The following is a 144,179-nucleotide window of genomic DNA, read 5'->3' as shown; positions in this document are numbered from 1 at the left end:
CCCCCTCCACTACCCCAAAGCTCAACCTATCATCTGAGCTCACAGGTTCTCCAAAATGGCTGCTTCCAGCAAGCCCAGTGTCTGGGCACTGAGAGATCATTAGCCTTGGAGCAAGAAAGCCAGTAGTGGGGCAGCTGACTCTGGGACTTCTTTTCCCTTGCAAAAGGAAGATCTCTGGGCTTCTTAAGAGCCCACTTGGTCCCCAGGATCATACATCCGAGGAGAGCTGCAGGCAAGGCCCTGAGACCTTCGCACTGATCTGAGAAAGTCTCCTGCAGGAACATCCAGCTTCCTTCCCAGGACTCTTCCTATATCCCTGAGAACTCCAGCAGGCAACAGGATCTACCAATCAACATCATATACAACAAGATGGCTAAAGGCCAAGTGTAAAATCACAGCCAGGAAAAGTCAGAGGAATATGACACCTTCAGAATCCACTTATCGCATGGCAAGCAGCCCTGATCCCCTAACACAGCTAAAGCACAAGAAAATGACATTAAATATATGCTTATGAAAGTCATAATGGAAGAAATGAGTAAAAGCCTTAAAGAAATAGAAGAAGGTACAGGCAGTTTGAGGCTTTTAGAGAGGAAATGAATCACTCACTCAAAGAATTAGAGGAAAATACAAGCAAACAATGAAGGAAATCAATAAAATGGTTCAATTTCTGAAGATAGAAATAGAAACATAAAGCACAAACTGAGGAAATCCTGGAAAGAGAGAACTTAGGGAAGAAAACAGGTACTACAGAGACAAGCATCTCCAACAGAATACAAGAGATGGAGAAAAGAATCTCAGGTGTAGAAGACACAATAGAAGAAATCAATGGTCCTTCAAAGAAAATGTTAAATCTAAAATATTCCTGACACAAAATATCCAAGAAATCAAAGGCACCATGAAAAATGAATAATAGCAGTAGAAGAAAGAGAAGATTCCTGGCTCCAAGGCCCAGAAAATATTTTAACAAATTCATAGAATAAAATTTTTGCAATTTTAAGAAAGAGATGCCTATAAGCATACAAGAGGCCTACAGAATACCAAATGAATTAGATCAGAGAAGAAAATCCTTCCACCAAATAATATTCAAAACACTGAATGTACAGAACAAAGAAAAAATACTAAAAGCTTCAAGGGAAAAAGACAAAGTAACATGTAATAGCAAACCTATCAGAATCATATCTGACTTCTTTCTCAGCAGACACCATAAAAGCCAAAAGGGCCTGGGCAGACGTCTTACAAACTCTAAGCGACCACAGATGCCAGTCCAGACTATTATAACTAGCAAAACTTTCATCACCATAGACAGAGAAAAGATATTCCATGACAGAACCAAATTTAAATAATATCTATGCACAAACCCAGCCTTCCTATGTACAAAAGACAAATAGACTAAGACAGAAATTTAGGAGACAACACCTTTCACAATAGCTACAAAGAAAAGTATCTTGTTGTAGCTCTAACCAAGCAAATAAAAGACTTGTATAAAAAAATTCAAGGCTCTGAAGAAAGATATTGAAGAAGACATCAGAAGACAGAAAGATCTCCCATGCTTATGGATTGCTTGGGTTAACATAGTAAAAATGGCCATCTTACCAAAATCAATCTACAAATTCAATGCAATTCCCATAAAAATGCTAACAAAATTCTTTACAGACCTTGAAAGAACAAATCTCAACTTCCTATGGAAGAACAAAAAACCCTGAATAGTTAAAAGAATCCTGTACAATGAAAGATCTTCTGGAGGTATCTCCATCCCTGATCTCAAATTGTACTATAGAGCAACAGTAATAAAAACTGCATAGTACTGGCATAGAAACAGACTGGTCATTCAATGGAACTGAATTGAAGACTCAGAAATAAACCCACACACCTATGGACACTTGATTTTTGACAAAGATGCTAAAACCAGACAATGGAAAAAAATAAAGCATCTTCAACAAATGGTGCTGGTCTAACTGGAAGTCTAAATGTAGAAAAATAGAAGTAGATCTGTATTTATCACCCTACACAAAACTCAAGTCCAAGAGGATCAAAGACCTCAAAAGTTACTCCACCATACAACATACAACTATGTTCATAGAAGCTTTATTCATAATAGCCAGAATCTGGATGCAACCCAGTTGTCCCTCAACTGAAGAATGAATAAACTGTGGTACATTTACACAATGAAATACTACTCAGCTATTAAAAACAAGGAAATCATGACATTGGCAAGCAAATGGATGGAACTAGGAAAGATCATTCCGAGTGAGGTAACCCAACCCATAAAAACACACATGCTATGTATTCACTTGTAAGTGGATATTAGCCGTATAACACAGGATAGCCATACTACAATATTCATACATAAAGAAGCTAAATAAGCAGGAAGACCCCAGGAAGGATGCTTAATTCTCATTCAGAAGGGTAAATAGAATAAACACTAGATGTGGTTGAAGAGAGAAATCAGGACTAGAGCCTACATAAGATGTTCTGAAAGACTCCCCCTTCTGAAAGGCTCCCCCTTTCTGTGTAACGGCTTAGGGGGCATGGGGGAAAAGGAAGGGAGGATGGGACTGGGAGGAGACAAGGGAGGGGCCACAATTAGGATGCAATGCAGAGGATATATAAATATATATATTTTTTTTTTTACTAGATATGGTAATAGTTTAATACAGCTGCAAGTCCACAGGCCAGCAGTTGAGGCTTCAGTTTGGACTGTGTGTTTGTGGGTTAGAGAAGAGGACATCAAATGTCCTTCCTCAGATGTGTTTATAGCTACTGTCTTGCTGTTTTTTTATTTGTTTGTTTGTTTTTGTTTTTAAGGCAGAATCTCTCTTGCCTGAACTCACTCAATAGGCTGGGGGCTGGCTAGGCAGTGAGCCTTGGGGATCTATCTGTCTTCATTTCCCTTGTGCTAGGATGACAAGTGCTTTTTAAAAGACAAGACAAAACAAAATAACAAAACAAAGAGACAGCAGCAGCAACAACAGGACATGGGCTCTGGGAGGGCTCCCTCTTTCAGAGGACTAGGGGAGGGGTAGGGAGGAAGGGAGAAAATGAAAGGAGGGTGGGACTGGGAGGTGATGAGGGAGAAGGCTACAATCAGGATGTAAAGTTAGCAAATTAGAAATAAAAATAAATAAATAAATATTATAACAAAAATCACAGAAAGGTATATTACATACTCTGTAGTACTAGCACCACTCTTTTTGTTTGTTTTGAGTTTGGCCTGTTGTTTGGCTGTGGATCTCTGCATCTGTTTCCATCAGCTGCTTCATGAAGCTTCTCAGAAGGCACTTATGCTGGACTCCTGTCTGCAAGTATAGCACAGTATCATTAACAGAGACAGGGGTTGGTTGTTTCCCATGGTGTGGGTCTCAAGTTGGGCCAGCCATTGGTTTGCCATTCCTTTAATCTCTGCTCCATCTTTATCCCTTATGACTAAGGACTACACTTCTTGTAGGCAAGTCAAATTTTGGACTGAAGATTTTATGGGTGGGTAGGTGTCACTCTCCCTCCATGGTATTGATTTCAGGCTCTATATCCCCCGCTGACAGGATCTCAGCTAGAGTCACCACATGAAACTCCTGCAGGCCTCCTTTGTCCTGGGGATGCCCCTCTTCTGATTTCTGTTCTCTCTCTAGTTCCTCCCCATGCCAAGTCCCCCTGCCCACCCCTGATCTCCCTACCCCTGATTCCTGTCCCTATTACCCTCCCTACCCCCTCTCCTACACAGCTTCCTCCCTCCATCTGTATCAGATGTCTACTTTATTTCTTCTGTGTGAGACTCAAGCATACTTCCTTGGGCCTCCCCTCGGCTTCTTTGGGTCTATGGGTTATAGCATGGTCATCCAGTATATTATGTGGCTAATGTTGACATATAAATGAATACATAACACATCTTTTTGGGCCTGGATTACCTCATTCAGGATGATCTTTTCTAGTTTCATCCATTTGCTTGCAAATTGCATGACGTCTTTGTTTATAATAGCTGAGTATTACATTGTGTAGATGTATCAGTTTCTTTATCCATTCTTAAGTTGAGGGACATCTAGGTTGATTCCAGTTTCTGGCTATTACAAATAAATCTGCTATGAACATAGTTGAGCAAGTGTCCTTGTGGTATGGTAGGACATCACTTAAGTTTTTATTCTAGACATTCTGATGGGTGTAGGATAGAATCTCAGAGTAGTTTTTTTTTAAATTTTATTTTATTAATTTATTCTTATTACATCTCAATGGTTATCCCATCCCTTGTATCCTCCCATTCCTCCCTCCCTCCCATTTTCCCCTTACTCCCCTCCCCTATGACTGTGACTGAGGGTGACCTCCTCGCCCTGTATATGCTCATAGGGTATCAAGTTTCTTCTTGGTAGCTTGCTATCCTTCCTCTGAGTTCCACCAGGGGATGTGGTCAAATATGAGGCACCAGAGTACGTGTGAAAGTCATACCCCACTTTCCACTCAACTGTGGAGAATGTCTTGTCCATTGGCTAGATCTGGGTAGGAGTTTGAAGTTTAGGGCCTGTATTGTCCTTGGCTGGTGCCTTAGTTTGAGCGGGACCCCTGGGCCCAAATCTGCCTATCATAATGTTCTTCTTGTAGGTGTCTAGGACCCTCTGGATCCTTCTACTTTGCTATTCTCCCATGCTTCCCTCATCTAGAGTCCCAATAGGATGTCCTCCCCTCTGTCCCAGTTTCCTGGTAAGTGAAGACTTTCATGGGACATGCCCCTTGGGCTAGTATGCAGATATAAGTGAGTATATACCATTTGAGTCTTTCTGCTTCTGGGTTAACTCACTCATTATGATCATTTCTAGCTCAATCCATTTATCCACAAATTTTCTGGAATTTCTTGTTTTTAATAGCTGAGTAGTTTTCCATAGTGTATAGGTATCGCAGTTTCTTTATCCATTCTTCTACTGAGGGACACTTAGGCTGTTTCCCTCAGAGTAGTTTTGATTTGCATTTCCTTGATGACTAAAGGCATTGAGCATTTTTTTTAAGTGCTTCTCAGGTATTAGAGATTCTTCAGTTGAGAATTCTCTGTTTAACCCTTTACCCCATCTTTTAATTGGATTATTTGGTCTGGTGGTGTATAATTTCTTGAGTTCTTGGTATATTTAGGATATTAACCTTCTATCAGATGTAGGCTTGGTGAAGATCTTTTCCCAGTCTGTAGGATGCCATTTTGTTCTGTTGACAGTGTTCTTTGCCTTACAGAATCTTTTCAGTTTCATGAGGTCCCATTTACTAATTGTTGATCTTAGAGCCAGAGCTGCTGATGTACTGTTCAGGAAGCAGTCTCCTGTGCCAATGAGTTCAGGACTCTTCTCCAAATTTTTCTATTAGATTTAGTGTATCAGGGTTTATACTGAGGTCTTTGATCTACTTGGACTTTTTATGCAGGGTGATAAATATGGATCTATTTGCATTCTTTAGCATGCAGACATCCAGTTTGACCAGGACCATTTGTTAAAGATGCTATCTTTTTTCCGTTGTATGGTTTTGGCTTCTTTGTCAAAAATCAAGTGTCTGTAGGTATGTGGGTTTATTTCTGGTTTTTCAGTTTGATTCCATTGATCAATCTGTCTGTTTTTATGTCAATACTGTGTGGCTTTTATTATATTGCTCTTTAATATAGCCTGAAATCAAGAATGGTGATACCTCTAGAAATTCTTTTTTTTTTTTTTTTTTTTTTTTTTTTTTTTTTTTTTTTGTACAGTATTTTTTAGCCATCCTGGGTCTTTTATCTTTCTACATGAGGTTGAGAATTGTTCTTTCTAGGCCTGTAAAGAATTGTGTTAGGATTTTGATGTGGATTTCATTGAATGTGTAGATGGATTGCTTTTGGTAATGCGGCCATTTTTACTATGTTAATCCTATGGATCCATGAGCATGGGTTATCTTTTCATCTTCTAAAATATTCTTTGATTTCTTTCTTCAAAGACTTGAAGTTCTTGTCATACAGGCCTTCAACTTGTTTGGTTGGAATTATACCAAGATATTTTATGCTATTTGTGGTTATTATGAAGGGTGTTGTTTCCCTAATTTCTTTCTCAGCCCGGTTATCGTTTATATGCAGGAGGGCTACTGATTTTTTGAGTTAATTTTTTATCCAACCACTTTGCTGAAAGTGTATGTCAGCTGTAGGAGTTCTCTGGTAGAATTTTGGGGGTCACTTATATATACTATCAGGCCATCTACAAATAGTGATACATTAACTTCTTCCTTTCCAATTTATACCCTCTTGATGTCCATTAGTTTTCTTATTGCTCTAGGTTTCTGAGGGAGAAAGCAAAGGAAGCTGTAAAGCATAAGGGGCACAAGCCTCAAGCATGATTGATTCTCTGGCATCCGCTCAGCAGCTTAGCTATCCCCTGCTTTCTTGGTGATCTCTTGCCAAGTCGATAATCAATGAAGATTCTGACAGAAGAGTGTAACTCCCCCTAGAGGGAGAACTTTCTAAGTTGAATCTCCGGAGACTAGCTTTGGATAGATTCTGTTATTTTTTTTAAGTGGAACTTTCCTTAAATTTTAAAACAGCGTTGTTTCTCATCTGAAATTTCACTAAAATTATGTTTGTGAAAGTTCTAGACAGACTTACCCAGAAGAAAAAAAGCCCAAATATGCACATGAAAAATACTGTCCTAGATGCATTTTGAAGAAAATATTTTCAATTAGCAATTAAATCTCTCATTCAAATCAGAAGCAGAGGTTAGTTTTCCCTTTTCAAAGGATTAAGGCAGCCTGTACCATATGCATGGAGTCCCTGGGACTTTTGGTCATGCTTTTGCTTGGCGATGACTCATTGCTCTGAAAGACATCTTTCAATACTAAAGAGACGAAGACTTGTTTAAACAGAGCTTCGCTAATCCTTCTTAAACTGGAGGCCACCTGGATGACAATCCAGCACATTTTATGCTATGCTTTCATGCAGGTGAGTCATAATTAGAAGTTATAGGATTTAGTCATTATAAAACCAAACAGAAAAACAACAAAATGTTAAAAAAAAAGTTGGTCAGTTCACAATGATGAAAAGTATATATTTTAAATTGTGTATTGTTATTATAAGACAGTTTAAAATTTCAGGACAGTGCTTCATTGTTGGGGGACCGATTAACACGTGGAAAATATCTCAGCAGATCTACATGGTGTAAGAGCCTCTTTCCACAGCACTTTGTTACTGTGGATGCTAAGCACTCACTCCCTTTCACATTTCTCTGTGTCTGGTGGAGAGACTGTGATACAGGCTCTTCTTGTTCAAGGAACTCTTGCTTGTAAATTCTCACACGCAGACTGGTTAAACTGACAACCAGACACTGATGCAAACAAAGAAGAGAAACTGGTGGGACATGGCTGAGTTAGTGTTGCCGTGAGCACTCCTGTGTAAAATGTCATCAGGGGCTCTCTTTATGCCAGGAAGTGTTTTTGCAAGATGTGTCTATGTGCATGTTCAGTTAACATATGCGCTTACTGATGAGGGAATGCACGTCTGTTTGTATGTTCAGTTAACACAAGTGTTTACTGATGAGGGAACACATGTCCATGCATTATGTTCAGAAAACACACACGTTTACTGATAAGGAAGCTGCAGTTTCAAATTGAGAAAGTTGCTGAACAGGAGCCAAACCTGCCAGCTAGTACTCATTTTACGGACAGCTGTGGAGGATGGTGATTGGCTCAGCTGCCTCAGTTGTTTTCTTCTTAGTGTTTGAAAGCCAACAGAGTAAAAGGGAGGTGGGGGTGGGGTGGATAATGAGTGGATGGAAAAAATGCCAGGAGGACGTTATTAGGAAAATCATTCCATAAAAGTAACTGTCAGATACAAGAAAGGGTATGTTAGCATGAAAAACAGAAAGGACAGTAAAAGCAGTAGGCTGAGTGGGTCTCAGAGAAATACTAGAGCCTAAAGAACAGAGCCCAAGAGTAATCATCCATCGTGGAAAAACCCAGAAGACAGGGGACATTAATAAAGCACATACCAGATGGATACAGAAGATGAAGATACACGGAATAGAGACATTTGAAAGATGAGAGAGATAGAAGGAGAAGAGAGAGAGGGAGAAATGGATAGAGGGGGGCAAGAAGAGAGGGAAGGAGAGAGAGAGAGAGAGAGAGAGAGAGAGAGAGAGAGAGAGAGAGAGAGAGAGAGAGAGAGAAGAAGGAGGAGGAGAGAGTGAGGAGAAGAGAGAGGAAAGGAGAGAGGGGACAGAGCAATAGAACCAATAGAAAAAAATTATAAAACGTTTTTGGAATGGTATAGAAAGCATCTCTCAAAACTGTTGAAAGTGCAACAGCCCTGGCACATGTTAGTAAACTGTTACTGCTAACTGATGATGCATATTGCTTTCAAGTTACAGGACTTAGCTTCTTTCTCTCCCTGCAGAGGCCTTTGCTCATTCTAGGGCATATGCTACTGTCTTTAACGTGTCTCTCTTCTCTTCTCTTGATGCCTATATTTAAGTCTGTATGAAAATCTTTTCTTAATAAACTCCAATTTGCTGTGTTAGAAATAAATAAAGAATTAAAGTCTTGAGTGACATTAGGAAAATACTGGAGACTGCTATCCGTCTATACCTCACCCCTGATAACACATCATAGTAGAATTTGGAAATCCATAACTGTCCTTTAATTGGAGTGATAAATCAGGTAGTGAAAGAGGATTTGCTCATTCTTATTGCTGGTGTGACCAATGTTAGGAATAGTTCTAGGTCTGAAACAGGTCTTACATCCCCATTAGAGTTTTTCTGTTCTTTTTTAAACCAGATTATTTTTATAACCTATTTCAGGAAAATACCACAGTTGTGGATGGATGGGAATGCAGAAGAAAGTGGAGTAATAAAAGCATTCTAAAGGCTTCCTTTTTGGAAAAAGGGATGCATAAATGAATTATTGGGGAGAGGTAAGAAATATTTAAATGATAGTAAAAATAAAGAATTATAGGCTTTTAAAAGCAGCAAGGTTTCCACAAAGTATGAAAGAAAAGAAATGGTAAACCGTTTAGTTAAAAAGCAGGCAGAGGAGCTTGACTCCCTAATACAGGGGTTGGGGTTTAGATCACTAGCAAGCATGTGTGTGCATAGGTCGTGTGCTGTCCTGACTGTAATCCCAGCATGGCACATAGAGACAGGGAATCCCCCAGGAGGCTGTCTAACTACACTAGTTGAATTGCTGAGCTTTGGGTTCAAGAGAGAGACCCTGCCTCAAATATACACTGAAGAGTAATCAAGAAAGACAGTGGGTATCAATCTCTAGCCATTACACACACCCCCTCCTCACAAGCCTATACACATTCAAGACACACATATATGTATCACCCCACCACATACACAAGTAGGGAGAAAGAAGAAGAATGAATCTCCACTTGGGGAGCTTGTGGTGGGTTTGCACAGCATGGTAGAGCCTGCCTGGTTGTGTGTATGTGACCAAGTGCTTGCCAGTGGAGTAGGGATATAGATGCTCTGCAAACCTGGGGACAATACTTGAAAGAAAATTTCCTGCCTTGGTTTTGTTCTTCTTCAGGTGGAACACAAACATGTTCACAGGTGAGCTTTGGCCCTGAGTCTAGTGTAGCAAAGCAAAACACAGAACTAACTAACGAGACATCTGAAGCAGTATCACGCAGAATCTGACAGGCCTTTCTGTGACTCCAAACACATTAGAAAAGATAATTTGTTTAAAAAGCACATGGGTTTGACAGACAACTTTTCCTCCTCCTTCTCCAGATCCATTTTATGCATATGAGTGTTTTGCCTTTGTGTGTGTGTGTGTGTGTGTGTGTGTGTGTGTGTGTGTGTGTGTGTGTGTGTGTGTGTGTGTGTGCCTGGTACCTACAGAGGTCAGAAGGTGGCCTTGGATCCCCTGGAAATGGAGTTATAAATTGTTATGAGCCACCATGTGGATGCTGGGAATTGAACTCACATCCTCTGAAAGGGCAGCAAGTGCTCTCAACCACTAAGCCATGTCTCCAGCCCTGACAACTTCTTAATTACTTTATATGTTGGCCTTTTGGTTTTAGAAGTGGTACAAACATCACGCATGCACAAAAAGAATTAATGTAATTTTCCCCTGAAGATCTACTGACAGCAAAGACAAAATATGGTAGACTGGAAAGATGATCATTTATTCACAAGCAGAAAATGACCAACAGCAGTGTTACATGTGTGTGTGTGTGTGTGTGTGTGTGTGTGTGTGTGTGAATATGAGAGTGTGGTGTGTGTATCTGTGTGAGTGTGGTGTGTGTATCTGTGTCTGTGTGTGAGTATATGTATGTGTGTGTGGTATGCATGTATCTATGTGTATGTATGTGTTATGTGTGAGTGTGTGTGGTATGTGTTGTGTTGTGTGAGAGTGTGTGTGGTGTGTTTGTGTGTGTATATATTCATGTGTGGATATAGGTGGGTGTGTTTGTGTGGTGTGTGTGTTATGTATGAGTGTGTGTCATGTGTATCTGGGTGTAAGTGAGTGAGTGAGTGTGTGTATGTGTATGTACATATCTATGTGTGTGGTGTATTTGTGTGTTAGTGTGTGTGGTATGTATGTATGTATGTATGTATGTATGTATGTATGTATGTATGTATGTATCTGTGTGTGTGTGTAGGCCTTGAACTTTTTCAAACCGACTTTATTTGGGGTTCTTTAATGCCTATACCTCCCTTCCAACCCACTACCCTAGACAGGAGAGATGAATGTGTGTGTGTGTGTGTGTGTGTGTGTGTGTGTGTGTGTATGTGTGTGCATGTATTTTGTGTGGTGTGTTATGTGTGAGTGTGTGTGATATGTGTGAATATATGTGTGTGGTATTATGTGTTAGTGTGTGTATGGTGTGTTTGTGTGTGAGTGTGTGTATATATGTGTGAGAATGTGTGTGGTGTGTGTGAGTGTGTGTGCCTATGTGTGTGGTGTTTTAGTGTTAGTGTGTATGTGTGTTCATTGTCTATGTGTGTGTGTGTGTGGTATGTTAGAACCCAGACAGGGACAACTGAAAGGAAAAGCCACCCTGGCTTGAAAACTGCTCAAAACAAATGCATTCTTTAAGCAAACTTTGCTCTAGAGTGCAGCTGCTGCTCAATCACACGTTCATGACTAAGTGTTAAAAACTTGTAGAAAATCCAGTTTAAAAAAAAACCCAAAACATAAAAATAACAAAAACAAAACAAAACAAAAAACCAGCGCCTGCACACCACATGGGTCAGAGATTCCTCAGACTAAACTCAGGTATGCATCTTACAAGAAACAGGACAAACAGCAAAAGGGGAAATTCAGAGAAACAGAGAAAAAGGAAATCATAACCTAGACTTGTTATAGTATCTAATTTTCTGGTTTCTAAGGAAATATAGAACAGGCAAAACAAAAAACAAAACCAAAACCCAAAAAAGCAAAAAACAAAAACAAATAGTAAAGTATGAACCACGCTTCGTATAAAAATCTGTTTCTGTAGAAAATGTGTCTGGTGGGATACTTCATGTGTTTTTAAGGCATCCAAGGAATTAGAGTACACATGTTTCAGGAACTACAGGAAAGTGTAAGACAGTTCTTCAAAAAGGGGTATGTCAGTAATAGAGCAGAGTCTGTTTGAAAAAGATTCTAAAGCTTATAAGTATGCAAATAAATATCCACAGGGTCCAACAGGCTGGAAGAAATCTAATTCTCTCATCAACTTGTGAATCAAAACAAAAACCCTGTGATATGCCCATTTTGAATATTATGCAGTGATTAAAAGGAATAAGCTTGAATCACTTGACTGTATAGATGAAACTCAAAACTATTATGCTGTGCTCCTCAGTGGCACATCCACAGCTGAGTTTTTCTCACTCAGTACATAATCTCCTTCCTATGATCTTAAGATCATTTGGGGAGCTGCTCATCTACACCCCCTGTATACTCAGGTAATTAATTTTATTCCTTCTCAAGACTCTGATGGGGTTGAAGACCAGATAGTTTGGTTTTACAATTAACTTAGTTGTTTAGGAGTTAAGATGTTTTTAGTTCTGGATAGATGTTTTAAATTGATGAGATATGATAGATATTGATTTATATTCAGAATTTTAGATGCACTAAGATAGGAAAGATGTTTTCTTCAAGATTGCCAAATACAAATAGCCAAAACATTGAATGCAACATTTATATAGTTCCTGATTTTTTTGTGGGTCTTCTTGCTGTAGGTAATTTATTGTACATATGTTTAGTAATATAAATGTATATGTAGAAGAAGAAGAAGAAGAAGAAGAAGAAGAAGAAGAAGAAGAAGAAGAAGAAGAAGAAGAAGAAGAAGAAGAGGAAGAAGAAGAAGAAAGACCAGCCCACCCCAGTAACTAGAAAAGATTATAGTGATCATTTATCTTAAATTTCCTAACTGAAAGATAGGACAACTGGGGTAAAAGCTGTTAAATACAAAATTTGATAAAATAATTCACATAGCAATCAGAACTCCATAATGATAAGCTAAATGTGACCAGTGAGACCAGTTGGGCCATGTAAATGAAATTTGAACTACATTTTCATAAACCTGTTGACAATTGATGTATTGAAGGGCCAGTGTATAACACAAAATATAAGTGATGCTTCAGAAAAACATGGAAACTTTTCTTTTATATCCTTGGTATATTTGCCAAGAGTTACAAAGAACATCACTCTTTATCCTTAGATGCTCATTATTGTCAGTCAGGAGCCAGAGGTCCACTTCTTTCCTTCAGAGCGTTCAGACACCAGAGAGTGCAGGGCTTTTCAGGGTGGCTGGGTTGCTGAGATGCTGTGAACAACTTATTTGCATAGAGAGGAATTCCAGATGCTAGACTTCAGTGACTACCTCAAGAATTAGGGAGGTATGAATAATGGGACTACCTGCCCTGGGCATGCAGGCACAGAGCAGGGAGGGAGCTTTCCTTACTTCTGCTCATCTCAGGATTGATTTTTTTTGAGTTTGGACACATCTGGACATCACTCTAGCTTCATGTCCCATTTCCCTGGCAGCACAGTCAGTCCATTTGCACCACATATTATGAACATCCAAACTGCACATTCATCATTTTCCTGAACCAACCAGGAAGCTGGGGTCTCATAGCAGCTAAACAGAGAAGAGAGAAATATTTTCAGTGAGAAAAGGATGGGACATTTGCTTAAGGGAGTAGGGTGTGGGGACCCAGTCAGGTGTTAATCCCTAAGATGGGAGGAGAGAAACTACTGACCAAATCTTTATGGTCAAATTAATTAAAACAAGCAATTAATTACATCAGGCTTTTTTATTTGTGTACATGAGTTGTTTCTCCCTAAAAGAGAGGTTCAAGAGATTAGCACTGGACATGAGGAAGACCAGAATTTTATAGTTCAGGCCTAGGGGGCGTTCCCAAATGGGGAAATTGGTGGGCAAAATAGGTAGGGTTATTGGAGTACAACATAAGCATAACAAATTAGTCATAATGACCTCCTGAAACAAAGACATGATTGCAAGGTGGTCATAGCAAGGTAGTCATAAAAACCTTTTGAAACAAAGGTAGGGCTGCAACAGAATAGTTATACACAACTTTTTGGAAACCAAGACATGGTTGCTATTTCCTGGAATAGGCATTATAGAACCATCTGTAGTTAAAGTTACAGGTGGAGCATAGCTCAATCCTTGAGAAACAGCAATTTAATCATGAACAGGAATGAGTCTACTTTGTCTTTATCATAAGATGGATTGTAAGGCCAAAGTGGAGGCAGGCTGTTTCATCACAGGCATCAGTAAGAGTTTATTAGTGGATTCAGTTAAGAAATCGGCAGAAGTTGAATGTGAGCTACCGAGAGGGCAGAACTTCTGGGGGAAGTAGATGCAAGAGATTATTATACACTTATATGTTTTTCTTCAGGGATTTCAGCAAAATAGATTAATGAGACCACAGATAGAGCTTTATTTGTGGTGTGTGCCCCAGGAATGGAGTAAATCCAGTAGAACAGGCCAGAAGCCCTTAGCATACTTATCTCTCATCCTTACCCTGCAAGAGTCTTAAACCACAGACCCAGACTGAGGTGCACAAGGGCACCACAAGCACTGGGCTGGGGTTGGTTGGGAATGCTAATAATTTCTGTGGAATACAAAAGCTTTCTGGTCTTGGAGGAGGGCCAGGAATATGCATAGAGTGCAGAACTGTGCCTGGTTGGTGGGAGATTTAAATGCTCTGGTCCATGGAGTGAAACAATAGCAACTGAAAATGACAAACTCAGCTCAACTCCTCTTAGAATGACTCAGTCCTTGAAAAGAGGGGCACCGAGAAAGCCACACCCTCAAGACAGTGGTCACACTGTGTACATGCAATCAAAGTCAGCCAGACTTCTCATGAGAGAGGGAAGACAACATGCTGAATGTGAAGAAGACTATGAGTAAACCCTCTTGAAATCAGACACCATGGTGAGGCAGAGTATCTCTATATGTGCTTAAATTATAACCATAGCAACCAAAAACTCAACTAGCTTCCTTTCTCATATTTGACCCAATCATTAAAACTATAGATCTAGTATATAAAAAGAAATGTCTTCATGTAAACTTAGAGGTAGTTTCCTCAGTTTCTATTCTCACACACACACACAAGCTATACTAACAGGCAAAAACAATCAACAAGGTACCGAAAGAAGAAGAAAAGCAATAACGAACTCAAATTCAGATGATAATGATGACAGAGCAATGAGAAAAAGGCTGCTTAACACACCAAGGCTGTGAAAAAAAAGATTAGCAGGAATAATAACAGATTTGTCATTTCAGTAGACATGGAAGCTCCAAAAATGACCATATAGTTTGTCACAAAACAAGTCTCAACAGATACAGGAAAATTGAAATAATCTCTTGTATCTTATCATCCACCATCGCCTAAAGCGGAACTTCAAGAAAACCAAAATATCAAAAAGCCTACACACTCATGGAAACTGAACAACTCTCTACTCAATGACAACTGGCTCAGGGAAGAAATAAAGAATGAAATTAAAGACTTCCAAGAATTCAATGAAAATGAAGTCACAACATACCCAAACTTATGTGACACAATGAAAACAGTGCTAAGAGGAAAGTTCATAGTGCTAAGTGCCTTCATAAAGAAATTGGAGAGATCACATACTAGCAACTTAACAGCACACCTGAAAGCTCTAGAACAGAAAGAAGCAAACACAAAAAAGAGGAGTAGATGTCAGGAAATCATCAAACTCAGGCCTGACCCAAAAATTAGAAACAAAGAGAACAATTTAAAAAATCAGCGAAACCAAGAGCTGCTGCATTGGGAAAATCAACAAGATAGACAAATCTTTAGCTAAACTAAGTAAAAGACAGAGAGGCCATCCAAATCAACAAAATCATAAATGAAGAAGGTGACATAGAGACAAACACTAAGAAAATTCAAAGAAGCCAATATACCTCAGATCATATACCATAGTTCTCCATGTATCATGTTTTATAAAAGCAAATTTCAGAGCTGAAAACCTAGTCATTGACTCATGGGATGAAAGAGGATGGGAGGGTAGGATGAAGAAATCTGGAGAAAGAGGACAATTATTTTCTATGATTATTTTTATGGTAGATATGTGACTTGCTATATTTTTCACAATGTTTAGAATTCAGTACCTCAAAGAGTAAAATTTTTGTTTGTTTGTTTGTTTTTCAAGACAGGGTTTCTCTGTGTAGCCTTGACTATCTTGGACTCGCTTTGTAGACCAGGCTGGCCTTGAACTCACAGTGATCTGCCTGCCTCTGTATACAAATAAAAAAAGTTTAAAAACATGGGTTATTTGTTATCCTGTACTTTGAGTTTATAATTGACGTGATGGTTTTGGCTAGGCATATTTGTTAGACACATGATAAATAAAATTCAAGTTTGTTTATACAACAGACTCCCAGACCTTAGCACAACTGACACCACATTAAAGGCATCATTCTGTCCTTAGAATGTGGTGTGTAGGCCTTGACACCTACAAAAAAAACAGGAACAGGGATATAATTTATCAAAGACCCAGTACATAGTTCCAGGTTCCAGAGAAGTCTCTAAGCCTTCTAGCCTTGCTTTTAGCTTTTGTGGTTTTGCTTCTCATTAACTGTTCTTGCTAACTAACTGAAGGATGTCAATCAGGACATGGTTTTTATTCATAAAAGACAAAGAATGGTGAGGCTTGGGCCGCATGGTTTGGGCAAGTTCCTCGAACAGCCACCGGCCAACAATGTCCAGACTGTGTAGTCACTCCTGCTGGACTTACCTTGAGACACTATTATTTTTGAATGTCTGAATGTGTCCATGGTGAAGCCACAGAAAAGCCCCTTCTCAAGTGGCCCTTCCTCATAGACAGCACTAAATAACAACCTAAAGGAGCAAGCTTCACATTATGCTGGACCCAGCCAGGCTGAAAACAGTGCATACAGTGGCTCTCACTGTTTCTCAGTGATTTGTTTAAGTCAATCCTTTCTTTCTTCCTCACAAATAACTACTGTCCACCTTTCTTTGTCATCTTATGAAGCATCAGGTTGTTCATTCTCCAAAGAATGCTTGTGGGTATGCTAAAGCTCACAAACTATACACTGCTCGCACACTGTCCTTGCCTAAGTACAATCCTAGTGACTGTCCCTCTGTAGGATAATTTTCATAATTACATGGCTTGCCTGTTCCATTTACATTGCCTGGCTCTCTAAGGAATAATGAAGGCAATTTATAATTATAATCAACTTTATTGTGGCAGTCCTTTGACATACTTCCTCAGTTATTTGAATAACGCACACACACACACACAATTAGAATGGATGAAACAACAAACTATTCAGGTGCTGTGGGAGCCATCATTAACATATTCATCCTAGGCTACAGTGGTCATAAATGGACTTTTCCTTTTGTCCATTTAATAGCCTAACTTAAGTTCTCCAACCTGGAGGACAAGTGTGTAATTTCCATTTAAAGTATGGGGATTAGGGCAAGGTCTGGAGCTGGCATGCTGCCTCCTACCAGTACATACTCACTATTGTTTCCTACAGTAAGGCTCTGGAGGGGCCAGAGCTGGGGATGCAGCTGTTAGACAAAGGGAGTCATGGAAACCAAGTACAAAAGGGACCACTGTTGGCAACAGGGTGCTATTCTCTTTTCAGAAACAATCTGGGATTTGATGCTTACAATTAAAATATATGCTTTTTAAAAATACACGGCAGCTCTCAGATTCTTCACATTAAAAAGCACTTACTAACTTAACTGCATCATGTCACCTTGGGATACAAAAGCCCATTGTTTCAAGCTTAAGGAGGAACCGAGGAGGGTGTGGTGGCACACCTCTGTGAGCATGGTACTCAGGATGCCTAAGGTGGTAAGGCCAGGACCAACACGGGTCACACTGTGAGACCCTGTTTCAAAACAGAAACAAACCCCAACATGAATAAAATTGCGTTTGAGCTATATATGCAAAACGGAAATTCTTGTCTTCTTGTTATTCTTCTCATATCCTTGTGCTGTAGACAGCAGTTCACTCAGAAACAAAGTCAAGGGCAACCTTGGGCAAGACCTCTCTTTGCTTTCTTTATTACAGCTGTTTGCGTGAGGTTATATGATTTCTGTGCGTACGGTCTGCTGGGAGAATGGGTTCTTCTGAGCACTCCGACACTGCAGTGCTTTTCACCTCAATAGTTCTTTACATGGGCAAGGAGACTTATTTTGAGTCCAGCGCCTCTGCATCTGCAGTCGGTCTTCTTAAACATTTTGGTGTGTTCCTAAATGTATTATTGTGACTTTGTTCTCCAAAATCTGCTGTTCTGTATGCCTTGCTTTACAGTAAGACATTACTACTTAACAAACATGACAACACAAGAAAACCAGGTCTTGCTTTACGAAATGTTCTAAAAATAGAATTTATTTCTTTGTTTTATATGACCGTGTCTGGGGTGCCACTGTGTATTTGTGGAGGTCAGAGGACAACACGAGTTGTTTGATGGTTTCCGTCATGTTGATCCTAGGAATCCACCACAGGCTGTCAGGCACGGCCTGCGCTTTTACCAGCTGAGCTGTCTGTTGCCCTCAAAAGGACTTTCTTCTTTAATACCAGAGCACCATGCTTCCTTGATTCAGCCAACAACAGAGAGATAATGCTGAAAGTATGAAGTGATGTAAGGATAGATCTGAAGGTGACAAGAGGAACAGCATGAACCGGGAGATGGTCCATGTGATGAGCTGGAGGAAGGCAATGAAAACTTCAACTGTGGTGTGTGAAGTAGGAGAGGCAAAACAGAGACAGACAAAGAACAGCTGATATGTCAGAATCTATAGGGTTTTAGCAAGGAATCATTTGAAGAGGATGACGGTTAAGGTTGAACATCAATGGCCATAAGGTATTTAGTCTGTGATGTACAGAACATACCAGTGGCACCAAGAGGTACTGGCAAGATTTTTTTATGTAAAAAGATTGCATTCAAAACCTAAGTCCACATGATAGCAAACAAATGCTTTAATTTCTTCCTGCATTACTTGGTATTTTCACATACAGAAGTTAACACATGTACCCACGTAGACAGTTGTAATGAGGGCTAAGAGTCAACGCATGGGAGGCACCTGCTACACAGGCTTCCAGGCCCATGTGGAAATCAAAATTTTTATGAGCCCCATAAAGAACAGCCTATTCCAATTATCCATCAATGATTAACAATGACCCACAGTAGAGTAGGCATCATGGGATATTTGCATGGGGTGTTGTCTTGTGCCTCAGGGGGGCTGGCCTGACTAGCTGAGGGACTAACAGTCCATTCATTGGAGATTATGTTTGGGAAGGCTGTGCTCAAGAAAGGTTTTGAGCATCTGCTTATTTCAGCTATTTTGCTCACTTGGAAGTAAATGCGAAGGGAGCCACTGACAGAGTGGGGAGTTGAATAGGAGTTACTGTAGAGGATCAAGGGAAGGCAGGTGAAGAAGGGACTCTTTAAAGACGCTGGGCAGGGAAGCACAGGCTGCTGAGCAAGCCAGTACAGTAGACAGGGTGTGGCATATGAGCTGCGAGCTGAAGAGGCCTTTCACCTTAGAAAGCGGGTGGATCCTGGGAAGGGCAGGTGGCCAGAGGGTAGGGACCTGGGCCGGGCAGGACTGGAAAGGGACGAATGGGAAATGGCTGGGCCTGGTTGGGTGGAGCTCAGCCACTAAATCATTGCAGTTGGTGGAAGTGGCGTGCGTCTTCCTTTACGTAGTTGCTCAGTAGTTGCTCAATTAAAAGGGCCTCGCTTCCTTTCGGTACTGATTTTAGTCACTCAGTTACTCATTCCTGAAGGCGGCTGAGCAGCCCCACACTGCTGCAGGAGTGAGCGGCATACAACAACAGCTGTTTCACTTGAGCAAGTACAAGCGGCATTACACATCACCGAAACCATCAGGGCAGGACAGTGTAGTTTCTGGAATTAATTACATCGCACAGATGTGCTGTTAATGAAATGGAATTCGCCGTACATATGTAAATATAGGTTGAGATCCTTCTGATTTAAACAATGTGTGTTTTGATAGGAATATTGTTGGAGCCTGCTGCGTGCTGGGATTGGTAGGGAGGGAACAGTGGGATTGCTGCATGCATGGCCTTAGTGTGAGGGAGAGATGGGCTGAAGTCCCAGCCTTGACTCTTGGCTGTGGGGCTTTAGAAAATTACTTATGTTCTTTAGGGCTTATGTTGTTCTCCACCAAAGAGGTAGCCTAGGAACTAGATTAAGGTTTAAGGTAGCCAACATCATATAATAATAATAATAATAATAATAATAATAATAATAATAATAATAATAATAATAATATAATGATAGTAATAGTGATGATGTTGATGATAACAATAATAGTAATCTGTAGCTAGTATTACTTTTGAAGTGCTACACTAGTTGCTTTTCTCCCACCACTATATCTCACTTCCTTCCAAAGCTATTGATATAGTGTATGGTTCACCGAGGAAGTGAAAGAGGGTATAGAGAGCCCATTGCTTACTAAGATTATGAGGTTACAGGCAGCTGAGCTGATATTGTTAGCCCAAGCCTTCTGGCCTGCTCTACCACACTTGGTGTCCTGTCTGTATGAAGTGTGGGGACACAGTGCAGTGTAGGTCAGGTTTACAGCGTGTGCTCAGTCTAACACTTCATTTTACCAAACACTATGAAAAGCCCACGTCTTTCACCTCTAAGAAATGATGTGATTTAAAAAACAGTATGTGACTTAACTGACACAAAACACTCATGCATGATGGTGGGGTGTGGGAGGTATTGAAATTACATAAAATTTAAAAATCAATCAGGCTAAACAGCGTGAAATGTGATCAAAGTCCACTCAGGGATATTCACTTTGGCTTGAGAGAAATTTGTAGACAGTCTTGACCATGTATCTGTGAAATTCCCTGAAATTTTCTCCTGTTCTGAGCACCTTAGCAGAGAGGCATAGGACAGGAAGGGGGAAAAAAAGAGCAATAGTTGGGGAAGTATGGGACAGCAGCTGTTGAGGAGAGGGGACTCTTGTTGAAGTTACTGATGGTTTTGAAAAGCAAACCTTTGTCTCCAAAAGTCTTGTTCCTTTCTCTCTGTGAAATGGCTGTGGTGACCACAGTACACTTGCCTTCAGAGAGAGAAAGAGAGAGCGCATGTAGGAGGTGGGGATTTAGCACAGAAGGAGGCCTAGAGCCTTTATAAAACACCACAGCTGCCAACCCTCAGCCTGCTGCCCTGCTGCCTTCAGGCTGCCTGGGGTATCTGTGAATGTAGTCCAACATAAACCTGAGACCTTATTCAAAACATTGTTTTTTCTTTTCTGACTCAGTTGTGCAATTCCCAACTGTGATCTTTTTACAGAACAACATGGGCCAGGCATAGTGAAAGGTTGAGAATCCCACCACCAGTGTCTTCTGTCTTCCTGGGCTCTGTGACACCCCCCCCCCCCCCCCCCGCCCCCGGGTCCCATTGCTCTTAGGCTCTAGCTCAGTTTGTACGTGTGGCTGGCCGGCCTCTGGCATCTTCCTCAGTTCAGTCTTCATCTAAAACTCCACATTCAAGGCTGGTGGAGCATTTCTTAGTCTCTTACATGCACCATCACCTCTCTCTTATAGAGCTTTACTTCTGCTCTTTTCTGCTTTGGAACTACTCTCCATCTTCTTAGTCCACCTCATTATCATCTGTTCCTTGAAGGTCATCCCTACCATCCTGTCTTCCCCACCCACCCACTGAGGTCCCTAGTGCATCCTTCCGATGTGTGCTCCTTGTTCCCTGCCAAGGCTGTCCTCATACACCCTGCATGTTTACCCGTGTGTCTACCTTCATAAGACAGCTCCCCTCTGCCATGTTCCTGAGGGCATGGTTTGTAACATTCCTGCAGCCATCCAATCCCCAGGGCTGAACACAGGTCTCCCACACAGTAGAGCAGACTCTCCACAAATATTTGTTGAATGAGTGAAAATACTCTCAAGTGTACTTTGTTACTTGTGATGTCAGTGTCTCAGGTAGAGGACGGAATTTATGAGCAGAGCTTTCCAGCAAATTGTAATTAGCTCTAACATTAAGAACATGCATTTGATTGCTTTGGCATTTCTTATTTAGGAATGATAATTATTTTTGCAAGTTCTGAGTGTTTGTGAGCTCATGAATTAGGAGCAATATGAAACGTGGCAGTAGGTGGCTCCTGTTCATAGCTTATGAGAGTAGCAACCTAGAAGCAAAACATCTTTTTTTAAATTTATTTTTATTTTTATGTGCATTGGTGTTTTGCCTGCATGTATGTCTATGTGCGGGTGTCAGATCTTGGAGTTACAGACAGTTGTGAGCTGCCATGTGGGTGCTGGGAATTGAGCCCCTGTCCTTTGGAAGAGTAGTCAGTACTCTTAACCGCTGAGCCTTCTCTGCAGCCCAGAAGCAAACATTTTAACTGGGGACTTTTAAAAACAATACAATTTAAATATAGGGATTTGCTTTAAAGAAAGAGAGACTATGGCTAGCTCTTCAGTATAAATTAAATGAACCCGTGTTTTGCCTATATATCTGAAATACATATGAAATGCCAGAGGCCCAGTATTTGGTTTCATTTCAAACAACTTGGAGGCCATTGGCAGATCAGAAATGAGGGATGCAGTATGCACATATTGAGGGAGTTTCTCTTCTTCTTCTTCTTCTTCTTCTTCTTCTTCTTCTTCTTCTTCTTCTTCTTCTTCTTCTTCTTTCTTCTTCTTCTAACAAGAAAGGACACTGACATGGCCTGTGGTGATGCAGCTGCTAGACATGAAAGGAGTTTGTGTGTTCAGACAGCCCTGAGCATCATTTCTGGCAGCAACATGTCAAGGGCAGAGTAACTGCACTTATGTCAGCTGAAACCTGCCTCCAGACTCCTAATGACCCTCTCATGTAGTAGACTCTCTGCTTTATTCAACTAAGGAATGTGCCTGTCTACAGTAGAAATGGCAGTGTGAGGAGAGGGGCCTTCGGAAAGCAGAATATCTGGGCTTCAACTGTGAACAGTTGTTGAAGTGTTATATGCCACATTCCTCATGTGGAATTAGACATATTGATACTGTTGAGTATTCTGAAGATTAAATGTCATAATATATGTAAACTGTTTATTTCAGTATAGAACCATAGAAAATTCATTTTAGATCAGAAGGTGTCTGATCTTATATATATTCTTTTTTTAAGGAAGAAAGGGGCTTATTTTGGCTTCTAGAGATAGAGACCATAGTGTTGAGGAAGGCCTGGCAACAGGAGCAGGAAACAATGAGATCACATCTTATCCACACAGAGAACCACACTTTGTTTTCAAGTCAGGGTTTCTCTATGTAGCCCTGGATGTTCTGGAACTCACTCTGTAGACCAGACTGGCCTCGAACTCAGAGATGCACCAGCCTCTGCCTCCCAAGTGCTGGGATTAAAGGTGTGCACCAACTCACATATTTTCTCTATTATTAATTATTGAATAGTATTGCATTTAAAATACATGTTATTGAATAAATTAAATAACTTTGAGTCACCCCTGAAACCACATTAGTAAATTATTTAATGTATGACACTCTGAAATATCTGGGCCCTTGACTCTGAAGTGTCAGTTGGTTCCTGCTTTTCTCTTTAGAAACAGAACATTAACTGAAGGCTAAAGAGACAAATGTGGAAGTGCATTTTCTTAAACAATTCTTTTTAGATGTTTTTATCCTATTTTTATGTATTACGAGTGTTTACCTATGCATATATATCTATATATATGTGTGTATGTATGTATCACGTGTGTGCCTGATGTCCTCAGAGCTCAGAAAAGGGTGTGAGATTCCCTAGAATTAAGAGTTACAAATGGTTGCCATGCCGGTTCTGGGAATCGAACCCAGAACCTCAGCCAGAGCAAGTTTTCCTGACCATTGAGCCACCTCTCCAGCCCACTAGATGTGCATTTTCATGTGAAGGCCACTAACACTGATCAGCTACGAGAAGACTGTAATCTTTTCCCATGACTTTCACTGTTAAGTCCTCTTCAGATGAAATCAAACAAAAGTAGGTGAGTGCAATAAGCCAGGAACAGAAGGACACAGGCTGCCCAGTCTCACTCTTTCAGAGTGTAGAAGAGTAGAATTTCACCAAAACTGAGTAATTTGCTGGTCTCCAGTGACCGGGCTTGGGGAGCTTGGGGAGTGTTGGTTAAAGCATACACAACTTTGATTGGGAAGAAGGGTTTCAAAGGAGTCTTACACCACATTCAGCAGTGAGAAAAATAGCATATTTACTCTTTGCAAATTGTTAAGGGAATTGACTGAAGGCCGTATCTTCACCTCACCCCAAATAATAAAGATGTGAGGTCATTCACTTTAAAGAGCATGATTGGCCATTCTTCAATATTTAGTTACGTGAGACATCCTGTTGGATGTGATAACTGTATGCAGTTTTTAATTTTTCAGTTAAAAGTAAGAAAACACACAAGTGTATTTCCCCAGTTGCATCTCCATCCTCTTAAAATGGACTCATTATTGATCCCTGGCTCCCTCAGCCTTGCCATTTAGTGGGGGAGAACCCAGATATTGCTCTCCCAGTGCTGTGAACATTCTCTGTTGCATTCTGAAAATATTCCTTATGACTCACTTGGACAAATACAGGTAATGAATAATCAGAGTATTCACCAACTGGAGAGCTTGGCAAGCTTAAAACAAGACCAGCAACAAAATAGCTCGGCAATTACAAATGGTATCAAATCCACATTTCCTTTGCCAATTTTTGTTTCAAACGTGTGTGTGTGTGTGTGTGTGTGTGTGTGTGTGTGTGTGTGTCTGTGTGTGCACATCTCTGTGTGTCTGTGTATCTGCTGCTCTCCCATCTTGGCCTCTCCCCTTGGTAGGAAGTAAGCTTACTTCTTACACTCAGCATCCCTGTAGGGTAATGGCATAGACATTTCTTTGATAGTGAGAGTCACAGCTGTAGTAGTTTCAACACTAGCTTCCTTTGCTTTCTATTTTGCATTTTAACCATGGCCAGCCTTATAATGGAAGGTGTCTTCACTGGATCCAACAGAGAGGTGTTTTTCTTTGCTAACTCCTGGGTCAAAGATATTGTCGGCAGTGCTGTCAACTCAACCTCCCAAAACTGACAGACCACATTCACACTTCCAAGATGAAGAGCATAGTGTATAATGAAGTGGGGGGTGGGTGGGTGGGTATGGATAGCAATCTCTAGGAAGGAAGGCAGGTGAAATCCCATACTTAACTATGATGCAACCACCACCACTCAGCTAAGATTCAAATGCCAATCAAGTTATTCCTGATTTTCCTAGTTTGCAATCAAGACTTTCGCCTGGGTTTGGTCTGAACTTAGAGGGCTAATGGGACATGTCTTGACAAGCAAGAACTGTGGGCTTGGGTGTCAGGGTTGAGAATTTCACATGGATGGGTGCCCAGGAACCATTGCCATCAGAGCACCTGGAAGAGACAGACAAGTGACTACGACGACAGCTTGACCACAGATTTCCACTCTGGAAAATGAGCACTAACTACAGGTTAGAGACACAAAGAGCATTCCCACATAAACATTCATCTCACACCCAAATCCTGTAATTTATGCAAATGTAACTTTTTAGCTTTCATATAATGCATGTTTTTATTTTGAAAGCTTTTTATAAGCATTTTTTTACAATTTGATTTTTTTGTAGTTTATGTATGTGTGTGCATGTTTTTTATTGGGGCAAAATTATTGGTTCCATGGAGAAAGGTATATTTGAATATCCTCAAAGATTATTTTTTATTAATAATCTGGGCCTCTGGAATTGTCACCTTTTTACAAGCTCCATAATAAAGTCATCTGTTGTTAAAAGAAATATCCGGAGTTATCAGGAATCCTGGAAGAAAATCAAGTTTTCTCTGCTTGATACAAGTTGAATGTTGGGGTTAGATTTCTGGTTGCTTCAGGACAGGAACTTAGTTACAGTAGAAGAGTAAAACCCAAGGGAAGGAGGGAGTGGTGGTCCTGTGGTTGTGTGAAGTCATGAGAAGAAAGCTTCAATATGGACAGCCGGATCTATGGGTGGGAAGGAACTGTGAGGTTCCTTCCATGAGGACGCTGTGACTCACTGGTTGGCACATGTTCAATTGAAACACATCTTGCTTTCCTCCCATTGGTCTGGGAGAATACATCTTTGTATACATTGAATATCTTTGGTGATATTCAAACCCACCTTACTACATGGAACCAATAGTTTTGTCCCAGTAAACATATGCATATTTATATTGGAAGGATGGTTATTTTGCTACTGTGATTGTCAACTTATTGCCAAAGTTAAAAGTTGGATCTGCAGTAAGAAATCTAACTCTTCCCAGATGGCCCACATGCAGGGGACTGATTCTTCCTCAAGCATCACAATGTTAGCAATACTTGTAGAGTTTATGTATATGAACATATTTATCCTAAATAAGGCTCTCAGCCATTTCTCTTCCTTTCCTTTGTGGCTTCAATATCTGTATAATGATATTAAACAGGACAGGAATAGGAGTATAGGACCTTTATGGATCATTCAGATGGCATTGGGGATTAAAATAGACATGTTTGGAAGTCTGGTAAGTGATTTCTAATTTCTTTACAGCCATTTCTATGGATTAAAGGATACTATGCCCAACACACAAGTCTCCAGAATAAGTAAAGCAAGAGGACAATGGGATGGCTTAAGCTCTTTTTATAACATGAAAACAATCTGAGTAGTAGAGGGGTCTAGAAGCACACAGTGTGCTTTCAGAATGAGGCTCCTTAGAAGGGTTATCTTCATCTACAACTGGTGAATTTATCTTTTCCCAGGATGATATGCAGCAGACAGACCAATGGGAGAGAAGCAAAATGCGTTTCAATTGAACATGTGCCAACTACAGTGAGTCACGGCGTCCTCATCAGACAGGCAGGACATCTCACTATGAAATAAGGTTCACCCCACCCACCCTGCTCACTGTGCTTTGCCAGACCTCAGCAGTCTGTAAACTTCTTTCTAGATATGTCACTGTGCTACTTGAAGATTGACAAGGAAACTGTAAAAGCATTAGCCAGGGCAGGAGTCAAATCTTGCCTTGGGTAAAGGCTGACTCTGCAATTAGACTCAGAAGTAAGTCCTCTCTTCTCTTTTCTCTCTCCTCTCTCCTGTCTCTGTCTCTGTCTGTCTGTCTGTCTGTCTGTCTGTCTGTCTGTCTCTCTCTCTCTCTCTCTCTCTCTCTCTCTCTCTCTCTCTCTCTCTCTCTCACACACACACACACACACACACATTTAAAACCTATGCACTGTCCCACGAAAGCCTTCACTTACCAGGAAACTGGGACAGAGGGGAAGGCATCATATTGGGACTCTAAATGAGAGACGCATGGGAGAACAGCAAAATAAAAGGATCCAGAGGGTCCTAGAAATCTACAAGTAGAACAATATGATAGGCAGATTTGGGCCCAGGGGTCCCTCTCAAACTAAGGCACCAGCCAAGGACAATACAGGAGGTAAACTTTAAACCCCTTCCCAGATCTAGCCAATGGTCAGAATATTCTCCACAGTTGAGTGGAGAGTGTGATACGACTTTCTCATGTACTCTGGTGCCTCACATTTGACCATGTCCCCTGGAGGGGGAGACCTGGTGGCACTCAGAGGAAGGACAGCAAGTAGCCAAGAAGAGACTTGATACCCTATGAGAATATATAGGGGGACGTAATCCCCCTCAGGAACAGTCATAGGGGAGGGGAATAATGGGAAAATGGGGGGGGGGGAGGAATGGGAGGATACAAGGGATGGGATAAACATTGAGATGTAACAAGAATAAAAAAATAAAAAAAAAAAAAAAAAAAGAAAAAAAAAATAAAACCTATGCACTTTCATTTGTTTTTTTAATTCATTAGAGATTTTTCTGCAGCCCATATATTATACTTATTTATATGGCTCATTTCCTTGAATGGAAATTATAAAAATATTTATTTATATTTCCTATTTACATCTCATTTGTAGGTTTATATATGATATACTTACAGAATTAAGAACATCTGGGGTAGAGAGGGGAAGCAGAGCTTGAATGTAACCCAGAATAACTTTCTATTGTGGCAAAGGATGACTATAAACTTCTGATCCTTGTACATCTACCCCTCCCCCAAATGCTGAGATTACAGGTGTATGCCACTAAGCTTTGATTCATAGAAACTTTGAAATTTATCCTAAACTCTTATTTATAGATGAAAACAAAAAAATGCCAGTTATACCATCTGTGATGAAGCTTTAGTCAGCTTTATGCAACAGTCACGACAAGATTCTAACCTCTTTACTTATTTTCTTTCTTTCTTTTTTTGAATGCATCAAGTCGGTTTTTTGAACAGGTAGTTGAGTGTTACAATTATCTTGGGAACATTAAAAGGTTCTAGTGTCTCGAGTTCTCTCCCCCATATATTTCTTTTTTAAAAATTTATTTTATTTTTTTACATATACATTTATATATACACACATGTATGTATATATACATATATATACATATACATGCACACACACACACACACACACACACATATACCATAGATTACTTATAGCAAGAAGAACCATGACACAATCAGGAATTATATAAATGTTACATTCTTAATGTTTTTGGTATTTGTATTTGACAGCATTGAAGAAGACATCTTTCCTATCTTGGTGCATCTAAGTTTATGAATGTAAATCAATTTACATCACATATTATCATTATCAACTTAGAACACCTATCTAGACTTAAATACATCTTAACCCCTAAACAATTAAGCTTCATTGTAAAACTAAGCTGCCTGGTCTTCAACTCCTTCAGAGACTTGAGGAGGAGTAAACTTGATTATCTGAATATGCCGGCAGTGCAGGTTAGTAGCTTTCCAAATGAGAAGATGACAGAGACAATTTTCTAACTGAATAGTCACCCAAAACTCTCTACAGCATTGGAGCATCTTCAGCTTTCTGGCCCAATATATCTGACAGACATTTGTGAGGTAGGAATTATTGAAGACTTGCTTACCCAGTCTTGGCAGAGTTTGGCCATCGACTATGCCTGCATCCAAGCTTGCCCTTTTTAAAGGCAGAATTCTGTCTGTGGTAGAAATGAGGACATTTTCCCCAGTGGCTAGTTTGCCACATTTGAAGCCATCTCCATAAGGAGGTTCTTTGATGCTCATCATCTTCTTTGAAGTAGGCTGGGTGTTACCAGGAGTTAACCTGTCTCATTGCCAATGAATCTTTAAAGTAATAAAAACCTTTTAAAATGCCACATTCTGCATGTCTCTGGGATTCTTTTTTTTTTTTTATTAATTTATTCTTGTTATATCTCAATGTTTATCCCATCCCTTGTATCCTCCCATTCCTTCCCCCCCCCCATTTTCCCATTATTCCCCTCCCCTATGACTGTTCCTGAGGGGGATTACGTCCCCCTATATATTCTCATAGGGTATCAAGTCTCTTCTTGGCTACTTGCTGTCCTTCCTCTGAGTGCCACCAGGTCTCCCCCTCCAGGGGACATGGTCAAATGTGAGGCACCAGAGTACGTGAGAAAGTCGTATCACACTCTCCACTCAACTATGGAGAATATTCTGATCATTGGCTAGATCTGGGAAGGGGTTTAAAGTTTACCTCCTGTATTGTCCTTGGCTGGTGCCTTAGTTTGAGCGGGACCCCTGGGCCCAAATCTGCCTATCATAATGTTCTACTTGTAGATTTCTAGGACCCTCTGTATCCTTTTATTTTGCTATTCTCCCATGCGTCTCTCATTTAGAGTCCCAATATGATGCCTTCCCCTCTGTCCCAGTTTCCTGGTAAGTGAAGGCTTTTGTGGGACATGCCCCTTGGGATTCTTTTTTAAGTCTTTGCCTTTCTATAGAGTCATATCTATCTTCTGTACGTAAGATGTATATTTTTGTGATAAAAGTAGACTAGCAATTGACATGACCATGATTTAATCTACTAACATTTAATTTGTATAAGTTATTTCTCCTAAACAGCTTGATAGCACTTTCAAAGCATTAGAAGTAAACCTTTTATTATAATTGAGTTATATGGATACAATAACTCATATTAGAGTAGAAATATATATGATATGTGTGAAGAATAATCTTACATTTGAATTCTATACCACTGTATCTAGAACTTATTTTGCATCTATATACAAAATGTTATATCAGTGAATTAAAAATATCTTGTGAGTGACAATTGAGGCATTAAGTTGAGGAGTAGATTCACTAAACTACTTTTTGTTCTATTTCCCTGTACATTTCTATATTCCCCCTTCTTTCTTTTCAGTCGCTTTCTCCAAACAGGATGTCAATGTCCAGTATGCTGCAAGGAATTCATCCTGTCAGGTCTGATCCAGTGTCAGTGTCTGGTTCTTTTGTTCTGGAAGCATATACTTTCTCACAAGCATTATACAGTCCTAAAATTATAAGTGTATAAAAGGTGTGTGTGATGCATGAAACAATTAATGCTGGATTTCTGCTCTTTGTGTGAGCAAGAAAAGAAGACCTCTGTAAATCTTCATTCATGCTATGTGAAGAATGGCATCTAATAGTAATTCATAGGGTTCTTTAGTCAACAAGAATCATTGTCTATGCCTAGACATTCACGTTTCAGCCAGTCTCAGAGCTATTCCCATATGGTGGGATTAGCAATATAAGTTACCTGCTTGTTATGCAGTTTAAATTCTTCACATCCTGATTGTAGACCCTTTATTTTCTTATTTTTAATGACATATTTTAGGGTCATATGAAATGCTTGACAAATGATTGTCAATTAAATTTGCTGAAAAATTAAAATTTTGTGTTAAATTCATGTTTTCCCATCATAAGTGTCCATGAAAGTTACGTAGAAAATTAAAAAGAAATTAACAAAACAAAAAGACAAACTACCTACTAGTTAGAACAACCACTAAAATATTTTTTAAATGCTCTAAATGCTTTTGATGTATATATCTAGACTAGTGTTTGAGAAAAACAGGTGTTGAAAGATGCATCTGTTTGTATTCAAGATTGTTGGACAGAATACAGGCTGCAGTACCCAGGTAAAACAGCTAGCATATCTGGTTACATACACAGAGAATGTAATCATAAAGTTATACCCAGGGAAGCTCAATTTTAATCTCAAATTTCTTTTTTTTAACAGACTTTACTGTCACAATTTCATTATAGAATGTGTAAGAAAATCCATGAACTAATATTAAAAGTCAGGCTTCATGAACATCAGACTGACTTCGATCTAGTGATCGTCACACCTCGCAAGCAACCATGGCCATCTTGGCCTCTGTTTACTTGTGTAGAAATTGACAGCTGTTGTCCTGTATAAAATGGCTTCTAGAATATTAAAAACAGTGATTCAGTATTGTGATTAAATTCTGAATAAATACCCAACAGAAAGTATTGAAGACTACACTTTTATTTTTGGGGTTATAACGATGTCATATTGTTTTGGATCTAAGAATAATGTAAGAGGACAGAGACCAGAGCACTTAAGGTTGACCAAATGTAACCAATAGCGTTATGCCAGGAACAATCACAGACCAAGATGGAAGTAATGCGAACATTTTACATGGGATTTTGTAAACTCCAATGGTCTAAGCCCCAGAGACTCTCCTTTTTCTGCTTCCCACATCAGTGGGGTTACAGGAACATGGAGTCATATCGGGTGATTTTCATGGGTGTTGGAGCCAGACTTTGGTTCACAACGATTACTCTTACCCTCTGTGAGCTACCTCACCAGCCCCTGTGTCAATTTGTGACATCCCAGTTAGGCCAAAGGAGAAAACCTCAGACCCCAGGTCCATCCATTAGTGATAGCATGAGTGCATGTCTCTCCTTAACCCTCTTCATCTCTCCTGAGCAGCATCACTCATTCCTCCTCCTTTTACCTCCATGCTTTCAAGGTGATATATTAATTATAATAATCTCATTAAGGCCTGAGTAGCTCAAAAGAAGCTGCAGTCTTATTAAGATTGATTTAAATAACAATAAATAGTCATTTCTCTCTTCCTGAAGGTTAGTCTAGTGTAGGGGTGACTGGGGGCAAATGAGAGACAATGGGGCACAATATCTTCCAGACAATGGTGGAGACTTTTCCTACTATCCAACGGAACTCTTCTCTTCCCCAATTCTATGTTCTGTGATGTAGCAAGTAGTTTTCTTTCTCTTCATTCTCATTAGTATTGACTGCATTTCTATAACTTGTTTATAAATAAACATTCAAAATGCCCTATATCTCAGTTTTTATTTTTCGCATATAATTCTATGAAGAGGAAGATGACCCCGGCAATTTTGTTATTGGCAATTTTCACGTAAGTTTTTATTGCTGGATATTCTCAGAAAAAAACTAAAAGGCACAAGGATGGCTACAGCAGCATCCAAGGCACCTCTTGGATAATATGGATTCCTCCAAGAGGAGACACAAGGGAAGAAGTCCCAGTGTGCTGTACGAACTACTGGGCTGTAGTTTGCAGTTATCATTTTGTAGAGCTTACACTTTTAATAAAATAAATTAATACTGTAATATAGGTTCAAAATGCCAGTAATTATTTATGCAGGCTATAATGATGTTAAGCATTTTCTTTATGAGACAGGGTCTCATGCAATCCAGGCTGGCTTCAAACTCGCTCTGCAGCCAAGAGTGACCTTGTACTCCCACTTTTTTTTTTGCCTCTGCCTCTTGAGGAGTAGATTACCAGTCGGTGACATTCAGTTTCGTCCTTGCTGGGAATGGAAGGCAGGGCTTTGTGAGTGCCAGGTAAGCACTCTGCTGACTGAACTACACCCCTCTCCCATGGAACATTATGTTTTCTACCTTTCAGACAGGAAACCTGTCTAGATATGCACGAGATTTTGACATCAGTTACTTTATTATAGCACATCTGTCATTTTTTAGTGCTGGTCAAGTGAAACTTCTGAGGAACACTGTGCTGCTGAGACACAGTGTGTTTTATTTGTATTACTCTGGTTGACACAGTCGTTCCCAGTTTCTGTATCTGTAATCCAAACGTTTGAGTCATTTCATAGACCTAATACATTTTTTTTGAGATTGCTGAGGCCTTGTTTCTTGCATCATATGAAGACATGAATAATAGACTACATGGCCACAGGTGCTGCTGACTCCAGGGCCAATTTTTATTTGTGACTGGCATGGGAAAAATCTACAGGAATGTGTTTGCATTTGTAGTCACCAAGTACTTACTGAGCACACACAGCATGCTATGCTTGGCAGTTGACAGAGAGGTTGTGAGGCAGCAAAAATAAACATGGGGAATGGTACCGCTTAGTTAACACACACAGCCTCATTAGAAAACACTGACTTTTGATTAGCAGTTCAGAAAGAAAAGAGAGTAGTGCAGATTGATCTGCAGACCAAAATGAATGGTGTATCAGGCATAGCTTAACAAAGATTCCTGGTCCTAGGTACCTCTTGAAGTGGAAACTTCCTCCATAAGAATATGCTAATCACCGATGAGGGAGGGGCTCTAGCTAAGGCACTTTGACAGATGATGGCTGCTAGGGAAATGTGAGTCAGTGTTTTTTAAGGGTGGGGCCCTGGTAGATTGACTTTGTTTCAGTGGATGGCCTCACACCTCTCCGAATATGTGCAGTACTAATTGAATGTACTGAGCTATTAAGAAAAAAATTGTAAAAAGAGGACATGAAGTTGAGAGAGGTCTAGAGGGTGTGAAATGGATCTAGGGAGAGTTGGGGGGAGGTTGTGGAATAATGAAAATGCATTATGTGCATGTATAAAAATTCTCCAAGAATTAATAAAAATATTACAATGAAAATTAAAACAAAATTTAAGACAAATTTATCTACTGATTATATCATTAATTTGGCAGTATTTAACCCAAATAGCGACAGAGAAATCTATATTTTCTGAGGCTTCTCATCCCTTTATAGGCTGCTTAGTCAGAATGTTCATTGTGTTTAATTGAGATTATAGCCTGAACAGAAAGTTTTGGTTTTCTCTGCTTAAGTGCCCACTGTCTGCAGAGGAAGGGACATTCATCCAACCACAGAAACAGTCAGGAGAAAACCAAGTTCCTGCCTTTTGATTTTGCTTCTTCAATAAGTAGAATATATGGATCTTTGAAGCACCCTGAAATTGTGGGAAGACCCTCATGTCACTGAGAACTTGGGAAGGCAAATGTGATGCTTTGGTAATCCTGCATTCATTTGGAACAATTCATTCTAGAATTTTCTTCCAGTATGATCAAAGGGGGTGGGGGAGAAATGAATGGATAGAGATTTTAAAATCAGGAGCACTTCCCAGACTCCAGGCTTCTTATTGGGTGCAGAGATGGATGTATCCATATGTAGTATGCACTGAACTCTTCTAAGAACACTGTGAGTGGGTACCATTATTAGGTGCGGAGATGGATGTATCCACATGTAGCATGCATTGAACTCTTCTAAGAACACTGTGAGTGGGTACCATTCTCTGCATTGCTTACCTGACACTTGGACAGGGTGAGCACAGCTGGAAATTTCCTGTCATTACACTATTGTTTCCTGTGTCTTTTCAAGATGGGTCTTCAGATGTAGAGCTACAGACTTAGATAAATCTGATAGTCCAATCTAGAGTAGTTTAAAGAATAGCAAGGCCCAATGTCATAATGATGTGCCAACAGGTCTACACTGACACTCTCTATGTAAACTTGGACTTATGGTCACCGTCATTTAAGGGTACCAGGGAGGACTTGCTGAAAGTAGACTAGCTGAGATGCTGGACAGTCATTGTATGCCAGTTGTCACTCTCACAACCTCTGTGTATGTGCAGTGTGAGAAAATATCTTCTTATAATTTCTGCACAAGAAGTTTTTCCATTTTTCTAAGTGTTGTATCTTTGGACAAACTCATCAATGTTCTCTACAAAATTCCAAGGAGGAGATGATTTTTGTAATACCCCAGGACAGAAGTAAATATGTGGCTCAGGCCTAGCGTCTTATGCCTTCTGCCAAGAGTGCAGGGCCCATTGCTTTAGTCTCTCAAGGCTGGATAGGCTGGTAGTGTTATCTACCTTTATTGAGTCCCCTGGGATTTCTATGCCATCATATCTCAGGAAGAGGCAACATGACTGTAGTATCCCTTTGAGGTTCCTGTGAGAGATGCCTTGATAGTGTTAAGTACCATTATAACAAACAGACCCCGAGAGCCTGTCAATGAGTGCAACTAGAGTCAAGATTGACATCAAGAGGAGAAGGACTTCAAATTGCCATTGGCTCCTGCTTCTCCAAATGATGCTTGTGGTACACAATCAGAAAATGTTTTCTCAATCCGGAGTAAGGATTAATATTTTTGTAAAGATGACTTAGCAAGAAGCTGAAACTTGTTCTATTTGCAAAAATGGGATGAATCAGGTTCTGACCTGGGACAAGCACTGATGATGCAGGCAGAAACTTGGCCAGTGACACACGTTGGAAGAATCCACCATCAAACAGAAGAAAACTCTAAATTAGGCAGTATTACCTAAAGGCCTCCAGATGTGATCATATTAATGTGCTGGAATCCTTTAAAACTCATAATCCTCAGAGAAATTTTCCTATGTGTTAAACTGAAGAACAAGGAGTTAAATGTTGGCTTTATTATACAAGTAATTTTATGAATTTCAATTATAAAATACACTCTGATAAAATGAATTCTTTTAAGTAGTCTGTTTTCTTTAACTCCTATTAGCTTAGCTTATGCATTGGAGGATCATGTTCTGTATGCTCTGAAGAGCTCTGCTGACACGATACGTAGCAGACTCAATAACATTACCACTTAACTTAGCAACTGACATTTATGCCATGAGTATTTTTATGGCTTAGTGTAAGAAAGGTCTTTTAAACTGCAAAGTATACTTTAAGTTAATTACTTGGTCAGAAGGCTGTGTAGTGAGGTGTTCACATTACTATTTCTTGTGTTGAGAAAGACCACCTCAAAACACTAACAGAAGGCCACATAGTAACACACTAATGGGCTTTTTATGTCATTCAAGTCCTTTCCTATGGGTTCAGTGGGGTTCATTTAGTTACATCAGTCTTTTTTTATGGGAAATTTTGGTTCTTATTAGGAAGAAGTGAGACTGGGTTTTCCAGCCTACTTCCCCATCAAAGGGGAAATGGTCCATGAGCTTGTTGTTTGTGATTGTAAGCTGGTACCTAGAGCAAGAGAAGAGCTCACATGAAGGCCTCTTCCACTCTTGCAGGCCTCAACCAAAGACTCCCCTGCTGAAGGGTTGCCAAAGCTGCAGTTTGCATCTGTGCTACCCATGGTGCTCGCTAAACAGGACATTTCCTTGATCTTGCCCTTTCCCATCACAGGATGGCTCTTCTTGTCTGGCCTGAGATCAGGAATTTCTGGTTTACTGAGAGCAACTGGTTGTTTCTCAATGTGTTTGCTGTAGATGCTACCATGTCACCACACACTAGAACCCTGGCTAGGGAGTCAAGTGAAAAAGCCATAAAGGTAGCAGTGTACGTTGTTTTTCATCCTTCTGTCTATGGTACTGGAAAATATGTGTAAAACAAAGGCTATGAAATTTTATTTGCTTGTTACCACACCTCATTTCTTTAGCTCTGTCACATACACCCTAGATTCACCCTTTCAGGTTAGACCCTGTTTATTTTCATCTCTTGAGAATGCCATCTGTTGTGAGTTTACAAAATTCCATTTCCCAGAGAGAAGCTTCAATTATCTTACGAAATTCTTGAGATGTATTTCCTTATATTTGAGAGAAGGAAGTTTAGTCCAGTGACTAAAGACAAACTGCCTGGATTCAAATGCCTCCTATGTCAACAACTATCTGTGTGTTCTATAGGAGTCACTTTATACCCGAGGTTTGTTGTCTTTAAGATGGGATAATAATAGCATCTGTTCTATGTCTGCTAATATAGTCACTCCTCACAGTCCCCCAACTTGTGAATAAATTAATAGGTATAAAACACTTGTGACAGTAGAAAGAACTTATTAAAACTGAAAGTATTACTTATTATTCATTGTTTTTAGACCACTGGACCATTTAACGGGCCCTAATACTTGAGGTGTAAAGGGCTTTACTCTTGTATTTAGGAAAATGAAAAACATTCTCTTTCTTAATCTTTAGAGACCATTGGCTTCTTTACACAGAGAGAAAGATACAAATACGCTGTAAAAATAGCAACCAATTAATACATAGAGTTGTAAGGTCCACTCCCAAAGGATACAACCCACACTAAAACTTGGGGAACATCCTGGGAGAGAGAGCAGAAAGATTGTAAGAGCCAGAGAATCAGGGACTTTCCTGTCAGATTGTGTCTTCTAATAACACCAGAGGCTATACTTATAAACGTATCTCACCAACATGACCACCCAAATGTGATCTGAACTAAGAAAACATCATTAAACCTGCCAAACTCACTGAACAAATGCCCACAAGGCCTCAACCCTACACAAAGAGTTGTAGGCAAGGACTGGGAGAGACCATCTTCCCTAGGGAAAGCACATGAATTGGTTGTCCAGTTACATATGATCAGCACTGAAAATATGCATACAAGTGACATATGGACTCAATAGGTTATGTTTAAGAACATATGTATATAAAAATACATATGTTCATGCAATAACAGTTGATAAAAGTGAATTTAAGAGAGAGCAATAGGGTATATTGAAAAGGGTGAAGAGAAGGAAAGGAGGAAAGAAATGTTGAAATTAAAATCCATTCTCAAAAATTAAATGAGATAGTGATGAGGTTGAAGTAAGAATAGAAGTGTGGCTACACTAAGTGAAGCTGAGTCCTTATCAGCCTAAAATATGAATTCAGAAGAGTTCTATTTTACACAATTTAGCAGATACTCCTAAGAGCACTGTCACCCACCCATCCGTCCATCCATTCATACAAGGTCTTGTTATAGAGATCTGGCTGTCATGGAACTCACAATGAAGACCAAACTAGCTTTGAACTGGAAATGATCCTCTTGCCTTTGTCTCCTGATTAAAGACATTTTATCAGTTTCACAGGTAAATCATACTTATCTGATTGTCTCCTCAGGGCCTCTGTGGTTGTGGTACATCCTCATTTGTACTAAGATTATCTTTGCATTTTTCAAATTAAACTTTGCTTTAAGAGTGAATAGTTTTGTTTGGGAGAATGCCTTGATAAGCTTATTGGTGACATAAAAAGAGGATTTGAAGAGACAAGACTGGAAAGAGATAAGGAAGCAATGGACTGGGTAGCTGTCTAAGCACTTTACATTAGCTATTACGGCATAATGCCCTCCTTTCCCCCCTCCCCCACCAGGTGATGAGACCCTATTTCTTTCTTTTTTTTAAAAAAGATTTATTTATTATGTATATAGCATTCTGTCTGCATGTAAGCCAGAGGGTACCTGATCTCATTATAGATGGTTGTGAGCCACCATGTGGTTGCTGGGAATTGAACTCAGGACCTTTGCAAGCGCATCCGGCGCTCTTAACTGTTGAGCCATCTCTCCAGCTTCTATTTCTAAGGACTGCACACACTGTTGTGGGACAAAGTTGTGGAGTGAACTGGAAGTCTCGTCCCTGCTGGATAGCTTCCATAGTACTGAAGGATACTGTGCATTCTAGTGGGGAAAAGTCATTAATGGGCTTATCTAGTAGTAGGCCCTATGTCTGCAATCCTTACCTGCCAGGACAGAGGTGCTCACTGGTATAGTAATATGACTGACACAAGCTTAACCAACTCTCTCTGACTGGATTTGAAGCCTGCTTCACAGTAAATAATTCATATCTGGTACTGTAAACCCTGTCAAAAACCCTTAGCTCAGGAAAGCATAGGCCCTAAGGGGTAACCTACTACTGTTGTTTCGCTAAATGGACATGTTGTCAAGCTGCCTTATAAATATTTATGTTTATAGCCATAAATTAGTGCTGATGTCAGCCTTGGTCAGAGAGGTTCCTGTTTGCAGTTGGAGATGTTTAATGCGTAGACTCCTACCTGGTCAGAGGGCTGAGAATAAGTGACGGTTGAGGGCTTATCTTTAAACAGAGCATCTATATCTCCTCCTCCACAGCTCAGAGGGAGTCATAGCAGAGGAAGTGGAAGGATGCAGAGAGCTGGAGGTGAGGAGGAGTGTTGCGAAATGCTGTCTTTGGATGTAATAATGGCCGTTGAACTCATGAACTCCCAGCGACTGTGGCTGTCAGCACAAAGCTTGAACAAGATGGGGCCAGGCAACAGTCCATCATGGATGAGGAAGGGTTTCATAATGCCCTAGCCTTTGTGGGGAGTGATTGGTATACCACTCCTTCCCCATCTGTTTTTGCTGGGGTAAGAATCATCATTTTCTTCAGTATTGTAGCCACTCATACGTTGTCCTTGCTCAACCCATGCTCTTTCAAGCAACTCTAAACTTAGAAGGACATAAAAACAAGCAGCCAACCAACCAAACAACAATCAAAGACAAAAAGGCAAAATAAGAGGGGTGTTGTTGAGAAGGACTTCAGCAGGAGTTGTGGAGAAGAGAGAGAACAATCGGGTGAAATGACACAAGCACATTAAATACATGCACGAAAGTGTATGTATTAGTCTTTTTTTCAACTATTGATGTGATAAAATGCAGTGACCAAAAATACCTTGTAGACAAACGTGTTTATTTTGGCTTAGAAGTAAGTCTATCATGGTGGAGATGCATGTAGGGAGTTGCAGAAGCAGGAGGCCCAGAGACCACATCTCAGCTGCAAATGGAAAACAGAAATATGGAAATGGGATGAGGCTATGAGCTCTGAAAGCCCAACCCCAGTGGGCTCCATGTCCCCAAACTTCCACAGCCTCCCTAAACAGTGCCAACTGGGACCGAGTGTTCAAACGCAGGAGTCAATGGACATTTCTCATTCAAACCATGACTCTCTCTCTCTCTCTCTCTGTCTCTCTCTGTCTCTCTCTGTCTCTCTCTCTCTCTCTCTCTCTCTCTCACACACACACACACACAAACACACACACACACACACACACACACACACACACACACACACACACACCAAAGGGACCATGGAATCAGGGAAGAGAGAGAAAGGAACAGAATCTGAAGCTCAGCAGAAAAAAAAAAAAAAAATAAGGAAAGTGAAAAGTGAAGAAAATCAGGCACGACCATATACCAAGAGCTTGAGGTAGCAGAAGCCATTAAACTAGCCCCACTGGGCAGATTGTAGCATTTTCAAAAGTGTTTCTAATACTGGAAGGTTTTCTTTCTTTCTTTATTTTTTCTTTCTTTCTTTTCTTTTCTTTTATTTTTTTGCTTTCTAGTTCCCAACATCTACTTTCATCTCTCTTACCCTCCGTAACCCCTTATATAACCCCCCTTTTCCCTGTACTATAGTTTTGTGGTCAGTAAAGGCCCAGATCCTCGACCACACCCTGGTGCACACACAGAGAATGGTTCTAGAATTCTAGGTGCTGAATATCTGCAAAGAGTATGATGGAGAATCCATCTCCCTTCTCCTTCCCTACTTAGTCAACCATGTGCGGTGGCCATGAACTTCAAGCCACACACTAATCATATGATTTACACATATTATCCTTTGGTTCACAAGAAACACCAAGTGGAGCCTATCATTATGCCTTTAGATGGATAAGAAAACAGAGGCAAAGTTACACCAATTCTCTAGTTCAAGGTCTCACAGCTGAGGAAACCAGGAGGGCAGAATCAGTGTGAGGAGAAGAGCTCCCAAATGCCAGAGACAGTGTGATACCTTGACACCATCAGCCTTTGCAGACCTAGGGGATTGGGGGAAGAAGATGGCCTCTTTGAGCTTTGAGTGGGATGGGCTACAAGTTGGAACTAGATCAATATGCATTGTTTGTGTGTGCAGAGAGCCTGTACTGGGAATATGACTGGTGGTCAGCTATGATCCTCATGAAGCCCATGGTTTGTGCTTTTCCTGGCTTTTTCCTGCTACTGGCTATGATGCCATTGAAAAACAACTCCATTTGGAACATCTTCAGTGGCGACAGGAAAAAGCAAAGATGAGGCATGGGCTATATCAATAGCCTTTATTTCACTGTCACTGGACAGTATTTTGAGAGGAGAAAAAGATCTAAAACATGAGATAAGACAGAAAGCTGGAAGAAATACAGAAAAAGAAACCTTACTGCTCACAACTGATGTTTAAATCATCTCATTGCTGAACACGAGTGAGCAAACAATAGAGGGCTCAGTGCTAGAATTTCAGAGGAACCTTTGTAAACATATCTTTATAATTTTTTGTTTAAATATTTCTACTTAAATGATTAAAATTCTGATTCTTGCACAAAGTCTTAGTCAATCTTAATATTTCCTTTGATTTTTCTTTATAAAGTTTTTTGAGTATACCCTCAAGGTATTCTTAATTATAAGTATATGACCATGATGGGTCAATATTAATCCTTTGTCATATTTTTCTGCTTTATGGCAGACCTTTGTCCCAAGCAAATGTAATCAATTTTCAGGTAGAAAAAGCAATTCAAAATGGCTTCAAAAGAAATGAAAAGGAAAAAAAATTTTAAAAATCAATATGCTAAAAAATAAAATTATTTCTAGTTCAGAACTTCCCTGCCATATATATATATGGAAAATGCTAGGCAAACTTTGCATATATACATATATACATGTGTGTGTATACACACATATATAATGAAACAAAAAAGAAACTTCCTTATAGGAGATACAGCTTCCTATCAGAAAGAAGTATGATGTAACACTATAGCTAAAGTCATCTTCCATTTAGTCCTCACAAGCTTCCTTAAAGGGAAAGAAATACTCAGATATCAATATTCAGTATATAATAAAATACACATCAACTGACTTAAAGAAAAGATATAGAGCATCTCTATGCAGAGGATTATAAACTAATTTTACTGATTTTTATAGTGATTGGTTGGTATCATAACTTATGCGTGAGTTGGATGACTAAACAATCTGAAGAAGCCAACAGTTCACAGGAGCATTGATGGAGTTAGAAACATTGAACCAAACTGCTGTATTCTGCAGCTCAGTCCACGGAGAGCTGTAGGTCAGTTGGCAGTGTATTTGATCTCCTTCACCAATGGAACCAGGCATGTCATACTCTTGTCCCTCTTCTCAAATGCCAAGGGCACAGACAAGCACAGCTGTAATTGTTGTTGTTGTTGTGTTGTGTTTGTTTTTAACATGGGATCCAGGGATTCACACTCAAGTCCTCATGCTTGCATGGCAAGGGCTCAGACCCACTGAACCACCTCCCCAGCTCTAAGGTGCCTGAGCTGCTATCAGTGGGTTAAAATTCCATGTCACCACTCACTAGCTCTCCGACTGGGAGGAAGTTATTTAAATTCTATGGCTCTCAATTTACTTGTCTATAAAATGTAGTAATAACAGGACCCATTTCATGTACTTGTTATGAGCATGAGTTGGGATAATACAAATAAAGAATTTAACAGTGTGTCTGATGCATAGAAGTCACACAATGAATAATAGCCATTATAGTTAGGGTAGGGTTTGTGGCAAAGGTGATGATTTTTGTCTACTTGACCCACTGTTTTCCCTTTGGCCCTTGGTTTCTGGTGAATGTGACCAAGAAACCTCAAATATTTGTCACCTCTTCATTTCAATTGGGGTATTAGACATAATTACCCCAACAGAAAGAACCAGAGCTTCTGCTTTCTATGGTCCCTATCTAGATAAATTTTTGTTTGTTTGTTCACAGGAACTGAGCAAAGATTCACTGTATTTACTGCATTCTACAGTATCTTATATAGAAGGGAAGATATTACTTTGAGTAAATCTGAAATCAAGATTTAGGGGACCCCAAATCATCTCCATTGCTTTGTTTCCACACAGATGCTGTGGCATCCCCATCCGTTTCCTCATGTACTGTTATCCAAGTTCAAAAGTTCAGCATCTGCCTTGTTCCCTGCCTCCTCTGGTCTCCTAGCCCTTCTGCATCAAAGCATCGATCCTGCCATGACTTACAAGTGTCAGCTGTGACAACTTTGCCTCAAAAGAGCTCCACAACCTAGCGTCTTCACTTTGAACCTCTGCTCTGTTCCTTCCATCAGCATTAACTATAACAAGTTATTTCTCTTTTTAAATTTTAAGTTAACCTATATTCAGTTAGACGTGATCCTTGTGAATCCTATAACTTTTCAAGGTCCCAGAGCCTTGTACGTTTTGTTAACTTCCTGAGCCTTATGAGTCTCCCACTTTCCTCTAGAATGGTATGTTTCGATTAGAAAGAAATAGCTACCGAAATGAGCCTTTAATAATTTTACAAAGTATCTATAACTGATTGGCTTGATTTGTTGTAATTTAGGCTACTCCTGGACACCACCTTGTTGCAAGCCAAGTGCATTGATCCAAGTTTAGATGTACACATAAGAAGCTGGGCACTACCATGCACACTTGTAATTCCAGTGCTAGTGAGAAGGAAACACAAGGATCCTTGAGGCTTGCTGGCGACCTAGCCTGGTGGAAGCAGCTGCTGGTTTAATGAGAGACCCTTTCTAAAATCCTAAAGTGGAAAAGCTATTAAGGAAGACATTTGGCTTCTACATGCAGGGGCACACACCTGGCTTCACACTTGCACATACAGATGAAACACATGCAAAATGCAAACAAGATAATCCATATTCTTTGCCTATTGCTTTAAGAATCTGACCCAGTAAGTCTGTGGGGTACCAAGGACGTCTATACTTTTCACAACCCAAACCTCTCTGCTTCTATGTCTGGGAAACACTGGCTGAAACTTATTCTACTCAAATAGAAAACAAATTGGTGGGCTCTGTGCTGAATGACAAAACTTTCTCAAAATCACTTTAATTTTTCTACATTATCCATGAGCATTCTTGTACATTCATAAACATATTGTTGGTTGATTCTCTTTAGAACATTCTAAATCAATTTATGATGTGCATGTATGTTTTATCTACATAGAGTCATGTCTATACAAGATATACAAATAATGATGTAAGTTGTAAAATTTGTGTGTACTACACAATAAAGCTATCTATCAGCTGATATTTTATTTGGAGGATCATTTCTTTCTTTATTATCTTTGGCCACTTCCTCATCAATTCTGAATCAGTTTCTTCCATTTAAATGAACGTGGCATTCTTGTAGTCTGACTGAATACAAAATGGCAGGTAATCAGGCATGTTTGCTTCATATTCTTTGAGTCTTGCCTCTGGAACACCTCACCCTTGTTCCCATTTCGGAGGTAGCTGGGAAGGGCGGGGAGGTCCACTCTGCTGACTAGCCTTTTCAAGAGATCCACCCAGTGGAACTCCACTCAAGGCGGCTTCTATTTAGACAGTTTTCTATTAACTAGAGATCAAACTGCAGCTGCCAAGTGCATATGGGTGGGGCAGGGAAGTGGCACTCCTTCTACATTGTCATAGTGTAAAATGTTACATATTGGTAGAACAGCTGTGTGACCATCTTAAACTAGAACACCTGCAGGCTTGTGTAAGCCATCCTGCATGCTTGAGACCGGCACAGTACCCCGAGCCACATCCTGAACTCTTGAGACACAACTGAAAGCACAAAACTAAGCCTGTCTTCAAAAGAAGAAGCCAGCCACCTGCCTACGCACACGGTGCCCCTCTTTTCCCTCCTTCTAGCCCAACAAAAGGTCCCTGATCTAGAAGAGAGTGTTCTGACTATGTGCATGGTATCAGTGCTTCTCAGATTATCCTAAATAAGTCTGTGCTAATAGCTGGTTCCTGTTTCCTGACTCGCTTTTTCATGCTATTTCCTAACATGTATGGTATCATGAGCTGTAAGATCTAGTGTAGACAGTTGCACTCCAGAATCAGCATGCAAGTCTAGAAACACGCATTTCACTTTTAAGAAGGTAAGTATGTAGTGACTGGTCTAGATCTAGAAGACATTTCTTTCTGCTAAAATTACAGACATTTTCTAGGATGAGGCCTAAGAAACCTACATTTGATTCTTGTATGTCAAACACTTTGTGCCACTTTGTCTCTCCTTGTTCTGATGTCCTTTCGGTTTATCTGAGCTCAAGGACCTTGTCTTCCAGTTCATGCTGCATAGATCACGTGGCGTTCACCACATTAACAAGGGCTGATGGTGTGGTCTCCAGATGACTCCAACCTACCTTGAGCTCCTGGAAGACTGCAATCCTGTGCCAATAGAAGCTTGTGACTGCATATTCCTTCTATTTTTTCCATTTGTAAATCGACTCCTTTTCTGTTTGCCAGTTCTGTACTCATCTTCGTGCAGTTTCTCTCTGCTGTTCATTTTGCTTTCTTCACATTTTCTAGCAGCCTTTTAGACACAATAGATGCTATTCATCCATGCTAGACATATTGTGGACAAGCACCACCTGATGACTGGCAACATGTTGAACCCATTCCAACATGAATTCAGACTCTGAGAATGGACTCTGGGTGTTCCCAAACTCAGCATTTTTTTTTTGTTTTTTCAGACTCATGGTCCCTGACCTCTGGCAATGAAGGAGGATTGTCTACTAGCGATTGATTGCAGAAGCATCACAGCATAATGATAATTGGAGGCCAGTGGCTAATTGAGGCTATTTCATAGAGGGTGTATGCTTTAATGAGTGTAGTTTCTTTTGTTTAATGGTAATCACTCTTAATCCATCTACACAAAAGAAACCGTAGTTAATACAGCTGTAAAGTGGAGAAGGTGTTCTTATTGCAGCTCTTCTAAAAATATTCCCAGGTTACTACATTGGTTTTCTCTTTCCATCCTGTATCTATTCTATACATTATTTTGCCCATATCTATTATTTATATTATTACTGTATCTGTAAATGAAAAGCTACTTACACTATTAATGAGAACAGAAATACTGTTGTGTTCCTCTCTAATTAATGTTTTGCTATTTTACTACTATGGCTTTTAAAGACTATGGCTGTCATTTTTAATCAAAATTCACCAAGAGAATATAGACTTGACAAAGATGGATGTCTTAACTTCAATATCTAGTATAGATTATGTTTAACTTACAGAGGTTAATTAAAAACATCTCAGACACAGAATTCCTTCTAGCTTAAGAAATAATTGTAAATCCACTCGAAAGATGTATGTGTAAACACAGCTCTTAGAATGAGTAAACATTAGCAATGACTTAAATGCTCAGCTAAACCAGTTGTGATGCATTCCTGTGCAGGAAGTTGTGTTTCTTTTAAGCTAGTTTGAATTAAGTGTGTGTGCTAAATAGAGAGAGCGCTACATTACCCTTGGCTGGGTGCTGGCCTTTCTTTTCTTAGGTATGACAATGGTTTTGATAATCATTGGGAGTGGTCACTTTATGTAAAATTATGTAAAATTAACTGGTAATCTCTGTAAGAATCCTTAAGAAATCATCCCTCATAATTTCCACAAATAATTTGCTTCTAAACTTTAATGACCTTTGCTTGGATAATTTCCAAGTTCAATGGAATTGAATGGCTTTTTACTCGACACAGTCAGACTGTATTCTCATGTTTAAAGTCAGCCTTGAATAATGTGCTGCTTAATATAGAAACAGAGCAATTGGCAGAAGGTTGTAATAAGAAACCGATAGATTTGAAATGTTCAACTTTGAAGGTCATCAAGGAAAACATTAATCCAAGGAAATAGCAGAGAATAAATGTATTTTTATAGTTGTTTGCTGATTTGCTTTTGTTTTGTTTATTTTGTAGTATACTAAACTCAGAAAACTCTCATTCAGGATGTTGCTTTCAGTAGCCAAGGCTTCCCCTTTTTCTTTGTTTATACATTTTCCCATAAGATCCCTCCACCATGCGTATTCATCACAAAGTACTTTCTTACGGCTTTATCAATACAGTAATCCTACAAATCTTGTCGCCTGACAGAAACCTTACTGTTGTTTAGAAATAACTGCTTTAGGGTCTTGAATTTTTTTGTCTTAAGTAGCTCTTCCGATGAATTGGCCACATGTAACCAGTTTCTACGAAATGTGTTGCTGTATGTCCATAAAACAGCTTAGGTTCATGCAGAGATGCACCTTCGGCTAAGGAGGAAAGAAATGTGTGCACCGTATGAGGCTTCCCATGCCAAGCTTTCTCTTTATGACTCTAAGTTTTTGGTAAATGAGAGATTATGCTGTATTTACATATATACAGCAAACTCTTCTCTTTTGGCTCTGAACTATGAACTGTTATTCTCTCTGTTCTTAAACGCTAAGATCTTGAATATTTGCTGTGGTGTCCTTTTATATTCCTTTAAGCTTTTATGCAATTTCCAAAAAGTGTACTTATTTTTAGCTTCATGAGATTTCCAGTGTTCTTTTTCTGCTTGAATAGTGTTCCTTCCTAGCAGTGTACAAAGTCTGGTACGTGAATCTCAGTGTTTGTTCAAAGAGTGCATCTGTTTGCACAAGCTTAGGTAATCTCAACAAATAATGAGATAAAAATTATAGGCAGTGCTTTGGTGGCAGGCACTGTCTACTTTTTTCACTTTGTTTTTTGAGACAAGGTCTCCTGTGTCCTAGCTTGCCCTTCAGCTTTCTAAACAGGTAGAGGTGACCTTCAGAGTGTCTGAATGTCTGAATCCCTACCTCCACCTCTGGAGTGATGAGATTACCCGCATGTGCCAGCACACCTAGCTTATGTGGTGCTGGGGACTGAACCCATGGCCTAAGCTGTATCTCCAGCCCACTTCTGCACTCTTTGTTTGTGAATGAAGGGATAAGGTTTACTTTCCAAGGTTCCATCATTTGCTAAAAGAACCCCTTGTGGTTCTATTGCAAAAACTGACGTAAATGTCTGTTATGGATCTCGATTCATGGCAATAGCCTGGAAAATACGAATTTAGTTCCTCCCATACACTTAACACTTAATACGTGCCAATATTTAACATTCTCCCCCAACGTCTATCACTGGCATCAAATGCAGCAGATATCGAATATCTTGAACTAAAACAGAAGAAAAGATGCTAAGGTCCTCACTGCATGAATCATTGGTGTTTACAAAACCTGGATGCTATGACGTCATTGCACCAGTACTCTAGGTCAGCTTCCATCATACTTGTTGTGCACAACTAATTAGCTTGAATGGGATGGTTTTAATGTGATTAGTCTAGTAGATTTTAGTTGTCCTTGCAGGGGGAGGGGATAACAATACAAGAATAAAGTTTCTAGTGTAACAATAAGAAAACTATGTTATTGTTACCTTATTATTGTTATTTTTCTTATGAGGCTGATATACTTAGGCTATTCCTTGCGATGTCTAGAGGACTGACTCCTAAGAGACAGAAAATAATAGGGAGCAGACAGAATGCACCAGTGGCATCAACTGGAATGCCATCTCTCTGGTGAAGCTGCAGTGCTTCATGGCACAGGCTATACCCGAATGCTTTGATGGGGAGATAACTCCAGATGGAGGTGATTGCACAAGCCTCCGTCCTCTGATTTGCCAATGTGCTCGACGAAGCCTCGCTTCCTTTTTTGCATGGGGTTTATGCACAATTCCTGTTTGCCCCAGGGGGGCAAGGCAGGTTATTAAGGCCAACAAGGAGGGGAGCCTGTGGGAGGACATAATAACTGGGAGGACTTCACAGTCTCTACCTGGGGGTAAAGGGAGGAGGGCTGAGCATGGAGGGTGTTGTCTTCGAACTCTGACTATGTGTTAAGTGGCAGGAGAAATTTTGAAAGCTGCTTTGAGGAGGAGCCAGTGGCTGAGTATGTGGTGTTTTGTGCCTCACTCTCCCCACTTGTAGGAAACCCTCTCTACATTCACAGGTAATTGGACTGGAAGGAAGACACGACTGGCCAGGGAAGAAGACCATTCTGTCGCTCCTCCTCCTGTTGCTAATCACTTGCATCCTGACTCTCTTCCAAAGCCGCCTGGACTGTGCCAACGTGGCTGCAGAGCATATTGACGCATGCCAGTATCTGCTTAGCCTCCCTGTGCACTGCAGGCCATCCCATTAGCAGCTCACCACCCCTGGCCATTGGGACCTCTTCTGATGGCTGTGGCCTCCGCTGCCCCAGGGAGCACCTTCTCTAACCAGCTCCTTCTCTTTCTCCTGGTGAGTAACATCCAAAGGATTAGGGAACCAGGCATGCTTTCACCTGTTTCCTTCTGCCAGCTGGGGCTTTAAAGGGAGTCTTGGTAGGAAGGCAGGGAGGATATATGGAGGGGGAAAAAAAGGTGAGTTGGGAACAATTTAGAGCTGAGGGGCTTGTGATCCAGGATGGGGAGGGAGGGCTGAGCTGACTCTCTAAGCTCCTATGCATGTGTGATAATGTCTTTCAGGGGAGTCCCTCATTCAGTTTTGCTGTGATTTTTTTCCCCCTGAGGAGTAGTGAAAAAAGTTTTTGGCATTTGGCTAGGCATTATAAAGCTCACGTATTTAACATGCTTCTCCACTGAGCAGCCAAAAGAGAAAAGGATTCTGGGTGAAGATATGAAGCCTTTAAGGATGGGTAGGACTTTCAGTGTGAGCCTACAACTCAATGGAATAAGGGGGATGTGACAGTCATCAGGCTTGCCACAAAGCTGCCTTCACCTGGGCTGTAATTTACAGGTTGCCATGTTTACCTTTAATGGGAAAAGTCTCTCAAATCTCCATCCAGAAATTATGCATTGTGAACTTCCTGGTTTTTAAAGTTTAATTTGTATTTTACCAGAAATACTTTAGTTGCAAATTATACTTTCAGAATCTGAGGGTTTTCATGAGTGGGCACACACATTTTCTCCATATGAATACTTCTTAGTGCAAGGTTGATGGTCTGCTTCTTATCCTGCCACAGGTTGAGACAAGAGCACCCAGAGGCTGCTTTAAGCTAGTACTGGTTAAGTAAAATGTGATTAAGCCCATGTCTTTCTTGCTTTGGTCCTGATGCCTGCCCAGCCTATTATCCCTTGATTCATCCTGTGCCTTTTCATCCCTAAATCCCATACTAAATGGAAAGGTAACAACTCTTTCCAAGTCAAATTTTGACACCAATTTAGCTTGGAAGCCAAATTACAATTGATGTTCTGGAAACTTCCATTGCTTCTGTCAACAGAAGGTGCATTCCTGAGATGGGGGTCCTGAAACAGGGAAGAACTAAAATGAGGATAGGGTTGGAAACATAGATACATCCTATAAAATAAATATATGTATACACATATACATACATAGGTTTATGCATCTATAAATATATTTATGTATTTATTCATCTATTTCTAGTTGTGATGTGCTTTCCCCACACTATACATGTAAGCAATTACTTACATAAACTTTATCCACAGCAAGACCTGAGGCATAGTCTACTGCAGTTCTTGGGATTTCTAAAATGCCAAATGGATAAGAATGTCTCTTGTTTACATAGGTGGTTATTAAATTATAGCAGTATGTAAATTTGACCTATAAAATGGTAGACAGTCACATTATATGCCTAACAGTTTCATAAAACAAATTTACAACCTATTTTAAGCCTCTATAATACAGTAGGCGACTTGAGTTGTGTTTAAAAAAAATGTAACATCCTCAATATAAACATCAATCATTTTGTTCATCCCTACACAGCATGTCCCATAACTTTAGGACTTGGTTTTTGAGAAAAAGTTATCACAAATTGATCTGTATGATTCTGATAAATCTAACTGTGGTCTTTAAAAATACTCATCATGGAGTTATTTTAATAAAAAGAAAAAAGCAATTAAGTATAAAGTGTCACAAAAGATATAAAAATGTTTTGAACTACAGAATTCTCTGAGCTCAAAATTTTCACTTTTAAAGGTGGTTTATCTGTTTCGGAGTTCCTAGAGTTTCAAGCCAATAGGTGTGCCTTGAATATAGTTAAAATTCAGAGAATTCTGGAAATATAAAATATTTAGTTAGGTGGTTTGATGACACTTAGATTTTGAATGTTTTTATTTCCAAGGCAGTCTGAAAGTGATTTAATGATAGTGGATGCTTCTAAGAATTATTTTTATGAGCCTCAAAAATACCTCAGCTATTTCTCACTTTCCCAACAGTAACCTCAAATAGCAATAATAAAACAGAGGTTGGTGGGTTAGTGTACCAGGGCTCATGGAATTCTAGAGCTCAGTGCCTTTTCAGGCTAAAGATCTGTGAGATCTGAGGTATCTTGGAGGCAGTACTCCACGAATCCCAGGGATCATCATACATTGTATGGCAATTATATAATAATAATATAGTCCTAAGAACTGTCCACTTGATCCTTTCATTGACTCTGGGGTTCCCAAAGCCAGTTTCCTAAGCCCATCACTTTCTGAGTGAATATAAAAATGTAGAGGATTAAAAATAAATTTGTCTCTAAAAATTTTATCAATCAGACAAAATTGTAATGTGGAAAAAACATGATCAAACATGATACTTGGATTTATTATTATTATTATTATTATTATTATTATTATTATTATTATTATTTTTAGGTTCTGGTATTGTTTTGTGATGCCTGTCAGAAAATTTCTCTTCAAGTACCCTCTCATCTTAAGGCTGAAACATCTGTAGGCAAAGGTGAGCATCTGTCTTGGGAAGCGAGTAGTTGTAACTTGCTGCAATTAGCTCTTGGCTGCTCCTGCAGACTTAGTGATGAAAGCTATGTAATTGCTACTCTGCGTTACAACTCACCATGCACTGAAAAGTAGCTCCCTTTACCCATGGTGGCTGAAAGGAATCAAACTACCAAATTTAGTTGTGTATCTTTTCTTGCTAGAAAAATTAGCAAACATCAGAGAATTAAGAAAATTAGCTTAGTTCAAACAAAACCAAAACATCAAACCCAGAAACATAGTTTAAATAATGTCAACTCTTCCACTGTCAGAGTCCCAATGTCAGGCTTCTTTGCTGATGAAGCATTAAAGACATCTCAAAGTTGAAACGCTCCACATAAAATCTGTGCCCATGGTTGGTAGCAATGGATGAATATTCATTGGTAGTTTTTATGGTCTGTTTCACTGAATAGCTTGTGATAGTCAAATATAATTTCAATGGTTTTCACTACCATAGCCACCAATGTGCATTAGGCACTGAGCTTATCAAACCTCAGAAAGATTTTGTGTGAATATCATTTGCATTATTACTGAGAAATATTGCATAAGAATATACTAGGTTTCTCATATGTTGCAACATAACTTTTATCTTATTGCCAAATAAAGTTTAACTTTATCTTAAAATCTACTTTCACCATCTTATGATAAATGCACTATAAAACAGTGTAAGTAAACAATGGACAATGAAATGGAAAAAATCTCTCTCTCTCTCTCTCTCTCTCTCTCTCTCTCTATATATATATATATATATATATATATATATATATATTTATATTTATATTTATATTTATATTTATTAACCCATTTACCTGTGGATAGTTCTCAATTTATGATGGGGTCTCCACATCCTCTTAAACTCATTGTAAGTTAAAAATGTAAGGAAAAATATATTTAGCATCCCTAATTTTCCAAGCATTATCTTAGCAATAAGGTCTACTGTGCAGTTTCAGACATGGTCCCATAATTTCTCCCAATCCCAGAATCACTAGGAGTGGCAGATAACTCCAGCCAGCATCATGAGAGAGGGTCTTACCACTTATATTTAGCTTGATAAAAAATTAGTATTAAAGACCCAGACTTAAAGTTAGTTCCTACCACATGTATGCCATTTTCACATTGTCATGAAGTTGAACCTACTGCAAGCCAAGGTCCTGAGTAGACAAACCCTCGAACAGCAGGGAAAGTGGAAGCAAACCAAATCCAACAAAGCTGCAGAGTAGTTTCTTAAAGTAATTCATGATTAGTGTAATGGGAGGGACATGGGAGTAGCTCAGTTTGCAGAGGATTGTCTTTCCTTGATGAGATCCATAGTTCTAGCCTCAGAATTGCTAAAAAAAAGGAGAGAAGAAGGAAGGAAGGAAGGAAGGAAGGAAGGAAAGAAGGAAGGGAGGAAGGAAGGAAAAGAAAGGAGAGCCATAATGCCCCTAGTTTAATTTTCACAGCCCCTCCATTTTAGAATAGCAAGTGTCCTGTGCTCTTTCTGCTCCTCCTGTGCAGCTGTCATTCCTGTAAGACTTGTTCCCTCCCTGTGTAACCTGACAATTGCCATGGAATGTCTTCACCACAGTGAATCTGGAGGAGTGTCTCAAGTCACCCAGCCTGATCCAGTCCAGTGACCCAGCCTTCAGAATTCTAGAAGATGGCACAATTTATACAACACGTGACCTGCTTCTGTCTTCTGAAAAGAAGTTCTCTATCTTCCTCTCAGACAGTCAGGAGCAAGAACAGAAGGAGCTAGAAGTTGTACTATCAGCGAGAGAAAAAAAGGTAAAGCATATTAAGACAGGACACACTTTCAAACCCCTGTTACATCTACAAGGCTAATGCCATCCTTGAATGAGTCTTCTGTCTTTTGCACTCAACATTCTCCTGACTGAGGACCAGACTATCAAAGAGAGTGGTATTTATACTATTTATACAGATGAAGACTATGGCCAGGGACCAAAGCTGGGCTATCAAAGGTGTGGCAGGAAGACAGCCAACCTGAAGAACAAGAACAATGCAGGGGCAGGTCTCAGATACCAGTGAAGGAGGCCAAGCACAAGTCACCCCACTGTGTGGCTTCCTTCCAACTGACTGGGCTTGAGCACTCACCAAAGAAACCTAATCTATTAGAAAACTCTCTAGGGCCCCTGGTGACCTGACCTTCATGCGTTTAAGGATGATGAGTTCTGGCCACGAGAAGATTGCTAAACTCCACATCTCACTTTAAGTAAACTCAGCATAATCCCTTAGTCTCATAAAAGTACTGATTAAATTTATAAATACATTTCCCAACAAAACCTCTTTTGACTGCACAGACCATTCTTCCTTGGGTTTAAAATATGCTTCATGTTTACAAAAATTCTTTTTACCCAAATTACATGAAAGACATTTGAATAAATGATGTTTGCCTTTGTGTGGAGGTACATAAATGCTGATAGACAAGGTTTTAATGGCTTTCATCTGCACCATTCTATATGCAGTGAAACCAGTTTTTGAATATTTGTTTATTGATCATCTACTGGGGGCAGGCAGGGAAAGTCTTTGACTTCTCAAAGATATCTCTGTCGATGACTAACCAAGTTCTGATTGCTAACTGGTTACCTCAGAAAATAGAACTAGGGAATATAATATAGTATGAGGTCAGTGTGTGTGTGTGTGTGTGTGTGTGTGTGTGTGTGTGTGTGTGTGTGTATGTGTGTATGCATATGTGCCTGTGTGTTTACTGAAAAATATAATACAAATACTTTGGAGATTATTTATGATATTATCATGTGTCACCTTTACTTGTTTTCTCAGTCTTATGGTACATGGGAAAAATTTAATAATTCTCAGCAATATTGTATTTATTCATTTCCCACCAAATGTAGGTTTTTAGGAAGAGGCATACCAAAGACCCAGTACACAAGCGCAGTAAGAGAAGATGGGCTCCTATTCCATGTTCAGTGATGGAGAACTCACTAGGACCATTTCCTCAACACATTCAACAGGTGAGTTCTATGTTTCATTATTTCATATGTGTTAAGTATTTTTGTCATTTAAGTTTCCTATTTAACAGCTTCAACTTTAATGGGCTGGGGTTGTCCAGGAAGCATAGGTCCCAAACACTTAATAAAATACATAGATATGTAATGTACATTAAATGAGGGTTGAAATTATCAATTATATTGGCGTCATCTATCCATCATGACAAGGAACATATAGTTACACCACAGAGTTTCTTCATCCAAAAACTAATTTTAAAAGTGTTTTAAAGACATTTTATGTATTTATTTTGGGTAGGGGGACACATGTGCCATAGAAGCACATGTGTGTGTGTGTGTGTGAATCTGCTGACTTCTAGAAGCAGTTGGTTCTCTCCTTCCATCATGTGTGTTCCAAGATTCAAACTCAGGTTGTCAGCATTGGTGGCAGGCATCTGTACTCTTGAGCCATTTTTCCAACCCATTGCTAGTTGTCTGCACATTAATTTGCAGAGAGTATGTCTACAGATTTTGCATAACTCAACCGTGGCTTAAATGAACATTATCTCCCCTTCTCCGCACTCCAAATTGACCACTTTTTGGCTTAGTAAGCGAGCTGCCTCACTGCCACCTAGCTGAAACGCAAGCACAGGGAGCTTGGGAACAATCTGAGGTCTGTAGAATTAATTGTGCAAGAAGGTGTCTTACTCTAACAGTGACCGCATAGGTTTTAGTCCCAAATAATTTGAGGTCCCTGAAAGGTTTCCTGTTGCACACAGGAGCGGCAGATAGTAAAGGCACAGTGCTCTACAGGCTTCAGAGCTACCCTAGAGGAAAGTGTTAGAGAATTAGGAAGGGACAAGAGTCTGTGACCTCACACAGAGAAGAATAGAGATAAGATTTCAAATAAAATGGCCGACATTGGGCAAAGGACCAGAGAAAAGAAAAAAACTATTAAAAGTAAACTCCCACAACAGGGTAGATTAAGATATTGATCATGATGTATTTGTTCTTTCTCTAAATTGTCTCTTCTTGTTATAGATCCAATCTGATGCTGCCCAGAATTATACCATCTTTTACTCCATCAGTGGACCAGGAGTGGACAAAGAGCCGTTCAATGTGTTCTACATAGAGAAAGACACTGGGGACATCTATTGTACCAGAAGCATCGATCGTGAGCAGTATGACCAGTTTTTGGTAAGATTACTGAAATACTTACTTAACATTAGGTCTTTATTATTCATGTGTTAATACTTAAACATTGGCTTTAAAATAAATATTAAGTGTCAAATAATTTAACATGTAGAACATTATTAATATTCAATATAAACTTCAAAGTTCCATTGGTGCCAGGCTGAAAAAGAGATAGTGGGTGTAACAGGGGAGGCAAATGGGTAGAGGACATATTCAAAATATAATGACACAATTTCTTTTTTTTCTGCATTTTTCAAGACAGGGTTTCTCTGTGTATCCTTGGATGTCCTGGACTTACTCTGTAGACCAGGCCGGCCTTGAACTCACAGAGATCCACCTGCCTCTGCCTCCCGAATGCTGAGATTAAAGGCATGTTCCGTCATGCCTGGGTTAATGACACATTTTCAAGCACAGATATTTATCTATAAAACTCTGGCAAAGTAACAAAGGTCTTCACTGGGCTCAAAGTTCTTTATAATAAAATATTTCCATTATTGTTAGCCAAGCTTTTGTGTTGTAAAACACACGAGATCTAAAAATACATAAACAAAACTGTTACTTGGATCAATGCCCTGAAAGTCTGACCTAGTTGTTCTGAGCTGGGTGCCACCACCCATGGGCTTCTGAATGTTTATATGTGTTGATTGGATCCACCATTTCAGGCCTTGCTTAGTGTGTTGCTACTCCTTTCTCCAGACCCCCAGTCTTGAGAACTTTTACCGTTGGATTGCATTTTGTCTTCTTAGCCACCTAGAACTTGCTTACCAGTCCACTGCACTCTTTTACCTCAAGACAAATCCACATAGCTGGTTATCATTCTAATCTTTAACTAGGATACAAGAGACATCCCCATTGGCTTAGGAGTGTGATGTTGACAGACACTAGTTAATGTCTTTCAATTGGCTTCACTGAAGCCATAGGAGAGAGAAGCTAAGCTTCATTGTAACCTTTTTATTTTCAGTTTTTGAAGTACTGGGATCCATCTGCCAATCCAAGCATTGGCCTTAGTTGGTGAGCAAGCTCTCTTTGCTGCAGATCTGTCTTTATGCCAACATGGCTTTCATTTTCATCTTCGCTTCGTTTGGTCCTGGTGATTGTACACAGGGACTTACCTACACAAGCTGGACGCGTGTCCTACACCTGGTCCCACCACAACCACGTTTACCTTTCTATCCACACGCAAGTGAGAATTGCCAAAGAAGTATAAATGGCTTAACTACTTAGAGAACGCCTTTCCCAGAGGCAGCACTGTTACCCAGAAGGCACTCTGCTCAGACGTAAGAAACCATCTGCTGTGCCTGGTGTGTGGGATCTACTTCATTGCACGCTATATGAGAGTTCTGATAGGGGTTGTTTTTCAGCCTTCTGTTTTCTTTGCTTCTTATTATAAATACTGTCTGAGGGAGGGGGAGAGAATGGTTAAAATAAGTTTCTTTGACATTTTAAAAAGTTTTCTTATTGACATTTTCATACATCTACACATTGAGTTTTTGTCATTCTCTTATCTCACCCAGGTCTTTCCTCCTCGAGCATTCTTCTCAGCCACGCCCTTCCTCACTCCTTGTGGTCCTGTGTGTGGCCACTGAGTTATTTTCTTGTTGCACACTTTGCTAGTTTTACATTTTTTATGGGAGAGATGAGTAAAATAATTTAAAGTCTATATCCAGATAGGCTTTTGAGCAATTGCTCCTTGGGAACTACCCTGTATTTCTTATGTTTAGGTCTAAATTGCCGTTAAGAAATGGCACTTGTAAAATATATATTTTTCAAATAGAATTTACTAAGTGAAGTATCTCAAGAAGCTGTAAATACAATGCAAGCTGTAAAATCACTAGAAGCAGGGTGAAATAGAAGATTTTTTTGTCAGTGGAAAAGTTTTAATTAATATGCTTTAAAGTTATACATCAATATTTTAAAACAACAGTTCATTTAATTAATTTAGCTTACTATATAAGGCTGTATAAATATATTTATCCTTTTCTCACTTTTTTATTTAAAAAGCTCATGCAATATATTCTTTACTTTCCCTAACTAAATCCTTTAGCTTCATCGCCCCCTCTCAAAAAAACCCACAATAATAATAAATAAAAAACAAAGATCAAAGCAGACAAACAAAACCCAGGAAGACAAAATGTATCAAAACAAAACAAAAAACTCACACAGAAAACATAGTCTGTTTTGTGTTGGCCAAGGTCTCTTGGGTATGGGGTCTTCTCTGGAGAGAGGTTTATATATCCAGTGATGCTCCACTGGAACAAAATGTAGTTTTGTTTTTCTTACAGGTATCATTACAAATAGCTTCTCTCTTGGAGACAGTACTTTGTGCCCGCCTCCCCTTCCTTCCAGTGCTAGGCTTTTATCTGGGTTGAAGCTGGGCAGGGCCATGCTTGCTGTTGGCGGGAGTCTCAGAGAGTTCAGATGAGCACAAGTCTTGTTTGGGTCTGTTTTTTTGGAGGCTCCACCACCTCTGGTTCTTGCAATCTTTGCAAACAATTCACTTAGAAAAGATAGAGTGTATGACTTGTTCCTCCAGTGCATCTCAAATATTTGTCTCTGTTCCTTGTAATTTGGTGAGTTACGGTCCTAGTTTATAGGCTGCTAATATCTCTTCTCCCTACCACAGAGGTGATGTAGTGCTTGCTGAATGATACATTGACAATATCACTTGCAAAGAGGAGAACTCCTTTAGAGACCGACAACGTACATACTCGGGAATTTTGTCCTGGGAGTTTTGATGCAACTGATTTATCATCTCATTTTATTTAATTTATATAAATGTGAGATTTTAATAACAAGTTTCTGTGTTTAAGATAACTTCATTTGACCAATGGCGAAGAATAACAACCTTCAGACCAACTCAGTACGTCTTGTCACTGTGTTCAGGTTCTGTCTCCTGTGTTGTTTAATCTTGGCTTCTGAAGATTTTTCCAGGCAGTTTAGGGATTTTGGGTTTTTTAAAATTAATTCATTCATTTTACATCTCAATAGTGGTCCCATCCCTTGTATCCTCCCATTCCTCCCTCCCTCCCTCCTGCTTTCCCCCACTCCCCTCCCCTATGACTGTGACTGAGGGGGACTTCCTCCCCCTGTATATGCTCATAGGGTATCAAGTCTCTTCTTGGTAACCTGCTATCCTTCCTCTGAGTGCCACCAGGCCTCCCCATCCAGGGGACGTGGTCACATATGTAATTGATCTAATATATAAGCAGGAACATGCTCTAACATATAAGCAGAAACTAGTTCTATGAGAGATCAAGGCCAAGCTTCAGTGTTAGATGCTTTCCTAGTTTCAATCATTCTGTTAAAGACAATTTCAAGTAGGATTTTTTTTCAGGTAGGATTTTATTGGGGGATTCTAGACTCACTACCAATGAAAACTAAAACCAATATAGCTTGTAACACAAGATCACTGAGCCTAAATACATGGGTGTAAAAGCATCCTACATGCTGCCAAATATCAAGCGATGAGATGATATTTAAAGCTACAAGTGTTTCCCAGGAAACATGATCTCCAATGGAGGAGTAAACAGGAAGAAGCCGCCACAACAGTGGCAGAGTGGGCACAGGTAATGGAGCTGGTGTAATGCCTTTGTGACAAGGTAGAAGAATTAACACAGGAAGCACTAACATATGAGGTAGCTTGTTTTCCTAAAAGGGAAATTGACTGAATGTGTCGGAAAAAAATTAGTTAAAAACTTATTCAATATGAGGCACTGTGTGATTGTGTTAGGTGTTATGGGGAAATACCTGTGACTCTGCAGCTTCATGTCTGAGAAGTGTTGTAATCTATTAGACAATTTTCTGTCTTCATCTAGTCTTAAATTTCAAAACCAGCATTTGGAGAAAAATTCATATAACCTAGGGAGAACTGTTGGAAAGCTAAATAATGTAACATTTGAATGTTCTAAATATGGGGGTGAAGATGTAGTGTGAGGAATGGGGTGGTGGGGATGGTGATGGTGATGATGGTGATGGTCATGGTGATGATGATGATGAAGATGATGGTGGTGATGATGATGTGATGTCAGTGGTGGAGATGATGGTGAATGTCATGTTTGTTATGGTGAGGATGATGGTTGCCTTAGGGTTATTATTGATGTGAATATATAGTATGGCCAAGGCAACTTATCAAAAAGGCATTTAGTTGGGGTCTGGCTTAGAGTTCCAGAGGGTTAGTTTACAACCATCATGGTGGGGAGTGTAGCCATAGTCTGGCAGGCATGCCACCAGAGCAATAGCTGAGAGCTCACATCTGATTTGAAAGTTGTATGCAGAGAAGGAAGTAGACTGGGCTTGGAATGGACTTTTGTAACCTCAAAGGCCACCCCCAGTGACACACTTTCTCCAACAAAATCACACATACTGATTCTTCCTTACAGTCCACTAAATGGGACCAAACATACAAGTTTATGAGTCTATGGGGGGCAATTCTCATTCAAATCATCACAACGGTGATGGGGATGATGGTGGTGATGGGGATGGGGATGGGGATGATGGTGGTGATGGGGATGGGGATGGGGATGATGGTGATGATGGGGATGATGATGTTGATGTTGTTGATGGTGTTGGGTTTATGGTGATGATGGTGATGACGATGATAGTAATGGTGGTGGTGAGGATGGGAGTGTTAGTTAGGACAGTGGGCTGTAATTCAATAGCTGCTTGCTGAACATCCTCTGCACCAACCACATAAAGAGAGTACAAAAATAACTGGTTAGAATTTATAGGGAAAAACCCATTAAATGTTGGTGTCTGGAGTCAAGATGTATCATATTGTCATGTAGCTTAGAATACAAGTATGCTTTTATTAGCATTTTATTAGAAATCAGTGTTCATAATAGGAAAAAAAAAGAAGAAAATGTAGGTAGAGATATCACCCAGAAATAATTGTAATGCATGTCTGTGTATATTAAGATCGAAACTCTTATATATGTAAGCTTTGCTAGTAGTTGTTATGAACATAACTGCAATGGATCTGCCTGTGTTCTAGCAAGCTGAAAAGCACACAATTAATTTAGAGAGCGCACTTGGAGCTCGGGGAGCTGAGAGCACATGGGACTTTGGTAGGAGAATAATGAGGAATAAGTCTTCAAGGGGGGGGGGAAACTGCATGGTGTATACACACAGTGTGTATTCACTCTTAACATTTCATCGTTTCTTAGCTACACGTGGCTGTGCATGATGTTTTTAGAGAGCACCTTCTCGCCTATTCCTGGGCTTCCTTCTAGGCAGGATTTGTCATGTAAGAAGCAGCTGATGATGTTTTCTTCCTTCCAGATATATGGATATGCAACCACTGCTGATGGCTATGCCCCAGACTATCCACTCCCCTTGCTGTTCAAGGTTGAGGATGACAATGACAATGCCCCATATTTTGAAACCAAATTGACGGTTTTCAGTGTGCCTGAAAATTGCCGATCTGGTAAGTTCACATTAAAAAAAAACCCACAACATTTATTAACTTATTTGTGTGTGTGTGTGCATGTGTGTCTGTATGGGTGTTTGTACGTGTATGCATGCAAATGTGTATGTGTGCATGTCTTCTTGTGTACATGAAGGTGTACATATGTGTGTTCGTGCGTTTGTGTGTATGTTTGCACATGTGTGTGTCTGTGTGGGTGTTTGTATGTGTATGCATGCAGATGTGTGTGCACATGTGTTCCTGTGTGCATAAATATGCATATGTTTGTATTTGTGTGTTTGTACATATATGTGTGTCTGTGTGGGTGTTTGTACATGTATGCATGCAAATGTGTGTGTACATGTGTTCCTGTGTGCATGAATATGTGCATATATTGTTGTCCATGTGTGTTTGTGTGTGTTCATGTCTGTGTGTATATGTCCGTGTCCATGTGTGTTCATGTGTGTGTGTGTATGTGTGTGTATGACCCTGTCAACGTTCTATCCTTGAACTATGTATTTGGAGTCTTGAACTCAGGACATCAGCTCAATAGCAAACCCTTTTTCACTGAGCCATCTTGCTGTTAGGACATTTTACAATGGTATAATAAAGAGATCACTTGCACTTCAAAGTACTGTAAGCTAACATGTTTTCCAGGCATGATGGTATATACCTTAAAACCCAGAGCTCCAAAATGAGAGGTCATTAATATCTGTGCACTCAAGGCCAACCTGGACTTCATAAGGCCAGTCCTGGCTACGTAGAGAGACACTATCTCAATAAATTTCACTTCATGCTTTTTTGGTACTTTGGATACATACATATTTTGTTCTCCTGTTGGAAATGGTTTTCAAAAAATAAATAAAATAAAAACAGCCTATGAACTCTTGATAACTGCTAATTGTTAGCAGGAGGAATAATTTCAAAGTCACTGTTCCCAAAGGCCTTAAATTCTCTTTTTTTCACTTTTTAATTTTTTATTTTACTTTGTTGTGGTTTCTTATATTTCTTTCTCCCTTCTCTACCCAAATCCCTTCCAGTGTCCCAACACCAGGTAGAAGAGAATGAGGGTTAATGGGGAGGGAGCGTAGAACTCTTTTGGCTACTTCCTGCTGCTTAGGTCATTGGGTTCCTCGCTTAAATTTTTATATGTAAAATATGGGCCATGCTTTTCACAGTATACACCTACTTAAAGCTCCAAGGAAGAGGTGCTTATGGGAAGTTCACAAGAACATTTATACAATCCTCAAATTGTCTGTGAAAATCACTGGTGTGCGGGTGTGTGCGTGCACATGTGCGTGTGCATGCACTTGCATGTACACACATACACGTAATGTACTGCAATGATGCCTGTGTTTTTTGTTTATAATTCAATTATATTATGACTTAAAATTTTGTCAACGTTGGCTTTATCTACACAGGAACTTCTGTGGGACAAGTGACTGCCATAGACAACGATGAGCCAGGAACCCTCCACACTCGTCTGAAGTACAAAATCCTTCAACAAATCCCAGAACATCCAAAGCACTTCTCCATCCACCCAGACACAGGTGTGATCACTACCACCACAGCTTTCCTGGACAGAGAGGTAATGGCCCAGTGCATCAATTCATCAGCCGCTTCCTTTAGGCTGGTAATTACTGCCAGGATGATTACAGTGCAGCCAACGGAAAGCTCCCTCCCTCAGCTTTCTTCCCAGGCCGTGCGCAAGGATTCTCTGGAGACTTCTTTTCGTCTGCAGAGATGCTGAGATAGATAGTGCAAGGGTAAGACAGGCTTGGCTTGCTCTCATTGTGTGACACGATGGCCTGATAGCACTGCTCTATTTTATTTCAATACAATGTATGTCATTTTGGAAACTAAAGAAATGTTTTTTAATAAAGCAGTTTTAGAGTCACTGGTAAATAGAGCAGAAACTGAGAATGTATCTTTTTGTTTTCCTCCCCATGCCTGCACAGGTCCACAGCTACAGGTCTGTTGTCTATTGATAGGTCCCTCTCTGTACCTCAGGAACCACTCATATCTGTAAATGAATATCTATCATATCTATCTATCTATCTATCTATCTATCTATCTATCTATCTATCTATCATCTTTTATATAGAGTTGGGGTAAGGAGAGGGAAAGAGAGGAAGAGGAGGGGCAAGAGGGAGAGAGATTCTTCATAGTTTCATCTTTTCCAGAACATCACAGCCTGAGCCATGCTTTCCAGGCTGGCTGCCCTTTCCTAGTTATCTGATCTTCCTTGGCCCATGTCTGTTTATGGCCCAATGGCTCAATTTTACAGAACGAAGTATTCTTCCATTGTCTGAATATACGGTCTATTTAGTCATTTCACAGCTGAGGAGCATTTGGGTTCTGCTTAGGCTTTGTTGCATTTTAAATGTGAACATCAGCTCTGGGTAGTCAGTTCCTTTTATTTTGCTGTGGCAAAATATCTGAGGAGAATAACTCATGGAAAGAAGGTTTTGTTTGTACTCAGCTCTGAGAGTACAGCTCATCACGGCAGGGAGGGTGTGGCGTGAGGTGGCCGGTCACATGACACAGTTAGCTCAATGCTGTAGCTCTGCTCTCTTTCTCCCTTTCCTTTTCATTTAGTCTGGGACCTTAGCATATAGGATAGTGCTGTCCCTTAGGACACAGAACAGTACTGTCCTTACTAAAGGACACAGGACGGTGCTGTCCCTTAGTACTCAGGATGGTGCTCTCCGCACTCAGGCTGAGTCTTCTCTCCTCTGTCAAACCTCTTGACACACCATTTCAGGCATGCCCAGTAGTGTGTCTCCTAGGTGATTCTAAATCTAGGTAAACTGACAATTGAAATTAGCTGCACTATTTGTTCAGTGTTTTGTTTTGTATTTGTACTTATGGTGTTTTTATTAAATAATATTAAAGGCTGAGCATGCAGTTGCATGTTCACACATATAATTTACACACACATATAATTTTTAAAGCTTATTTGTAATATGATAACAGCACAAATAGTATATATAATAAATGCCAGTGAGAGGAAAAATATTTACCAATATACCCATTCCTTCCTTCCTTCTTTCCTTCTTTCCTTCTTTCTTCCTTTCTTTTACAGAAATGTGATACTTACAAGATAGTGATGGAAGTCCGAGACATGGGGGGCCAGCCCTTTGGTCTATTTAACACAGGAACAATCACAATTTCCTTGGAGGATGAGAATGACAACTCACCGTATTTTACCCAAACTTCTGTGAGTAGACTCGGGTGCTTGTTTATCCCTGCACATTAGAAAAATCTACTATTGGGCAGATCCCTGAGAACAGACATTTTGTTTTAAAAAATAGTAATCATTAAAAAACAACAGAGTGAGAAAAGCATGGTTTGTGTAAGAAGAATAGCCAAGGTGGCTAACATTTCTGGATTTAACGAAGTGGCTTTGCTCTTGGCCACTGAAGATCTCTTCCCCTCTGGTGTGTCTCATGTGTTCAGTGTTTTCTTGCTTATTAAAGTCTCTCCAGCTTGGGGGTTCTTGCACTTAAATTCTTTCATAAGTTGAAGAAGAAGCCTTCTCTTCAATGCTCTATGTATTCCAAGTTCTGAAGTGAAAAAAGAGACCCTGGGGTTAGAGTAAAGTCCTGCTGCCAGCTCTTCCTGTGTTGTACCTTAGCTAGTAAATTATGTGAGGCATAATATATGGTGAAATTACAAAGAAGATGACTTTTAATGAGCAACTTTGCATTTTTTTTTCATGAATCTACACCATAGTTTTAGTCAGAGAATAAGAAATCTAATATACTGGTGGATACTTTATTGTTAAAGAGCTCATTAATATAAACCATAAATCAGGATAAGTAGGATTTAAATATAGATCCAATCCTTTTTATCTTCTTATGAATTCATCTTGTGCCTTGTCTTAGCTAAGGTTCTACTGCTGTGAAGAGACACCATGACCACAGCAACTCTTATGAAGGAAAACCTTTATCTGGCGGGGGGGGGGGCTGGCTCACAGTTTCAGAGGTTTAGTGCATTATTGTTATGGTGGGAAGCATAGTGTCACACAGGCAGGCATGGTGCTGGAGAAGCTGAGAGTCTACATCTGGATCCACAGGCAGCAGGAAGAGCAGTGAGCCAGTTGGCCTGGATTGAGCATCTGAAACTTCAAAGCCAGTGACAAATTTCCTCCCAAAAGTCCCACCTACTCCAGCTAGTCCGCACTCCTAATAATACCCCTGCCTGTGGGCTTATAGGGCCCCTTTATATTCAAACCACTGCACATCTCTTTTAATTATAATTCATGCTTTTGAAGATTTTAATATCTTAGGCTCCTGTCTTTTTTCATTCCAAAGAGTGATTTAATTTCTCAAGAAAAGAGAACTTTTCCCTTAAAATGTTTGCTTGTGAGTCAAAGCAAGTGAAACAAGATTAATGCAAAAACAGATAATTCTAACTTTCTGCCACAGCTCAGTCATAGACCACGTGCTTTGTGTGCTTGAGGCCCCTACAATACTGTAAAAAAACAATCAGCAAACACAGAACATATTATCTCGCTATCTACAAGTATTGTCTGATTAATATGTTACTATAATTTAGGTAGTGTTTGTCATGTCTAAAGAGGGACTAGACTATAAATGCAATACAGGGTCAGAGAAGAGACAATTCTGAGGGTCAGAGAGAGCAGGAAAATCATCTCACAGGACTTTGTCAGTTAAGAGATGAGTCACCTTTAGTGAATGGAAGAGATTTTAAGGAAGTTAGCTAGGCATATAACTTTGTAAATTATTTTCCAAACTGTGAGCGTCTATACCTTATACATTGCATTTTAAATATAAAAATGACATTGCTAAAGCTGTGGGTATATAATTAGAAGGACATTTTCCCCCTCAGTATACTACAGAAGTAGAAGAAAACAGAATTGATGTTGAGATTCTAAGAATGATGGTACACGATCAAGATTTGCCCAACACTCCTCACTCGAAGGCGGTATACACAATCCTACAGGGGAATGAAAACGGGAACTTCAAAATCACAACAGATCCGAACACAAATGAAGGAGTCTTGTGCGTGGTCAAGGTATGGGACAACCCTAAAGCTATTCTTTAAAGTCTCAACCCTGTGCTTCAGCACTGGTATAAAAGTCACTACCTTTGATAAGCCCTTCTCAGAGGACCTATGGGCACTTAAAGGATACATGGGGAGGGGAGCGACTCCTCACGATGCAGCCATTCTATTGATAAATAAGGCTAAGAAGGGGACTGGGGAAGAAAGGAGGGTTTGTGGAGGGGAAAGAGGGTAAGAGAAGATGATGAGGGCTTTGATCAAAGGACATCATGAATACATGAAGTTGCTGTATAATAAATAAATTGAAAATTTACTCTTCCTGTGTGTGTACAACCGCAATAGTGCAACATGGTGATGAAATGATTTACACTTGTGTACATAGACACTTTTCTATTGTCTCACACTCTTTTAGCAGAAACTCATATCAGACACAGATTTCATTGCTCCATAAATGCAGAGAACTAAAGCAGACACATGTTGAATCTGAGGCTTGCCTGGGTGCATTGCTCTCTGAGCCACTGTGTTCAGGTCTTGCATGTCTTCCTCTTTTGTTTCCCAGGAGGTAGCTGGTCTTTTGTGTTTCTTTCCTTCACCTTTTCCCTTTAAGTTTAACTTGTTTCAGGGGTCTTACTTGGATTAGACACAATCATGCTGCATTCCTATCAGTGTTTAAAGTTACAATAAAAAAGATGAAGGTGGTATCTGTCAAAATAAAAGTAGCAAGGAAAGCGGTTGAAAATTTTTTCTTATTAATTAATTTATTCACTTTACATCCTGATTGCAGGCCCCATTTCCCCCTCCCCTTCTCTTCAGAAAAAGGAAGCCCCACCACCTTACCATCTCACCCCAACACATCAAGTCACATCAGGACTAAGCGCATCCTCTTCCACTGAGGCCAAAAAAGGCAGCCACGCCAGGGGGAAGTGATTGAAAAGCAGGCAAGAGAATCCATGTCAGAGACAGCCCCTGATGCGATTGCTAAAGGACCCACATGAAAACCAAGCTGCGAATCAGCTATATATGTGTAGGGGGCCTAGGTCTAGTCCATGCATGCTCTTTGGTTGGTGGTTCAATCTCTGTGAGCCCTCATGGGCCTAGGTTAATTGACTCTGTTGATCTTCTTGAGGGGTTCTTGTCTCTTCCAGGTTCCTCTATCGTTGCCCCCACTCTTCCATTGTTTGGCCATGTGTCTCAGCTTCTGTATCAATCCACTGTTGGTGGAGCAACTCAGAGGGCAGTTATGCTAGACTCTTGTCTACAACTATTGCATCATATGATTAATTATGTCTTGGGATGACTCTCTCCCATAGGGTGATCTCAAGTTGGGCTGCTCATTGGTTTGCCATTCCCTCAGTCTCTGCTTCATCTTTATCCTTGCTTCATCTTTATCACGTAGGGAGGGTAAACTTTGGGTTGAAGGTTTATGGGTGGGTTGGTGTCCTCTTCCCTCCACTGGAAATCTTGGCCAGGTATATGAGGTGGCCACTTCAGTCTCCATATCCCCTGCTACTAGGAGTCTCAGCTAGAGTTACCTCATACCTTCCGGGAGCCTACCCCATCTCAGGTCTCCAACTTGTCCCAGGTGCTTCTTCTCATCAGTTTTCCTTCTCTCTCCCAGTCCTCCCACCCTTACTCTCCCCTCACTTGATTCCCACCCTTGCTCCTCTCTCTATCCTTCTTCCACCGGGTAAAAGTTGATGATTTTTAACCATTTTAAGAAGATAATTGACCTTTTTGCCAGCACCAACTTTGGGTTAACGCTTTAAAACTCAGAATGACATTTTCTTTCTATTAAAACTTGGGATCATTATTGTCTGTATAACAATGTGTGGACTGATCAGTGTACTTTTATTAAACAGCCATTGAACTACGAAGTCAGTAATCAAATCACTCTACAAATCGGTGTTGTCAATGAAGTCCAGTTTTCTAATGCCGCCAACACACAACTCCCCACGATGTGTACCACGACTGTCACTGTGAAGATTAAAGATAGGGATGAGGGCCCTGAGTGCCATCCAGATGTCAAAGTCATTCAGAGCAAAGATGGACTGCCGGCTGGCAAAGAGCTCCTGGGTTACAAAGCTGTGGACCCAGAAACAAAAAATGGTGAAGGCTTAAGGTAACACACTTTCTCCAAGTGCCTGCCTTTTCATAAAAGCATGAACTAATTTCAAGTTTAGGAATGAGCCGTGTGTCCCTTCTTTGGTCATTTGATGTCTGCTTTCTAAAACCCAGGTATCAGAAGTTTGGAGACAAAGATAACTGGTTTGAGATTAACGAAAGCACCGGAGACTTGAAAACTGTCAAAGTATTAGACAGAGAGTCAAAGTTTGTGAAAAACAACCAGTACAACATTTCAGTAGTCGCCACGGATGCAGGTGAGTGCTGGTTTCCAAATGTAAACCGTGAATTTAGAGTGTGTCTATGTCTAGGTCAAACTAGTTCAGATACTGTTCACACTAAGGTACTAATAACCCACAACACAGAACAATATGTCCAGTATGATCACTCATTTTACTCAGACCACCCATTTAGTCCTCTGTCCACCCTTCAGGCAAAGCTACAAGAGAGTAAATGACCGAAGTCTAATTCTGAGTACTGAGTTATTTATTTCTGCCTAGGGATTCCTGTGCTTGTCTCCTCTTTGGTTTAAATTGACCCTTTAAACATGCTGAAAAGGCTCAAAGCAGCCCAGAAATAATCCAATTGAGTTCATAGCTTTGTTGGATTATATGAGTGTCAAGCTCAGTTCTAGAGCCATTCATAAAGGCAAAATTAGTTTCCTTCAACTGAGTCTCACTGTGTATACAAACCACACTTAAGGGTAGGTCCTATGTTCAAGAGTAGGAGACCAACACAAAATGAACTTTGTTATTTTTGAAGATTAAAAAAATTTCATAATTCCTTATGTGGGCCCTTTTTTCTGTCTTAGGGTTATTATTGCTGTGACAAAACATCACGAGCATGTTGGGGAGGAAAGGGTTTATTTCATTCAGTTTCCATTTAACATCTCATCCTCAAAAGCAGTGAGAGCAGGAACGTGCACACAGGGCAGGAACCTGGAGGAAAGAACAGATGCAGAGGCCGTGGTGGTGGTGGGGGGTGCTGCTTAGTGTTTTGCTCCTCATGGCTTGCTCAGTTTTCTTTCTTATAAAAGCCAAGACCACCAGGACAGGATGACCCCACTCTTAATGGGCTGTTCCCTCCCATACTGATCACTAATCTACAGGCTTCCGTCAGCCTGATTTTGTGGAGGCATAGTCTGAACTGGGGCTCGCTCTTCTCAGATGACTCTAGCTTGTGTCAAGTTGACATAAGACTAGCCGGGGCATTTACCTTACAGACCGTTAGCTTATATATTATGTATATTGGTCGGGCTCTGTGGTTTTATAGGATTTTTGTGTGTGTGCAAATGTGTGTGTCTCTGAGTCTACATGTGTTTCTTCTGCTTTTTCTTTGGGTCTGTTTTTTTTTTTTTTTCTGCTTCTTTTGTCCTATTCTGTTTTGGTTTTATTACTATTTTCAGATGCCTATTTTCTAAAGAGAAAGAAAGAGTATGGATTTGGGAGGGTAGGGAGTTGGGTAGTACTTGGGAAAAGTCATGGGAGTGAAAACAGTAATCAGGATATATTGTATGAAAAAATCTATCGTCAATTCAACAGCAACAACAACAACAACAGCAACAACTTAGTTCTAGAACATACCCTATAGGGAATTTCCTTCAAAGACTGTCAACTGTCAAGTGGTGATCTGGAAATTCTTGAAACAACCCCCAACTGAAACCATGTTAGATAGTTTAAATAAACATATGCATATAAATGTGCTAGCAGTGTTTTCTAGTGTATACATGTACTATTATTCAATGCATTAGATAAATATGTTACAGAAATAAATGAAATAAAAGTGAAAATGAGTAATAAAATATAAATAGAAGCTATACTTTGTTTGTGTACTTACCTATGTAAGATGAATCCTCATAGAGATAAAAAAATGATATTGGGTTTTCAGACAGCTAATTCTTTTGCCTATCTGAATTATGAATACAAGAAGATCTCTGCAGGTCTTAGACATACAAGCCAAGCATGTGAAACTCATTTCCAGACAGTAACATAGGCTATTTCTACACAGTTGTGGAATTTGCCTATATAGCCTATTTTGCTATAGTGTTTTAATTTTTTATATTAGATTATGTGCATGTGAATGTGTGAGATGTGTGTGTATGTGTGTGTGTGTGTGTGTGTGTGTGTGTGTGTGTAGGTATGTGCACATGAGTAAAGAGACTAGCGGTGTTGACTTCCAAATGATCTGGAGCTATGGCTGGACGTGAGCCACGTGATATGCAAGTGTGTGTGTCTCTGAGTCTATATGTGTTTCTTCTGGGTTTCTTTCTTGGGTTAATCAAATAGGCAAAAGAATTATCTGTCTGAAAAGCCCAATATAATTTTTACAAAAATATCTATGAGGATTTGTCTTACATGGGTAAGTACATAAGCAAAATATAGCTTCTGTTTATATTTTATTACTCATTTTCACTTTTATTTCACTTATTTCTATGACATATTTATATAATACATTCAATAACAGTACATGTGTGCACTAAGACTTTAACTTAGTCCTCTGGACGAGTGCTACCTGCTTATCACCATGGGGTCATCTCTCCAGCCTTTTTGCTATCATTTTAAAACAGGAACTGTATCTACTTGAAAGAGAGTCTAAAGGTTAAGTATGAAGATGTCAGCTGCTTACTGCTCATGCAGACAGGGCAAGCTGACTCATGAACACTCGGCCCATTGAAGGCTTTTCTTGCCGCTCAGTCCTGCTGCGTTTGGGATGGAAATACCCAGTTACACATCCTCATTAATGAGACTACCAGCAGCATGAACCAACCCACCTCTCATCTAGAAACATCTAGCCTTCACACTCTGAACTGCCTCTAAATATGAATGCTGTTACAGAGTAACCGACCTGAACGTCATATTCTCTTGATGAGCATCTCAAATACACACTTCTTTTATGTAATTACTTTGCTACAAGTTCAAAAACTCTGCAGACTAGTGGAAGGAGTTCTAGCTGATAAGTATATCAACTTAATATACTTTACAATTCTGGGTGATGCATTCTGAGAAGAGAGCCTATGGCTTGAGAATTTCACCCGTTGAGAGTGTTTAGATGCCGTCACAGAGAAAGAGAGAGTGCAGAGGCTCTTGGATTGAAGCCAAAGAGAAGAAGACTACAGAAATGCTGGCACTAGATGAAAGGGAAGTGAAGTTCCTTTCTGCAGAGGAGGAAATCACGGAGAGCAAAATATAAGAAATTAATTTTGCCGTTTAGGGCTAAAGACACCGAGGGTAGGCATGGTCAGGTTAGTATAAAAGGTTAGGTTAGGCAAAACAACGTCCCAGTGCCATACATAACATAGATGTATTCTAGAAAAGATGAGGATGCTACAAACATTAATCAGAAAAATTATATCACAATATAAAATAATTGTTTTTTTCAGTTTCAGTCTCTTTTCCTCTTCCTCCCTCCCTTCCCTCCCTCCCTCCCTCCCTCCCTCCCTCCCTCCCTCCCTCTCTCTCTCTCTCTCTCTCTCTCTCTCTCTATATATATATATATATATATATATATGTTTGAAAGGTATCTCTAGGTGATAATTTATGAAGTCCTAATGACTTCTTAGAATACAGATTATGTCCTTGTGGTTTTTTTGTGCATCATACTTGTCTGTCAGGCTGATTTCTCAGCTGTCAGCCTAGAAGACACTGTTTACACATCCCATTCACAGGACATGAGCAAAACAGTGCTCCCCCAAGCCCTTCCTGAAGCTCATGTCACTTAAACGATTCAAATAAACAGCAGTGGCAGCTTCTGTGGTGGTCCTCATTACTCTTTGTTCGATTCTTAATGCTGCAATTTAAGCACTTTTCTATACTGTTAATAGTAAGCTGATTGTCACATATGCTGTGCTATTACTCTGAAAGTGTGCCTTCATTTTTTTTTCTCATTCACATTCTTTTCTAATAAATTGATTAAGAGCTCAATTATTTTCTACTGGTAAACTCTCCCTTTTACCGAGCATCACAATGACAATTTGGCACATATCTGTTTAAGGCCGACTTTTAAAAAATTGTGCATGTGTATGAGTGTCTGTGCACCTGCATGTAGCATCTTTAGAAATCTAGAAGAAGGCTTTGGATGCCGTGGAGCTAGTGACAGCGTGGTAAAAGGACTGGCTATTGAGAGCCAGGACGACCCAAAGCTTCTTCACAGACCCTGATTAAAGGACAAAGGGAATCTGGTTCAGTGTCTATGCCCAGGCACAGACTTGGCAAAATCCTGTCTAGGCCTGGGACCAGGGTCTCAGAGAAGTTAAGCTTTTAGTTGCCAAGAATGTGGCTCCCCGCCTCCACAAGAGACTGCAGTAATCAGTCTCAAGGCCTCCCTGTGCTGGGTTGCTGACACCCTTGGGATATTCTGTGTCCACTTTGTGCAACATTGCTTTATCAGCCTTCTGCTGAACTTGTCCCGTTGCTCCCCTAAAACCTGTACATAAGATGCTGTGCTTCTTAATAACCTTGCTTGGCATAAAGCATCACTTGTGCAATAACTCCCAACCTCAGCTTTCCTATCTCCTTTAACTTCTCATCTTCTGGTCCTTCCTCTTAGGACCCTGTCACTGAAGAATGACCTGCTTGTCCATGTCACCTGACATGAATGCTAGAATCTAAGCTGTGATCCTCTGCAAGTGTAACAACTACTCTTTCCCAATACATCTCAACTCATGCGGATGTTTAGACTTGCCATTTCCAGATGGTTTGTGCAGCACATAAACAAGCCTCCAGGTCCAGATTGTGAAATTGACTACTGAGGAGTTTACCCCTTTGAGGTGTACTTGGTACTTGGAACCATTGAGCTCAAACTTTATAAGATACCTTCTTATTCTCAGTTTCTAAAAAAAAATTATTACTGAGTGGGTGTCATATCAAAGTGGTAAGCATTTTCTTATTTGAGTTCAAAAGTAACTCCCACAGTGTTGGGAGCAAGTGGACATACCAGAGCTTAAGAAGAAGAAGCAACATGAAATCTTTCTACTAATACAGAGCTCTATTCATTCAGGGCCTGACTTGTAAAATACTGAGCTTCTAGATATGAGAATTACTTCTAGATACTGAGAACAATAATGAGAACTACTGACTTTTCACAGGCTCTTTCTAGAAATGCTAAGAGTTTAGATTTTAGTTGACATCTTAGCTCTGTGACTGATTGTCCCCACTTACTGATAATTTAAAGTAAACTGTTGAGCTAGACAAGCCTGCTTTGTCATGATGTTCCACTATTTCCTATAAGGAAAGCCAGTCTTTCTTTTATTAAAAAAACATTTTTTATATTTTACATGTACATTTATATTATTACATGTATAGAAAGCCAAACTTTCAATGGCAATTTTCCAAGAATTTATTTTCAACTTTGGTTTTGACTAATAACTTCCAAGTAATGCATGCTTCAAATGAAGACTCTTCTAGGAAAAAAACATTAAATGATAAATATTGGTTAAATATAAACTTCAGGGAATCTCAATTTGCTATTAGAGTAACCTGTTTTTTTTTTTTTTTTTTTTATCCTAGCTGGCCGATCTTGCACGGGAACACTGGTAGTTCTTCTGGAGGACTTTAATGACCACCCGCCACAGATTGACAATGATGTGACCATCTGTCAGCAGGAAAAGGATTATGCTGTTTTGGAACCTGTCGATCTTGATGGGCCTGATAATGGTCCACCTTTTCAGTTCCTTCTGGATAATTCTGCCAACAAACTTTGGACTCTCGAACCACAGGATGGTAAGTTCTTATGCTAAGTGTTGTAAGCAATCCGGGTTCAAGATTGCTGAAAGCCTTTGCTTTTAATTTGGATAGTCATTATAAATCCATGTGCACTGTAGGAAGTTACTCATCTTGGAAAAATTAATGCTTTAATTTCTATTTTCTATATGTCCTCTATCATCTATCTACTATATGTCTATCTTTCATCTATTTGTTTTTCAAGTATCTACCTAATATCTCTCAATTATTAATTTTCTACATATGTATGTTTGTATCTACATATCAATCATCTATTTTATGTATGTTACACTTACTTTGCTTTGAATATCCTTTAAGAAAACACAGAATAAATTTTAAATAATTGGAATAACATTTTAATGGTAGATCACCTTTCTTTCTTTCTTTCTTTTTTTTTTTTTTTTTTGTTTGTTTTGAGACAAGGTCTCTTTACATAACCCTGGTTTCCTGGCACTAATTATAAAGACCAGGCTGGCCTGAGATTCAGAGCACATGTGTCCTGAGTGCAGGGATTAGAGTTCACCACCATGCCCAGCCTGGAGATCAGTCTATTTTTAATTTAAAGTAATGTCAATCCTTTTTCTAGTTTTCTGAAACATCAAAATCATTTTCTTAAGAAAGAAAAATGAACCATTAGAGTCTTTATTGAAGATTAATTACTTGAGAGCATGCCAAGTAGGAACAGTGCTGATGTTGACATGTGGTATTAATAAATGCTCTACCTTCTTCCCTTTAGGTAAAAGTGCCATTCTTCGTCAACGACACAATCTTAATTATAACTTCTATTCTGTGCCAATCCAAATACAAGACAGACATGGTTTCTCTGCGAGACATGTACTATCAGTAAGAGTGTGTGATTGTTCAACTCCATCAGAATGTAGAATGAGTGTTCGGGAGGAAAGGGATGCTAAGCCAAATGTAGTCCTTGGGAAGTGGGCCATCCTCTCCATGGTCCTGGGTTCTGCGTTGCTATTGTGTAAGTATCTTTATCTAAGGTGTGTCGACTCCAGTGTCATGTAACACTTATGTGCTAATTTTTCATCATTGTAACAAAATCCTAGGGAAAACAGCTTTTATTGAGAGTTATTTGTTTTACTTCACTTTCAGAGGTCTCAGCCCAGGGCCAAGAGTCTCTGTTGTATTGTGCCTGTGACCAGTAGCATGTTGCTAAGCAAAGCTGCTTACCTTATGGCAATTAGAAAGCATCAAGAGAGCAAGAAGGGATTAAGGTTCCACTATTCCCTTTATAGGCATGACCCCAGTGACGCAATGTCCTCCCATTAAGGCCCACCCTTCGAAGACCCCACTACCTCTCAACAGCGTTCTGAGGGAAAGACCAAAACTTTAACACATGGGCCACCCAGCACAGCCTATTCCAGCTACAATAGTCTAGAAAAATATATGGTAGTTCTTTATATTAAGGACATGTGTAACTGTTAGCATATGACCTTTTAAAAGTCATGTACCTCTTCTGTGAGTGGGATTCTGAGTCCTAGAAGAAACAGGAGTAACAACAAATTAAAGCTGTTTAGGTGAGTTTCAGAGTTCATGCATTAATTCTTGAGTTATTCATGAGGTAGTAAAGGTTTCTGAAAAGTTTACAGACACTTTAAAATATTATTTTCAAATTTTTAATTTTTTTGCTTATTGTCAAATTATTTTATAATCTACCAGAATGCAAAAAATGTATTACTTTACTCTTCTTTCTAATTTCTCTTGTAGGCATTCTGTTTACATGTTTCTGTGTGACTACTGCTAAAAGAACAGTAAAGAAATGCTTCCCAGATGATGTAGCCCAGCAAAATTTAATTGTATCAAACACTGAGGGACCCGGAGAAGAAGTGACGGTAAATCAGAAATAAAGTCTCACTGATTTACATGGCATGCCAATGATCACACCTGATTACTCCATAGTAATAGTAAAATGTAATGCTTACTGATCCTTACTGCACCAAGCAGAAATTAAAATGCCTTGCATATTTTAATTCAGTGACCATTTATACTGGCTTCAAAGAGCTACTATAACAGAGTAAATCAAACAATAAAAACACATGTTCTCTCTGTTTTGTAGGCTAAAAATCAGAGGTAAAATATTGACATGTTTCCTCTGAAGGCCATGGGGAGGAATGTCCTAAGCTCTTCTCACTTTTTGACTCTTGGCCTGTGGCCACATAAATGACTTTCAAATTTCAATTCAAAATTTCCTTTTGGTAAGCACATTGGTCATGTTAGATTTGAGACTCACCTAGTCTGGTATGGTTCCTTTGAAACTTACATGATTGCATCTATAGTGACCCTGGGTCAGGACCTCAACATATGGATCTGTAAGGGGCAGGGGTTGACCCAGAATACCTATGAAATGACTCTTAGTGTTATCCTGATTTCACATGTGAGAAACAGGAGCACAACACGTGACTTGTCTGTGGTAGAAAACAGTTGTTTTGGGGCTGGAGAGATGGCTCAGTAGTTAAGAGCACCACCCGCTCTTCCGGAGGTCCTGAGTTCAATTCCCAGCAACCACATGGTGGCTCACAACCATCTATAATGTAATCTGATACCCTCTTCTGCTTATAAAGCACTCATATGTAATAAATAAAATAAATAAATCTTTTTTTTTTTAAAGAAAAGAGTTGGTTTCAATACCACTAATTCATTTTCTAACTGTATTTTCAGGAGGCAAATATTAGGCTCCCCTCACAGACAGCCAACATCTGTGATACAAGCACATCTGCTGGGACTCTTGGAGGCCAAGGAATCAAAACGCAACAAAGTTTTGAGATGGTCAAAGGAGGCTACACTTTGGAGTCCAACAAAGGAGGTGGCCATCACACCTTGGAGTCTAGCAAGGGAGGTGTGCTGGGAGCAGCAGACACTGGCCGATATACTTACACTGACTGGCAAAGTTTCACTCAACCCCGGCTTGGAGAAGTAAGTGCCCAAGTCTTCAGGTGGCCATTATGTGAAATCTCAACACGATTTATAAACCAGGATTTCCCATAGTACCCCTCACATACCCAAAACACACTTTTCTTCTCTTGAACCAATGCAGATACTGATGTCAGGAGCAAACTCAGAGCAAATGCTCTTTTAAAGTTCAATTTTAAAAAGTATGACTTACAAGACTTTAGGGCCAGTTTATGTGGATAGCTTTGGGATATTAAGAGACTGATGTCTTCACCAACTATCAGAAAGACAAATACAGTGAAAAATTGGGTATAGTACAACGAACAGATCTCAAATTACCACCATTTTGCTAGTGTGCTGTAATTCCCTATATAGTTATAAAATCTTGCCTGCCTAAATCAACCAGATGGCTTGGTAAGCTTTAATATTAGGTTCCATTTTGGTATTCTGAGTGTTTTCCTTGTTTGTTTCAGATTGCACAGGCTGATGTGAGCCAAATGTTATAGAATTACAGCTACAGGTTATAGGTAACATTAGTTTATTAGCCCCTCACAACTATATAACAGTATGAATTAAAGGACTCCAGCCTCTATTGGTTTTCCTCACATACATGAAGAAACCATTGAGGTTAAATTTCAACTACATGCACCTTATACTCAAGTGAGAAGCTGTAATTTGTTTATGTGATATAATTCTTATAAATGTGTTCACTCTGAGCAGTTATTTATTTGCTATATTTGAAGAATGAATTTAATATAGACCAATCATGTGCATTTTTTATATGTAGGAATCCATTAGAGGACACACTCTGATTAAAAATTAAACAGTAAAAGGTAAATCCAAGATATCATTTTTATGCTAGTCTCTTTAGGTGTCACTTAAAAAGGCATAATCAGTTGTGCTCTTTCTCAAACACAGAAGGTGTATCGGTGTGAACAGGATGAGGAGCACAAACATTGTGAAGACTACGTCCGTGCGTATCACTATGAAGGCAAAGGCTCCATGGCCGGCTCTGTAGGCTGCTGCAGTGATCGGCAGGAGGAAGAAGGGCTGGAGTTCTTAGATCACTTGGAACCGAAATTTAGGACCTTAGCAAAGACATGTGTGAAGAAATAAAGGCGCTGCTTGATAAAGGCATCTGCAAATGAATACAGATGTGCCACTAGATCTAAGACGATAGCAGCCCGTAGTAGTGACTTTGCTTATTAAAAGAAGGTAAAGTCATTTGCAGATAACGATGCTAGCTCTAACCCACCCCTACCTCCCCAAATTCTCCTTGTCTCCAGAACTTCTCTGTTGCCTGGACAGGAAGCTGTCATCACTCCTCTTCTTTCTGCGCATGTATACACTGCCCTTTCAGGACTGGACTGCGTGTGCCACTCAAATTCTGGTGATGTTCGACACTTAAGGTCTTTTTGCACGCTATGCAAGACTCCGTGGTGGAGTTGGGTGTTGTGGAAGCTTAAAATACGAATTTGCATTGTGTACATATACAAATTAAACACTGTCTTCAAAGTCTTGCGGGGAGGAGAATTCTGCTTCTAAAATGTTTTCTTTAAGGGCTGAGATATTGTTTTTCCTCTCCCAGAGCAGCTTCAGATGGATTTTAGAGTATTTTTAGGTGTAGCCTTTTGTGTGCCTAAACAAGCTTGATTCTCGCTATGCTTTTCACTCCGCCAAGGATCACCATCTTCATCTAGGATCCTCCAAAGCTTGGTCCTCGGATCTCTGCCCATGCGGCTGTGCTAGCGTCAGGTTCTTGGAGCTCCTGTTAGAACAGCGTGGGTCAGTACACCATGCTCACAGTGCCTCTAGATCTGTCAAGCACTGGAGTCCTGATATCCACAGGATGCCTTAGGCTCACATCTCTCTCTCTCTCTCTCTCTCTCTCTCTCTCTCTCTCTCTCTCTCTCTCTCTCACACACACACACACACACATTGTCAAACTTAATGTGGTATTACCTTTCATTAAAAAAAATATATATGAATACTTTGAGAAGAATATTAGCCGTATAACTTGATACCAATCCACTATTTCAATGGCTTTCAGCTGGACTCTAACTATCTTTTTTCCAAGCAGCCTTAAAGGCATCAAGCTGTAACTCTGGCATAGGCATTTATCATGGGTCAACACTGAGTTAATATCCATACTGGAACATAATACTCTGTCCACCTTGGTAATTACCCAAAGAAAAGCTAGACGGTCAGAAATAAATTTGGGTAGATAAACATTAAGATTATTAATCCATTACACCAACACCTACCAAATATTATTGAATTTATAAATATTTTAACGTGAGTGAATAAATGAAGGTATAGCATTTTAATAAGATGTTATTTTATTGATCTATAAAGAAACTAGATATTAAATGATACTTTATTAGTTCTTTCTGGGAAACTATAGATATGTGTCAAGTTACATCTCTTGGAAACTTGACATTTAAACTAAACTGACTTTTAAATCCATTACTTCCTATCTACTGGCAAAATAGATTTGATCTGTGTAGGTTTCATAACTACTCCTTTGGTCTCAGTTAGGGAGAGTATGTCTTATTGTTAAATTGGATACTGAAATATAGAGTTAATAATCCAGATTTTATTTTGTGAATTCCCCTATAATATATGAATTTTACAGCCATTGTAAGATAATTTGGGGTGGAGATGCAATTTTTACTTTTTGAGGCAAATGTCATACTGACAGTGTGGATTTTTGTCAATTTAATATCTAACAGTACCAATTTGGAAATGCATCAAATGTCATAGTAAGTCATAGTCTTCCATGTAGTTATAGAATATTCAATGATCAGTTACAAATTATTAGTTTAACAATAACTTACATGTTGTTTGTCTTCCTCTTGCTCTTACATCTACTGAATTATAGATGATAACATTTGTATCTATTAAAAAGTATAATTGATATTCACATGGCTTTCTTGTTTATCAAGGGAAGGCTCTCTAAAGGCTTGGGAGAGTTATTAGGAAGTGTGGAAAATTCATCTGTATTAATTTTAGCTATTTAAGATATTTTTAAGTCATTATTATGACTTTGAGGAATTGCATTTATTGTTGGATTTATTTAGGCAACATCTAGTAATTCTCTTTTTTTCCATCAAAATTAAATGTTAATTGTATGATGAATTAAATCTATGAAACCCTACCAGACTACAAATTTAGTTTGCTAATAAAGTACTGTATTTCATACAAATTTTGAGTTAATTGTTGATTTAACAAATTAACAGTTATGAAATGTTTTCTATAGTTTAACATATTTGGGGGAACCATACAATCCAGTTTTAAATCCTTTTTATTTATATTTGATTTGACTTCATCTTTTTGATTTATCTAGTTGATTCAAATATTTCATAAGAAAAAAATGCAGTTCCTTTGAATGAGCTTCCTCAAATACTCCCTAACACAACAGATTTTAATTCTCAATGTCTAAAAAAATCTTGCATTCAACTTGAAAACCTATGTGTACATTTACTTGTAGAAATGTCATTTGGAAAGAGATCAGAAGAGGTGTTTTAGAACTAAAGAGTTTTACTTTCCATTTTGTAGTATATTGTCATAAAAGCAGTGTAGTGTTTGAAAATCCTAAAGGAAATGACAGCCATGGATGCACTGTATCGTGGCATTGACCCAGCCTGTTACCTGTTTCTCTTATAAATCTACAGGAACACTGTATGCGACCAGACAGTGCCTTTGTCTTTCTACTTAGGGAGAAATAGGAAAAGTATAGAAGGAGAAGTTTTCTGAGAATGCATAGACTCACACAGTGTGTAGAGCCCAATAAAATAAGTGAATACACAATAAAGATCTTCTGAAATAGACATTACTGCATAAAAGATAAAAGCTAAGATGTGTCACCTGAGATCCTTTTAACCATCAACAATAGCCATTTTAAAGTGTGTGTGTGTATGTATATGTGCATGTGCGTGTATGTGTGTGTGTGTGTGTGTGTGTGTGTGTGTGTGTGTGTGTGAGAGAGAGAGAGAGAGAGAGAGAGAGAGAGAGAGAGAGAGAGAGAGAGAGAGAGAGAGAGAGAGATTGATTCAGTATGAAACCCCCCTGACTTGGTCCTAAGGTTTCTGATGTATTTGTAATGTGTGTTGTGTGAAGATAAACTATTTAAAATCTACATTACTTATCATTAATGAACAGGAATAAGGTATCCTTTGATAGACAATCTACAGAGGTACAAGTCCTCTGTTCACTAACTTTAAGGGTAGGCAAAAGCAAGCATGGTTTTCCTTTGGTCAATACTGATCATGAGGCTATTAATAGATACTATTTGAAATGTGTGTTTAGTTATCAATGTGCAACCATGAATATCTGAAACTATGGAATTTTATTTTTGATATTTAGGAACTTTAAACCACATAACACGACACTATGAATTAAAAAAAAAAATATTCAAAGCTAGAGTTGAGCTACGGAAGGTTTTTTTTCCCCCCCTAAAATTCGTACCTGAAATTTACATAGAGTTACTTTCTCCCTGTTGACACTCAGGAAGAGTAAGAGAAGCTGCAGTCCAAAATGGGAGAGAGAGAGGGGCAGTTGGGGGCAAATGCTGTTTCACATGTGTTAGCAGCTGGCTTTGATCCCCGGGCTCCAAAGCAAAAGAAAACCCAGAGTGGAAACATGAGGATTTTCTTTCTTTCACTTTCCCTCCCACAAAATGTATAGTGTAGGAAATTTACAGATTAGACAATGGTTCTGTAGCTCGGGGTTTCCCTTAGCAGATAAGTCCATGAAGACACTCCACACACACGTGTAGCTTGTAACAGGGAAGGACCTGCCTCTGGGCCATCATTATTCTCATTGTTCATCTGAGAGAGCAACGCCAAGAGCACTAACCTGGGAAATTCTTAGAAATGCAAATTCGTGAGTTCTGAATGGAAGGTTCCACACAGAGACCCTCTGAGCTGGGACCTGGCCCTCAAATTTCTGATGGAGTCCACCTTAGGACCCCGTTCTTCAGCAATTCTTCATCTCTGTGTTCTGCTTGCTCTTTCATTCTTGTGGTTCTAGAACCATGGACCTGACACCCTGTCAGGGTAGGAGTATCTCAGTCCTCACCTCAGCCTGATTGAATTAGAATCCATAGTTCAGAAAGAGTGCCAGTAAATGTGCATACACACAAAACTTTGGTAAGGTCCATGTAAATGATTGGGTGAGAAGAAGGACCGAACCTACTACAGGTAAATGAAGCCATTAGCAATTAGAACTAACAGGGAGGGTTGGCTGGAGTGGTAGGTCTGAGGCAAAGTTAGCCTTGCTGAGTAGGAGACCCACATTCAAAACCATCTCTCATCACTTGCAAAAGATCAGTCTTTACCTTTGTTGTGGACAACTGACTTTTTGAAATTCTGTACCTTAACAAGACCATATACTGTAAGGGACATAGGGGCATATAATATACTCAAAATTTAACAAGAGACATTTTCTTTTTTTATTATTTAATTAATTTATTCAGATTATAACTCAATTGTTATCCCATCACTTGTATCATCCCATTCCCCCTCCCACATTCACCTTATTCCCCTTCCCTAGGTCTATGACTGAGGGGACCTCCTCCCCCATTATATGGTCATGGGCTATCAAGTCTCATTTTGGTAGCCTGCTTATTCTTTCTTTGAGTGCCACCAGCCTCTCCACCAAGGGGAGGTGGTCAAATATGGGGCACCAGGGTTCATGTCAGAGTCAGTCCCTGCTCTCCACACAACTGTGGAGAATGTCCTGTCTATTGGGTAGATCAGAGTAGGGGTTCAATGTTTACTAGTTGTATTGTACTTGGTTAGTGCAAAAGTTTGAGCAGACCCCTTTGGGACCCAATCTACCCGTCACCATGTTATTCTTGTAGGTTTCTAGGACACTCTGAATCCTTCTATTTCTCCATCTCCTATATTTCTTTTACCTAAAGTCTCAGTAGGATGTCCTCACATTTATCTCAATTTCCTGGTAAGTGAAGACTTTAATGGGACATACATTTTGGGCTAGTGCCTTATTATAAGTGAGTATATACCATGTTGACTCACTTGGTATGATCACTTCTAGTTCCATCCATTTGTCCACAAATTTCAAGATTTCCTTGTTTTTAACAGCTGAGTAGTATTCCATAGTGTAAATGTACCACCATTTCTTTATCCATTCTTCAAGTGAAGGACATTTAGGCTGTCTCCAGGTTCTGGATACTATGAATAAGGCTTCTATGAACATGGTTGAGCATATGTCCTTGTTGTGTGATGGAGTATTTTCTGGGTATATTCCAAGGAGTGGAATAGATGGTTCTTGAGGAAACCCTATTCCCAGTTTTCTGAGAAAGTGCCAGATAGATTTCCAAAGTGGTTGTATAAGTTTGCATTCCCACCAGCAATGAAGGAATGTTCCTTTTTCTCCACATCCTCACCAGCATGTGGTGTCACTTGAATTTTTGATCTTAGCCATTCTGATGGATGTAAGATGGAATCTCAGTCGTTTTGATTTGCATTTCTCTGATGACTAATGACGTTGAGCATTTCTTCAAGTGTTTCTCAGCCATTTGATATTCCTCTGTTGAGAATTCTCTGTTTAGTTCTGAGCCCCATTTCCCAATTGAGTTATTTGGTTTGGAGTGTTTAATTTCTTGAGTTCTTTATATATTTTAGAAATTAGACCTTTGTCAGATATAGGGTTGGTAAAGATCTTTGCCTAGTCTGTAGGCTGTCACTTTGTTCTGTTGACAGTGTCTCCGGCCTTACAGAAGCTTCTCAGCCTCATGCGATCCCATTTTTAATTGTTGACCTTAAGGCCTGGGCTGTTGGAGTTCTGTTCAGGAAGTTGTCTCCTGTGCCAATGTGTTCCAGGCTCTTCCCCACTTTTTGCTCTAACCAATTTAGTATCTCTGGTTTTATGTTGTGGTCTTTAATCCACTTGGACTTGAGTTTTGTGCATGGTGACAAATATGGATCCAATTGCATTTTTCTACATGTAGACATCCAGTTAGACCAGCACCATTTGTTGAAGATGCTATCCTTTTTCCATTGAATAGATTTGGCTTCTTTGTCAAAAATCAAGTGACCATATGTGTATGTATTCATTTCTGGGTCTTCGATTTGATTCCATTGATCAAGCAGCCTATTGCCATGCCAGTACCATGCTGTTTTATTTACTGTTGCTCTATAGTATGGTGTGAGATCAGGTATGGAGAGTCCTCCAGGGGATCTTTTATGGTATAGGATTGGTTTAGCTATTCTGGGTTTTTGTTTTTCCATGTGAAGTTGAGAATTTCAATGTCTTTAAAAAATTGTGTAAGTATTTTGATAGGGATTGCATTGAATCTGTAAGTTGCTTTTAGTAAGATGGCCATTTTTACTATGTTAATTCTCCTGATCCACAAATAAGGCAGATCCTTCCATCTTCTGATGTCATCTTCAATCTTTTTCTGCAGAGATTTGAAGTTTTTTTTCCAAACAAGTCCTTCACTTGTTTGGTTAGAGTTACTCCTAAATATTTTTTATTGCTTGTGGCTATTGTGAAAGGTGTAGTTTTCCTAATTTCTTCCTCTGCATGATTGCCATTTGTATATAAGAAGTCTACTGACTTTTTTGAGTTAATTATGTCCAGCCAATTTGGTGAAGTGTTTATCAGTTGTAGTAGTTCTCTGGTGGAACTTTGGGGGTTACTTATGTACACTATCATATCATCTGCAAATAGGGATAATTTGACTTCCTACTTTCCCATTTGGATCCCCTTGATCTCTTTTTGTTGTCTTATTGCTCTGGCTAGAACTATATTGAAGAGATATGGAGAAAGTGGGCAGCCTTGTCTGGTCCCTGATTTTAGAGGAATTTCCTTGAGTATCTCTCCATTTCATTTGATTTTGGCCATTGGCTTGCTGTATATAGCCTTTATTATGTTTAGGTATGTGCCTTGTATGCCCGATCTCGCCAAAACTTTAAACATGAATGCATGTTGGATTTTATCAAATGCTTTTTCTGCATCTAAGGAGATGATCATATGGTTTTTTTCCTTTCAGTTTGTTTATATGGTGGATTACATTGATGGATTTCCATATATTAAACCATCCCTGCATGCCCGGAATGAAGCTTACCTGGTCATGGTGAATGATATCTTTGCTATGTTCTTGTGTTCAGTTTGGGAGCATTTTATTGAGTATTTTTGCATCAATGTTCATAAGAGAAATTGGTCTGAAATTCTCTTTTTTTGTTGGGTCTTTGTGGGGTTTAGATAACAAGGTGACTGTAGCCTCATAGAATGAATTTGGTAATGTTCCATCCATTTCTATCTTTTGGAGTAGCTGGAAGAGTATTGGTATTAGCTCTTCTTTGAAGGGCTGGTAGAAATCTGCACTGAAACCATCTGGCCTTGGGCTTTTTTTTTTTTTTTTTTTTTTTTTTTTTTTTTGATTGGGATACTATCAATGATTGCTTCTATTTCTATAGGAGAAATAGGATTATTTAATTTGTTTATTTTAATATATTGATTCAATTTTGGCAAGTGGAATCAATCAAGAAAATTGTCCATTTCCCTTAGATTTTCAAATTTTGTGGCATATATGTCTTTAACGTAGGAGTTGATGATTCTTTGTATTCCTTCAGTGTCTGTTGTTATGTCTCCTTTTTCATTTCTGATTTTGTTATTTGGATAGTGTCTCTCTGCCTTTTAGTTAGTTTGGCTAATGGTTTTTCTATCTTGTTAATTTTCTCAAAGAACCAGCTCCTGGTTTTTTTGACTCTTTGAATTGTTCTCTTTGTTTCTAATTTATTGATTTCAGCCCTGAGTTTGATTATTTCCAGATGTCTACTTCTCTTGGGTGTTTCTGCTTCTTTTTTCTAGGGCTTCCCGATGTGTCATTAAGTTGCTTATGTGGGATGTTTCCAATTTCTTTATAAAGGCACTTAGTGCTATGAATTTTCCTCAGCACCACTATCAATATGTCCCACAAATTTGGGTATGTTGTTCCTTTATGTTCATTGAATTTCAGGAAGTCCGTAATTTCTTTGTTTCTTTCTTTCTTTGTTTCTTTGTTTCTTTCTTTCTTTCTTCCCTGACCCAGGTGTCATTAAGTATAGAGTTGTTTATTTTCCATGTGTGAGTAGGCTTTTTGTCATTTCTGTTGTTGTTGAAGTCCAGCCTTAGACCATGATGATCTGATAGGATACAAGGTATTATTTCAATCTTCTTGAATCTGTTGAGTCTTGCTTTGTGATCTATTATGTGATCAGTTTTGGAGATGGTTTTATGGGTTTCTGAGAAGAAGGTATAATCCTTTGTCTTTAGGTGAAAAGTTTTGTAAATATCTAGATCCATTTGATTCATAACATTGGTGAATGACGTTATTTCTAGGCTTAGTTTCTGTTTCAATGACCTACCCTTCAGTGAAAGTGGGTTGTTGAAGTCTCCCACTATTAATGTGTGAGGATTGATGTGTGGTTTATGCTTTGTTAATAGTTTCTTTACATATGTGCGTGACCTTGTATTTGGAGCATAGATGTTCAGAATTGTGATGTCATCTTTATTGATTTTACCTGATTGAGTATGAAATGTCCTTTCTCATCTCTTTTGATTAATTTTGGTTGAAAGTATATTTTATTAGATATTAAAATGGCTATACCAATTTGCTTCTTGTGACTGTTTGCTTGGAATTTTTTTTTCAGCCTTTTACCCTGAGGTAATGTCTCTCCTTGTGGGTCAGATGGGTTTCTTGAATGCAGAAGAATGTTGGATCTTGTTTATGCATGCATTCAGTTAGTTTGTGTCTTTTTTTTTTTTTTTTTTTTTTTTTTGGAGAATTGAGATCATTGATGTTGAGAGATATTAATGACCAGTGACTATTAAGTCCTTTAATTTTTGATGTTGGTTACAGTAGAGAGTTTGTGTGGTCATGTTTTTGTGAAGGTGTAGTTATCTATTTCCTGTGTAGATTTTGTTGTTGGAGTTTTCCTTCCAGTAACCTCTGTAAAGCTGGTTTTGTGGAACGGAACTGTTTTAATTTGTTTTTTGTCATGGAATACTTTGTTTTATCCATCAATGCTTATTGATAATTTTGCTGGATATAGTAGTCTGGACTGGCATCTGTGGTCTCTTAGTGTTTGCAGGACCTCTGCCCAGGCCTTTCTAGCTATTATGGTCCCTGCTGAGAAGTCAGGTGTACTTCTGATAGGTTTGCCATTGTATGTTACTTAGCCTTTTTCTCTTGCTGCTTTTAATACTTTTGTTGTTCTGTATATTTTGTGGTTTTATTATTATGTGTTGGGAAGATTTTCTTTTCTGATCTATTCTATTTGGTGTTATGTAGGCCTCTTTTACGTTTATATGCATCTCCTTTAAATTGGGGGAACTTTCTTCTATGATTTTGTTGAACACATTTTCTAGTCCTTGGAGTTGCCTCTCTCCTCTTTCCTCAATGCCTATTATTCTTAGGTTTCGTCTTTTCATGGTGTCCTTGATTTCTTGGATATTTTGTGTCAGGAATTTTTCAGATTTAGCATTTTCTTTGATGGTTGCTTCGAGTTCTACAATTATATCTTCTAGTCCCAAGATTTGTTCCTCATTTCTTGGGTTCTGCTAGAGAAGCTCACCTCTGTGTGCTTACTTTCTCCTCTAAGGTCTCTCTTTCCTGTTTTTCTTCTGTCTGTGCTTTTATCACTGTTTCCATTTTCATCTTCAGATGTTGGACTGCTTTGCTGATTTCCTTCTTCTGGTTGTTTGTATTTTCCTGAATTTTTTCCCAGTGTCTCTCTATAGGCCTCTTTTCTGTCTTCCACCTGTTTGGCTGCATCTTCTGCTTTTAATTACAGATTTTATTCATTTCCTCCATTATAATTTTCCTTACTAAGGATCTGAGGTCATTTTCCTGTATTTTGATTGTGTTTTGAGTTCTCAGGGTTGTTTTATTTGGGCTAGCTGGGATCTGGAGATGCCAAGTTGTTTTGGTTTTTGTTGATTGCATTCTTACGTTGTTTTTAACCATCTTGCTATATCTAATGTTGGGTGGTAGCTTCTGGTGTCCTTCACTTGTCTTTGAGAATGGATCAGTGGTGAGTGATTATAGGTCACGTGCCCTTGCCTGTGGGGATCAGGGAGTTCTTCCCTGGAACTGGCAGGTGACCTGGTTTCTGCTCCAGGAAACTTTGCTTTACACCTTAAGCTCCTGACTAGGTCAGCAGAGGTAGGCTTCTACCTGATCTAGTTCACGCTACTGAAGGGATTCAGACCAGCTGTGTTGGGGGATGCTCTTTAATTTTCTGTTCTGACCCCTAGGGGAACTCCAGCCTTTCCCAAGTGTGTGGGAGACCCCACTGGGCCATGGGGACTGGCCAGGCCAGGTTTTAGTTGTCCAATTGTGTAGACATGAACTGCTGTGGTAGTTAGATAGGTTACTGCCCAGACCTGTTCAGACAGTGGGACTATGGTGGTTCTGTCCCACTGAGCTGTGGCCACATTTTGTACCCTCTACCAGATCCTTCAGGGCTGTCCATTCTCTCCTAAGAGCGTGCCGGGCCATGGGGACTGTCCAGGCTGGGCTTTATCTGCCCAATTATCCAGGCCAGAATCGCTGTGGCCCGCAGTCAGGTTCCTGCCCAGACCAGTCTAGATAGCGGACCAGTCTAAATTGCACACCTTTGGCGGTTCAGTCCCACTGAGCTGTGGCCGCAATTCAGACACCTTTCCAGACCCTTCATGGCTGTCCAGCTTCTCCCACGAGCCTGGGAGTCCCTACTGGGCCATGGGGACTGTCTGGCCAGGTTCTATCAGCCCAAATTTGCAAGCTTAGTCTGCTGATGTTGACTGCCTGGCTCTGGCCAGCCCTGACCAGAATGTGCACCTGTTGCTAGGCACCGTGTTTACCACCACCGTGTTTACCACACCTGGGCTTACCCGCAGCCTCTGGGGCTCTCCATGGACTGGCGTGGGGCAGGTGGGGGTATCTGAGGACAGAATCACCTGTTTTCCTGAGCCTTTCCCAGGCCAGGAGCTCGGGTGTTCCACTGTCCCACACACTGCACCTGGGCTATAGAGGCCGGCTGCAGTCCGCAGGTGAATTCCTTTCCAAAGTCTGGAGAGTGGGTCCAGGACCTCTATGGGCTGTTTGTTGACCCGGGCACAGATCCGCCTGTGGTCTGCACTGTGCAGGACCCCACTCACCTAGTGTTCTCCAGTTCTTGCAGTCTGTGGTTCCCAGTCCGGTCCCTCGTCTCCGTGTGGTAGATAAGATACAGTGCATGATAGGCGCCGCCACCTTGGAACTCTTCAACAAGAGACATTTTCATTACTACTTAATAAATTTGTTTTCCCCACCTTGAATTAAGAAACATTACATTTAACAAAATTAAATGTTGATGCATGATGAATGGATGTGTAGGAGTGTATGTGTATGTGTGAGTGTGTGTGAATGTGTAAGAATGTGTGTGTGTGTGTGTGTGTGTGTGTGTGTGTGTGTGTGTGTGTGTCTGCATGTGTGTGAGCTGATGTAAGTTTTGAGTCAGGTCTATCAAAACTATTTATACAATTTGATCTGCTAATGAAGTTGAATAACTCCAATGAATAATATTGCTTTGACGAAGAGGTGGCTTGATGTAGTCTCTTTTTTGTACAGTTTCACATTATGCTTGCCTTTAAAGTTTTATTTTGTTGGGTGTGGCTGATACAGAATGTCATAGCTGTGACTAAGACATTGTCAAAACCTGTCTTTTATGTCAAGTAATCACATTCTGTCAAGGATGCTCTTTTCTCCCCTCAGGCTGGGAAGCCATGCAGAAAATGCTAAGACAAGGTCTAGGAAGATGAATCAGTCAGGAAAAGCACTTGCTGTGCAAGCCTGAAAACATGAGTTTAAATCCCCAGGCCCCATCTAAAAGTGAGATTCCTCCATTCCTCCAGCATAGATGAAAAATGGAGACAGAAGAATTCCCACAAAACCACATTACATGTTTCATACAAGGTAGAAAGTGAGAGATGAAATCGGAGTTGTCCTCTGACCTCCTTGTGTAAGTGTCTGCCTTTATACATACTAATGTGAGTACAAACACCCACACACATACACTCACACCTACCCAGACATATGCACTCCTACATACATCTCACACATGTACTCACACACACTCATACTCACACACACACATACACTTATACATTTCTATACACTCACACACCACACATGCTCACATGCACTTATATACACACATACACACACATACACACACATTCACACATACACTCTCTCACAATACTTTCACAACACTCTTATACACTCAAACACACTCATATATGCACACGTAGCACATACTCACATACTCACACACACAAGCTCATACACACACTCACACACACATTCTTACACACTCAACATACCACATACACTCATGCACCTGAGCACACACATACTCACACACACATACATGCATATACCTCACACACAATCTCTCACACACTTATGACACCCAAGCTTTCACAAACTTACACACACACCCTCTTGTATATTTGCATAACATACACATATAGCCAAGTTTTCAATAGTTAATTTAAAAATTTTAGAAATACTGAGAGCTCATTGGGTGAAGTAGCGTTTTGTTAAACCTGGCACCTGAGTTCAATATCTTCTTTCGTTTTTACTTTTTGTTATGCTGGGGATGGAATCTGTGTCACGAATGTTAGACACGTCTCTGCCCCAGAGCTCTACCCTCAGGCCTGAGGTTTTGTTTTTAAATTGTTCATATACCTGGTGTTGAATCTTTAATTGTTGCGTTAAGTCAGCTCTCTAAGTGAAAGCCCCTTTAGCCAATGGACACTGGTTAAAATGCAGTGTGTTTATTTTTGAGATGTGCTGTGCTCTGTTCTGTGAGCACTCCTGCTGGATGGTATGGCACTGCTCTAGTTGCCTTCAGTCTGACAGACTCAATACTGACTTGCAATATCATAGCCCGAGGCATGATTTCACTTTTCAGCTCATCGAAATTCTGTCTTTTTACATCCATTACAAGCCTAAGCCATTTTCTATGTTTCCTTGCATAGACTTCAGCCTTAAAACCAGTAAAGGTGAGCTTGACAGAGAGGGTGGCAGTTTCAGTCTGTGACAATTTTGTGGTTTTGCTATGTGACCAATGCTTATAACAGCTTCCAGTGAACAACATTGGAATTCTGTTGCTGTGTGTTACAGACTATAAAAAACATCTTATTTATCACAATGGAACGGCTAGGACCTGTGTTAGTCTCTAACAACAGGTATACAGCAGTGGCTTAAACATTATAGAATTTAGTTTTTCTCTAGCACAAATCAAGGTAAATGCTGGGCTCATATGGAGGAAACTTAATCACTGTTCTTGAAATAAATTTTTGTTTACTATCTTTTTAAAAAATGTTCTTATTAATTTATTCTTGTTACATCTCAATGGTTATCCCATCCCTTGTATCCTCCCATTCTTCCCTCCCTCCCATTTTCCCCTTATTCCCCTCCCCTATGACTGTTCCTGAGGGGGATTACCTCCCCCTGTATATGCTCATAGGGTATCAAGTCTCTTCTTGGTAGCCTGCTATCCTTCCTCTGAGTGCCACCAGGTCTCCCCCTCCAAGGGACATGGTCAAATATGAGGCTTTTAAACAAAACACTTTGTGTAAAACACAAGATGATCAATGCAATTCCAACTATCGCATTTGTCTCTAAAGTGATTGCTGAAACTGATAATGAATCTAGAACTCTACAATTATCTGACTACAAAGAGACCAGAAGATGCCTGACAATGGTGGCACACACCTTTGATCCCAGTACTTGGGAGGCAGACGCAGGTGGTTCTCTGAGTTCAAGGCCAACCTGGCCTACAGAGCAAGTTTTAAAACAGCCAGAGCTACACAGAGAAACACACACATGCGCGCGCACACACACACACACACACACACACACACACACACACACACACACACACACACACAAAACAAAAGGTTAAAGACAGGAAATCAATTTGCAAATCTAATCATTGAACTTCTTTGGTTGTTGTAATGACAGAAGTGGACAAAAATTGTCAGATGCACACGAAAGCGTCAAGGGCTTTGCCCTCCATGGAAAAGTGAAGCATGGCTCAAGTGAGGCAGAGGCCAGCATTTTGTTGACATAGAAGTAGAGAGGAGAGCCAAGAAAAAGCAGAAACAACCAGAACCAGCAGTAGAATCAACCAAGAAAGAAGCAAAAGAGCCCCATAAAGCAGCTAGGAAACGGATGTTAAATGAATAGGTGGGAGATGGTGGTGAGTCGGGAGACCAGGTGGTGCGGTCATCAGAGTTGAGACCAGAACAACCATGATCTGGGACCTTAGTAAGAGGCCCAAGAGGAGAAAAGATGCTGATTCCCATGACTCTTGATTCTTGACCAAGTGGGAGGATGACAAAGTCTTTAGCTTCACTGGAGACAACAGCAGAGCTCGTTTTATTTTGGAGTGATGATGCCAATTTAGGTCAGATATTTTGAGCATGAGCTATTTATAGAAGTTTCAGGCAAATCCGTCCTGTCTCTAACTTAGTCATAAAGGACATACTAAATGTGCCTTTTTGCTACTATTTAGCACACATGTAATCTATTCCCAAGTGTTGGAATTTCATTCAGGGCAGGGGTCAGTTATTATGTAGCTATAAAAATGACTAGTGCTGTGACTCATTCTGTGTGGCTATTCAACTGCACGGAGATTCAACTGTGCATATTCAACTTATGCTCAAGAACATGGAAAGCATTTTGTCTTGTGGCTATTTCTTCCCATTTACCTATATCTCCTATCCTGACTCTAGGTGCTAGGGTTTGTTGGAAAACTCAAACTAATATGTTCATCATTATCATCATCATCATCATCAGCAGCAGCAGCAGCAGCAGCAGCAACAGACTCTTGTATCCTGGAGCAGCCTTGTACTTTACATATAGCTGAGGATAGCCTTGAACGTCTGATCTTTGTGCCTGCACCTCTCTGAGTGCTAGGATAACAGGCATGCACCACTGTGCTCAATTTAGGAGGTGCTGTGTATTAAACTCAGAGCTTTGTGCATTCTAGGCAAGCAATCTACCAACTGACCTACAGCCACAGTCCCAGAAAGCTTACTTTCTTGTAAAAATACAATTATCATTAGAGAAAACAACTTAAGTTCTATTTAAAAAGAGCTATTACAGAAAGAAAAACAAAGTGAGAAAAAACGAAAGAGCCCAGTGACTAAGAGGTAGATCATTTTCTATTGGGTGGAAGTGACTGAGTAGAGACTGTAGTTGCAGAGGTCCCCTTCAGCTCCCAGGAAGAAGCAGCAGGCCGTGGAAAGCCTCTTAGAGACTCTGAAGCCTTCTGAACACACTGAACTATCCATGCAACATGTGGTCTTTCAAATCCCGGAGACTCTTGGTGACATTTGGTATTGATCTCATTGGGATGGGAAACCGCTGAAGGATTTTGTTTTGTTTGTTTGTTTGTTTGTTTAATTTGAGAGACTGTTAGAGGAACTTAGTACAATAACAGAAGTATCCAAACTCTTTACATCCATTTGCTTAGTGATTTACTGAGAAACGGTCTCTCTATGTAGCCCAGGGTAGCCTTGAGCTCCTGGTCTTTCTTCCTCAGTCATCGAGGGCTGGGATGACAGGCATGTACTGTTAGGCACAATTCTAAATTATTTAATGACAAAGGCAGAAAAGTTGCTTGGCTGAAAACAGATTAAAGTTAAGAGTATTGGCAACAAGAAAGCCAAGTAAGAGGTTTTGGCATAACCCTGAGAAAAGATGAAGGCGGTTTAGACTAGAACAATCTTGCTAGAGATGTTGAGAGCAAGGAAAAGTCCAGGTATGGTCCATAGGTACCTTTGGTGGGGTTTCCTGATTGGCCCTAGAATATAAGAAAAATAAATGCTAAAATTTTTCATTAACTGCTAGAAGGGGACATCGGTTTTGACTGAAAGCAGAACAACTGATATTTCTAGACCTTGGAGGCACCAGAGTTAAGACCATATGAGGCAGTTGGAATCTAGAATCTAGAAAGAGATCTGTAGCAGAGACTTAGACATACTTGTCCTGGCATTCTGCCAAAACGTAAAGTTGGAATCTGGATGAGGTCGATATGGGAGTGAGAATACTGGGAACTGTGATGTGTACTTAGTGCCCATGTATTCCCAAAGCCCGACAGCACTGCAATATTGAGAGGTTGCAGAAGGAAAAGGCATCAATTAATTACATGGGGAAGGAAAAGCAGAAGCCAAGGGTGAAGTATGTTTCAGTGACGGGTGAACCTGCTTCATGCAATGCAGATACGAAAACAAAGCTGGAAAAAAAAAGTGTCTGTTCCATTCAACTATAAGATCATCCCTTTATACTTAGGATGTGGTAACTAGCAGAAGGCATGGGGGTAGGTCAAAGCCAGGGCTTTCCTTGTGTTTCTTCATGTATGATGGGAAGAAAGTGATTTAGTGGATGAGGTGGGAGAGAAGAGGCAGAATGCGTCCAGCGATGACCTTGAGCAGGTGGGAGAAAATGGATGATGACACAAGAAGAGAGCCCTGACTTCAGTCACGAATCGGGTGGTGCTTGCAAGAAATGGAAGAAGAGATCACCACAACTGGCACAGGTGCCCTGGGATGTTTAGGTGGAGAGAGGCTTCTAGAAGTTATCCATAATTTCCAAGTGCTCTGTGAAACAGAAAACAGGTCAGTGACAGGTCAGGCAGGTGTCCTGAGTTTGAACAGAGCAGAAGTATACAGAGATGGCTAAAGAAAAGCTCTAGGGAGGTTCCTCTCAGAACTTCACACTGGATAACAGTGGGAACACACAGGAGAAGAGAGTCTGGTGATGGTGCCCGTCAGCAGTTACTGCGTTCTCTTCTTTCTCCATTATGCTATTAAGTGGCCTCCAGGCAGAGTGACAGCTGCTGTCCTGACTCTTATTTTCTGCCTGTCAGCTGCCCAATCAGACACTCTGCAGCCCCATTATTGAGTGTCTCTTCATTCATGCATCCTTCAAGATAAATCTTTACATTTTATTAACAAAACTTCAAAGAATAATTTTCCCCGAACACGTGGAAACTTGTCATAAATGTTATCAACTAAAGTTATTTCTATAACGTAAGCTGTAGTTGAACTGATGATTCTTTAAAAACATTCATATTTCAAATACTAGAGTTTGATAGATAAAATAATTTCAAAATACATTACTGTATACTTCTAGATTGTCAAATCTATTTTTCTTAGAATTTCAGTAAGTTTTTTTGACTCGTTATGGTGTTGTAATATTCCTAAGAAGTCCTAAAGAATACTAGAGTCTTGAATAGACAGTAGTTATAGAATTTATCTACTGAGCAATTTCTTATTGGCCATAGAATTTAGTGGCTTCCTCTGTGTGGTTGGCTAGCATATCAGGCTAGTCTATGAGGCTGGATGCTTCAGTTGGGCCTAATCTGACATTAGGGGAGGAGGGCAGCTCAGGTAACAAAGAACAGGTGCCCTCACCAGGGAGAAGCCAAGGCACTTGCACTGCCCCCTGAAGGTGCTTGTCACCTGGGGGAGCATCTTCTCCTTTATGGAGTTTTTCTGAGGTGACTCTGAGATTAAGCACTATACTCTGCCACATTTATTTACTTATAGAGATTAAGTTCTTAGTGCACACTAGTCTTTCTTAAATTATAAGTTAAAAATCAATCAGTGTATTTGTCTACTCTTTTACAGAAATAACAGTGGTCATTCCTTGCAGGCCCATCTTTATCAGTTAAGCATATTCAGTTTCTTTTATACTTATCAGGAATTCCAGTCTTAATAAATGTGACCCAAGACTTCAATCAAATATGTCACTTGTCAAAAAAGAATGCCCAAATGTGCTGTACATTTGTCAATCTTTATTTGCTCATTTGCTCATCCAAACCACAAATACTTAAGTGTTAACTGTTTGGGAATTGTACTAGTGTGGGAGCATAAGGATAAACAACAACAACAACAACGACGACCAAAAACGCCCCACCAAAACAAAAAACCAAAACATGGCCATTAAATGTAATCTTTGGTGAGAAAAAATTATTTAAAAATTCACTCTAATAAGTGAAGACTTTCATGGGACATGCCCCTTTGGGCTAGTATGCAGATATAAGTGACTATATACTATTTGACTCTTTCTGCTTCTGGGTTAACTCACTCATTATGATCATTTCTAGTTCAATCCATTTGTCCACGAATTTCAGGAATTCCTTGTTTTTAATAGCTGAGTAGTATTCCATAATGTATATGTATCACAGTTTCTTTATCCTTTCTTCTACTGAGGGACACTTAGGCTGTTTCCATGTTCTGGATATTATGAATAAGGCTGCTATGAACATGGGTTGAGCAAATGTTCTTGTTGTGTGCTGGAGCATCTTCTGGGTATATTCCAAGGAGTGGAATAGCTGGGTTTATCAGGAAAGTGTGACAGAGGGGAGGACATCCTATCGGGACTCTAGGTGAGAGAAGCATGGGAGAATGGGGAAATAGAAGGATTCAGAGGGCCCTAGAAACCTACAAGAAGAACATTATGAAGGACAGATCTGGGCATTAAACTTTGAATGCCTACCCAGATCTACCCAATGAACAGGACATTCTTCACAGTTGAGTAGAGAGTGGGGTCTGACTTTCACATGAACTCTGGTGCCCCATATTTGACCACATCCTCTGCATGGGGAGGCCTGCTGACACTGAGAGGAAGGATAGCAGGCTACCAAGAAGAGACTTGATACCCTATGAACATATACAGGGGAAGGAGGTCCCCCTCAGTCACAGTCATAGAGGAGGGGAGTATTGGGAAAATGGGAGGGAGGGAGGAATGGGAAGATACAAGGAATGGGATAACAATTGAGATGTAATAGGAATAAATTAATAAAATATATTAAAAAATAAAAATCCACGCTAACAAATTTATCATGGTACTTGTGACACATGTTCTGAATTGGTTTAATGAAGAGGCTTTTATTTGGCCAGGGGACAAATGAAAATTGATATTCATAGAAAGGAAAAAAGCTAATCTGCCCAGGATCACAGGAGACATCTTCCAGCAGAAGAAAAAACATACCATAGCACTTATAGCAAAAGAAGCCTATGAGTGCAAGAGTCTGAAAAGCACAGATGTTTGCACGTGCATGTGTGTGTGCACCAGGGCTTAGAGTGCTGCAATAATTCCAGGTCAGATAGATCATGTACAAGGGACAGTGTATACATAAGCAGAAGAGAATACACAGGCACAGCCGACAAGAAAGAAGAAAACCAGGACAACCATGGCTTGGTTGGCCTGGGATCTACCCTCAAGCATGCTCTCTGTCCCTGGCTCCCGTGTATATATTCCACTTCACCAACACTAATTTTGAAGAGCAAGAGTAAAAGAAGCATGTGCAACAGTAGGAAGTAAATGGTTTATTTAATAGAAACGCAAACATCTACTCCTTGTATTACAAAAGAATTAATTATTTTTAAATTGGAGCACAAATTTTCAAAAAGTACATACAAACCTTAAATAGTCACATTTTAATTTCATGTAGTTAAGTCACAGCTGCCAAAGGACATCTCTACCTGCTGTTGAAGAATTTGCAGTGGTGAGTGAATTAGCGTTATAACTGATGCTAGGCCAAAGGGAAAGCCTCCTTCAGAAACATACTAAAATAGCAGGGAAGAGTCACAAAAATGAGATGGAGCGTGTGACATAAGTGGGCCAGAGAGGATGGGGCAGGGCAGTGTGGAGGAGTGCCCACCGAAGGACATCATTTTGAGCATTTACTCTGAGTCTACCATACACCTGTCATGTAGCTCTTTTGACAGCTCTGAGCAGTGAATCGTTGGGCCCTTGGTATCACCAGGTTTCCTCTCGACTTCCACCTCTAGGAGCCCTAAGCAGAGCACTTCAGTCGTGTTTTATTGTCCTCCTTAGATTTGTGTCGTCCTCGCTCCACTGTCAGTTCTGTATGAGGGACACTCCTTGGATAGATGCTCCTCCTGAAAGCCACGCATCCAGAAGTTCCTCTTTCAAGGACTCTGAGAATTGTCGGGGGAGGGGGTGGGAGTCTACCAAGAGTTAACCTGTGACAGGTGAGTGCACATATCTGTGTAAGTAGGATTTTTGCTTGTTTTCTTGTTTACTTCAGCATATTTCATTTCTGGCTTCTGCAACTAGAAGGCTGCGAAGCTGCCAGGGAGATTTGGACCCTATCGTTTCAAGTTGTCCATTCTTCCTCTTTAAGGAGCTTTCGGTTCTGAGTCTCTGTGCTGTCTATGCAGCCAACCACTGTCTCTAGCCGTCTCTTAGTAAATCTCTCAAGATCTGTTCAGCACTTTAGTTCTAGCTGGAGGACGTGCCTGCCACAGGCAGCCCCCAGTGTTCTGGATCACTTTTCTTATCACTCCTGAATGCTGATGTCTGAGGAGTTCTCAAAGCAGGGCAGGATGGACAGGGCACCGATCCTTGCTTTTGGTTCTGTTAGAGTAAAGGAGAGCTGGCTTATGTCTCAGAGCTCTGTTCAGAACCAAATGACATTCTCAAAAAGAGTCATGTGTATCTACACTTCTCGCGCGTTCCTAGCAGGAGGCTTCAAAACCACTTCAAGGAGAGATTAGCAATGGCTAGCTACTCTATTCCATTGTGGCAGAACATTTACTTAGAATATGTAATTTTTATCTAATCCCTTGAGGAAGTTTTCATGGCAAACCAAATAAAATTTGCCATTTTAAAAGCCTCATTTATCTGGTATCTCTGACATGAATGGTCAAATTGCCCCCCACCCCCACCACCCCTTTCTGGAATGAGGAAGAACATGAGCCATCCCAAAGCTATTGGAGGCTGAAGGTAGGCAAGCATTTGGCAATGTCCTATTGTCAAGACCTGTGATGCCGAAACCAGCTGGCTTCTGTGCTTTCTGAAAAGCTTAGAGCTGGACACTGTGATGTCATCACCACTGAGTTGACAGACATTTTGAAATCATCACTGGGCAAACATGAATGCGGGTCAAGAAGTAAGAAAACAAAAACATGACACTCAGGCTCATGACCCAGGCTTATTTTACTAGCAGAGGCTGTTAATTTTATGGCTACGGAGACAATAGAACACCCACTTGTGGTGTATTCATTAATAGAAAACACCAGGTCAGGCGTTTACCATTAGTCAGTAATTTTGGACTTACCATGCGATTGCTATTTTCGCCATCCTGGGTCTGTTCATAGCGGGAAGACATTTTTGACAACTGAAATGGTACTGAGTGCTGTGGTCAGCTCTTCCCGCTTGTTTTCTGCAACTATCTTTAAACCAGACAACAGGGAAGGGACACAGGTGTCTTCCTGGTGAAGCGTCCATGGTGTCTTTGAAAAGAGGTAAAGAAAGGTGACTCACAAGGAAAGCACAGTCCTTGCAAAGCACACAGCAGCTCTCAGTTTTCATCTTCCTGGCTAAGTGCTGCTGGAACTCACAGGCTTAAGTGCACTGTTAGGGCAGATTGCAAATTCTCCTGTTCCTTTTCACTTTTCATCATGTACTCTAACCCTGATGACAGTACAGAGAAAAATGATTTGGTACCAGGATGTCCAGGACTCTCACGTGGGAGACATTCAGAGAAAATCACAAGAAAACCTCTACAAATATGACACAGTTCTAAGAGAAAATCAGTAGCCCACGTGTAGCCTGTGGCTAGGCCTTAGTTGATGTGTTTTCTGCAGTAACTTTAGTTTTATTATTTCCCCTTCCTTCCTTCCCTCTCCCGGTCTCTCCCTCCCTCCCTCCCTCCTTCCTTCCTTCCTTTCTCCCTCCCCCATTACTCCTTCCCTCCCTCCTTTCCCTCCCTCCCCACCGTCCTAACTTTCCCTTTCTCCCTAAATTATAGAACCCCTGTCAATCATTATAACTTCAGAACCTTGAGATCTTCTAGGATGGAACTTTGGTTGAAACCTTATTTACATGTCTGTGGGACTTTGATTTATACAATAGAATCTCCCTTGAGTCCATCTCTTATCAGGCTAGTTTCTGGCAGCTGTGAGTAACTCAGCCAGCTGATCCTGGGTAGTTGTGGGTCTAGGAGTTACCCCCAGGGCAGAGACCTCCACAGGCAGTGGGCAGTGCGCTGGGCGGGGCCAGAGCCAGAGCTCTCTAGTGAGTCTAAGTACAGTCAGGGCTTCTGCTGGGCAGGGCCAGCTGTTAATCCGGCCAGGCGGCCACCTGGGGCGGGGAGGGGGTGGGGGGGTGACAAGGGACATATAGGTGGCGTCTGCCGGTGAGAAACACCTAGCGGTGGTTAAAGACTGGCAGCGAGAGGGAGTTCCCACCGGTTGGGTTCCTAAAGCCGTGAAGACTCAAGAAAAATAACAAGGAGTGGCCTTTTGGAGTTTTTTGACTTGCCTGGAGCTCCACCCTCGGCCAGAGGAAAAGCCCCCGGGGACCCAGGCGGGAGCATCAGAGGAGCGCGAGACAAGCGCTTGTGCGCGGTTCACCTCTGCGCAGCAAGTGCGGGGCGGCGACCTGTCCCTTGAATTGGCTGGCCATGGCGGCTGCGGGACCTACACGCTCCAGGAGACTAGCCCTCGGCCTGGGGCACCTGCTAACCCTCGCGGTGAGCTCCCGGGGCCATCCCGGGGACGGGGAGAGGGGTATCCGGCCGGACCGGGGCGGCTGGCCCAGGTGGAGTCACCGGGCATTGCGGCGGGCGTCCTTAACTGCAGTTGTTAGCGGTGGGGGAGGAAGGCAGGAAGCAGTACGACCCGGGCGCCAAGGTCCCGCGGGGTAGGGAGTGTGGCTAGGCTCTGTAATAGGCGCACGCGGATGCAGACGGGGGCGGATCGCGAACGCCTCGCCAAAATCCTGGCCTCCGGGGTTCCCTGGGCAGAGCGGGGTGCACCAGGGCTGTGCCGGGTCCTGGAGCATAGTCACCAGAGCCCTGGCTGCAGGCCTCCCTGAGTTGGGGCAGCTGCCTGGCAGAGGACACACACACACACAAATCCTGTGTAGTGTCCTTGGGGTCATAAAAAAGACTTGTGCCTTTCAGAGTTCCGTGCTGGGGGTGGGATTCGAGAGGTAAGTGAGAGTTGGAATGAAAGAGAGTCTGGACTTAATTCCAAAGTTAGGAGACAGGAGGTGACCGACCACTGATCCCCCTAAGTCTCTGAGAAGTCTGTCCCAGCCCTGGGATCTTGTCCTGGGAGGAGTTTTTCATCTCAACCCCTGCTCAGATTCATTTTCACTTTAAGTAAAACAACCAGGACCTAAAGCCCTCTCAGAGGGCTAAGACAAAAAAAAAAAAAAAAAAAAAAAAAAAAAAAAAGTAGCTTTATTTGGGACAAGATGGTCTCCCTAGGGAGCCAGAACCCTCAAGAATTCAGCCTACAGTGGGGAGTGAGTTAAGCCTTTGGGAGAGTCTGGGATAAGAATGCCCTACATTGTAGTTTTGTATGGGTCCCTTGAACAAGGAAGAAGTTCACTGAGCTAGGTGCAAAAGAGCAAACAACTTGATGATGCCCTTTCGCCCTTAGCCTGCAGATGTAGGCCCAAGTTGGGCTTGAAGGAAGCCTGGAGGGCCAGGGAACCCGGAATGTGTGGAAGTGAGGGGTCATAAAGACAGGCAGGGCGTCTTCCACTTCTCCTGGGATTCGTACCTTTATAATTATTTAAAATGCGAATGGTTACTGGACTTAGAATGTCAGTCCCAAGGAACGGATGGACTTTATAAGCTTTTGATCAGAATTCCCAGGGGCTATTCATAAGCACAGGACAGGACGGGGACTTTGCAGTCAACGGTTTTATGGCGAAAGAGACGGAGTCCAGGGCAAATACTGGTCACAAAACAAGCTGCTGATGGCGAAGAATGAACTTTGCTTGATTCCTAGTTAGGGAAGTTGCCACTTCCTTCCATATCACGGGGCCTTATTATTCGACAGAAAAGGCATGCTTACTTAGTCTTAGTGGTATAGTGTTGCCCTGTGCGAACCCTCACACCTACATCTTTTTAAAAGAAATGTATGATATGGGTGAATAAGTAGAGTCCTCATTTCCTTGATCTCAGCTTCAGAGTCCAGAAATGGCGGAAGGGGGTAGGGGTAGAGGTGGGGGTTCTGGCTACTCCCCTTATTTTGCTTTCAAGCAAGAAAGTGTAGTGAGTCCCCTTGGGTTGTTCTAAACTCCAGTGCGCATGTGAACAAAACTTTGCCAGCCTTAGATGGCGTGAGAAAAGCGTAAGGAGTAAGTAAGTGCGAGTTCTGCTGAAGAAGACGAAGAAGAACTTTTTCGGGGTGCGGCTTCCTTCACATCCCCTTCTCATACACTCTGGTAATCCCTTGACATTCCACAAGTCAGCTTCTCTCCACTTCCTAGTACTGCCCCACCCTGTAGTGTCTTAAGTGCTGGAGCTTTCTTCCTGAAGGCCAATGGCGCTTTGTTCTCGGCAGCCTTCTAAGATCTCTCTTGACAAGTTCAAGTGATGCCTTCTGTTCTTCATGTGATTCTACCCTGTGACTCAGTCTTTATTCTGGAAATGAACACCTTAGAAAAAACCTTCTGACCATCAGAATCTGACTGCTTACCTAATCTCTTCACCCCACCTCCTTTTTTCTGTATACAATTTAAAGGCATCACATGACATCTTCCCTTTTGACAGAGTTTTAAGTGTACAGTCACAGAAAATTGACTACACATAAGCTCCTGTGCACCAGCTATCTGGACAAGTGTCTTACACAACAGAAACTATACCTTTTAGGCAGTGCACGCCCCTCTTCCTATGCACCATGTCATGGCCACTGCCTTCCGTCATTACTTCAGTCTGCTTGGCCACTGTTTTTCTCACTTGTAAATGCTAATTTTCTGTGGAGCCTTGGTTTAAGTGTTCTGAATGTGTATCTTCCCTCTATGCTTTAAAATAGCACATTATGTTAAGTTAGCATTGCTATTTCAGACATCTCGTTTAAAAAACAAGCCTTTATAACTGTATTCTGGCATACCATTTATTATGCTCCCAAATAATGTTTTTCTTTTGGCATCAGAGATTTCAATATATAGAACTTCTATATGCCTCGATCCTCATGGAAAAGTCTAGAAGCTTCTTTCACCTTTTAATCCTTATTGTTTCAATAGGTTCATCTTCAAAGATTTTGCATGGTATCTATGATTTCTGTTTCTTGCGCTTGCCCTGGCTAATAACGTCACAGTGCATAAACTGGGCTCTATGCCGTTCACATATGAGCAGGCACATTTATGGGTGGGAGTGCCAGAATTAAAGATGATGAATACAAAACCAGTGACTGAGACTTTGGAGATGTTGCGCTCTGCAAATAGGTGGCAGACGGCGAGACAGAAAGGTGTTTTCTGTTTGATGTCATGCTACACCAGTGGGGGTCAAAGGACCCTTTCACAGAGGTTGCCTAGGAAAACCACAGACATTTACATTATGATTCAAAACAGTAGCAAAATTACAGTTATAAAGTAGCAGCTAAAATAATTTTGTGGCCGGAGGTCATCACCACGTGATCAACTGGATTAAAGGATGGCAGCATTAGGAAGGTTGAGAAGTAGGGTGTTAAATCTTGGAAGATCACATCAGTATAAGAATCGCTGAGATTGACTGTGAGGCTACTTGAGCTAGGCAGAAGTTTTGCAAAAGGTAAGTTGAGCCTATGCTTCATGCAAAACACCAACTCCACGTAGGCGAACTAGTAAAGTGCAGGATGACGGACTCCACGTGGGCTATAGGAGTGTGATGATGAATCTCTCTGTAAGTGTTCAGTTAAGGAAGCCTGTCTATGACCTGGATTCCAACCTTTTCAAGTTGAGAAAAGCAATGATATAAAAACAGAATTTCCATGGCGAAAGCACAAAAATAAAACCAAGCCAAACCAAACAACAGTGTACGGTATGTTAAAAGGCAGATGTATATATGGGCCAGTGTAATACACTAAAAAGTTTTTTTAATAAGTTGTGAAGAGAAGTTCTAGTGTGAACAAGGACAATACAAATTCTAGAAATAATAAAAAAAAACTATTTAAAATATAAAAATAAAAAGTGAACTAAAAGTCAACATTGAAATGCCATTTCACACATAACAGGGCCTAACAACACGCTGTCTAGGTAAGAATATGAAGAATGGAAGACTCTCACAAATTGATAGTGATAAAAGTTGTGTGTTACCTTCATGGCTGTAAACAGATCAGGTGCAAGCAGGTTTGGCATTTGTCTTTGCAAATCAAGTAACTAATAGTTTCCTGTCCACATACGGATATATAGGCTTGTTTTATTTTGTAGAACTTCACGTATAACATCTACGTATAGATGTTATATTGTTCTTCTTTTTCACAAGTTTTTTTCTATGACCTTTTGAACCGGCCCATTTAGCTCCAGGAAATACTTTGTTGAGGTTTGAGGTTTTTTGTTGTTGTTGCTGTTTAATAGGGCTCATAAAGTTGTAACTTAGTTTAGGATTAATATATGTATGTTGCCAGTTTGTCTTAACTCAGGGTAGACTCACGTTTCTTTTTTGTGTAAATCTGCCTATCTGTTCTGCTGCTCCTAGGTTCTTCTCAAGTGGGCAAATCTTCTGTGGGGGAAGTCATGGGAGGAGGAGAGAGAGAGGCGTGTGGTGCCCACAGCCCGGAAGCAGATGGTCTGGTGATGGCACGCAGCCTTCTAAGCGTCTTCCTACCTTTACTCCCTGGCATTTCCACACATTCCATTGCTTTAGAAAACAACTTCTTTCAAACTCTCTGGCTGGTTTTATTTATGGACACGAAGAGCAGTGATGACTGTATTGTAGCAGTTGCTTCTCTGCTTTTGGTTGATTTGCTTGAGTTTTTAGAAGTAAAGTCAAAGCAAACGCAAATAGAGAAAACTGTCCCTCTTTGCAAGCCCTAGCAAAGCCTAGCCCGGGGTTTCTTTAGTGTGACAAGAAGAACCTATGGTGACCTTGGAAAACCTGTCATGTTTCCACGTTTAGTGATGATGTCATCTACTTCTCTTGTTTCTGTGAATAAATACCTGACAAGAAGCAACTGAAAAGAGAAAAAATTTTTTTGGCTATAGTTTGAGGCTACAGTCACCCTTGGTGGGAAAATCACAGCAGGAGGAAGGCGAGACCTCTGGTTCCATTGTCCCCACAGTCAGCAGGTGGGGAGCTTGGGGGCTGGCACCCAGCTTGTTTTCTTCTTCTGACTCAGTCCTGAACCCCTGTCCATGGGATAATGTCACTCACATTCAGTATAGGTTTTCTCTCTCCATTTAAACCTTTTGGAAATATCCTCATAGACAGACAAAGAGGAGTGTTTTCACTAAGTCCACCGAAGCGTAACCATCACAGTGGGGTTGCTTCTGATGCTTATTATGTACAAGAGACTTCTGACTCAAACCATGGATTTGAATGTGGATCAGAAAGCCATGCAAAAACCAGATTAGCTCTGGCTCTCCCTCATATTAAAGGTGCAGTGGAGAGTAGCTTTCTGTACACTGTAGGTGTGCCCCGTGATTTCATTTCACCCCATCTCTATTGAGGCCAAGAAACCACAGCCAATCTTGGCATGGGAGAAATTATTTCTGGATTCTTCTTTCCTGTTGTCTGTTTCAGTTTCATCTGCAGACCCCACCCTTCATGTCTTTGCTGTTTTTGTTAGTTCATTGATGCCGTAGGATGTTTCAAGGTCACTGTATTCATCACTGCTAGTTAGTTTTCTCATGGTGTTCTCTTGGTTTCCTCACATGCCTTCATGGAAACGAAAGGCTTTTCTCCCTCGATTTGTTTTCCCAGTGTTCAGATTTACCATACTCCAATATAAACCTGCCTAGGTAATTTATTTATTTGAGACAAACCTTTCAGTTCTGCATCAGCCAGCTCTTTCTGTTACTCTGAGACATACCGGAGGAAGGAGAAACTGTTTAAGGATAGAGGATGTATTCTGGGTCTCAGTTTTAAAGGTTTTTGTTCATGGTTAGCTGACACTACTGCAAGGCAGCAACATCATGTGTGATGGTGGAGGAAAGGCAGACATTTAAAAAAAGAAAGGAGTAAGAGGAAGGAGGCAGGGCAGAATCCATCATTCACAGACCCCTCCAGTGACCTCCTTATGTGAAACAGGCTCCTCTGTGACTTTCCACCACCTCCTAAAAAAGCCATCAAATGAAGCATTCCTTTAGAGGCCTTGATAGGTCAAACCCGTGCCACACAGTTTCCTCCCAGTGACTGGATGTAGCACCCAGAAAGCACTGGGTCTCCACCTTATTAGGAAACCAAAGCAGCTCCTTACAGCATGTCAGAGAGAGTGCACATAGGTCATCGACACTATTCACAGACTGCTGCACACTTACTCTCCAGAATTACTTATTTTTTTTTTCCTCCTTGTACTATACACATCAGCCACTATAACAGTGGTTCCCATTGTCCCCAATGCTGAGACCTTTCATACAGTTTCTTGGGTTGTGGTGACTCCCAACCATAAAATTATTTGCATTGCTAATTCATAACTGTAGTTTTGCCAGTGTGATGAATTGTACTGCAAATAGCTGTGTTTTCAAGTGGTTGTGGGCAACTCCAGTGAAAGGGTTCTTTGAACCCCCAAGGGGGTCACGATGCACAGGTTGAGGGTTGCTGCACTCTAGGTTTCTGTCACCTGTCACTCTGTGTGTTTGCAGTTTAAACCCTGGCTTCTCTATCATGACTGACTCATGGCCACGCCTCAGCTGACGTCATTCTTGGTGAGGCAGGCTCTCCCTTCTCTTCCTGCTACGGCATTTCCACACCTTATTGAGCTTACACTTATGCCTTATCCTGGGGTTGAATTTTTATGGAGCTCATGCGTGCACCTAGGTCTCGACTGCATAGCCGACATTCAGTGAAATTTGTTGAATACATGAATGAACTGATGTCAGGGGACACTGTTTCCAGAAGTGATTGTCTTACTTGGGCCACTCACCTGTACCACTAAGACCTGAATGCAAGCTCCATGTCCCTACCTCAGAACTGTGCTACCCATTGCAGTTGCTGTCCTGGCTTGCATTCCTATGAGTCTGTAGCCTTGCTGTCATGTAGCCAGATGACTGACTGCTGGGAAACACCACATAAGGCCACTGTACACTCCGTGCGCCTCACTGTTGCTTTCCTGTACACTCTGAACAAAACTTGCATCTCTTATCGTGGCCTTTTACATCCTAAGTAATGTGGTCCAGTCTGTCCTTTAAGCACGGATCTCGTTTGCTTCCTCAGTTCACCGAAGGATGGAGAAGAGAGCCTTCGCTATCATCTTCCTTGGAGCCTTTCCTCCTATCACCCTTATCTGTCTTGCTGGCCGCCTGAGTTGGATGTGACCTTTGTGCACTTGTCTCTTTCCCTTGGTGCATTGCGTGTGATCCACCGAGGGCAAGCCCTTGCTTTGCTCACTGTGGGAACCTATGACTGAGCTTAGCACCTCCTTCTCCCTGAGTGTTGGTTGAATGAGCAAGTGTCGGCTGAGCGAAGGAGTAGGTAGGTGTACTTTGTCAGTCACCCTGAGCCTTAGTCCTCAAAACATGTGGCTGTGCCCCTGCACTCTTGGCTGTAAAGGCTGTGAAAGTGCACTTCTCTTACTTTCAATGTAATGGTCTTTTTGTTGTTGTTGTTGTTTTGGTTTTTTTGCTTGGAATCTATTTCAATTTTGCATATAAAAAGTAATCTATTCCTTATTCTGGATCCCTCCTGTATAGTTTAAATTGGAAGATTACAGGTGCTTTAAGATAGATTGGAGATAAGAAAATTCATCCATACCTAGCAGATTTTTATTTATGGCAAAGGACTTCATGCTTAGCAACATAGGGACTGCTGCTTTCCTTGATTTTGGCCAAGGCCTTTGGTGAACTGACGAAAATGGAGCACACATCTTTCAGAAACATCCACGTGAAAAGATCACAATAGAATTAAATTTGGGTTTTCAAATGCACAATCAGTTGGAATTGGCTCACCGTAGGGCACCAACCATCTAAAACATTTGAAGTCAAGTGTTTTTAAAAATGGCCTTAACTGTCAGTGAGGAGAAGGAAGGTGTGTAGTCAGAGTCGCTCCCAGGGCAGCCCCAGTGGACCCCAGCAAAGGCCCCGAAGCTTTCCTTAGCAGGCCCTTGCTTTTGCTCTGTAGCTCCTGAACGTTTATGGAAGCAATGTGATGGTTTGGTGGATTTACTTACTTCTCTTTCTCGTGTGTGTTTTGTAGTGTCTCACACTATTTATTTCTCTCTCTCTCATGTGTGTTTGGTGGTGTCTCACACGTGGTGCTGCTGCTCCTCACTTGGGCCTCCCAGTCAGTGAAGTTACCAGTAAATTAATTTTACAGAATAAAATAAAAACAGCCCAAGAAAGAATGTGGTTCTTTGAGTATAAAGTGCCTTGCAAGGAAGGGAGCAATTGGAGGGGGGATGGTAATTAATCTTTTATCCATCTTCTTCAAGTATTTCAGATTTATTACTCTAGTACGTATTTCTTATTTTATCATGTTAATTTAATTTAAATAAATTCTGTATAACGATGCATACCCTTAAGTATTTATTAACATTTTTTTTTTTTGGTAATTTAATTAAATGGACATTACTGTGTCATTGAGACAAGTAACCCTTATGTTCATTAGGAAGATCTTGTGAGCATATGACGTTTGTTTGTTCTAGGTCCTTGCACTTGCCTGTGAGGCCTGTAAAGAAATGACCTTTCGGGTCCCCTCTGAACTACCTGCTGAGAAGTTTATTGGCAGAGGTAAAGAGCTAAAACCTAATGTGGTGTGGTGCCCTCTGTTAAGGTTTCATGACAGTCTCATGATTAATAGCATAAAATGAATAGTGCAGTCATTTTTGACACATTATGCCAACAAAATGTTATTCTTTATTGAAAAACATGATTACCCAAAGAAGATAAAAAGGTAACATAATTTTTGATATTGATATCCCATAGACGATAGTGTATATGCTAAATATGCTTCTAAGCACTTCAGAAATAATATTGAAATTATTTCTTGAGTTTGAAGTTGCTGTTCTTGTATTTTCATCATTAAACATTTGGACATCTTACTGCATTTTATTTCCGTGTGTGTGTGTGTGTATGTGTGTGTGTGCATACATGCACGCACACATGCATGCCCACACACACACACAGGCAAGGCAAAAGGCTTTTCCTCTAACATCTCACTAGCCTGTCAGTTCTTCATATGATTTAGTTGTAGAAGGAAAAAAAATCAAATATGAACAAGATATGCTAACTATTTTACATTCAGTGTAGACTTCAGTAGTATTTCAATTTAGTATCTGTTGACTTTGATTCAAGTAGTATGTTGCCTCTAATAGCTAATTTTACTTAAGAAAGAAAACCCATTTTCAGTGTTGTGTCAAGTAGTCAGATACTGGAGTTTACATGCCTTTGTTTCAGGACACATACGTCTTTAAACAGATGTAAAAGAAAGCATTAGAAGCAATATGTGTGTTTAGGGAGAACCTTAACCATATAGTGTCATATATGATTAAAAACACTGACTATTCCAGCATGAATGTGACTTATGTGTCTCGGCCTCCTTGCACGTGTGTACTGTATATACATTTGAACTCTACGCTGCTGACGTGACTGCTGTGCATTTTCTGCAGTGAACCTGAAGGACTGCCTTAAATCGGCAAATCTAATTCATCCGAGTGACCCTGATTTCCAAGTCTTCGAGGATGGTTCTGTGTACACAACCAAGCCTGTTGTTTTGTCCTCGAGGCAAAGAAACTTTATTATATGGCTTTTCAACACTGAGACCCAAGAGGAGAGGGCGCTCTCTGTCCATTTAGAGAACCCAGTAGAGGTAAGTGAGATGGTGTGAATGACATGTGATGGTGTTTCTTTATGGTTTACTAACACGGACAAGGAAGATGTGGAATCTGGTTGGAAGGAGAGTGAAAGCTGTGGGTCGACCAAGTCTAGTGAAGGAACGTTGGTTGTGCAACACATGCCGTTCACAAGTTGTCATCCCTCTCACATGGAATAAGCTACACATGAGAACTTGAGACAGGATTTTGGGAATAGATTTTTCCAAAACAAGTCTGAAAATGCTACCTCTTGATTGAAATTTTTTTTGTCCTCACACATATTAATATTATTATAAGGATCTCTTGTGCTTGTCTTCTTGGAGAAAAGAATTCAGCCAGAAGACTAGATAGTTTAAGCAGATGTTTATTTAGCCAAGCCAGTCAAGCAAACAAACACTCGAAGGAAAGATTGGGTCTAACTGCTCTAAGGCAGTCATCAGCCCAATGATTTCCAGTGTTGTGGATCTTTAAAAAGTTTTATGAATATTCATAAGATAAGTAGCGTATTCTAGGGAAAACGTGATCCTTTCTTGGTGTCAAGACTACATTTTACTTTTAGGGCTTTTCTTTCCATGGTCCCCTAGAAAAGCCCACAAAAGGTGTGTGTGTGTGTGTGTGTGTGTGTGTGTGTGTGTGTGTGTGTGTGTGTTAGGGTGAGGAGGTGCGAAGCCACAGTGCAAGTGAGGAAATGATGATGTCAGGCCTTGGGGGATGCAGACCGTTTGTTAGGGCTCCCGTGTGAGAGAATGCCCTGGTGCCACCATTTCTAATGTAGTGGGAACAGTCTAAGTGCAGCTGCAAGGTGTAAGCACCTCACAGGGCTTCAGGATGTCAGGACACAACGGCAGCTTTCCTCCTTTTACTCATCCTTAACTCCTTGCCAACCTTGTGTCATTAGCATGGCTTGTAGTCCTACAAGACAGATAACAAAGAAGAAGTTTGGGACCACATGTGTGCCTGTTGGTTGTGACACCAAAGGTCAAAATAACCTCTCCTCAGTCTTGGGCCACTCTTCTCTGAAGCCTCCTGAGTGCTGTCACCATATTTCTCTCTTCGTTCTGACAGATGTCTGTCCCCTGGCTCTGGCTTGATGCTGGTGAGTGGAGTATGCTTATGCTATGTATCGGAGGAGCCATTTAAACTATTCTCACTACATCTCCTGCCTTCCGTGTTCTTGCATGCCATGTGGCAACAGAAGCTTGCTTCTCAGTGTTGCATCTACTCTACTCTTCTGGGCCGTGTCTCTTCCATATTTCCACCAAGCTATTTTTCAGGAGGATGGTGGGCATGCAAATAACAAGTCTTATTCTTTGTCACTGTTCTTATTTCTGTGGCATTGACATTTAGTTTGGCTTTGAAGTACTCCCATGAGATTACATGTCCCTAGCCAAGCGTCATGAGAGGAGACAAATGTATTATCCATTTGGATGTCTGTGGGTGAAGTAGTCATTGGTGTTAACAGTTAAGGTTTCCCTTTCTTGTCTCCTAAATCAAGGTACTGAATGAAGAAAGACCGCGCACAGAGACCGTTCTCCGCCGGGCCAAGAGAAGATGGGCACCCATTCCCTGTTCCATGATGGAGAATTCCTTGGGTCCCTTCCCACTTTTCCTTCAACAGGTATATTTACTTTGGCTGCTGAGGTCTGTTGTTTCCAGTCTTAAAAATAATTAATAGCGATTTAGAAATCATTGTGTGAGGGCTAGAAATGTCTCTCAGTAATAGAAGGCCTGCCTGCCGTGCTCAAAAGCTTGGATGAATCCTAACTAAAGCTATGTAAAGTGAACATACGAATGGAAGGCTTAAGGCTTATGTGGGTAAATATGTGAGTAAATATTTCTCATTAGGTGTGTACATATATCACAGCTTTAGTCATGCAAAGCTAATCTATGAGCACTGTGAAACTCACCTGGCATTCTAAAGCGATCTAGGCGTTATCAGTTTAGATGCTGTGTAGCTTCATCAAGAGCTGGTTTCGAGGGTATCATGTATTCTGACCAAGTTCATCCCTACCACTCACTTCATTTTCACTCTCCATCCTTCCTCCTTTCCCCTTCTGCTTACACGACATATAAAGATGTTTTATATATATCTATACACTCTAGATTAGTAAAGGAGAGAAAATGTGATGTTTGCTTTTCAGAGTCTGGCTTGGCCTTACCTCCTAGTTTACCCATCTCTGCTTTCCCAGTGCTGGGATTACAGACATCTGCCACCAGACCTGGTGAATATCAATTTTTAAAATACTTGGCCAAATGCAATAAAGTCTTAGGACTTAAGTAGAGTGACAACAGAGAATCGTTCAATCTCATATTTTCTAATACGGAGGAGTCCCAAGTGTTTGGCTCATGTATATAATGTTTAGTCTTCACAGTAGTGACCTGTTGCTGTAAGTCTTGGCAAGTATCTTGTTTTAGAAAATTTTCAGTCATAACTCCCTTATTCTGTTGCTGCATTTTTCTGATACTGAACACAGAGGACAGTTGTTTATTGTCACGGGCAGTGTGATTGCATAAAAAAAAGCCGTGCAAGTGCTCCTGAAATAAACATATGTGTCATGCTTATACTGTTTCCTCTCTAGATCCAATCTGACACAGCTCAAAACTACACCATATACTATTCCATCAGAGGGCCGGGAGTTGACCGGGAGCCTCTAAACTTATTTTATGTTGAAAGAGATACTGGAAACCTTTTCTGCACTGGTCGTGTAGACCGTGAGCAGTATGAGTCCTTTGAGGTAAGGTCTAAAGATCGTGTTTTCTTCTTTAATTGATCATAATTTATTTTATGTATCATGTAGTTGTCTTCATTTCAGTTGCTGCTGCTGTCACAAAACACTGTGACCAAAAGAAAGCTGGGCTGGAAAGGGTTTAATCTAGCTTCTGCTTCCACACCACTGGTCATCACTGAAGGGAGTCAGGACAGGAACTCAAACATGACGGGCACTGATGGAGGCAGGAGCTGATGCAGAGGCCAGGGAGCGGTGCCGCTTACAAGCTTGCTCATCATGGCTTGCTTAGCCTGCTTATTTTAAATGGAACCCAGGACCACCAGTCCTGGGATTGCTCCATCCAGAATGGGCTGGGCTCTCCCCCATCAATCACTAATTAAGAAAACAGGCTTACCTATAGCCCAATCTTATGGAACAGTTTTCTCAACTGGGATTCCCTAATTTTAGAGGACTCTAGTGTCTATCAAGTTGATATAAAATTAGCCAGCATAGCAGTTATTAGCCTCAGCCACTGTGTCTTTCCCTCTTAATTTACCTACATTTCCCCCCTGAGCTTTTCACTGTTGCTTTGGCTACAATCAATGACAATTGATGACAATCGATGACAGAATTCAGCTAAAATGAACAAATGAAATGGAATCAATAAAATTCAATTCTATTAGGTTATTCCTGGTTTTATGACTTTTTTCTTTTAATTGTCCAAAGGAGAAAACCATTTGGCAGCACATTTGTGGGTCAGAGGGTTTAGCTCAATGGGGGAGAGTATGCTTGACCTGTACAAGGCCCTGAATTCCACCCCCAGCACCGCAAAACCAAAACATAGAGATATTGTCACCTTTTTGTCATGATTTTACTCTATTCACAGCTGACCGCGTTTGCAACAACTCCAGATGGGTATACGCCAGAGTACCCGCTGCCACTCCTCATTAAAATAGAGGATGAGAATGATAATTACCCAATTTTTACACAGTCAACATACAGCTTCACAGTTTTGGAAAATAGTCCAGTTGGTAAGTAGCTAACTGACGATACAGGGCTGCTTGAGTGGGCTTTGCTTTATAAACTGAGCCTCTCTGTGGCCACAGGAAAGCAGCCTACTGTGGTGGCAAGAACAGGGCTACCATGTGGAATTTTTTTTCTTTCACTGGCTTCCTAGTTGGACAAACTAGTTTTGTTTTAGTTTCTTATCCAGTAAATGGCCTATCTGTAGACTAGAATAGCAAAAAAAAAAAAAAAAAAAAAAAAAAAAAAAAAAAAAAAAAAACCCTGCATGCCTCTGGGTGCCTCAAAAAATAAGTTACTTGATGTTTCTATGAGCGGTAAGTGAAATGCTTTTAAGAGAAGAATCTATAAATGAAGTCACCCAGCACACGGAGAGCTATCTACTGAACTCTAGTCATGACTAACTGGGGGGTCGTATTCTGGACATGATCAAGTGTCACTGAGAACAGTTCAGGAGTTTTCCCGGTCTCTGTACCCTCAGGCTCAAATTGGTTGGGTGTCAGAATGCAATTTTGAGAACTCACCCTAGGAAGACCTGCCTGAACCAGTTCAATTTTAGAGAATGGTTAATTTAAGCCCAGGCCTGCAAATGGACAAAGAGCTCAAGAACAATTAGAAAACCTCAGTGTAGAGTTCATAGAGGGATAATGGCATCACTGACAGAAGTCCACATGAAAACGCGGTAAAAACAGGTGTGGCCACCAATTCCCAAGATAGTAGAACATTCAGTGTATCTAAAAGGAAGTGTTACTATACGTAGATTGCTATTAACTTATAAAACTATGATTTGATCTGTGAGAAAGTGCTTCAGAAGGCTTCTGAAGTAGCTGAAAGGAACAAAATAAGGGACAGAAAGCAGGATAAGTTCTGGATCAAAGGTTTTGTGGATGAGTTGGTGTCCCCCTCCCTCCACTGGAAGTCCTGCCAAGCAAGGAGGGGGCCACTTGAGTCTCCATGCTCCCTGCTGCTAGGAGTCTCAGCTAGAGTCACCCCCATATCCTCTCAGATGCATATCCTGTTGCAGGCCTCCAGCTTGTCTCAGAGATGCCCTCCATCGGTTTCCCTTCTCTGGCCCAGCCCTCTTGCCTCCCCCCAACCCCCCCCCCCGACATTGTCCCTAAACCTGATCTCTACGCTCATTCCCCTCGCCACACCTTCTCCCACTCAGTTCTCTCTCTTCATCCACTTATGATGTCTATTCTGTTTCCTTTCTGAGTGAGATTCAAGCATCCCCTCTTGGGCTCTCCTTGTTACTTAGCTTCTTTGGGTGAAGAGTCTTGAAGAAGAGTTGAAGTAAGAATAAAGGCACCCAGAAGGGACAAGAAGGCCACAAGAAGACAAACATAGCCAACTAACCTAGACCCATGGGGGCTCACAGAGACTGAACCACCAACTAAAGGGCACACATGGACCGGACTTAGGACCCCTACACATATGTAGTCGATGGGCAGTTTGGTCTTCATGTGGGTCCCCTAGCAAGTGGAATGGGCACTGTGTCTGACATGGACTCTTGTCGCCTGCTTGTGGATCACTTTTCCGAAACTGGGCTGCCTTGCTTGGCCTCAGTGGAAAAGGATGCACTCAGTCCTGGTGGGACTTGTAGGGTGTGAGAGGGAGGGTGGGACCAAGAGGAGAGGAGGGAGGGAGCTGAGATTGTGATGTTAAAACAAAACAAAAACAAAAACTCCCCCCAAAACAATACAACAACAACAACATGGAATGGAGCACATGAGGGTTTGGTAGTTGAACAGGAGCTTTTCCTCCACAGGTTCTTCCGTCGGGGAGGTCTGTGCAACAGACAAGGATGAGCCTGGGACAATGCATACTAAGCTGAGGTATTCCATCCTGGAACAGTTGCCTTCTCCGCCCACGTTGTTTACTATGCATCCCACTACTGGTGTCATCACTACCACGTCGTCTCAGCTGGACAGAGAGGTAACAAATGTCAACAGAAAAAGCCGGATTAGAGCATGGCTCTTAAGGGCACACGGTCTCAGGTGGACAGAGTGGCGACAAGTGTTAGGGGACAAATCTGACTTTTTAACAGCCAAGATACATTATCTCTAATCTGAGAAATCTCCAGGCAGAAAAGCTCCAAAAAGAACTATTTTTTGAGCACTGATTTGATGTCACAGATAGAAAATTCCACATCCAACCTCATGGGCAGGTTGCAGCCAAAACACAGGCATGCTAAAAATATGGTATAAAATCACTTTTGAGCTTTGTATATTGGACCTAAGGGGAACATACAATAATTTGTGTCTTTATTTGGGCCTGAGACCAAGATATCCCATGATGTGGATTCAAATATTCTGTGAGGGGCGCTTATACCTGTTACCACTGAGCATTACCTGTGTGTGCGATTCTACAAAGTAAGGTTAGCTCCCAGCTTACAAACTGTAGTTTCCATTATGCAAATGAAAGCCATTAAGTAACCTCTTGGCATGTTAATTTAGAACACCTAGACTATTCTCTCCTGAATGTTGTCTTTTATGATGCCAAATTTTTCATAGAAGTTTGTTTGTCATATTAAACAAGGAAGTGTCAAATAAAAAAAGAGTGAATCTTCTGGAGACAGGCAGGATGTGTTATCCACTGAGAGAGAATGCCTTTAGGTGTCTCTGCAGCCATCTTCTTTATGTTCTTCCCCTTAGGTTGGTAAAATATCTTTACATGGCTCCCATTTCTGCTAACTGCTCAAATCCTTAGCTGCATGGACATCTAAAGGGCACCTTAGATGCAGTGTATGTAACATTTAAGTTACCAGCAAGCTCTCTTTCCCATAGTTTTTGGTAAAATGACTTTAATAAGTTCCCCTATTGATGATTTCTCTAGTATCAACCTGCATTCATGTTGTCGAAACTGTGTATGACTCGTCTCACCTTCTAGACCCCCAAAACTTCCCAAAGCACGTTGGTGTTCCCTCTGAGAATATTTTACATACAGACTGTACATATTACTGTGACGACCCTGGTGACCATTTCCTTACTTCCTTGTCCAACTAGGACATCCCCCAGCCATGCTAGTCACATGATGTCTTAGAGCAGTTTGCTGGGCGTGCTTCTCGTCTCTGATCTTTAATCTTGTAGTAGGGCATGGTTATTGGGTATTATTGGGTACCCATGACCACAGCATTTCTCTTCCTTTTGGAAGTTGGTAAAGCTAACCGGTTATCTATTCTTTGAGTTGATAGTACTTCCCATTTGAGAAAAGACTCACTTTTCATATATCGATTACACATTACTAGAGCGAGGCACTTTTTCTACATGTAAATGCTGTGAAACATAATAATGTCCCCCTAAATTATTAGTGAAAGCAGGGTGACAGAATAGAAGACAGGCTCCACTTATAGCGGGGTGGCAGCTTTTGCTAATAGTTATGTTTTCATTGCTTTCAGTTAATTGACAAATACCAGTTGAAAATAAAAGTACAGGATATGGATGGCCAGTATTTTGGTTTGCAGACCACAGCAACCTGTGTCATTACACTCGGAGATGTGAATGACAACTTGCCGACCTTCACTCGCACTGCAGTAAGTGTGTGCTGTGTATTAGAGAGAAAAGTGTCACTCGGTGCCAGTTTTAAAGGATGGGCATCTCTTTCTGGGCCCCATGGCTCAGCATGAAGTGCTCACAGTGGCCTGAAAGTAGCTTGGGGTTAGAGTTTTAACCCTGAGAACTTGGCACTTTGAAAGCTGTAAGAATGAGGCTTAATTACTGAAGTTCTGTTCTTTTTATTTCTCTTAGTATGTGACATCAGTGGAAGAAAATACGGTTAATGAGGAGATCTTGCGTCTTACTGTTCAGGATAAAGATTTAGTTAACTCTCCTAATTGGAGAGCTAATTACACCATTTTAAAGGGCAATGAAAATGGAAATTTTAAAATTGTAACAGATCCTAAAACAAATGAAGGCATTCTGTGTGTGGTTAAGGTAAGAACTAATTATTAAATTAGACATTTGTAATTTATAATACAGAATAGCAGGCAAATATTTAATGGGAAGAAAGACATTCTGGTAAATGGAGGCATAAAATATATAATTTAGGCAATTATAAATACTATTCCATTCATACATATTAAATGGAATGAGCATGTTCATCTTGAGTAACTACTGCATTAGTTTGTTCTCATTGCTGTAATCAAACACCATGAGCAAAAGCAACTCGGGGAGAAAACTCTTTTTTCTTTTGCTTAACATTCTCTTACCACAGGAAGTCAGGGCAGGAACTCACGGCAGGAACGGGAGCAGAGATCATGGGGGCACACATATATTTTAACAATTTAAAAACTGGCATAAACTGGGCATAGTGGCACATGCCTTTAATCCCAGCACTCAAGGAGGCAAAGATATACAGATTGCTGTGAGTTCAAGGCTAGTCTGGCCTACAGAGTGAATCTAGGACAGCCAAGGCTACACGATGAAACCCTGTCTCAGAAAAATGAATGAACACACACACGCCCACGCGCGCGCGCACACACACACATGCACAGACACACACACACCCCAAAACTAAAACCAAAAACAACACCCACCAAACAAACAAAAAATAAAAACTGGCATAACTTTAACATCAATGGACAGTTCCACTCTTTCACAGACTATTCTTTCTGTTTCTGAGTCGAGGAGGTTTTACTTATTTACTTAGTTTCTTAAATGAATCACACACACCTGGTCAGACCCACAGGGAGACTGTCGGTAGGGTTATTTGTATCTTATGTACCACACAGTCTTAGTTAGCATCCAGGGTCACAACATGCAACTCAAGCAGTCAAAGATGTCCCCATTTCCAACACCTCTTTCTAATACTATTTTGCACATAACAAGAGCCAGGCCTGGTACATGAAGTAACCCAAGCTGCTTCAACCTTAAATGCTTATATGACATCATAGGTTCATTTCTGTGACATCATTAAATAGAACATAATTCCATCTAGAGCAGTGGTTCTCAATCTGTGGGCTGTGGCTTCTTTGGGAGGGCCAAGGACCTTTTCTCAGGGAGTTGCATATCATATTTATATTACGATTCATATCAGTAGCAAAATTACAGTTATGAAGTAGGAATGAAATAATTTTATGGTTAGTTGAGGGTCCTCACAACACAAGGAACTGTATTAAAAGGTCACAGTATTAGGAAGTTTCAGAACCAGTGGTCCAGAGAATTTTGCTTTTGTACACATTCCCAAGGACTGTGGATCAAATACAATAAGTCCATTTTCCTCACGATGATGCAAATCAGCCGCAGTTTTTGGGCTAATTTTTGTTTCAAAACAACAACAGAAGGGTCCTTAAAGTCCTGTCTCATACTTGACCCAACTGCTGCCCCAATCCTAACACCAGACTCATCTCTGAATCATTTTGGTCAGCTGTCCTCATCATCTCACTAACCAGGTAGAATAACACATCCTTTCCATCAGCCCAGGATGAAGAGATTCTTAAAAGGAATGAATAACGCTTTCTATATTCTTGTTCTTCCACTACTGTGGTGTTCAGACGCATTGGGGAAATCCAAAGACTTAGACTCAGTTCAAATTTAAATTAAATGAATTTATTCTTAAGGCTAGAAGAAGGACAAAGCCTTACAGCTAAACAGCATGCACTGCTGAAAAGGGCTAAGGAAAGGGTTTATAAAGGTGTATTGAGAAGGTGCACATTACAGTTATCTATGGAATTCACAGCTGGGCAAGAGAATTGCTTTACTCCTCGCAGTTGTTTCTCTTTCCCATTGTATAGTAATAAAAAGACCATTGCATCCCAGTCCCACAGGGCTAAGAGTTTACAGAAGCAAACAGCAATCAATTAAATATCTCACGGCAGGAGCACCACTATCTTATTCTTATCTCACCTGCAGGCCACTAGGATCCCACAGGCATTCCAGGCCAAAGGTCAGTGGCCCCTAAGGGATGCCTGGTACCATATAAAGTTTCTTAACCAGCACAGGGGAACTAAGTATAAATTATCATGTGAGTGTGAGCACTCTCAGGAAAGTGTGAGCACTCTCAGGAAAGTGTCTCTAATGATTGGGTTAGAGCAAATTATTTCTGAGCAGGCAATAACACAGTGCCATCTGGTTAGGTGTGGCTGTCTCATCCTCATACCAGTCCTAAACATTTTATTTATAGAGCTGGGGCTACAGTAGCTTGCTGGTCTGGTGTACACGAGGTTTTTGATTCAAATTCCAGACCAACATAAAGTGAGCATGGTGGCACACAATTGTAAGCCAAGCATTTGGGAAGCGGAGGCAAGAGCATGAGAAGATAATGTCATTATAATGCCATCTCAAGGCCAGTCTTGAAAGTACACAAATTAAACGAAACAAAACAAAACAAGCAAAACAAAACAAAGCAGCAAAATACAACAAAACAAAACTTAAAAATTTTGACATAGTTTTTCACTCCCAAACCTAGTGTAAGTAACTGTCCTGATAAGTCAAGACAAGCTGTTCTAAAGTACCTAGGGTAAAAGAACTGTTACTATCCATACTCCAAATTGGAACTTATATTAAGCATCTCAGTGGTAAAGTTTTATCTAGAGCTTTTTTTTTTTTTACCTTTCATTTTGAGTGTTCTGTCGAGAGAAAGTTGTTTGTTTGTTTGTTGCCAACTCCACCCAAATACTGAATTAGTTGAAAGATTCCCCACTTCTCCCTTATGATTCAGGACTGTGTTTAATATTTTCATAACTGTTCACAACCTGGTGCTTACCATTTCCAACTCAGCAAGCCCTATGTGTAGTGAACTTGACTAGCTCCTCAGTGGTTTGGTCTGATCTCCAACACATTTCTTATAGCCCCTGGACTATGAAGAACGGCACGAGGTGACCCTGCAAATTGGTGTAGTTAACGAAGCCCCTTACACTAGAGAAGCTACTTCAAGGTCACCCATGAGCACAGCCACAGTGACTGTCACCGTGAGGAATCAGGACGAGGGCCCCGAGTGTGTCCCTCCAACACAAACTGTGAGGATTCAAGAAAATGCGCCAGTTGGTACTAGACACAATGGGTATAAGGCATATGACCCTGAGACCAGAAACAGCAATGGCATAAGGTATTCGAAATGCTTTTGTTCCTTTCACCTGTACAGTGCTGGGAAAGTCCGTAACTCTTTTGTTGTTGGCATTGGGGTTTGGCTCATGATACCTCTTGTTGTGCCACTTCACCATGGCTAACAGGTACAGGAAGTTAAGTGATCCAAGAGGGTGGGTCACTGTTCATGAAGAGTCAGGATCAATCACCATTTTCCGAACCCTGGATCGAGAGGCTGAGACTGTCAGAAATGGCATCTACAATATTACAGTCCTCGCGTTAGATGCAGGTAAGAAATGTGTCTTTAAGGCAGCTGCCTGCATCTTCAATTGCATGCTTCTTCAGTTCTAAAGTCAGTGACATATTTTTTGCTTTAATCTCACAGTGCATGGGATGAAACTCAGGACTTTCAGAAGCTATGCAAAACACTATGCTACCAAGCCCTGCCCCAAACCCAACAACATGCCTGCTCATCTTTGATACAGGGTCTCACTGTGCAGCCCTGGCCAGGCTGGACCTCTTTATGTAGACCACATTGGCCTTGAATTCATAGAACTCCATCTGCCTCCAAGTGCTGAGATTAAAGATGCTTTTCATTATGCCCAGCCCACCAAACACATAGCTTTAAAACTGGCTCCGTATAGTCTCAGGTTATTTTCCCTCAGTATAACACATAATTACAAGTGTGCTGTTATTTACTCACCCCTGCCGGCTGACCTTATCTTTAGTCTTAGATGCAGTTATAAGGCAGCATGGTCTGAGATCGAGCCAATGAGATGGCTGAGCTGCTTAAGGTCTTTGTGTCCAAGCTTGAAGACCTATGTTTGATTTCCAGATGCAAAGAGAGAGTGGACTTGTGCAAGTTGTCTTTTGACCTCCACTGTCACTCATCATAATTAAACACATTCAATAAAAATTAAAGGAAAACCTTATTTGGCCTAAGAAACAAAATTATAACATTAATGATAGTCACTAAAAACTAGGAAATCTCCTTTAGAAAAAGGTATTCATTTATTGTTTATCGGATATTCAGGAGAGTCCATAAGAGGGAGAGGGCATTTAGTCACATAGTGCACTCCTGAAAAACAGAACATTTTACAGGAAACCAACAATATACTTGGGGGCTCGAATTCCAATTGATCACACTCTACAAAAATGAATCAGTCAGTCAATATAGTGTGTTGTAAAATGAGAGAGTCCAGCTGAGAGTTCACATATCCCATTTTTGTTTCTGTGGCTGTGATAAAATGACCTTATCAAGAGCAACTTGGAAGAGAAAGGGTTTCCTTTAACTCCCGAGTCCAGGTCATAGCCCACTATCTCAGGCGAGTGAAGGCGGGACCTAGAAGCAGGCAGTCACACCCGCAACCCGCAGTGAAGAGCAGAGAGAGCATGTGCATTTAGTGTTCTGCTTGCTTTCTCTACACCTACACAGTCCAGGGCTCAGCATCCAGGGCGGTGCCACCATGTAATAGCCGAGCCAATCGCATCAGGTAAGGTAGTTAAGACACTCCCCCCATAGGGGGGACATGGCCACAGCCCAGTGTCATGCTGCACCACACTATCTGACAGTTAAGCAAGCCCTATGCCATATAAGAACACAAAATAGAAAACTATGTTTTGTGTATCCTGAAAATTCAGAAAAATATAAGTACAGCGATTGTGTGTATAAGACCCATTTAGTGTGTAACATGTAATTTTGATATGAGATATATTTGTTTGGGCATGCAAAATACCGGCAACCTCAGTACGTGGGTATTGGTGGCAATAGGATCAGTTCAAAGCCAGCCTCCATTACACCGTAAGTTTGGGGCCAACCTAGGCTACCTGAGACACTGTTTCAAAAAGAAGTTAAAAAACAAAGGTGTAATTGAACTAAGCGCATTTGTAAAATAAATATGCAATTATAATAAAGATAACTCATAATGCACCACCTTGCAAAATTACATTGTGTAAGTGAATTTGGAAGCTGATTTATCTCTTATGCTCTCAGCAGTGAATCTCCTTAAATACTGTTTCTTTCTCTTCTAGACTATGTATTAGATGAATTTTTACTGTTTAATTTCTATAGGGATTTGCGCTGTGATTTCATTTCTGCTCAACAAATTAGCCTTCTTCGTGTCCTTGAACATCTTAAATGTACTTGTTCCAAAGCTCTCGTGTTGAGTGAATTTGTCTTCCAACTGCTGATTTTGTTGATTACATTAGAACCTGTCCTAGCATTTGTAGGGGGCATCTGACCCAACCGTTCTGCCTTATGTTTTCTCGCCTCCCACTTTATTCCATCTTAACTGGCAGGCAGTTTTGTAGTGACCTGCACATATGTTTCTGCCGTGTGGTTTAGAACCAGTTCTTAACCTGGTGGTCTGGTGTGCCTAGCCCGTTGTGGCTCTATAAAACTACCAAGATCCAGCCACTGTGCCAGAGATACCTGGACTATGGTTATGGTTGCCAGACAAGCTTGGTTTCCATTTGCTTAGGTTGGCATTTAAGACATGGCCCGGTGCAGTTTTCCTTTCCCTCCAACTCTAGTGTCCAAATCCCCCTTAATAAGAAGAAAGAACAAATGGTTTAGAAACAGGGCTCCTAGTTTCATGTCTGGCTTTAGACTTCATAACCTCCCTGGCCCTGTGAATGCTCCATCTTTGTCCCACACTTCCCAAAGCAGTGCCTTGTATAGAGTTATCAGGAAGATATATATGAGTGGCAGGTTGATTACAGAAGTCACACCCACAGTCCTAAGTTCTGTTTACTTAATACATAGATGACAGGCTATTTATGAGGCTACACCCATAATGATAATTTCTACATTAGGAAATGTCTCTCTGCCCTTTGAATAGCTCCTTGAACGATTTCTGTTTAAAATTTCCAAATGCATATCTCCTACTCTTCAGCATTCTTTTCATGTAAGCTAACCTCCAGCTTCTTTAGTCTAGCTTTCAAAGGTCCTTAGCTCTTGTCCTTGTCAGCCCTGACCTGTCTGCCTTCTCCGTTTTCTCCACATCACAGGTATGTGTGACAGACATGCTGCCCACACCCTTGGATTTACCTGCCCTTTAAGCATATTCTGTGTATCCCTGCTCCACTCTCTTTTTGTCTCTTCAAAATCAACTAAAACTACTCCGCCTAATGCTTTCCATGCCTAATGGCACGATCCTCTGAGTGGATGCAAACATCTAAGTAGCAGTTACTGTAATGTATAATCCTCTTAGAAGCAGTATGGTTTTTCTTTTAGTGTCCCCTGTGTAATGTTGTTGCGCATGACTGTTGATTATGAATTGTAAGTGATTAATAAATACAGATGTAATCTTCAATGTAGGAGTTCCTAGCAAATACATAAATAAATAAAGGAATTAAAAAAGTGTGTTCTTACTGCTCTCTGTCTAGATGGGAGAAGCTGTACCGGAACTCTGGGAATTATACTTGAAGACGTGAATGACAATGGCCCATTCATACCCAAGCAGACAGTGGTGATATGCAAGGCTACCATGTCCTCTGCTGAAATTGTTGCAGTTGATCCCGATGAGCCGGTGAATGGCCCGCCATTTGATTTCAGTTTGGAGAGTTCTGATTCAGAAGTACGGAGGATGTGGAGGCTGACAAGAATTAATGGTGTGTGCTTTCATCATTGCCTTTTCCTTTTCAATGTCAGCTCTCTCTCTCTCTCTCTCTCTCTCTCTCTCTCTCTCTCTCTCTCTCTGTGTGTGTGTGCATGTGCACACATATACAAGGGCGTGTGTGTGTGTGTGTGCACGCGCGCGCGTGTGTGCTTGTGTATGTTTTGGGAAATAATAGAACAATTCATGGTAAGAGAACCATTCAGGAAGAAGACACAGAATTTTGGTGTAATAGACAGTGAGCCCCTCCAGGGTTTGTTGTTGATGATTTCAGGTTCCCCTTAGTATTCCCTCATTTTGCAGTCACACCCAAGCATTCATGTGCATGGATGCTTTGTAACAGCTGGACCACCAAGCGGCTGGGACTGTGAGTGCCTCCTTGCAGGGCTGTCTGTGTCTTTTACAGTGACCAGCACCCACTGCTTCTTTCTGCTGCCATCTCACTGGTTTCTGGCTACTGTGTTCTCTTTGGGAATCTTCCTCTCCTGGCTCCCAGCTGACTGTAGCCCAGAAAGGACCTATTGTGACAAGAATGGCTAAAGCTAATGTGACGCATTGCCACTCCATTGTCACATTGCATCACAGAAACACCAGCAGTTAATGCTCGTCTCCTGTGCACACTGTCATGGACTGTGAGGTCATGGCTTTATACCTTCCTTAACTCAAGAACCTCAGTCACATTTTGGGGTGACTTAAAACATCTCCAAATGTTTTCAAGCCCAATGCTTTCAGTGGCCATGCCTCAGTTTCCTGCTATAAGTTAATGAAAAGTTAAAAACAAAACAAAACAAAAAAACCAAAAAACAATGAAAGCAGAGCCCAGGATGAGGGCAAAAAAAGCAAGGGCATAGCCAAGCCAGCTGAGGCACTCTGTCTTGAAGCATGATAATCTGTGTCCTGGCAAGACACACAGACTTTGAAACAATATTCTCTTGTGTGTCTTGGGTAAGAGGAGAAAAATATTTATTTATTCTTTCTTAGGAAAGCATCATCATCCTTCTTGGACTTTTGCCCTTGCTACTTGTTTAAGGTCAGAGCATTTTAGTTTAAATGGAATTAATAGAAAATTGTGGGATTTTAATTTCCTTTCTAGCCAAATCATATTTTGGCAGTAATGTTGTAGTCAGAAGGCTTTTAAATCATTTTGTCTCTGGGGAATAAGATTTGAACCTAGGGTCTTTCAGACACTGGGCATGTCTCCTTTAATTGAGATGTAACCCAGCTCCAATTTTGTTATTTAAAGATACCAGTCCTTGAACACACATGAAAGCCTGGGAAGTGCCAGGGTAAGAAGAGTGTACCCAACAGAAGTCCAGAAGTTACATGGGCTTCATGTCAAACGACAGATTCACCAGTTGTTACATGCTCTTTCCTTGCACCATTGGTTTACCCATGTGTGAAACTAGATTATTTCTAGAAATTGACAAGATAAGGAAGGGCACAAAACATGACTCACTCTTAGCTTTGTGTTTGGACTCATGATTGTGTCTTACCCAATACACTGAATGGGTAACCGTAGCTTCTTTCAAAATCCCAGTTTTGTGATTTCTTGTCCTAGGAAGCCAAATTCCCATTGGGAACTTCAAATACTATAGAGAAAGTGAGCCTACCCTTTGAGAAGTTAAGTAACAGAGTGATTATTCTATGTTTTGTGGGAGTCTATAGTGCCACATAAAAATAAATAAAAATCATATTACAGTTTTTTGCTCTGAGACCGAGATCCTATGAGCTGTTGATCTGGATATTCCCTACGTTTGTTCTAAACAAACAAACAACAACAACAACAAACCCATCAAAACAGCAGCAAACAGATTTAGTTAGTTCCAGTGTCCAATAGGCCCATAAGATCAACAAGTTCCTTTGGTGTGCTTATGACCTGCCCGCGAAGCAAGTGTGGCCCAGGCTGGCAGAGCCAGTTCTTGTTGATAAACCACAAGTATTCATGACCATTTGGCACATTTTATGAAAACAAATGAGAGACATAAAAATTTCAGATGGCTGACTTCCTGGTGAGCCACACACGAAGAGAAATTTGGCATTATTGGTTTAGTTGACTTTATTAAACACAGGACAAAGACTAACCTCTTGCCGAGTCTATTAACTAAGGTATGAACAGACACAATTATTGCAAGAGCCAAAGGCATTGCATTAGTGACCTCCATCATTACTGTGACAAAAATAACAGGCAAAGGAAACTTAAGGAAAGAAGGAAGGAAGGAAGGAAGGAAGGAAGGAAGGAAGGAAGGAAGGAAGGAAGGAAGGTCTTTTTTCTGGCTCACAGATTGAGGGTGCAGTCCATCATGGCAGGGAGGCATAAGTTCAGGAACTTAAAGCAGCTGGTCCTTTCTTTCTGCCTCCTCCTCTTCCTCTTTCTCCTCCTCCTCCTCTTTCTCCTCCTCCTCTTCCTCTTCTTGTTCTTTCTCCTCCTCTTTCTCTTCCTCCACCTCCTCCTCCTCTTCTTCTTCTTCATCGTCGACGTCGTCATCCAGGACTCTCAGCCCACGGGATATTGAATTCAGTGTGAGTCTTTGCTCATCACTCTAATGTCTCTGGAAATGCCCTCAGAGGCATGCCTAGAACTGTGTCTCTTAGGTGCCTTTAAAATCCTGTCACCTTGGTCTGTGGGTCTGAGGCATTCAGTTCAGCCACAGTTTCCAGAAGGATCCTTGCATTCATGGTAGTCTGTGAGTGTGCGTTTGTGGGGAAGTGCACATCTGTTTGAAAGCTGGCCAGTTTGCTCGAGAAGTTGTTGGCTTTTCTAACACCTGGATTTCTTTATTTCTTCAGATACAGCAGCCCGTCTTTCCTATCAGAATGACCCTTCCTTTGGAACCTATGTAGTTCCCATACGAGTTACAGACCGGCTTGGTCTGTCCTCAGTCACTTCATTGAATGTCGTTGTATGTGATTGCATTACTGAAAGCGACTGCACAGTTCGCTCAGGAGAAAGGAGCGGCTACGCAGAAGCGAGACTTGGACCGTGGGCTATCCTTGCTATACTGTTGGGCATAGCCTTGCTGTTTTGTAAGTCCTTTCTTACCTCAAAGCCTTTAAAATGATTTTAAGACATAGTCTTAGAATGAATGTCAATTCTTAGAGGTGGTAGTCTGAACACAGATATATTTCTATTTAACACAATGTATTGAACATATGTATATAAATTTTTTACATATATCTATTTTATTTTGGTGGGAATGAATCCTGTGTGAGAGTCAGAGAACAATGTTCAGGAATCTGTTCTCTCCTACCCTGTGGGATTCTGGGAGGGGCACCAAGTCATCTCACCAGGTCATATATTTAAACATATTTTTAAAATGTGCTTATGTATAACTCTCTTATTTTCTCAGCAGAATATACAGCTCATTGTAGAAATATGTCACATGGCATGTGTTTGTAGCATACCTTTTCAGGGTACACTGTTCTATTGTACATGCTTTGACATGTGCAATCATATATACTTGAACGGCGTTTAACATGTTTGTAGCCTTTAGGGCATAATTTATCAGCGTCAAATACTCTCAAAGCAGTTTCATATTAATTGATCACTTAAGGGAGCTCCTTGCTTGCTTGCTTTCTCCAGGTATCCTGTTTACATTAGTCTGCAGTGTTTCTCAGGCATCCGAACATCAGAAAGTTATTCCTGATGACTTAGCCCAACAGAACCTAATTGTATCCAACACTGAGGCTCCTGGAGATGACAAAGTTGTAAGTCACCTATCTGTCTTTCTAAGCTAAACACAGAGCACGATCCTTCTAAAACTTTTGTTTCTCTCAGCAAACTTCTTTTGGTGTCTGGTAACTTCGTAGCAATGTCATCTGTCCCAGGGAATCGATAACAAGCATGTAGTTCCCAAAGGTTATGGTATTTCACTCTGGCCATGGACTGCTACCTAATATTAAAAATCCTTTAGTGCACTTTTTCCCCCCTCTATTTCATGTGTCTCGTGGCTTCAGTAGGTGTGTATTTTTTAAAAATATATCTAAACTGTTATTTATGCTTCAAAATATTGCATTTAATTACAGGTCACCAGTATAATTTTTTTTTAAACCTGGCTCCAGCAATAAAATCTCGATAGCCTTTGATCATGGTGGGAAAAAGTTTATTGGACTCTTCCTGACTGTACTGCAGGTTAGACATGAGCTGAGGCAGACAGGCTAGAGCAGTGCACTAGCAAGAGGCTGCTCAGAGGCGCTGATGTTTAAGGCTCTGCATGTGAAGGAAAAACAAGTCAATATCTTCCCAAAAGCACAATTGATGACCAAAGCGGGAAAGATCTAGAATCACAAACAAACAACAAAAACAAAACAAAAACCCTTACCATTTCTGAGAAAAAGAGCAAAGGGGGTGGGGTGGGGTGGGGTGGGGGGGGGGGGGGGGGGTGGGGACTCTAATTACTTTCAGAGTCTAAACACACAAAGTAGAAGAGGAGTGACCGATGTGTTGGTGTTTCTGGCATTTTCGTGCGTGGTTTATTGTTTGACATATGTGGCCTGAAAGGATTATATGTCTATAGTAACATTTTCCTTGTATTTGAGGTGGAAAGAGCTATGCTTAATGTTGACTGAGAAACCTCACCATTATTTCTATTTCTTCTCTTGCCTGATAAGAGAGAATGGTAAAGTAAATGCCCATGATGAAGCAGTGATGTTTTCAAGATGTTTAAAGGCTGTCCTGGGACATGGCCAGTATGCTAGGACTGTTTAACAGTGGACTCAACGTCAAGCTTTTGGATTTGCACTGGCAATTTGTGTCTTGTGTTAGACATCACGTCTATTACAGGGCACGTGTTAGGCACTCAGGACTGAAAAGACAGATCAAGAACAGATTCAGCCCACATCTTTGCAAAGATTACCTTGTAATGTCTCCATCAAGTCAGAGCACCGTCAGCACATGCTGTTCTCTCTCACGGGCTTGTGTCCCTCGGTATAGTTAACTGATGCATACAATTATCTTTTCAGTATTCCACAAACGGCTTCACAACCCAAACCGTGGGAGCTTCCGGGCAGGCAGCTCTTGGCACCTTGGGCTCAGGAGTCAGAGGTGGAGGGCAAGAGGCCATTGAGATGGTGAAAGGAGGACAGCAGACTGTGGACGCCTGCCGGGGGGCCGGGTACCATCACCACACCATGGATCCCTGCAGGGGAGGACACGTGGAGGTTGACAACTACAGATACATGTACTCCGAGTGGCACAATTTCACTCAGCCCCGACTTGGTGAGGTGAGTATCTGAGCTGTTCCCTGAACAATGTTGATATAGCTTAAATTTCACAAAGGCTTTTAAGTAAGTGTTTGCATAGACTGCTATTTTTAGTTAATGATGAATCTACTTATTGGGAAGTATATTTTCAATTAATTTGGGTTTAATTATGTTCTGGCTTATGTGGTCATTTGCTTTCCTGCATATTTTATTTGGCTTTTATTACTTTTTGAAGGAAATAATTTATTGCTATCATTTTTGCATCTGAAAAATTTTGTTTTTAGCAACTCAGTGTCTACTAGCACAAGGCAATGCAAACATGTACCATCACCTTGCCTGTTTGGAAAGAACGGAGCTCACATCAGTTTGGCTTTGGTTTACTGAGTGTATTTTTAGCTTTACCATTACCTTGAAAGACGGAATCAATGACCACTTAAAACGAACATGTGGGCGCCTCCCACCATGCAGGACTTCTAGAAGCATGCGAATACTGACTTTTACAGTGTGATTTTATGATACAGACCAATCAATCATGTGCATTTTCTATACATAGGAAACCATTAGAGGACACACTCTGATTAAAAATTAAACAATGAAAGGTAAATCAAAGTGATTCTTTTTCTGTTAGTATGTTTTGGTGCTTAAAATAATAAAAATAAGATATGTTGTGCTTTCTCTCGACAGAAGGTGCAGTTGTGCCGTGAGGATGACAACCAGATGTTTGCTCCAGACTACGTCCTCACATACAACTATGAAGGGAGAGGCTCAGCTGCTGGCTCTGTGGGTTGCTGTAGTGACCAACAAGAAGAAGAGGGACTTGAGTTTTTGGACCATTTGGAGCCCAAATTTAGGACTTTAGCAGAAGTATGTGCAAAGAGATGAACAGCTTCTAGCAGGGTAACCAAAGCTAATGGATTCGTTGCCTTTAAAAAAGTATAAGCCCTGGACTTTTAAAAAACAGAAGATGTTATATTTGGGGCACCCTTCCCCACTTTGGTCTGCAGAGTCTCCATGGAAATGCACATTTACAGAGAAACGTTGTATATTAGCATTTGAAAACCATTCTGCATGGGTTTTTAAATGACATCTCTTTTACCAGGTGTTATCTAAGATGGGAGCTTTAGGGGCATTTGCATTACTGTTTACATTGGGCATAATGACATCAGCCAACTTACAGTGCAATGAAATTGAGTGGATTTGAGTCTGTATGGTCCACTTGACCTGTAATCCAATTGGAGACTGTGGAAACCATTATGTCCAGCTAATGGACTGATTGTTCATATGGTGCTCTGGAAACTGTTGTTTTCCTGAAATTCTGAACTGTATTTATGGTGTCTTACTTTATCGTCCTGTGGCTTGGCTTCATTGTGCAGAGGTAGATTGCCCTTGTATGTGAAACCCACCACTGAATCCACATCTTCCTTGTACCAACTTTATCACTTAGATTTAGGTTTCAACACTTCTTTAGGATGTTCTCTTTTTTTCTTTTACCCTTCCAAGTTTTTGTCTGTGAAATGCCAAATTATCTACACTCTCGTCCCCTCTTCATTTCTTTTTCTCTTTCTCTCCTGTTTGACTTTGAAATTTCTACTTGGGTTGAATAATGCAAAATGCTCTTAAAAATTGTCTCTGCTCATAAAATATGTAGCCTTTCTGTGATGGGTAAGCAGATGTATTGCTGGCCCCTTTAAGCTCAGGGTAACAGCAACATCATTGTTTTGATTTTTTTGGTAATTGCTTCATTTCTGACCTTAGTGAAGAACTTTTAATTTTCCAATGAAACTGTAGGAATCCTTCGTGATCTATTAGAAGCGACGTTCAATATAACAGGAGCAACAGTGTAGATGTAGGTTATGGCTATCTAACGTAGAATAGCATATTTACGATTTCTGTCCCTAATCTAAGGACATTGGAAGCGGGAAACAGTGAGGGTGTTTGAAATAAGTGTCTCAGGGTAAGAATCTCAAACTATTTCTATGGTAGTGACTTTATAACTTTTTAGAGGATATGACTAGTTATACATGCTCAAAATTATTTTTTAAAATTGGTTGTAATTATAGATTTTATAAGATATAGAAACAGGACAAATAATTTAAAAAAAAACATTAAAAATTTACACATGAGTAAACATCATAGCCAGCCAGATTCTAGATCAGAGGCCACACTTCCTTCTGTCAGTGAGCTCAGCCTTTACGCTAGATGTGTGGATATTCCAGGTGCAATTGTGATGTGTGTGATTGCTCACTCTGTGTCTGTCTAGAATTCACCAGGTTGCCTTGTAACAATTGTGTCTTAGGACAAACATGGGGAAACATTTTGAATGCCAACTATGTTTACAACAGAGTCACTACTGTTCATTCAAAAATATTTCTCAGAGTTATTTTCAATAAATTATGTACAGAATGATTGCGTGCTAGTGGTGATGAAATGTAAACTCAGGAACTGGTTAGTGTGGGCTTGTTCCTCTTGGGTCTGGTATGCTCTGCGTGGTCATAGCATAGAGAGCCAGCTTCCTTTGCCCAGCTGCTGTTACTGGGGTTTTAGAACTGGTTGAATTCACAGAGATTCCTGGTGCACTGTTAGCATCACACTTGGATATCACTCCTGTGCTGTGGGTACTGGCTATTTTTTTGCATATTCTCTATTTATTTTTATCATCATAAAATAGAAAATACTTTTAGAATTGTTATCTAGTATGTTGAAAAGACACTTGAATAAAAAAATAAGTGTGTGTGGTTGTGTCTTGATTGTGTCTCTTGCTGTGATGAAACACTGTGATCAAAAGCAATTTGCGGGGGGAAGCAGTTTATTTGGCTTACATAGATGGATTTTTAAAAAGGGGCTCAGGGCTAAGAATGAAAGTCCTACAAAATGGTCTACCTAAGGTTACCCCTAGTAGTAATAAATGATTTTAAATATATCATATATACAGTCTGTTTTATGCCAATAATAATCAATTAAGAAAGTGGGACGATGGAGGCTATTTTGGGTTGCCATTTGCCATTTGAGAACGTGCCTCTTCATAATGATCGACGATGACTGAATCTCACACGTGGCAGTTGTTCAACGTACTCTGCAAAGGCTGGTGAAACATCTGCACAGGGCTGCCTAGTGTGCTATGCTATGGACACACCAGGTTCAAGCAAACAGAAAACAGAATGTCCACCTTTTATATGATGGTGATTCTGAAGCTTTCTGATTTAAAACTGCCTGGCAGGCCCTTCCCCAGCAGCTCTCTTACCTGTGTCCTGCCAGGCATTAGCAATGCATTGCTGCAAGGTTGTAGGTTCCTTCTAGTCAACACAGCAATCCGCCATGCACAGACTCCAATGAGGATTCCCTGATGCAAACCCCTTTGCTATTCTTAGGGTGAGGGTTTGGGGTGCCATTTCAATGCTCTAGGCCTAGTTTTCCTTGTATCCAGAGAGGAGAAGACTGCTGGAAAGGACTGCTGTCAAGGGTGAGTTACTCCATGAAGACTCGTTGCAGAGTTGCACTGAGAATGCAACACTTGGCGAACACTTGGGGAAGTCATCACATTTGTAGGCTCCATTCTGCTGCCGTCTGCCACCTGCCCATCTATCCCAGTGGTTCATGTGTGAAGGACTTTGGGACTCTGTGGCTCAGAATAGCCTCTACATCTCATTCTTGCAGTTGCAAAGTCTCTGTTTACTCATCCATAGCCCGGACATCAGAGTGATAAGTTTTGAGATGACTGAAACAGAAGGGATGCTTCCTAGTCAGCCATCGTTGTCTCAGGAGGCAACATTTTAGGCATTTTTCAAATGAAATGGATATGGCGACATCTTCATTAGGACAAAAACCAATGGTGCCCTGTTGTCAGTGAGTTCATTTTTTTTTTTTTTTTTTTTTTCTGTTAAGATGGGATCGGATGATGTAGCCCAGGCTAGCTGCAAACTCCTGATCCTTCTGCTTCAGCCTTCTAGGGAGGTTCAGTGAAGTTTTACTTGGAGTTTCTCTGTAAGCATTTTTGCTATTGCTGTGGTTTTCTTGTTTAAATTTCTCAATTTAACATGAGAATTTTTTAAAATTATTTTTTGAGATTTGTAGTTTAATTAAATCACTTTCTCTTCCCTTTTCTCCCACCTAACTCCCATGTAGCCCTCCTTGCTCGCTTTCAAATTTATGGCCTCTTTTCACTAATTGTTTACACACACACACACACACACACACACATATCTGTGTAAAGTTATTTGTATGTACTTTTGAAGGGCTGATCAGTTGGTGTGCTTTTCCATGGGGAAGGCTATTTCTCTCTCTCAGTGTTCCTTTGTTGCCTGTAGTTCTTTGTGTAGGTTTGAGGCCTGGACTCCTCCACTGCCTATCCACTTTACCATGTCTGTTGTCCCTGTTCAGTTCATGTTCAGGAAGTCATGATGGTGAGACTATATGGGAGTAACTTCTGACAGTACCAGAAGACACAACCTCACAGTAAACTTCCTGACCCTCTGGCTGTTACAATCTTTCTAGGCCTCTTTTGTAATGCTCCCTGAGCCTGAGGTGCAGGAGCTGTTCTGTAGGTGTTTCCATGTAGGACCGGGTTCCACAAGTCTGTTTTTGGATTGGTTGTGGTTTTCTGTGGCAAAGAGAAGTTTTGTTGGTAAGGGGTGAGGATTATGCTTATCTGTATGTAGGATGCAAATGTTTAGCTTGTTGACAGGGATTACACTGGCTTAGTAAAGTGATGTCTATTGGTTTTCCTCCAAGATCCATGACTTTGCTAGCTCTTGATAGTTGGCTAGGTTTCCAGTACCAGGAATACTTTCCTTCTGGTTTAGTGGGTCTTTTGTACAATTAGAGAGCTGTTGGCTACCTCCAAAGTATGTACGTGTGCCACTACTAAGTCCTTATGGTTAACATGCCATCTGGTCGTTGATGTGATTTATAGGTATCATAGCTAGGTAGGACTTTGTAAGATTGCATGGCATCTTCTGATGCTATGAAAGCTGGTTAGGTCAGTGACCCCCAGGTTCTATGAAGTGCATGGTGTCTTCAGCAATAGGGGCTTACTCTTCTCTTCTGGCAGACAACCAAGGACAACAGCAGTATTAAGAGACTGTAATGTTTTGGAAGTTCTTGGAGAGCCCTGGGCTGGGTTTGTTGTTAGATGGTCTTTGGTTCTTAGAGCGAGCATTGTTAGTGCAGATGAGAAAATTTACTTTAAACTACATATGTATGTTTATACTTAGGCTGATATATTACAGTTTTTTTAGGTAGATAGTTAACAGTATGATTTCTTGTGATTTTTTTCAGGTACACCTACTGTTCCTTTACCCTCCTTTCTCCTTCTGATGTATTTATCTCACATTCCTCCTTAGTTAAAGCCCCCTTTTTTTCTATTTCCCTGATAAGATCACCTGTACCCTGTTAATTCTCCTTGTCTCTCTTCCCCAGCAGTGGTTCCTTTTTACTTTCCCAATTTCTGCAATCACTCTGAGATTTGACTTGGGTGTTTAATCTTGGGTCCTGATCCTCTCATATAAAATCTGACATTGACTATAGATTTTCTTATTTGTCTCTATTTCTACCTTTTTTTCTTGGCCCTGGATTAAAAAAAATCCTTTTGTTATTATTTTCCATTGTCGGTTCCTGAACTTAAGGCCTTTCCTGTATAAGGCAAGTGTGCACTATTGATCTACAGTATTCAGCTCCAAGCTGATGTCTTGGTACCTGATTTCAATCTGACTAGCCACTGTTGTAACATCCTGGGACAAAATGCTTTTTCTTCTGTGTCCTTCAAATCTCCTTAAACTACCAAGACCTAAGAGAAGATTTGGTGTCTGTGGATCTTATAGGTCACACTCAGATCTGAGAAATCCCTGATAACACTATAGCATTCTTCATTGTGCAAAAAGGAACATTTTGCTATGCTATCAGATGGGATCCTCCCAAGCCACATCCAAGGCATCCTTCCAGTTATATAGGCTTGAAATTAAGAACCTTTGATCCCTGGGTCTCTTACCCAGCACATCTTGTCTGTTGCTCACATTGTCAAACTTCCTGAGAATTTTCACAAACAGTTTTCCTCATGAAACCATTATTCAGCAGCCATTTTATGCCTTCCTGTGCAGTCACTGTGGTGTTCTATAATGTGCACACAAGGACTGCAGCCCATGAGAAAGGACAAGATGAATCAGCTCCACAGCCCTCCCACATGCTCTTTTGCAGGTCAGGACATGTGGACAAGGTACACAGGCTAAAAAAGCCTGTAAAATGCATATGATGCCTGGAATATGGTAAACACTCAGTGAATGTGAAAACTTCAAACAGTATAAACAAACAGGTGCTGTAGTTGGGGAGGGTATTCTTCTATCTCCAACACACACACACACACACACACACACACACACACACACGTTACATACATATGCTTTATATATACTATAGTGTGTGTGTGTGTGTGTGTGTGTGTGTGTGTGCGTGCGAGTGAGGGCCAAGTATGTGTGAGTTCAGGTGTCTTTGAAGGTTGGAGGAGGGCTTCAGGTCTCCATGTGCTGCAGTTACAGGCAAATGCTCACTTACTTAACTCTGCAGGTCCTGTAAACCTCCTCATTGCGTCTTCAGCACTGCACACACTGCACCGTCTTTTCACCAATACATGCTCATTCAAGCCCTCAGCAAGCCAACCACTGGCGTGTGTCTCTCACCTTCTCTACTCTTCCAACTGCCATTGAAGAGCTGACTAGGTCACGGTGTTTCTCCCGTAGGTCTCCAGCTTCCCATGCATTGGAGACACAAGTGCACTTACTACTGATCTCTCTGCTCTACATGCTCTCTGCTGTGAGGCTGGTTGAAAGAATGTTGGTTCAGTTACTTCAGGTGGGAAGTGTTGAGCTCACCTGGATCATTACACGCAGACAGCACTGCCGCAAACCCATCTTGCTCATGGCAGGGCTGTGGCAACTGGCTCCCTGTCCATTTTTTTTCCTTTCTAAAAGTAGGACTCTCTTGCATGGTGCATAGTTCCAATAACATCGCCTCCAAAAGGGAAGGCACATCTAGAGCACAGTATGTAATGTTCACCCACAGATTTGTACATATGTGTTTGCATGGGTTGCTTCTCGTGTGAGAAATTCAGGAAGAACAGACTGGTGTTCACATTTGCATGTCCTTAGAATGCTGCTGTCAGCACATGTTAAGGAGATGAGATTGTATTGCCTATGTCACAAAGAGCAAACACATTAACGCTTACACATTAGAGGTTTGGTTTGCTAAGTGCTTTCTCTTGGCATAGCTGTTGCACAAACATAAGGCACGCACTATCCTGCCCCAAATTCTTTCCTCACATAAGGACAATAAATAAATATAACACAATTTGCATTTGCCTTTCAGCACAGGAAAGAATCCCTGGGGTTTTGGATTCCCATCCCACTATGCTGTGTGGTGTGGATGGCAGAGACAGTTCTAAGCGGTGACTGAGTACTGTAGCTTTCAGTCATCTCCACTGCTGCCACTATGTGACCCAGAGGGGTCTTGCCTGTCTTCTTCACTAGTCTCCAGCACTTAAGCAGTAGACAGTGTTGATGGGTGAAAACATCAGTGGAGGAGTTCATGATCTCAGTTAGGTAGCTGACTAAGGGTGGCCTGTGACAACTTCAGCTACTTTGTTCCCTTGACCCGTTTATCAGTTTGAAAATTATACCTGAGACTCTTTTACTGACCTGCATTCCAACATGGTAGTAGCTTTTTTCCTGTAGATGACCCTATTTGTTTTACCTTTTTGTATTTTCTTTTAATTAATAAATTTATTTACTTTATATCCCAATCAGAGTTTTGCCTCTCCCCTTTCCTGCCAGTCCTCGCCCCCTCACCTCCCCTCCTCAACCCACTCCTCCTCCAACAAATATGTAACTCACCAAAATCCCTTTTGTGCATGGGACTTCCTGAAGGAGGCAGGAAACACATTTATCATTTGTGACTGTATAGACAGGAGGGAGCACAACACGACAAGAAAATATAACATTAGGGGCTGGAGAGATGGCTCAGTGGTTAAGAGTACTCTTCCAAAGGACCCGGGTTCAATTCCCAGCACCCACATGGCAGCTCACAACTGTCTGTAACTCCAAGATCTGACACCCTCACACCAACACACATAAGTTAAAATTAAATAAAAATAAAAAAAGAAAATATAACATTAGCTAAACTAGCTGATTCGGGGGAAGCTCAGAAAGCTACTAGGAACCTTGTGGAATACTGAGGAAGTTGGGAGATGTGAAAGCAGAAGCAGAGGAGTTCATGATCTAAGTTCACACAGTGGGTGGTACTCAGGCCACTTCATCCAGTGGCAGTTACAGAGGACTTAACACAAGTAGACACATAGAGTGGGAAGCTCTGGGCATTTCCCCCTGGACATCAATATCCTGTCTACCACAGCAGTAATCCTGAGAGGTGTGGGAGTAGCTGGTAATTCTCCCACTATCCCACTCTCCCTTTCTGTAAGAGACATTTCCATAATATAGTTACTCCTTTCATGATTGATGATCTAACGTTAACGGAACAACAAAGCCTTTAGCCGAACCCAAAGCAAGTCAAGGGTCTACCTCAATTTAGCGTGCTCTGTAAAAGAATCATGAACATAACCCATGATTGCAAAGCCTCCTGGGAACAGTTCTACCAGCAAAAGGAAGTCCTGCCCTTGCAGGTGTGGAGTGGAATGGAGCCACACCCAGAGTCCAATGGGCTGGTAGGTACTGAAGCTGTGGATCAGAAATGGTAAGGCTGTCTTGTGAGGAAGGCAGTGCTGGCTATCCCTTACACATGTATCGTTTTCTGCCTGCAAGTCTTCTCTCCAAGTAAAAGAATATGGACTACCATCATCATTTATGAGACTAAGTCTTATTATACGGTCCAGGCTGGACTTGATATAATTGTCACACTCTAGGTGCCTGAGTGCTGGGATGACAGGCGTGCGCCACCATGCTCAGCTGAGCTGTCATTTCCAAGTATGCTGATGTATCTTATCTCACAGGAAGCTGTTGTCTATTCATCAGTCAGTCAAACTCCTTGTTGCATAACATACTACACACACACACTTTGTGAGAACAGAGATCACAGGGCTAATACATCTGTGCCACACAAATATTGCTAAAGCTCTTTGTGTGGCTCAGTGATTTCTCATAAGCCTTCAAAACAACACATTATAGGACAATAAAAAAAATTCTGGATAATTTCCTAGAGGCCAGAACAGGATTTAACTTGCAAGTGTTGCTTCATTTTCCATTATTATAATTAAGTATTCTGTTTCTCCCAACAATGACATTAGTAATTTAAACCTTTCAAGCCTTTTTGGTTTAAAGTACACATGAAGAAAACAATATTATCACATTTAGTTTTGGTTGATAGATTAATTTATGTTTAAAGACGTCTTTCAGAGACTGGAATAGAAATACAATTCTATATATTCATCTTAGCATCTTTTTTCTTCCCTCCTTCCCTTCTCTGTCCTTCTTTTTCCTACCTTCTCTCCCTTATTTCTCCTTCTTTCTTCCTCTCTCTTTTTTAACAAGGACTCATGTAGCCCAGACCTACCTTAAACTTCCTATGTAACTGGTGATGACTTTGAACTTCTGTTCCTCTGCTTCTTGAACTGTGTGCCATTGCAGCTGCGTAACCCCAGCCGAGACTCAAACCCAGGAGCCCATGGGTGCTAGGCAAGAGGTCTAGTACACGAACTACATGCAGTACAATATCCCCTTTCTTAGAAATCTGTGGTGTGTGTTTTAGGTAAATCACATAACCCCTTCTTGGGGCCTGTTTTCCTTCAGCATAAGAAAGAGTTAAGGCTAGCAAGATGGCTTAGAGGATAAAGGTGATTGCCACTAAGCCTGCCGGGCTGAATTGTATGGTGGAAGGAGAGAACCAACTGATGGCCCTGAGTTGTCCTTTGACCTTTACATCTGTACTGTGGCATGAGCAGCAACCCTCACCCCTCCCATCACACATTCACACAAAATAAAAATATAATTAAAATGTAAAAAAAAATGATTTAGGTAAAATTAAATATAAGTTTACTTTCAAGTGTTATTTTCTATGAGACTATGCTAATTAAATATGAAATAAATAGCATGTAAATGTTGAATTTGTAGAATATTGATTTTCTATCATCTTGTAACTCGTAACTCAGAGATATCACACTTCAGACATCTGTGGTGTGTGTGTGTGTGTGTGTGTGTGTGTGTGTGTGTGTGTGTGTGTGGTTGTATGTCCAATGTGGGTCAAGGTTTCCGGGTTACTTTACTGTCAGTTTACACCTAAAAGAAGATGACAAGAGGGTCTGAGGATAAGTAAATGACAAGGCACAACCTCAGGCTTGTATCCAGGACTTTTATGACCCCTGTGTTTGTCTGGCGTCATTTGTCTGAGAATTTTCCCAAGATCAACTACTTAGAAAGTCCCCTTTTACGCTCACGGCGAGCTGCCAAACACTTTTTTTAAAGAGTATTTTTTTCTTTAGTGTTTTGCAGTTTGGACAAAATCCCCTCCTTGACCCTTAATGTTTTCATGGAAAATGTTTAATTGTCATAAATTTTTATATGCCCTTTGTTCATTTTCCTTAAAGAGATTAAGAGGAAAAAAGACTGCAGAGAAAGAGAGAGAGAGAGAGGGAGTGATTCCATATTAAAACCCACGGGACTTGACAGGGAGCAGAGGCCAGGCGTTTGAGAATCTGCATATGAAGGTGTTCATATTACAACATTGCATTTCGACGGTCCACACTAAAGCGTTTGAAGAATATTTGAGAGACGTTTATCATGGCACCTCTAGTGCTCTTTACATGCTGGCATGATGCTAAGATTACGTTTGACAGTGCAGACGAACGTTCATGCTCCATTTTATCAAACAAGGAGACGACATAATTCTAAAACCAAAAGTAAGTTCTTTATGCAAATATCTAGGTTACCACTAATTACTTTCTCTGCTTTACGGATTGATTGCTTTATCAGGTTTCATTTGTCATGTCTTTTCATTGTTCGTCTACACTGTTTCATTGCTTTAACATCAACAAACAAACAAACAGAAGGAAGCATCTAGAATCATACCACTCTATGTTACAATTGTAATTGCAACATTCTATGTTTATGAAACTTTGCTTTACATAAAAACAAACCAGCATCCAGGCTGCTTGCCTTCAAAGCAGGCCTTGCATGTGAAGATGTCACTGAGCCAGAGGTACAGGAGAGGAGCAAGGGGAGGTCAGGAGGGGGAACACGCTGATATTTCTTCCACTGCTTCGGCATTGTTTGTGCGCAATTTGTGGAAAGGACAGAGGGCACACACTTCCCTGATGCCTTGAAGGCTGAGTCAGAGAGGAAAGCTCTGCTGGACGAAGCTCGGTGCTAGGTGTGTGCTCCACATGGATAAGGCCCAGGTTCCCCTCTCAAGCAAATACCTGGGAGACTGTGGGTAGAACATGTTGCCCTCTGACTTCAGACTCCCTCCATCTCAGTTTATTTTGGGCACTACCAGAATCTAAGAGTGCTGATACTCTATCACCTTGAAAACTTTTCCCTGTCAGGGAGTGACTGCCACGTGTACGGGCACACTCACACCATATTTCAAAGTGAAAAACCTTTTTTTTAAAAAAATAAAGGCACAAATTATTTTTAAGTGAATGCTCTAGGATGACACTAAGAAGCTAGCACTGTCCGGAACCAACCAGAAATATGACTTTCTCTTGTGCTACCTGTCAGATGTTTCCATTGTGTACCCTGGAACTCACAGACTAACAAATATGACACTTAAAAAGAATTCACTCTGTTACTTTTACTTTTGGGTAACTGTCTGTCGTGCTTCTTGGTTTTCTCCGGTGGTGACTGTTCACTTTCCCACACTCCTGCAATTAGAGATAATGCCACCTCACATCACCTTTGTCACTGGCCTTGAGCACCGTTGCTCCCTCCTCCTAATCTCATATTGCTCAGCTCCACCATCCATCGTGTCTTCTCTCAAACATCTGTTGATATTGAGATATTTCTTACTTATTAAATGGCGAATACACGTAATGTGTTTGCGACATATACCAGCAGCTGTGTTTTTACGTGGGCTATCTAGCTGCTTCAATATGTGTCAGATTCCTTCAAAGTCTAACTGTCCTTTGGGTAGCTCAATTCCAAAGACCTCTTTGTGTCATCCTTTTTCTATCTACTCTAGGGCTATACTTTTGATGACTTCAGCAAAATTTAAATTTCACGTATAATTGTAAACACATTCTAAGTCCTCCAATCCCTTACTCCAGTGTTTCCAGCACAATAAAACAAAACAAAACAAAACAAAACTAGGAAGCGATTCCCACTGTTTTCTTTATTACTTAGTTCAACTTTGTTTATTTGTTGCGTAGTTTCTTGTCCCACACCCCTCAACTTCCCTTATCCTCTCTCTCCTTCCGAATCACTAAACAAAACCTTGTCTTTGGAGAAAACCATTTGTTACCCACTTCATGACTTATAATTGAATTCTGGAACAAAGATTCCTGAGAATTATAATTCTGTGTGTTTGTTTTGGTTCTTCCAGACAGGATTTCTCTGTCTAGCCCTGGCTGTTCTGGAACTTTCTCTGTAGACAAGGCTGTCCGTGAACTCAGAGATCTGCTTGATTCTGCCTCTCTAATGTTGGGATTAAAGGCATGTTCCACCACCACCCAAAGTTATAATGCTGTGTTTTTGTCTGAATTCAATGCTCTTACAAATATTGAGGAACAAAATTTAACTCGAGAGGGGGGCATTATCAATTATAAATATTTTTAAAAACGGAGAAAAAGGTGTGTTATAAAGGTATAATAACCATTGTTTATGAAGTTTTTATTGCAGATTATGCACATTAATCAACATACAGCAGTAGAATATTTATTTTCTTATTTATTTATTATTTGTAATACTAAGGACCAAATCCAGTGCCTTGTGCATTGTAGACAAATGTTCAATGGCTGAGTCACATGCCCATCTCTGGAAATTTTGTTTTCAAGTAGCAATTCCAAGACTGATCTTGTCAATCATTTACTTCACATCTAGTCTGTCTTGAAATCTGTATCCCACCTTCCTCCAGTCACGTTTTGCTTCAGTCGTGAACCAGAAACAGAAGAGAACTCCTCCACCATCCCAATGTCGTCTCCACAGCGCCTGCCAGCATCCCTCTGTATATGCTGTATAAATGACCTCTCTTTGCATCCTTTCATACAGCGCCTCAGTTACTACACTGGTTTTCCTATGGCCTTTGCTTCCTCAAGAACTCTCTTCCTCAAACTTCTGCCTCTTACATTGCCATGTATTCACCCTTGCCTGTGTAGTTTCTAACAATAAACAGAAACGATTAGTTAAAAAGTACACCTCAAGTACAGAGCAGCTAACTTGCATCATATCCTGTTGTAGAAATGTCATGCCTGTTAATTCTCTTTGCCCTCACCTGGATAAGGAATTACTATTCCCATTTATTTTTCTGCCAAAACTCTTAGGTGAGATGGAGGTGCATTCTTTCCTATTTGAGCCTCTAGAAAAAACTCAGCCTATTCAAAAGCTCAAAAGCATCCCAATGAGATGCTAATGCAGGTGACCTAGTGAATTCAGTCTTCTCACAGGAAACAGTGAATATCAGTGTGTGTCAGTTTAAGCTGTGAGCTTGGAGGTACTTGATACTTAGTTTAAGATGATGCCTGTCTGAAGTGCATTCCATCTAGTGCTCAAAGAATTTATTAGTTCTTTTCCTCATTGCTCTGGCCCAATACTTGAGAAAAATCAAATCAAAGGAGTCAAGATTGTCTTTGTCTCATGATTTAGGAGGCTAGTTTATCACAGTAACAAGAGGATGAAGCTGATGGGCACATCTGGGCAGATGAGATAGACCAAGGGAATTTCCAGTGCTCAATTGGCTTTCTCCTTCCTCACTTTATATTCAGCCCAAGACCTCAGTCCTTGAGAAGGCCAACACCTTCAGAGTGTGCAGTCTTCTTTCAACTAATCCTCTCTGGATACACACCCTTGTAGCCATGCCCAATAGCGTGTCTAATCAATTATCCCTCATTAGGTGTTTTTTCTTCCAATGAAGCTTAAAATCAAAAGTAAAGGTTGAGGAGTAACCATAACTGGGGAGGTTAACTCCCCTGCACTGATCACCCCAGGAATACGCCCTTTGTTAACTAACACCTATGTTTTCTCTTTCGCTCCCTCTGGGTTTACCTCTAGACAGACTAGTTTCTCTCACCTCCATGTTTCTTTTTCATCCTTCATGAGAGCCAATGGGACAGAAAGAGTAGTGACCTAAAAAAAAAAAAAAAAAAAAAATCAGCTCTGTCTCTACTTCCTCATCGCCTCATTCGGTCTGTCTTTGAGTCACGGCTGTAATGCTTCCACCATCACCAGACCAATGCAGCTGCCTTTCTCGTCAAGAGGGATTAATCTATGTTCAATCCAACAGTTGATTATTTTAGTCCTAATTGTACTTGACTTCTCAGATGCCATTCCAGTGCTTAGTGCCTTCCTTCTAGTTGACCATCTGTCCTTGCTGGCTTATAGAAGATACATTCATAGGCTGGTCCTCCTAGGGTTTTGTCTAGAAGAAGCCATTGCCTCTTTTTCTCCTGAGTCTGGGAACTGGGTTTTTTATCTCTGCTTATATTTTAGAAATTCTTTTTTGGGATCAAAGTTTTTAAAAGACATTTAACTTGTACATACGGTAGACATTTCAAATGCCACAGTCCTATAAGTGTCCTTGATACTTTAGTCCAAACTGCTTTCTCTCCCTGTCCTTACCATTTCTTTATCCAAGCCAAACTCTTGCATAGCCCAAATCCCCATTAAGCATTCTTGTGACTTCTCTTTCTGTCATGCCCTATCTCTACTCTGTAAATGAGTATTGTGAGATCTAGCTTCGAGTTATCACAAATCCAAAGTACTGCTTTAGTACCTTTCTTCTTGCTGCAATCTTTAATAAAATATTTTAAAAATGCAAATCCAATCATGTTCCTTATTTTCCAGCAAGAGTCATTTTCAATAGCTTTTTGTGACTGAAGTTAAAGCCTTCACCCTTTGGGCACAAGTTGTAAGACCATTGGTATATCATCCCTATGTCTTTTAAGTCTTCTAAGTCTTTTACTTCTTGTCACTATTACATGGCCCCTGACAACTCAGTCCTCTCTGTGCCCTGAGCAAGCCAAACTTGTCCTGACTCAGGATTCAACATCCACAGATCTCTCAAACTGAAATGTGTTTCTTCACAGTCGCTGGCCACATCTGAAACCTGAGTGATGACTTCAATTTCGCATGTCAGTCTTATGGGAGACATCTCTAAAACACTTCAACCCTTTCTTTTTAAACTAGTCCAGGTTCAGAGATGCTGAGCCTTCCTAAAAGACAAGGCAGAAAGTTGTAGTTTTGAGAATCATGCTGCTATTACTGTCAGAGGTCTGTCACCTGAGAGATCTTACTGTTTTAGTTCAGAGTTAGAGGGGGACATGAAAGGTGGGAAGAACAAGAGGTAAATGAAGAGATTAAGACAAAATTCATGCTCCCTAGGCGGAGATGAAAGCTATTTCAAAGAGAAGCAAGGTTTGCTTTCAGAACTGCCGTAAGCCCTTGACTGGTGAGATATTGTACTTAGGTAGTTAGCAGAAAGGCAGTGGAACCATATATCTTTGTCCTGTGTTTACTTATCTCCAGATGCTGAAAG

The 144,179-nt window shown here is 40.6% G+C and overlaps 2 protein-coding genes across 2 annotated transcripts; both read left to right on the top strand.

Moving 5' to 3' along the window:
- Positions 1-47,900: 47,900 nt before the first annotated feature.
- Dsc1 (desmocollin 1) lies at positions 47,901-77,688 on the top strand. The gene is made up of 16 exons (XM_051164002.1): positions 47,901-48,379; positions 50,737-50,821; positions 52,424-52,623; positions 53,709-53,828; positions 54,843-54,998; positions 60,273-60,417; positions 61,818-61,984; positions 63,482-63,616; positions 65,251-65,436; positions 67,284-67,543; positions 67,660-67,802; positions 73,050-73,262; positions 73,999-74,238; positions 74,985-75,109; positions 75,936-76,190; positions 77,085-77,688. Exons 1-16 carry the CDS (start codon positions 48,317-48,319, stop codon positions 77,280-77,282), a joined length of 2,691 nt encoding a protein of 896 aa, XP_051019959.1. The 5' UTR covers positions 47,901-48,316; the 3' UTR covers positions 77,283-77,688.
- A 21,671-nt stretch (positions 77,689-99,359) lies between these two features.
- Dsc2 (desmocollin 2) lies at positions 99,360-129,978 on the top strand. Its single transcript, XM_051164000.1, has 16 exons — positions 99,360-99,721; positions 107,766-107,850; positions 108,729-108,928; positions 110,428-110,550; positions 111,512-111,667; positions 112,527-112,671; positions 114,432-114,598; positions 116,061-116,195; positions 116,410-116,595; positions 119,451-119,707; positions 119,832-119,974; positions 123,073-123,297; positions 126,090-126,326; positions 126,883-127,007; positions 128,262-128,522; positions 129,186-129,978. The coding sequence occupies exons 1-16, from the start codon at positions 99,653-99,655 to the stop codon at positions 129,381-129,383; spliced, it is 2,712 nt and encodes a 903-aa protein (XP_051019957.1). The 5' UTR covers positions 99,360-99,652; the 3' UTR covers positions 129,384-129,978.
- Positions 129,979-144,179: the final 14,201 nt, after the last annotated feature.

This window comes from Acomys russatus, chromosome 20 (assembly GCF_903995435.1).
Source record: "Acomys russatus chromosome 20, mAcoRus1.1, whole genome shotgun sequence".
Taxonomy (NCBI): domain Eukaryota; kingdom Metazoa; phylum Chordata; class Mammalia; order Rodentia; family Muridae; genus Acomys; species Acomys russatus.
Note: the sequence above shows the minus strand (reverse complement) of the source record. Positions and strands in the feature narration are given on the sequence as shown.

Excerpts from the sequence above, each read along its gene's own strand:
- Dsc2 (XM_051164000.1), top strand. The coding sequence starts at position 99,653 with ATGGCGGCTGCGGGACCTACACGCTCCAGGAGACTAGCCCTCGGCCTG. Across the intron at positions 119,708-119,831 it reads AGAAACAGCAATGGCATAAG|GTACAGGAAGTTAAGTGATC; the intron begins GTATTCGAAATG and ends CATGGCTAACAG. Across the intron at positions 127,008-128,261 it reads CTCCTGGAGATGACAAAGTT|TATTCCACAAACGGCTTCAC; the intron begins GTAAGTCACCTA and ends TTATCTTTTCAG.
- Dsc1 (XM_051164002.1), top strand. The coding sequence starts at position 48,317 with ATGGCTGTGGCCTCCGCTGCCCCAGGGAGCACCTTCTCTAACCAGCTC. Across the intron at positions 53,829-54,842 it reads TTCCTCAACACATTCAACAG|ATCCAATCTGATGCTGCCCA; the intron begins GTGAGTTCTATG and ends TTCTTGTTATAG. Across the intron at positions 73,263-73,998 it reads GACTCTCGAACCACAGGATG|GTAAAAGTGCCATTCTTCGT; the intron begins GTAAGTTCTTAT and ends TCTTCCCTTTAG.